Here is a 143350-nt window from a genome sequence, read left to right as displayed (position 1 = left end):
GTCCCTGGGGTAGGGGGGACGAGGGATAGGGGGGCGTGATTTATGGCTTTTTTGGCTTTTTTTCCATTATACGATGTCATTATGTTGACTGAATATAAAATAGTAAAATCTAATAAACGGAAAGGTCATGGAAAACATGCTGTATGCTGAAAGAGAATTATATGAAAATGATGTACTGGTGGTATTTGACTCCTAGTAAGTTAGCAAAAATGTATAGAACAAGTACAAATACCTACTGGAAATGTAAAGAAAAAGAAGGTACCCTTTTTCACATGTGGTGGTCATGTAAGGCAATAAAAGTATCCTGGGAAATGATATATAATGAAAAGAATGTTATATAAGATATATAACTGAAAAGAATGTTTAAAGGAACTTTTGTTAAAAAAACCAGAAACTTTTCTATTAGGAATGATAGGTACAGATGTTCCAAAGTAGCAGAAAAGACATTTTATGTACGTCACAACAGCTGCACAGATGCTACCAGCTCAGGGATGGAAAGAAGGAAGTGTCCCGACCAGAGAAGAATGGCAAACTAAGCTGATGGACTATGCAGAAATGGCGAAGCTGACTGGAAAGCTCAGGAACCAAGAGGACAAAAACTTCAAAAAAGAATGGGACAATTTTATAATCGATTTACAAGACCATTGCAAGCAGATGAAAACATTAGCAGGATTTTGATCTCACTTGTAATGTAACAAATATTATGGACAATGTGGATTGATATAAAATATAGATTACAGAATAATATGCAGTTGTAAATGTTGGCAATAGGACCCATGGAGGGGGTGGGGGGAAGTCATGAGTTTCAGAGTAATCATGAGTAATTCAGAGTAATGGATGGATACGTATTTGCATTGTTATAATTTTATATTTGTAAAATCAAATAAAAATGATTTCAAAAAAAAGAAACTTTAGAGGAAGGCTGGGGAAATTCAGACTGTCTAGTCCTCAGGACTCTTCCTTCCCAGACCACATCTCTCACCAGCCCTGTTCCAATACCCACTTAAAGTGCTTTTCATTGGCTGAGTCCTTGAACTGAATTAGGCTGATCTGGGGCAATCCAAGCTTTGCTAGGCAGCTGGACTGGTGACTGGGAGTGGCCACTGAGACCATATAACACCAGTCCTGAAAGATCTACATTGGCTCCCAGTACGTTTCAGAGCACAATTCAAAGTGTTGGTACTGACCTTTAAAGCCCTAAACGGCCTCGGTCCTGTATACCTGAAGGAGTGTCTCCACCCCCATCCTTCAGCCCAGCTCCGAGGACCTTCTGGTAGTTCCCTCCCTGCGAGAAGTGAGGTTATAGGGAACCAGGCAGAGGGCCTTCTCAGTAGTGGCACCTGCCCTGTGGAACGTCCTTCCACCAGATGTGAAGGCAATAAACAACTATCTGACTTTTAAAAGACAACTGAAGGTGGCCCTGTTTAGTGAAGTTTTTAATGTCTGATGCTGTAGGTTTAATATTCGGTTGGAAGCTGCCCAGACTGGCTGGGGAAACCCAGCCAGATGGGCAGGGTATAAATAATAAATTATTATTATTATATTATGTGGGGACAGCCCTGGACCACTTCAATACAGCACAGTCAAATTCTGCATAGACTACTTTCTTTTGATGCTTCTAGTCAGTGCTTTTTCCCCCCTGGGGGGACACAGGGGGACGTATACCCCTAAACATTTTGTGAATCTAAGCTTGGCCTCATTGAGGGGCAGTATTTCAATATGAGTAGGAAAATGAGAGTACCCCTAAACTTTTTTTTATAGAAAAAAAACACTGCTTCTAGTGCCCTTCATCTGAGCACGCAATGTGTGCAAAAAATTGTAGCTCATGGAATCTTGGAAGAATTCATTCTCCACCTTTGAAGTATTTCTTCTGAGTAAGAATTGCTATTTCTGGCTGCTCAGCATCTTCTCTCCTAGGGATGGACAAATTGGTCCATTACAGGTTTTCTTAGTTTCTCATCTTCCCAGTCTTAAACTCAGTTTTTACACATTTACACAGCAATCTGCCAAGAATTCTTTTTTTTCTCTTTAAATCAACCTTCATGAAAATTTGCCAGCATTTTAGGGCAAATTCCTCCCAATACAGTGGTACCTCGGGTTAAGTACTTAATTCGTTCCGGAGCTCCGTTCTTAACCTGAAACTGTTCTTAACCTGAAGCACTACTTTAGCTAATGGGGCCTGCCGCTGCGCTGCCGGAGCACAATTTCTGTTCTCATCCTGAAGCAAAGTTCTTAACCTGAGGTACTATTTCTGGGTTAGCGGAGTCTGTGACCTGAAGCGTCTGTAACCTGAAGCGTATGTAACCCGAGGTACCACTGTATACACATTTTTGTATGTAGCTGTGAATAATATATGCGTTTCGGCAGTTATCTTCACAAATAGACGTATTTTTGTACATGTTGGAGAACAGCGTCACAAAATTCAAAGAAGTGCAAATTTCAGTGGATAGTTGTGTTCCAGCTTCAAAAACTAGGTAGTGTTACCATGCCCTTCACAATGTGCCTGTCACAAGAATTGTTGGCGATGAGACTAACAGGTTACTTCTGCTATGATGGAAGCAAAGCCTACCCGCCCCCTTTAAACATTGCAGTTGATCAGCATATATTGATACTTCTCTTAAACTTCGAGAGTACAGTGGAACCTTGGGTTAAGAACTTAATTCGTTCTGGAGGTCCGTTCTTAACCTGAAACTATTCTTAACCTGAAGCACCACTTCAGGTTAAGAAGCTAATGGGGCCTCCTGCTGCCGCCGCACCGCTGGAGCACGATTTCTCTTCTCATCCTGAAGCAAAGTTCTTAACCCGAGGTACTATTTCTGGGTTAGCAGAGTCTGTAACCTGAAGCGTATGTAACCTGAAGCGTCTGTAACCCGAGGTACCACTGTATACCCCCTAACTCTACAACCAGAATGTCTGTATGAATTTATAAAGCGCTGTCATCCTAGCCCCATCAATGTTCCACAACAGTTCCAGTTATTCAATCCTACAAAGAGCTCGGCTCAGGAACACAGTCGCTGTGTCTATGAATCCCCACACCCTGCCTGGGTTGAACTGGTTCTCCTTCCTGCTCCCCCCCCTTTACTGGGCGCAGCTTCCTCGCAGAGTAATCAAGGTGCCTGATACAGAATTGCATCGATCAACAAAAGATGGGCGAGTAGGATGGGGAGGGAGGGAGGAGCCACCCCCGCCTTCGTTTACCTACCTCCCAAGGATATAAACCCTCAGCTGAGAGAGCGCTGCTAGCAGAGGCACCGGCGAGAGGCAACTTGAAATTTGCACCCCTTGCCATCCACCTTTTGCACCTGTTTCGACCTCGTTTTGACGGTGAGTACAGTGGGCAGGAAAGCAATTGTGCTTCAGTCTGTTGTGCTTCTTTTCAGGAGGGAAAGAAAGTTGTGGGGAGTAGGGAATCAGAGGCCGGCTAAAGCACGACTTCGTTTCAAAAATCTGGGGGCTGTTTGCGGCTGACAAACACAAGATGCTCTGTGCGTTTTGGGGCAGCCGATTCCACGTTTAGATGTGAATGGGAGGAGATCTGATTTCAGAAGCAAAAGAAAATAGCAGCTGAGGAGTGCAGATCGTCTCATTGATCTTCTTCTCCTTAACTCCCTGAAGCCCCTCTTTCCAGCCATTTTCAACCAGTGGAGGGCTTGGATATTGGAACTGTTCCTGGCTTAGGACAGAGGGTCTTGGGGAGAGAAACTGCAAGGGAGAGGAGGCCAAAAGAGGGAGGAGGGATATCACTGGAGTACCATTACCATCAGCCTCAACCAGCATGGCTTATTGTCAGCAATGGTGGGAGCTGCAGTCCATCAAGATCAGGAAGGACACAGGTTACTCATCCTTGTTTTAGGTAAAGGTAAAGGGACCCCTGACCATTAGGTCCAGTCGTGACCGACTCTGGGGTTGCAGCGCTCATCTCACTTTATTGGCCGAGGGAGCTGGCGTACAGCTTCCTGGTCATGTGGCCAGCATGACTAAGCTGCTTCTGGCGAACCATAGCAGCACACGGAAACACCATTTACCTTCCGGCCAGAGTGGTACCTATTTATCTACTTGCACTTTGACGTGCTTTCGAACTGCTAGGTTGGCAGGAGCTGGGACCGAGCAAGGGGCCTCACCCTGTCGCGGGGATTCGAACCGCCAACCTTCTGATCAGCAAGTCCTAGGCTCTGTGGTTTAACCCACAGCGCCACCCATGTCCCATCCTTTTTAGAAGGATGCTTAAAAGTCCAGTATGGAGAGGGTTTGCCGTGGAAAAGTATTCTTGTCTCCACTACACTGTACAAGGAGCTATTGTCTGGATAGGTAAATCTCCAATAAGCTTATGGCCAAGTGTGATTTGAACTCTCCTGTGCAGGAAGGGGGAGAAGGTCAATTCAGTTTTTATGTCAAGCTGAATAGATCAAATACGTACTTTCCGAAACAACGTGAGACTCAAAACACAGCCACCCTTCAAAATCCGCGCTCTTCTAAATATTGTGATTCAGTTCTAGAAACAAGAACCAAAAAGTGTTTGCCAAAATGGATACATTAGGTAGGAAAATCAACCTATTTGCAGAAATGAAATGTGTAAATGCATTCTATTAGGAGAAACTGCTTTTATCAAAACCGCTTACCAAAATACATTTTTAAGGCTTCATTTGCACTAAAATCTGAATAATTTTTATGAGGGTTTTTTCTAAAAAAAATGCTGCGGAAACATGGGGCACTGAATTTAAGATTAAGAGAAACTGAGAAATGAGAAACTCAGGAGAACTGAAATCAACAGACCTTTCATTCGTACTCCCATATGAACCCAACACACTCTCTCTATTACCCAAGTGCTTCCTTCAGATTCTGCACATCATATCTTCCTGTTCTGCTTGCTTTCAGTCTGCTTCTTGAATATCAGCAGCAGATGCTTCAAGACACAGAAACCCTAACTGCTTTCTATGCTGAGCTTCAGAATTGGGGCAAATGTGTTATGAATGTAGAAAGAGGGCATATCTGTAAGCAGGATGTTCTGGAGCATGGCCTCTGCAGCAGGAGGTGCTTATTCCCACACAGAACATCTGCTTATGTTTTGCTTTCCAGGCAGTTTAGGTAAGCCTGATGCATAGTACAGTGGTACCTCAGGTTAAGAACTTAATTCGTTCTGGAGGTCCGTTCTTAACCTGAAACTGTTCTTTTTGGTTTTCGCATATTATATTACAATACAGATGTACCAAAGCCAACACCATATCTTCCCCATCCCCCCATACATTTACATTTATATTTCCTCAATCCATCATATTATTCTTTTCTCCTTCCTCCCACTTCCCTCTGCCCCCACTCGATTTCCTCCACATTATACAATTTACAATAATCTTTGCATTCTACAATCTTCTCAAATCGTCTGTATATTCTTATTATCTTTCCTTACTAATTTTTCTTCCGTCCAGTACTTCACATGTTAATCTAGGCATATTAGCGTATCTTTTTTTGAGCAACATTTTGCCATATATTCATCAAAACATTTTCACTCCTTTTTAAATTTTTGATTCGACTGATTTCTTATTACAGCAGTTAATTTTGCCAAAATTAAATATTCATTTAGTGTACAAATCCATTCTTCCTTTGTGGGTATAATATGTGACTTCCACCTAGCAGCAAGCACTATTCTAGCAGCTATACTAGAAAGTGAAACTGTTCTTAACCCGAGGTACCACTTTAGCTAATGGGGCCTTCTGCTGCCGCTGTGCCGCTGGAGCACGATTTCTCTTCTCATCCTGAAGCAAAGTTCTTAACCCGAGGTACTCTTTCTGGGTTAGCGGAGTCTGTAACCTGAAGGGTCTGTAACCTGAAGCACAGTAGCGTAGCGTGGGTTGTCAGCACCCGGGGCAAGGCAAGTAATTTGCGCCCCCTAACCCGTAGATTTGCGCCCCCTAACCCGTGGATTTGCCCTAACCCCCAGATGTTGCGCCCGGTGCCGCCGGCCCCCCCTGCACCCCCACGCTACGCCACTGCTGAAGCATCTGTAACCTGAGGTACCACTGTAACCAGATCTTGACAAGTTGGCGACGTGTAAGACAGCTAATCTAATGTAAAACTGGCGCTTCCACAAGGGGCTGGAAGCACGGGGAGCTTTTGCAGTGCAAACCTGGCAACCCTCAGTTAGCTAAAGCTGCTTTTCGGACTCTGTACATTCTTGTCTCTTTTCCGCTAGATGGTGGCCTCCCTGAAGTCCTGGCCTCTCATGATTGCTGTGACTCTGTGCATCTTGTTCTGCCTGGGAACCTTGGTAGAGGCCTACCCTCAACAGCCAGAGCACCCTGGAGAAGATGCCTCTGCTGAAGAAATGGCCAGATACCTGTCAGCGCTCCGACACTACCTTAACCTGGTGACAAGGCCAAGGTGCGGGTTGCTTTTAAAGTGGTGCGGTGATGGTCTCTGGAGTGGTGTCTGTGAGCCCTGTCTACACCCCCCCTCCTACCTGCTGAATGTTGGTGGGGAATGAGCATTATGCACAGGGCTCCCAAGGAAGGGAGAGAAAAATGCAGCCTTCTTCCATCCTGAGCACATTTATTTAACATTCCCCAGGCAAAGCCAACAGTGGGAGCGATTCCCTATGTGGGTGAGTGCGTGAGTCAGAGCAAGATTAGTGGCCGAGGCAGTACAGGTGTCCCTGGGGATGTGGGTGGCGCTGTGGTTTAAACCACTGAGCCTCTTGGGCTTGCCGATTGTAAGGTCAGCGGTTCGAATCCCTGCGATGGGGTGAGCTCCCATTGCTCTGTCCCAGTTTCTGCCAACCTAGCAGTTCAAAAGCATGCCAGTGCAAGTAGATAAGCAGGTACCTATGCGGCAGGAAGGTGAACGGCATTTCCGTGTGCTCTGGCTTCCATCACGGTGTCCCGTTGCACCAGAAGCGGTTTAGTCATGCTGGCCACATGACCTGAAAAGCTGTCTGTGGACAAATGCCGGCTCCCTCATGAGGCCTGAAGCGAGATGAGTGCCGCAATCCCATAGTTGCCTTTCACTGGACTTAACTATCAAGGAGTCCTTTACCTTTCCCCCCCCCTTAAAGGCGTCCCTCCACTTGCGCAGGGGTTATGTTCCAGGTATCGGTGAAATTGCGTAAAATGGGGAGCACTCTCTAAACACTTTTTAAACGCTTTCTCGGCCGCTCTCCCTCAAATTGATTCAATAGATTTTTTTATTGTTTATCACCAATGGCCATCACCATACAAGCACAAATCGAAAAACTACAGAATGAAAGACCCTACATGCACCAGACCAAAACAAACCTAAAATGTCCAACTTTTAAATCCAGACCAAATGCAGATCAAAAAATACCGCACCCAAAAATACCCACAGCTAGAATTGAAGCTCTGGGTATGGCAGGAGGCTGGGAGACACATGGGAAAGCTGCTGCTGCGATACCCCGCACATCAGCTATGGGGCAGGGAGGCTAGGCAGCCTAAACAAAGCCCCACTGGTCTCTTCTCTACCCTCACTGATGTCCTCTTCAGGCTCTGGGGAAAGACTCCTAGCCTGCCACAAGGACTCCCCAGCTCCCTCCCTCAATTTCCGGGTTTGAACTGAATTTTTAAATTATTTCCCAGCGGCCGCGCAGGAATAAAATGCGCACCAGTGGTGTGGGTGGGTGCTAGTGTTCAATTCCTTGCCATGCATGTCTGCTGTCATTAAATAACAGGAAGGGGGGGCTGCCTCATGGCTGTGGAAATCAGAGGTAGGGTGGGGAGGAGTAAAAATCCCTTTTTCTGCCTCAAAATAGGATGACATTAACTCAGTTATTCCTCTCCCAACTGAAGGTTTGGCAAGAGGTCCAGCCCAGAGACCTTGATGTCTGAGCTTATTTTTGGAGACAGCAGCAGCAACAGTGGAGCGAGCCATGATGACCGGTCAAGGTAAGTCCTAGTAGCACAGGGAGCAATCATTTTTGCAGCAAACCTACCCAGGACCTGCCTGTTTCTGACCCAGAGCTAATTCTTTCTAACCACCACAACCTTGCTAAAGGGAAGGGCAAGCTCTAGGCTTGGAGACCCATTGTGTTTTCTGTGTCATCTATTGGGATGGGGAGGGGCGTCCCAAGGGCCTCATAAACAGAAAGAAAAGTGATTCTCAAGAGATTGGAAACCACCTTGTCTGCTCCAGATTACCCAGCAATGGGGAAGCAGCTTTCTGCACATAGGCAATCCTTTTCCAAGCTAAACCGCAGACACATAGAAGAATCCCAGGAATCATGTAATATAGATTCAGGGCCATTCATGATTCAGTCTAAGCATGGTATCATGGTATCTAGCATGGTATCAACCCTATTTTATGACATTTGTTGAGATCTAGAGCTTATCCTAGCCCATATGCTCAAGCAAATCATGGAAGCATAGAGTTGGAAGGCACCCTGAGGATCATCTAGTCCAACCTCCTGCAATGCAGGGATATGCAGCTGTCCCTTATGGGGACTGAACGTACAACCTTGGCATTATCAGTACCACACTCTATCCAATGGAGCTAGTCAGATGATAATGCAATGCAATGCAATAATAAAATAAAATAAAATAAAATAAAATAAAATAAAATAAAATAAAATAAAATAAAATAAAAATAAAAAATAAAATAAAATAAAATAAAATAAAAGGTGTTGTTGTTGTTGTTAGAATTTATATACTGCCCTATACCCAGATGTCTCAGGGTGGTTCACAGAACAATTTTTTTAAACTTATTGGAATCACTTAATCATGGAAGTTTCACTATCAATAATCTATCTCTAACTTGCTCATGAGTAAAAACAATATTTTTGAAGCAACCAGCATTTTTGAAGCCACAATGTATATAAAATACATGCTTGCTAAGAAACCATTTTTTAAAAATGTTTGTGGAAGCCTGATACACCAAAGTTCTGGGTTCTGCAGGTAGATGGTCTTGGCCTTTGGGACAGGGAGCAGCAGTGAATTGTACTTGAACTTCTTCCTACAATTCTCTACGTTCACAACAATTTCTTTCTTTTTCGCAGGTTTGATGACTCCAACATGTGGCAATGATGTCGATGCTTCTCAGCCAGTGGTCCATCTGCTGCTTCTTTCTAAACAGGCAAATCGTTGTGTTCATTCTGCATTTCTCAAAACCAATTAAGCTGTGATGATTTAAAGAGTCCATTCCCCACCTCAACTTTCTCCATCCAACACTGAAGAGGCTTGGAAAAGAAACTCTCACTGCATCCCCCCTTTCAAGACAACAACATTGCAATGAGCCAGGCCTCTTTCTCCCTACAAGCCAACAGGGGGTGCCAGAAGAGTGCTTTGTGGCTGGGGGCACAAAGGTTGCCCCCAGCCCTTGGCAGTAGCCAAGGTTGTAAGACCCCCCAGTGCAAGCCCTCATTATGTCTACTCTGGGTTGTCCTGTACATCATGTGTGCGGGTGTGAATAGGAGTATGTGTGTGTCTAAATGTACGTATTTGAAATTATTTCTGTTTGTCTCAAGAATAAAAAGCAAGTTTGATGGAGAAGCTTATTGCGTTCCTCCCTTTGTTCCCAACCATGTGAAGTGGGACAGTCTTTGGGTGCTGGGGTACAGAAACTGCTACAGCAAATATACTATTGGCAAAACCAATTTGGTGTTTCGCAACTTTCTGACTAGTTGCAGGACCTTAGCCAGACCTAGCAGAGTACACACAGAATCCAGGGAAGAAATTGGCAACTTGGCTGCAGACAGGATAGACGAAGCAGGAAGCAGGAACTTGTAGTTAGGTGTTTATTATATACAGCGGACTATTTACAGGAACAGAACACGGATCTTATGCTAGCTCTCTCTGACACGACTCACAACTCCTATACTCACTGACACACTGAACTCTGAACACGAAACTCTGAACTAACACATTCCAGTTGGTAGACCATTAATTATCACTCCCTTGAGATAGCTTGACCAATCAGGGAGCAGTCTCCATGTCTCTGTTATCACCAGGCAGACTTATTCCTTCAGATTGCCTTCTGGCTGTCTGCCAAACCTTAATGGAGTGTGAGTAGCTGTACATACACAGTTTCGAAGTGTATACTAGAGAATTCCAACTGGGAAACAGAATCCCAGGATACCATTTTCCAAGTCCTTGTCATGCCAAAATGTCCTCCAAGGAGAACCCTTTCTCTACTGCAGAGAAAGCCTCCGGTTCTACCCTTTGCTTTCTGTGCCCGTTTTCTATGTCCAGAGAAGCTTCTGATGGAGGAGGGCATTAAAAAACACCCTTCCCCGCTTACTGTCTGAAATAGAACGAACCATCTATTCTGACATCTTGTTCTGGTGACTGGGTAGGCCGGGTTCTGTCCTTCATGTATGGCCTGAACAATGGTCCCCAATCTACTTCTCCACACCCCTTTAAATATTAAAATTGGTCACCTTTCCCAGTGGCCTAGTGTGGTTTGCCAGCACCCACAGCTACACAGAGGGTGTGTATGGGAGGGAAATGGTCTCAATTGGTGTTTGTCCCCTTCAGCACTAAAGATCAAGTTTCCTCAGGGGAAAGCAAATGGAGGTACGCAGAAGCCCAAAGTCAAGATTGGCTCCCAAGGTGGCCTACACAGCTCTACCACAAAAAAACCCACAATCTAATTTATGTCAAATGGTTATAACCAAACCTTTTCCAAAAGGTGGCTTAGAATATCATGTAAGATATTCTAAGACATGCACCAACTAGCAAACCATGGACGAACAGCAACATCATCCAAATCAGGGGTCAGCAAGGTTTTTGTGGCTTGGGTCAGTTCATGGTCCCACTAATGTCGCAGTGGGCTGGAGTGCGCAGGCACACGCACACACTATTTCCGGTGTTCCTTCCGGTGCGGAGGAGGCGTGCACAGCTTCCCATTGGCTGCAGGAGCTTCCTGCAGCCAATGGGAAGCCAGCTAGCGTTGTGGAGGGCGGTCCCCGCTCTGCTCCACACCGGTTTAGCGTGGTGCATGGAAGTCGACTGAGCGGGTGGTGGGGGTCCCCAAGAGGGTGGCAGGGGTCCATGGGCCAGTTAAATGACCCCCCATGGACCGCTTGTGGCCCATGGGCCTTACGTTGCCAACCCCTGATCAAAATATAAGAAACTCAGTTAAATATCGAGAGTGAGTACTTTATAAAATAGTGATTAAAAGGGAGCACCATTAATGTAATACACAAAAGGAGAAAACAATATGCTTTAAAAACATGAGCCCCCCCCAAACCGCCCTTACTGAGAGTCGCTGTACCTTTATGGATTTATTTTCTTGATTTATCTTTTAAACGGTTAGGGCTAACCTGGCTAATGTAGCTCCTCTCTGTTTTTATAAAAGCACGCACACACATCCATATATGTTTGGGGCAGTAGGTCTCAACCTCCCAGGCAAGTTTCCTTCTTAAAGAAAAAAAAAACCCTTGTGCAATTGCCGAAATGGCCATAATGACTGCAAGAATCAGAAATCAGGAAGACCAGAATTTTAATAAGGAATGGGGAAAATTCATAATTTATCTTAAAAACCATTGCAAACAGTTAAAAATCGTTAGCAGGATTGGAAAATCACTTGTAGTTTCATGGTGAATTTTGGATATAATGGAGATGCAAAAGATTTGGATTATTAGAAAAGATGCAGGAGGAAATGATCAACAATAGGACCCCCACAAAGGGGAGGAGGGGAAAGTCCAGGGGGTTCTTTGGAATCTTGATTTTATGTCGTATGTTGAATACGTGATTGTAAAATCGTAATCTGAAAAACCATTTTTTTTAAAAAAAGATAGATAGATAGATGATAGATAGATAGATAGATAGATAGATAGATAGATAGATAGATAGATGATAGATAGATAAAAGGTAAAGGGACCCCTGACCATTAGGTCCAGTTGTGGCCGACTCTGGGGTTGCAGCGCTCATCGCGCTTTATTGGCCGAGGGAGCCGGCGTACAGCTTCCGGGTCATGTGGCCAGCATGACTAAGCCGCTTCTGGCGAGCCAGAGCAGAGCACAGAAATGCCGTTTACCTTCCCGCCGGAGTGGTACCTATTTATCTACTTGCACTTTGACATGCTTTCGAATTGCTAGGTTGGCAGGAGCAGGGACTGAGCAACAGGAGCTCACCCCGTCGCGGGGATTTGAACCGCCAAGCTTCTGATCGGCAAGTCCTAGGCTCTGTGGTTTAACCCACAGTGCCACCCGTGTCCCTAGATAACAGCAAAATTCACAACTATTAATGAAAGGTGCAGGAGCCCTTTTGCATCTGTCCACTCTCGAGATTTGAAAAGAGATGTCCTTCCCAAGGGTGGAGGGCCAAAACTCTGAACACTTGACACTTACACTTTTGTAACTTTGGAGTCTAAATTCATACATGCTAGACAGTTGACGCAAGGGGAGAAGAAAGAATCAGACAGTTGACACCTGCTGGAAATCGGACAGCTACTGCAAGGACAATAAAATAAAATAAAATGCCCTTATATTCTGGATGCACTGCTGAGATTCTAGGACTTCATGAATAACTGGGATGCCACCTGCTGGATGCAGGCAGCAGCAAGGAAGTTCCATTCAGCTGCAGCGTAACATCTTATTCTTAGAAGAAACAACACTAAAAGTCACCAAGAGGGCCAGGTTGCAGCAAACGGAAACAGATGTTTCTTAGCACGACGTAAGCCCAAATCTGTGGCCTGTTGCAGTCTCAGACTGGAATTAAGGAGGTGCGATGGAGACATGATTAATTTTAGACGATGCTCAGATTGCACCCAAAGTCTACTGGGGCAAAGTCTGAAAACACAGCAGCCAGCCAGCAGTTATTTAAATCTGCCTCTGGCATTAATAAGCTTTCAGGTCATAGATAGCGACATCTGTTCTTTCCCTTTCTTTCGTTGAACCCGAAGAAGTACACCCGCTTGGACCACTTCGTTGGTCCTGTTAAAGATCTGTTTTGCAAACACCTTTCCGAAGACGGAAGGGAAACTTAAATGAAAATTGCATCGAAGGTCTTTCTCTAAAGGATCAAGGGGTGGAGGGACCCCAAACAACCCACCCAAAGTCTGTCTGTTGCTTTTTCTTGGATCCGCTGCACATCTTGCCAAATTCAACATTGCTTTCTCCAATTTTCACCCAATGTGTTTGTCTTCAAGGCGTTTAATAGACAGACACGTAGCACACCTTGACCTAAGTGAAATTATTGCATGCGTAGGAAGAGGTCTCCATGCAGGGATCCGCTGCGCTTGACGAGGGAATGGGAGAACTGGTCAGATTTTGCCTCTCTGTTTCTCATTTTTAAAATCTTATGTTCAGTTCTGTGCATTGAACATCTGTTAACTTTTTTAAAAAATTCATTGTGAAAATTCACCGGGATGTTAGTGCTAATTTCTCTTAATGTGGACCTTTTTTTGCAAAGCAATTTCCCCTAATGCAACACATTTTTATCTGTTATTTTTACCGGTATATGCATCCATACGTTTAATTTAACCCAATATATCCTATTTTGTACACATTACTTGGCTGGAGAACAACATTACAAGATTTGGATGGCTCTGTTTATGCATTGTTTCAGAAAGTGAAAATTATTTATGTAGGTTTGCTTATATAAGTGAACTGAAGTGGATTTCTCCACCCACTCCTACTCTCTCTCTCTCTCTCTCTCTCTCTATATGTGTGTGTGTGTGTGTGTGTGTGTGTGTGTGTGTGTGGATCCCTGTTCTTAGTGCTGTGGGAGTCCCAACATGCAAAGGATTTTTTAAAATAAAATTTAAATATATACAGTTCTCTGAATCTTAGCACTGTGGATCCCTGGTCTTAGTGCTGTGGGAGTCCTAAAATGCAAAGGATATATATATATATATATATATATATATATATATATATATGAATGAAAATGGTTTATTGAATATTTACAGATAAATTATAAACAGATCAAAACATTGGCAGGATTATTGTAACAATCTGCAGTTTTATAAGAGTATATATTTAAAGAATATGAATGAATGAGCAAATTAAGTTAATTTGGATAGGCAGAAGATATTAAAAAATAAATTTAAGGAACTGCAGAAAGCAGGGGCTGGAAGTCAAGTTTTGAAATGTCAAAATGAATGTAAAACTAGTGAAATGTATAAACTTGAAAAATATAAAGAAATAAATAAAATGAAAGAAAGTCAGGCATATTGATATTGAAAGCACACCCATTTCCTATTCCCTTTAATACATAGCAAAGCAGTGTCTTTATTGGCACCAGGATATCTTTCTCTCCCAGGGCCATCTGGACTGCTGCAAGAGAGAAAAGAGTTAAACCAACTGCTGCATTCTAAAACCAGAAAGATTGCCTTGTAGAAATTAATTGTTCGATTAAACCAGCACAGTCCCCCCAAGTGACCCATTTAGCACCACATATAAAAAGCTGTAATCCTGTATATGCTTAAGTAAAGGTAAAGGGACCCCTGACCGTTAAGTCCAGTCGTGGCCGACTCTGGGGTTGCGACGCTCATCTCGCTTTTTTGGCCGAAGGAGCTTCCAGGTCATGTGGCCAGCATGACTAAGCCGCTTCTGGTGAACCAGAGCAGCGCACAGAAATGCTGTTTACCTTCCCTCTGGAGCGGTACCTATTTATCTACTTGCACTTTGACGTGCTTTCGAACTGCTAGGTTGGCAGGAGCAGGGACTGAGCAACGGGAGCTCACCCCGTCCTGGGGATTCGAACCGCCAACCTTCTGATCGGGAAGTCCTAGACTCTGTGGTTTAAACCACAGCGCCACTTGTGTCCATCAGGGGGTAAATCTCATTGGACTTAATGGGAAGAGGTTTTAGATGCCATCCTTGCCATCAGTGTGACCTATGAAGCAGTGTGACCTATGACCTATCTCTTTGGTTTTATTTCATTATTTGCTTTTGGTTAGCTACACCCATTGTGTGTGGGCAAGTTGGCACTGAGACTATCATCAGTCCATTTTTTGGTATCAGATCTAGCAGGACCATGAAGACACGGTATGATGAAAGCTTACTTTCCCCTCCTTCAGTCTAAACAGAAGTTGTCTGTTTTGTTGTTACTGCTCTATGGACCTGAAGAACAGAATAAAAGTCCAAACCAGAAATTTTCAGGCCCTGCTGTGAAAACAGCTTTTGAGGAATGAAGTTGAGGGAAGCCATAGGCAAGTAGTGGGAACTGAACATTTGCACCAAGAAAGAGAGGTTTGCTGAGGGTGAAGGATCCGGCCTCTGAGACTTAAAAATAGTAGCCCTCTCTGAATGATTACCACTTGGCGGATTACTGCAGGCAACATATATCTCCTACTTAGGCTTGGGGAGGAAATTCAATTCCATTTGCATCCCACCTATCAAATGTGCCATTTCCAAAAATTAATGAAAACTGAAACACAGCCATCTTTCCAAGTTTTCACTCCTCTGAATTTTGCGATGCAGCTCTCCAACCCAACAATGTTTGCAAAAATGCAAATACAGTGGTACCTCAGGTTAAGTACTTAATTCGTTCCGGAGGTCCGTTCTTAACCTGAAACTGTTCTTAACCTGAAGCACCACTTCAGCTAATGGGGCCTCCCGCTGCCGTCACACCATTTCTGTTCTCATCCTGAGGTAAAGTTCTTAACCCGAGGTACTATTTCTGGGTTAGCGGAGTCTGTAACCTGAAGCGTCTGTAACCTGAAACATCTGTAACCCGAGGTACCACCGTATCAGGAAGGTGTAAATAAAAATCAGCATATTATTGAAAATAACACACACACCATGAGCTATAACACTAGATGCTTTGTGCTTCTGTTTTTTTTTTCTTTTCTTTTCCTCTTTTAAAGGCAATTCTTTCCATTTTACCTTCAGGTGGACCAAAAACAAATAAGTAATTAATCACTCGGATTTAGAGGGGGGGGAACCCCCACAATCTAGTTCTTGCCAGCAAAATGTTCTCAGGTGGGTGAACTGTCAGGGGAGGAACGGAACTCACTGGTTGCAAAGGGCTATTAAGAGTGTCTCCTTTACGCTGTGTGGAGGTGTGAGGGGGAGGGGAAAAAAGGTATAAAAATCCCCCAGGAGCTGCCACAGATTGAGACTGAGAGGAAACACGGAAGGACCCACCCAGCCCAGCACATTCCTGTTTCCAGCTTCCGAAAGGCTCAGGGTAAAAACTTTGTGTGGTTGTGATGAAGCGCCTGGGACCAATTTCTCTAGTCAGTTGTCTTGCTTGGAGGAAATTTCCTTGAAATCCTGCTGTGCACCCTGATATTTTCCTGGCTTGTAGGACAGGAGGGAACGACTACAGTGGTACCTCAGGTTAAGAACTTAATTTGTTCTGGAGGTCAGTTCTTAACCTGAAACTGTTCTTAACCTGAGGTAAAACTTTAGCTAATGGGGCCTCCCACTGCCGCCGCACGATTTCTGTTCTCATCCTGAAGCAAAGTTCTTAACCCGAGGTACTATTTCTGGGTTAGCGGGGTCTGTAACCTGAAGCGTCTGTAACCTGAAGCGTCTGTAACCCGAGGTACCACTGTATAGGATTTTCTCTCTCCCTTTTTTGCTAGCTTCTGCTGGGGAAACGGGTCCAAGTAAAAGCGGGGAGTGTTTGGCACTAGTGATGGAAAGGTCTTGAGAGGTGATAAAAGTATTTTCTTTTTCAAAAATACCGTATTTTTCGCTCCATAAGACGCACCAAACCATAAGACGCACCTAGTTTTTGAAGGAGGAAAACAAGAAAAAAAATATTCTGAATCCCAGAAGCCAGAACAGCAAGAGGGATCACTGCGTAGCGAAAGCAGTGATCCCTCTTGCTGTTCTGGCTTCTGGGATAGCTGCGCAGCCTGCATTCGCTCCATAAGATGCACACACATTTCCCCTCACTTTTTAGGAGGGGAAAAGTGAGTCTTATAGAGCAAAAAATACTGTAATTTTTATTGCTTTTCAATGACAACAATCCAATAATAGCCTCATTATAACAATGCCAAATTATAACACAATTAATAATACCAATCACTGAGGTGCCAAATTATGCAAATTAGGTTGCCCCCCCACGTGCTAGAATTAACGATTTGATGATTTTCTTTGTTTCTGCATTCCAAAATCTTATAAATTTCAATTACGCTCCAGTCCAAATACCAATCCCTTATATCGCAACTGCAGTTTTAACAACCTCCATTCGTACTGACACATGGAATGATTTCTACAACTACAGGTGAAGCATTCAAACTCTCTCCCTCCTGTGGGTGGCAATTATTCTGTCCGTAATGTTTCTTTTTTTTCTTCCTTGAAAAGTTTTTATTGTTAAAATAATTCAGCATTAATACACACATATTGTGAATATACAAACATACAAACATACATTTCATACAATCCTTAAAAATGTTCAAACATACCTACACTCAATCCCACAGATAATTCCTTTTCCCTTCACCATCCACCACCCCTCATCCCACCTTTGTGTTAGACTTCCAATCTACTCAATTGCAATTTCTTTCCACTTCTATTACTTTCTTTCACACACCTTTAACCTAATTTCATGCTTCTTTTTCTATTACACATTGTTATCCATCTTATTTAGTATTCCAGTATTTAAAACGGAACTTGTTTATTCATATTGATTTTTCAATATGGTTTTGCAAGTATCCTTTAAACACCTTCCAGTCCCTGTCTATTTTCTCTTTTGAGATCCTTCCAATTTCTCCCATTGTTTTGGCTATATTGCAGCACTCCAATATTCTACAATACAATATTCTGTCCGTAGTGTTTCTTCCTGTCCTTGTAATATATCATCTCTATCTTTTGCCAGCCGTTGCTGCTCTCCATCATGCCTTGGGCGGTGCTACTTGTTGTTTCAGAAGATCTCCTTTGCGCCATCCCTAGTTCATTGCTTGCAGTTACAAAAGTCACACTGTCCCAGTGAATTTTCTGTTTTCGCCATCTTTCTCTCAGATAAAATCGTCTTGCTTGGAGGAAGTTTCCTCAGTGGCGTAGCGTGGGGGGTGCAGGGGGGGCCGGCCGCACCGGGCGCAACATCTGGGGGTTAGGGTTAGGGGGCGCAAAACCACGGGTTAGGGGGCACAAATTACTTGCCTTGCCCCGGGTGCTGACAACCCACGCTACACCACTGAGTTTCCTTCCAAGGCTCTGTCACCTGCTGTGCATTCTGATACTTTCCTGGCTTGTGGGGCGGGAGGAGATGACTATAGGATTTTCTCTCTCCTTCCTAAGCCTCTGCTGGGGAAACGGGTCCAAGGGGAAGCTGAGAGCGTTTGGCACTAGTGATGGAAAAGTCTTGGGAGGTGATAAAAGTATTTTCGACCATTGTGAACTATCAAGTGAAGCCTGCTGTGGGTGGAGGAAAGTTTTCACAGACAAGTCTGTGGGCTTCCATGAAACTTCTTTTTTTAAAAAAAGATTTTTTTATTAGCATATAAAACACATACTTATACATTTACACAATACACATACATAACGCACTACTTTATTTTCATAACATAAAACATACCTACATTACTCTATATAATACCTACCTATACTGTACGTATCAACATACCTACACACCTACCCCACACGGACACCCACCAAGTGACTTGACTTCCAGCCATTCTCATTACGTTACTTTATTTTTCCAACTAGCTTAAACACATTTCTTTATTTCTTTAATCTCTCCTTCTGTCTTGACTTTACTCTCCTTTCACTTTAATCATTTTCTGGATTCCCTCAATATCTGCCAGAAATTCTACTTTTTCCATATAAATTTTGATGTATTCCTTAAAGATAGCCCACTCCTTATTCACAGGCTTCCATGAAACTTCTGGCTGGCCAGAGACATGAACAGAAGGATGGGCTTTGAGCTAGTCCAGGATGGATCAGAGCTCATCCTTTTGTGCTGCGCTTTCAGAGCACAGATCCACACTTGGAAGCTTTGTGTCCAGGCCGTGTTCCCCTCCCCTGGGGAAAACCTTTGTTTTACCGCTGGATCTGAGCAAACACCATTCTGCAGAAAACCCAGTTGCCATTTGCTCTAATCAAACGTGGGTTTTGTTTTGTTTCGTTTTTTGGCTCCCTGTTGGGGAATTAAACGTGGGTTTTTCTGGAGAAAGGAAGGAAGGAAGGAAGGAAGGAAGGAAGGAAGGAAGGAAGGAAGTCAGACACAGAGCTTTAAAGCCTGCATCTGTGCCTCAAAACATAGCACAAAAGTCAGAGTGAGCGCTTAGGTTCACTGTAACGGATGCAAAAGGATAAGGTTGCCATAATGTTTCTAAGAACAGGCACCAAGAAGGAGGATCAATGCTGCAGAACATGTCTAGCACTGGGGTCAGCATTCATGTGCATCTGGCTACCTTGCTTCACACAGATTCCAGACCCTCCAAGTTTCCCTATTTTCCAGGGACAGTCTCAGATTTACAAAAGCCATCCTGGTTTCTGATTTGATCCTGGAATGCCCCGCTTTTCCTTAGGACGTCCCTAATTTCACTGGAGAAATGTTGGAGGGTAGCCAAGGAGATAAGTAACTAGACTGCCTTTAGAAGACTTCTCAAGGCAAATCTGAAGGTGTTTTTTTTTAATGCTTAATGTTTTTATATTAATGTATTTTATATTAATGTTTTTATATTTTATATTTTTTAGGTTTTCATATATTTTGGAAGCTGCCCAGAGCAGCTGGGGCAACCCAGTTAGATGGGTAGGGTATAAATAATAAAAATATTATCATCATCATTATTATTATTACAGTAGTACCTCAGGTTAAGTACTTAATTCATTCTGGAGGTCTGTACTTAACCTGAAACTGTTCTTAACCTGAAGCACCACTTTAGCTAATGGGGCCTCCTGCTGCTGCCGTGCTGCTGGAGCACAATTTCTGTTCTCATCCTGAAGCAAAGTTCTTAACCCGAGGTACTACTTCTGGGCTAGCGGAGTCTGTAACCTGAAGCGTATGTAACCTGAAGTGTATGTAACCCGAGGTACCACTGTATTATTCAATGGGATGTCCCTATTTTCATCGGAGAAATGTTGGAGGGTATGAGTTCCCCATACACTAGCTCATGTTGAACTTACGCAATTCCATGGACATAGCAACGTGTGGTTAATAAAACAACCTATGGCCTTTTAAACTGATTTTTCGTGTGTACTGTTTTCGTTAGTTACTATTTATGTATTTTTGTGTTTTTATAATCTGCCCTGTGATCCTTGGATGAAGGGTGGTATAGAATAATAGTAATAATAATAATAATTTTTATTATGAATAGTAGCGCACTAGCTCGTTAGCTACATATACATATACCATGATAAGGCTTAGTGATGTTGGCATCTATTGCCTCCATTGCCTTGGTATCATAGGGGCTTTTCCCTCCCTTTCCCAATACAGATGATCGCTCCACGGAGATTCCGCCTCTCTTTCTTCACCTTTGCTTGCTGTCTGGCTGTGTTTCTCAGCCACGTTGGCAACACGGCACGCATTGCTCCCGAATTCCCTGGTGAAGATGCTCCACTCGACCAACTGGTTCAATATTACAATGAGTACCAGCAATACCGCAACTCAATCAACCGTCCCAGGTTAAGTGAAATGCATTTAATTCTTCATGTAGACAGTCTCGCCAGAGTGGTGCATGCTCTGGTTATCTCTTGCTTGGACTACTGCAATGCGCTCTATGTGGGGCAACCTTTGAAGGTGACCCGGAAACTACAACTAATCCAGAATGTGGCAGCTAGACTAGTGACTGGGAGCGGCCGCTGAGACCACATAACACCGGTCTTGAAAGACCTACATTGGCTCCCAGTACGTTTCTGAGCACAATTCCAAGTGCTGGCGTTGACCTTTAAAGCCCTAAATGGCCTCTGCCCAGTATACCTGAAGGAGCGTCTCCACCCCCATCGTTCTACCCGGACACTGAGGTCCAGCGCTGAGGACCTTCTGACAGTTCCCTCACTGCAAAAAGCACTCCTACTCTCTCTCTCTCTCTCTATATGTGTGTGTGTGTGTGTGTGTGTGTGTGTGTGTGTGTGGATCCCTGTTCTTAGTGCTGTGGGAGTCCCAACATGCAAAGGATTTTTTAAAATAAAATTTAAATATATACAGTTCTCTGAATCTTAGCACTGTGGATCCCTGGTCTTAGTGCTGTGGGAGTCCTAAAATGCAAAGGATATATATATATATATATATATATATATATATATATATGAATGAAAATGGTTTATTGAATATTTACAGATAAATTATAAACAGATCAAAACATTGGCAGGATTATTGTAACAATCTGCAGTTTTATAAGAGTATATATTTAAAGAATATGAATGAATGAGCAAATTAAGTTAATTTGGATAGGCAGAAGATATTAAAAAACTGCTAGGTTGGCAGGAGCAGGGACTGAGCAACGGGAGCTCACCCCGTCCTGGGGATTCGAACCGCCAACCTTCTGATCGGGAAGCCCTAGACTCTGTGGTTTAAACCACAGCGCCACTTGTGTCCATCAGGGGGTAAATCTCATTGGACTTAATGGGAAGAGGTTTTAGATGCCATCCTTGCCATCAGTGTGACCTATGAAGCAGTGTGACCTATGACCTATCTCTTTGGTTTTATTTCATTATTTGCTTTTGGTTAGCTACACCCATTGTGTGTGGGCAAGTTGGCACTGAGACTATCATCAGTCCATTTTTTGGTATCAGATCTAGCAGGACCATGAAGACACGGTATGATGAAAGCTTACTTTCCCCTCCTTCAGTCTAAACAGAAGTTGTCTGTTTTGTTGTTACTACTCTATGGACCTGAAGAACAGAATAAAAGTCCAAACCAGAAATTTTCAGGCCCTGCTGTGAAAACAGCTTTTGAGGAATGAAGTTGAGGGAAGCCATAGGCAAGTAGTGGGAACTGAACATTTGCACCAAGAAAGAGAGGTTTGCTGAGGGTGAAGGATCCGGCCTCTGAGACTTAAAAATAGTAGCCCTCTCTGAATGATTACCACTTGGCGGATTACTGCAGGCAACATATATCTCCTACTTAGGCTTGGGGAGGAAATTCAATTCCATTTGCATCCCACCTATCAAATGTGCCATTTCCAAAAATTAATGAAAACTGAAACACAGCCATCTTTCCAAGTTTTCACTCCTCTGAATTTTGCGATGCAGCTCTCCAACCCAACAATGTTTGCAAAAATGCAAATACAGTGGTACCTCAGGTTAAGTACTTAATTCGTTCCGGAGGTCCGTTCTTAACCTGAAACTGTTCTTAACCTGAAGCACCACTTCAGCTAATGGGGCCTCCCGCTGCCGTCACACCATTTCTGTTCTCATCCTGAGGTAAAGTTCTTAACCCGAGGTACTATTTCTGGGTTAGCGGAGTCTGTAACCTGAAGCGTCTGTAACCTGAAACATCTGTAACCCGAGGTACCACCGTATCAGGAAGGTGTAAATAAAAATCAGCATATTATTGAAAATAACACACACACCATGAGCTATAACACTAGATGCTTTGTGCTTCTGTTTTTTTTTTCTTTTCTTTTCCTCTTTTAAAGGCAATTCTTTCCATTTTACCTTCAGGTGGACCAAAAACAAATAAGTAATTAATCACTCGGATTTAGAGGGGGGGGAACCCCCACAATCTAGTTCTTGCCAGCAAAATGTTCTCAGGTGGGTGAACTGTCAGGGGAGGGACGGAACTCACTGGCTGCAAAGGGCTATTAAGAGTGTCCACTTTACGCTGTGTGGAGGTGTGAGGGGGAGGGGGAAAAAGGTATAAAAATCCCCCAGGAGCTGCCACAGATTGAGACTGAGAGGAAACACGGAAGGACCCACCCAGCCCAGCACATTCCTGTTTCCAGCTTCCGAAAGGCTCAGGGTAAAAACTTTGTGTGGTTGTGATGAAGGGCCTGGGACCAATTTCTCTAGTCAGTTGTCTTGCTTGGAGGAAATTTCCTTGAAATCCTGCTGTGCTCCCTGATATTTTCCTGGCTTGTAGGACAGGAGGGAACGACTACAGTGGTGCCTCAGGTTAAGAACTTAATTTGTTCTGGAGGTCAGTTCTTAACCTGAAACTGTTCTTAACCTGAGGTAAAACTTTAGCTAATGGGGCCTCCCACTGCCGCCGCACGATTTCTGTTCTCATCCTGAAGCAAAGTTCTTAACCCGAGGTACTATTTCTGGGTTAGCGGGGTCTGTAACCTGAAGTGTCTGTAACCTGAAGCGTCTGTAACCCGAGGTACCACTGTATAGGATTTTCTCTCTCCCTTTTTTGCTAGCTTCTGCTGGGGAAACGGGTCCAAGTAAAAGCGGGGAGTGTTTGGCACTAGTGATGGAAAGGTCTTGAGAGGTGATAAAAGTATTTTCTTTTTCAAAAATACCGTATTTTTCGCTCCATAAGACGCACCAGACCATAAGACGCACCTAGTTTTTGAAGGAGGAAAACAAGAAAAAAAATATTCTGAATCCCAGAAGCCAGAACAGCAAGAGGGATCACTGCGTAGCGAAAGCAGTGATCCCTCTTGCTGTTCTGGCTTCTGGGATAGCTGTGCAGCCTGCATTCGCTCCATAAGATGCACACACATTTCCCCTCACTTTTTAGGAGGGGAAAAGTGAGTCTTATAGAGCAAAAAATACTGTAATTTTTATTGCTTTTCAATGACAACAATCCAATAATAGCCTCATTATAACAATGCCAAATTATAACACAATTAATAATACCAATCACTGAGGTGCCAAATTATGCAAATTAGGTTGCCCCCCGCGTGCTAGAATTAACGATTTGATGATTTTCTCTGTTTCTGCATTCCAAAATCTTATAAATTTCAATTACGCTCCAGTCCAAATACCAATCCCTTATATCACAACTGCAGTTTTAACAACCTCCATTCGTATTGACACATGGAATGATTTCTACAACTACAGGTGAAGCATTCAAACTCTCTCCCTCCTGTGGGTGGCAATTATTCTGTCCGTAATGTTTCTTTTTTTTTTCCTTGAAAAGTTTTTATTGTTAAAATAATTCAGCATTAATACACACATATTGTGAATATACAAACATACAAACATACATTTCATACAATCCTTAAAAATGTTCAAACATACCTACACTCAATCCCACAGATAATTCCTTTTCCCTTCACCATCCACCACCCCTCACCCCACCTTTGTGTTAGACTTCCAATCTACTCAATTGCAATTTCTTTCCACTTCTATTACTTTCTTTCACACACCTTTAACCTAATTTCATGCTTCTTTTTCTATTACACATTGTTATCCATCTTATTTAGTATTCCAGTATTTAAAACGGAACTTGTTTATTCATATTGATTTTTCAATATGGTTTTGCAAGTATCCTTTAAACACCTTCCGGTCCCTGTCTATCTTCTCTTCTGAGATCCTTTCAATTTCTCCCATTGTTTTGGCTATATTGCAGCACTCCAATATTCTACAATACAATATTCTGTCCGTAGTGTTTCTTCCTGTCCTTGTAATATATCATCTCTATCTTTTGCCAGCCGTTGCTGCTCTCCATCATGCCTTGGGCGGTGCTACTTGTTGTTTCAGAAGATCTCCTTTGCGCCATCCCTAGTTCATTGCTTGCAGTTACAAAAGTCACACTGTCCCAGTGAATTTTCTGTTTTCGCCATCTTTCTCTCAGATAAAATCGTCTTGCTTGGAGGAAGTTTCCTCAGTGGCGTAGCGTGGGGGGTGCAGGGGGGGCCGGCCGCACCGGGTGCAACATCTGGGGGTTAGGGTTAGGGGGCGCAAAACCACGGGTTAGGGGGCACAAATTACTTGCCTTGCCCCGGGTGCTGACAACCCACGCTACGCCACTGAGTTTCCTTCCAAGGCTCTGTCACCTGCTGTGCATTCTGATACTTTCCTGGCTTGTGGGGCGGGAGGAGATGACTATAGGATTTTCTCTCTCCTTCCTAAGCTTCTGCTGGGGAAACAGGTCCAAGGGGAAGCTGAGAGCGTTTGGCACTAGTGATGGAAAAGTCTTGGGAGGTGATAAAAGTATTTTCGACCATTGTGAACTATCAAGTGAAGCCTGCTGTGGGTGGAGGAAAGTTTTCACAGACAAGTCTGTGGGCTTCCATGAAACTTCTTTTTTTAAAAAAAGATTTTTTAATTAGCATATAAAACACATACTTATACATTTACACAATACACATACATAACACACTACTTTATTTTCATAACATAAAACATACCTACATTACTCTATATAATACCTACCTATACTGTACATATCAACATACCTACACACCTACCCCACACGGACACCCACCAAGTGACTTGACTTCCAGCCATTCTCATTACGTTACTTTATTTTTCCAACTAGCTTAAACGCATTTCTTTATTTCCTTAATCTCTTCTTCTATCTTGACTTTACTCTCCTTTCACTTTAATCATTTTCTGCATTCCCTCAATATCTGTCAGAAATTCTACTTTTTCCATATAAATTTTGATGTATTCCTTAAAGATAGCCCACTCCTTATTCACAGGCTTCCATGAAACTTCTGGCTGGCCAGAGACATGAACAGAAGGATGGGCTTTGAGCTAGTCCAGGATGGATCAGAGCTCATCCTTTTGTGCTGCGCTTTCAGAGCACAGATCCACACTTGGAAGCTTTGTGTCCAGGCCGTGTTCCCCTCCCCTGGGGAAAACCTTTGTTTTACCGCTGGATCTGAGCAAACACCATTCTGCAGAAAACCCAGTTGCCATTTGCTCTAATCAAACGTGGGTTTTGTTTTGTTTCGTTTTTTGGCTCCCTGTTGGGGAATTAAACGTGGGTTTTTCTGGAGAAAGAAAGGAAGGAAGGAAGGAAGGAAGGAAGGAAGGAAGTCAGACACAGAGCTTTAAAGCCTGCATCTGTGCCTCAAAACATAGCACAAAAGTCAGAGTGAGCGCTTAGGTTCACTGTAACGGATGCAAAAGGATAAGGTTGCCATAATGTTTCTAAGAACAGGCACCAAGAAGGAGGATCAATGCTGCAGAACATGTCTAGCACTGGGGTCAGCATTCATGTGCATCTGCCTACCTTGCTTCACACAGATTCCAGACCCTCCAAGTTTCCCTATTTTCCAGGGACAGTCTCAGATTTACAAAAGCCATCCTGGTTTCTGATTTGATCCTGGAATGCCCCGCTTTTCCTTAGGACGTCCCTAATTTCACTGGAGAAATGTTGGAGGGTAGCCAAGGAGATAAGTAACTAGACTGCCTTTAGAAGACTTCTCAAGGCAAATCTGAAGGTGTTTTTTTTTAATGCTTAATGTTTTTATATTAATGTATTTTATATTAATGTTTTTATATTTTATATTTTTTAGGTTTTCATATATTTTGGAAGCTGCCCAGAGCAGCTGGGGCAACCCAGTTAGATGGGTAGGGTATAAATAATAAAAATATTATCATCATCATTATTATTATTACAGTAGTACCTCAGGTTAAGTACTTAATTCATTCTGGAGGTCTGTACTTAACCTGAAACTGTTCTTAACCTGAAGCACCACTTTAGCTAATGGGGCCTCCTGCTGCTGCCGTGCTGCTGGAGCACAATTTCTGTTCTCATCCTGAAGCAAAGTTCTTAACCCGAGGTACTACTTCTGGGCTAGCGGAGTCTGTAACCTGAAGCGTATGTAACCTGAAGTGTATGTAACCCGAGGTACCACTGTATTATTCAATGGGATGTCCCTATTTTCATCGGAGAAATGTTGGAGGGTATGAGTTCCCCATACACTAGCTCATGTTGAACTTACGCAATTCCATGGACATAGCAACGTGTGGTTAATAAAACAATCTATGGCCTTTTAAACTGATTTTTCGTATGTACTGTTTTCGTTAGTTACTATTTATGTATTTTTGTGTTTTTATAATCTGCCCTGTGATCCTTGGATGAAGGGTGGTATAGAATAATAGTAATAATAATAATAATTTTTATTATGAATAGTAGCGCACTAGCTCGTTAGCTACATATACATATACCATGATAAGGCTTAGTGATGTTGACATCTATTGCCTCCATTGCCTTGGTATCATAGGGGCTTTCCCCTTTCTTTCCCAATACAGATGATCGCTCCACGGAGATTCCGCCTCTCTTTCTTCACCTTTGCTTGCTGTCTGGCTGTGTTTCTCAGCCACGTTGGCAACACGGCACGCATTGCTCCCGAATTCCCTGGTGAAGATGCTCCACTCGACCAATTGGTTCAATATTACAATGAGTACCAGCAATACCGCAACTCAATCAACCGTCCCAGGTTAAGTGAAATGCATTTAATTCTTCATGTAGACAGTCTCGCCAGAGTGGTGCATGCCCTGGTTATCTCTCGCTTGGACTACTGCAATGCGCTCTATGTGGGGCAACCTTTGAAGGTGACCCGGAAACTACAACTAATCCAGAATGTGGCAGCTAGACTAGTGACTGGGAGCGGCCACTGAGACCACATAACACCGGTCTTGAAAGACCTACATTGGCTCCCAGTACGTTTCTGAGCACAATTCCAAGTGCTGGCGTTGACCTTTAAAGCCCTAAATGGCCTCTGCCCAGTATACCTGAAGGAGCATCTCCACCCCCATCGTTCTAACCAGACACTGATGTCCAGCGCTGAGGACCTTCTGGCAGTTCCCTCACTGCGAAAAGCCAAGTACCAGGGAATCAGCCAGAGGGCCTTCTCGGTAGTGGCACCCGCCCTGTGGGATGCCCTCCCACCAGATGTCAAAGAGAACAATTCCAGATGTCAAAGAGAACCAGACTTTTAGAAGACATCTGAAGGCAGCCCTATTTAGGGAAGCTTTTAATGTTTGATGGATTACTGTATTTTAATATTTTGTTGGAAGCCGCCCAGAGTGGCTGGGGAAGCCCAGCCAGATGGGCAGGGTATAATAATAGATTATTATTATGTAGACCCCCTTTTTACCTTGTTGTGCATTTTGAGAAACCAGAGCCGTCTTGAGAAAGATCCTCCCAGCACACACACACACACACACACACACACACACACACACCCCAGTTGCCCAGATTTGTTGACCTTTTTTTAGAGAGTTGACACCATGCTTATCTCTGCTCTAGAAAAGAAAACAGGAAACATAAGGAGCCCAGCGAAACAAACCAGCCTGAGGCACTGGAGACTGAGTGAAGCCAGGCGCCTCGTGGTGTAAGCAGCATGCGCTGGGCAGGCCTCTCCACAGCCCTACGCCAACCCCAGGCACGCAGGAGGGTGGAGCCAGCTGGCCGCCTCAGTGCCTCACTGGCTCGCTCGCCCCCTAACTCACGGCGCAAAGCCTCCCGCAGCAGAAGAGCCCACTGCGGCGCTCCGACCGATGGGCAGGCTCTTCCCGGGACTCCAATTCTCGGGCCCCGGACTCTTGGCCTGGCGCCCCTGAGAGCCTGGTGCCCGGTGCCCTGCACCCCTAGTACCTATGGTTAAGACGGCCCTGTGAGAAATGCTCCACAGGACTCGCTAGTTCTCATTAAAAGCCAGAATGCACAGAGAGAGAGAGGTTGTGGTACTGCATAGGAATGAATTGTTGTTGGTGATGGTAAAGGCAGTTTGACAAACCAGCTTTTCATCTTTACCCAGATTTGGTAAGCGATCCAGCAGCCAGGCACTCTGCGGAGATCCAAGCACCGGATTGGACTGTTCAAACTGACAAGTAAGTTTTATTTTTGGAACTGGTGCAAATTTCTCAGACGCATATCCCAAAGTACGTTCCATCCATACGCACATAGTTCTGCAAGCAGTTTTTCCCAATTATAACACACTTTTCCGGGTTATTTTTGCTAATATGTCAGCACGTGTTTTGCTAATGCACACATTTTTGCACTCATTGCTTTGATTGGAGAACTGCATTGCAAAAAATAAAATAAAAATAAAAACAAGCTCCCCAGAGATGTGTGAATGTCAAAGGATAGTTGTGTTTCAGCCTGCTTATTGGTTTGAGAACTACGAATTAGGTGGTTTCTCATTAGAATGCAAACAAAGTTGAATTTCTCCCCAAGAAATTTGGCACGCTGGAAGGTGGTGTCCTTGGTTTTTGCCTTCTGAGTGTTCGAGGATATCCTTTTGCTGGAGTACTTTTGTCCCCAATGTAGGGTTGCCATATTTCAAGAGGTAAGAAGCCAGACAGAAAAAGTTGTTGAGCCATCAGCCGCTGCCCGTGCTGGAGCCAGAGCACAGGCCAATTGCTCTGCAGCCCAAGCCTGAACCTGAATCGCAGGCGCACAAAATAATATTAAACAAAACAAAACAAAAAATCCCAAACCCAGACAATTGCTATAAATTGTAAAACAACCTCCCCCCAAGGATGGGCATGTAGCCCCCCCTCAAGGGATAAGTTTGGGATTTCCTGGATGTATGTCAACCCTACTCAAATGTCTGTCAGCACCAGATCCTGATTTTTGGGACAAGCATGGTGGTTTGCAACGCAAGAGGTCGATCAGAGGTATATTACAGTTTGTATCAAGCTGACTGGGCCTGTGACAGGGGAAGGCCCAGATGACCTTTCTGGGTGGACACGGGCTATAACACAATAGGATTCACAAGTGTAGCCTCAAGGTGTCAGGATGCTGTCGGCAGGTCCTGGCTGGTTGCCCAGGAAAGTATAAAGACAAGGGAAAGTTTCTTGTCCTTTTTTATTTCAATCTTTACAGAGAGAGGCTATAGAACCCACCCTCTTGGATAACAGTGTGGTCCCAAGTGAATTCTCCACACCCGGTCTCTCCCACTTCCTCATTCGTCATTCTCATCATCTCCTCTACTGTCAGGGACCATGCTGAGGAGGAAGAATGGTGGGAACCTCCCCCTCCCCCCGCTCCTGAATCTTCCCAGGAGCAGGAGGACAGTATAGATTTGGAACTGTGGTTTGCAGAGGGGCATAGTTCAGAAGGCAGAAGCTGGGAAATACTGGATGGGGAACAGCTAGGAGAAGAAACATTGGAGAGAGAGGGTTAACAGATTCACAGTCTCTGGACAGCATTCCTCCACTCAGCCCAAGGTCAAGAAGAGCTCAGAAAGGGGCAGAACAGAAAGCACAGAGGGGACCAGCTCAGATTACAAGACGTGGGAGTGAGTAGATTAATAGAGAAGGAGGGGGCGTAAGCCTTAATTGGGAGCACTGCCATTCTGGGTAGATGCATCCTTTTGCCCTACGCTGTGCTTATTAAAGAAGCTAACTGGTAAGAATTCCCTTTCATTTGATCTGCTCATTTATGGCCATGGGGGAAGAAGCCAATTTCCTGAAGCCTGACTTCTACAGGTGCTGAAATGTGCCCTCTGTCTTTGAGCTCTTTGCTCTCCTACTTTCAAGGCTTGCCGGGTTCTGGGAGATGGAGGGGTAGGAATGCTTTCTCATGACAATGTGTCAGCCGGGTGTTGTTCCAGCTTTCCCCCTCATCTGCCTCTGAGCTGCGACCTCCCTCAAACCCCAGTTGAAAATCTAGACTGTCTTCCTCTTCCTCCTCCTTGGAAGGGTCAGGATAGGGAGGAAGTCTCTGCCATTTCTCCTCCTCTCCCCAGCGCCAGACATAAGGAGAGATGAGGAATCCCCCACTCGCAGCTTCTATTGGATTCTTCCATTGCTTCTTTCAGGAACATGTCCACAAGGAGGACGTCTGCAAGCCTTCCACACTGAACCCTGATTGCTCCATGATCCTCTTCACCTGACTTTTTCTTCGTATGAGGGCCGCCTGCTTCCGAGGAAGACATTCCCTACTGGGCATTCTCTTTCCTCTCCTCTTCAACTAACTGTTGAAATTAATCATTATAATAAAGGAAGATTCTCGTTGCAATCTGGTCACCTTTCAATGTAAGACCACTGAAATCAAATGCAGACATATCTCGCAGTATCTGCTGTTGAATTGCTTTGGTGGTATGGTGGTGTGGAGGACTCCCTGGTCCTGAATGGGGTAACTGTGCCCCTGAAAGACCAGGTGCACAGCCTGGGAGTCATTTTGTACTCACAGCTGTCCATGGAGGCGTAGGTAAATTCTGTGTCCAGGGCAGCTGTCTACAAGCTCCACCTGGTACGCAGGCTGAGACCCTACCTGCCGCAGACTGTCTTGCCAGAGTGGTGCATGCCCTGGTTATCTCCCGCGTGGACTACTGCAATGCGCTCTACGTGGGGCTACCTTTGAAGGTGACTCGGAAACTACAACTAATCCACAATGCGGCAGCTAGATTGGTGAGTGGGGGTGGCCATCGAGACCATATAACACCAGTCCTGAAAGACCTACATTGGCTCCCAGTACGTTTCCGAGCACAATTCAAAGTGTTGGTGCTGACCTTTAAAGCCCTAAACGGCCTCAGCCCAGTATACCTGAAGGAGCATCTCTACCCCCATTGTTCAGCCCGGACACTGAGGTCCAGCTCTGAGGGCCTTCTGGTGGTTCCCTCTCTGTGAGAAGTGAGGTTGCAGGGAACCAGGCAGAGGGCCTTCTCGGTAGCGGCACCCACCCTGTGGAATGCCCTCCTATCAGATGTCTAGGAAATAAACAACTATCTGACTTTTAGAAGACATCTGAAGGCAGCCCTGTTTAGGGAGGTTTTTATGTTTGATGTTTTATCATGTTTTTAATATTCTGTTGGGAGCCGCCCAGAGTGGCTGGGGAAACACAGGCAGATGAACGGGGTGTAAATAAATCATCATCATCATCATCACCATCTGTCAGAGCTACCCTAGGTCCCAGCTCACAAAGGACCAACGCTGCTTCGTTGTTAAGTATAAAAGTCTTTATTGAAGTTCAGTTTCACTTCCAGAGCCGCAGCGCGCAGCCCCACGTCCAAAGTCTCAGACCACTGATGCTCCGTCTGAGTCTCCTCCCCCTTGACACCAATTTAAGAGTCTAGCCTTGCTCCACTTTCTCCGCTGCTCCTTCCTCCTCTGGGTCCGCCTGCCCGCCGGGGTTCCGCCCTTTCTAGCCTCTTCTCCCGCTGATTCCCCTGAACCTTCTCCCTCCCTCCGGCGGGCTTTAGGAGCTGGTTCCCCATCCGGGTCTCCTGCTGTTCCGCGCGCCTGCACATTTGAACTTGGCGCGCACGCCCAGCCAGCAGCTTTCCTCCTGACCGTTCCACTGCTGCTGTCACTGCTTCCCCCATCGGGGGGGCTAGCTGCAACTGACCTCCCCTCCGTTGGAGGCGTGGTCAGCCCTGACTCCCTCTCTGGAGGAGACACTGCTCCTGACACATGTGACTCCTCCCCCCCACTACGCTCTGGTGGGGAAACTGGTCCTGATCCTCCACTGCTGCTTTGGGGTTCCCCTCTGGCTCCTTGTTTCTGGTGCGTCCCCCCTGGGACCCCCCTTGCCCTGACCATCGGCGCCCCCTTCTGGGAATCTTCTGATTCGCTGGAGAAGCTCATGGAATCTCTCGGGCCACTGTCATACTCCCCTACGCTGCCCTCGGATTCTTCCCCTTCGCTCTCCCAATCCTCTCTCCCCAGTGCTCCTGCTCCTGATTCCCTGACATCATCAATAAATCATGGGAACTGAAACTTAGCCATCACAGACCCACAATACACAGCACCAATTTAATTTGTTTTAGTCGTCCCCATTAGATCACAAAATGTTTAGGGGTATGCGTACCCCTGCATCCCCCCAGAAAAAAGCACTGACCTTAACAAACTACAGTCCACACACTTTGAACCGTTCCTGGAGCTTCCTTGAGGTCCACCAAATCTCACCCTCACCAGTACATGCAGGTAGGGTATTGTTTGTGTTCAATCTGCAGTCCTTTTCTCCTGAATAACATAGAGGTTCTAATAGCCTGAACAGTACATTCAGAGGACATGCCCCAATAAGAGGTGCACATTAGGTACCAGTCCCCCTCAGCCACAGTCTTCTCTATGGGTGGGGACTGTTTATGTTTTTCTAAGGCTCTTCTCAAAACCTGCATTGGGTTCCCCCTCATAACCACCAATTCCAGCTCTTGTACAAGAAAAGAAAATCCAAACAGAGTCCAGACTTCATCTCGGTATATTATATAGTGAACACATTCCATAAAGAATACAGACGACAAGAGTCTGACAAAATGGCCTCTAGGGTTTCTTTGGTACAGCAATTAACAAAATCACCATGGGGAGGCAATAATGGGGAAATCACTGGGAAAGGAGTCTTCGATTTTCTGCTTGCTTGTTCCTGTAGTTGAATTCATCATCTCTGGTCCTGTCTGTTGATCGCATGGCCTGGAGAATGGAGAAAGCTATGATTGATAGACCAGGCTGCCCATGAGGTGGGCTGAAGCAGCTGCCTCGGGTGGCAGAATCCTGCGGGACAGTAACCCTATGGGAGCCCCTGCTACTTACTGTGCATGGCAGCAGCTTCTGGTAAGATCTCATGAGATCTCGCAGAATTCTCGCGAGATCTCACCAGAAGCCAATCCCACATGACTTGGGTGGACTTGCTACCCAAGATCTGTTGGGTGAATTAGATTGGAAAGATCACTTAAGACATCAGGTTGTGGTCTCGTCAAAGTAGACTGTTGAAGAGAGCAACTCTGTCCTGCTTTAGAATTCTGTAGCCTTTGCAGGTTTTGCTGCAACCCTTCAACAAGCATACAACAAATTTTCTTTATTTATTTTGAATTCCCGCAGCTAAAAAATCTGCTCCTTTCATTTGGGGATTGCTGTGTTTGCCTATATTCCAGCCATTAGAATCATAGAATCACAGAGTGGGAAGAGACCCCAAGGCTTCTCTATTTTAACCCCCTGCAATGCAGGAATCTCAGCTAAAGCATCCATGACAGATGTTCTCTATCTCTCTGCAAGCTGTCGGTCCATGCAATGCAAACTGTCTATTTCTGCTTTTGCAGAGTCCTTGCTTTGTTCTGTGTACCGTCAGGGACCGTGCTGAGGAGGGCTGCACTGAGGAGGAATTATCACTCAGGCAGAGGGGCTGCTGAGTATCTGAGCTCACATGTCTATATGAATTTCTGAAGTTTTCCCAGTGAGCCAGTACATAGATACCTTTATCAGTGAATTGTTACATTTGGTATTGTGCACCAAAGGCCCTTTGAATAGATAGGAGGAAACTGTGATGAAGTGTTTCGTGGGGACAAATCACAAAAGTCACAAAAGTGATTGTGCTGATTTTGGTAGTGGGCTGCATGTGCATGATATCTGCTGGAGGGGCAACCCCCCCGACCTATACATAAATTCCTGCAACAGGGTCAGTGTTGTTTTATGCTTTCTTGTGATTTTGAGTCATTTGCGGTTGCTTTGCTTTTTCCAATTTGTCGTGCTGCTGCTTCTTCACGTGTTGCAAGTTTGTGAGCTTTGTGGTTTTCTGGAAAGTTTCAGTTTTTTAAATTTAAAATGCATTTTAAATGCAGCCCTGCGGCCCCGGCGCTGAGGGAGGGAAGGCTGGACCGGGGCGGCAAGCGAGCAGGCAAGGGATGTCACCCCCCCCATCACTGTTCTAGGCGAATTTGCTCAAATGTGTCTCATTCTTTTCAGTTCCATTTCCCAAAAATGCCCACTAGGTAAAGGGAAAGGGACCCCTGACCATTAGGTCCAGTCACAAACGACTCTGGGGTGGCGGCACTCATCTTGCTTTATTGGCCGAGGGAGCCGGCGTACAGCTTCTGGGTCATGTGGCCAGCATGACTAAGCCGCTTCTGGCGAACCAGAGCAGCTCACGGAAACGTCATTTACCTTCCCGCCGGAGCGGTACCTATTTATCTACTTGCACTTTGACGTGCTTTCAAACTGCTAGGTTGGCAGGAGCAGGGACCAACCAATAGGAGCTCACCCTGTCACGGGGATTCGAACCACCAACCTTCTGATGTTCTAGGCGAATTTGCTCAAATGTGTTTCATTCTTTTCAGTTCCATTTCCCACAAATGCCCACTAGATGGAGCTAAATTATTATTTTTTTAACTTTTGCTGTGCAGTGCAGAATGTTCCTCATCTACAGCTCCCATAATCACTGACCACCAATTTAAAAAAATTCATTGCTTGGCTTTTTTTAAAAAAAATCTTTTGATATTGCTTTTGATATTAATTTTTTGGAGGTGGTGGTAGAGGCCGGCAGGTTGTCCTGGAAATGTTTTTACATGGAGTGGGGGGCTGGGGCTGGAGAGTCAATATATATATTTTTGGGGGAAATTTTGGATTGTTTTTATGTCAAAAGATCTCTGAAAAATAAAATTTACTTTTTAAAAAAAATGAAATGTTTTTACACTGAAGCAGGGAATGAGGTACAAATTTATAAGCTAAATAAGTATGCACAGTGCTACCTTGGTTCTCAAACTTAACCCGTTTCAGAAGTCTGTTCCAAAACCAAAGCGTTCCAAAACCAAGGTGCGCTTTCCCATAGAAAGTAATGTAAAATGGATTAATCCGTTCCAGACTTTTAAAAACAATCCCTAAAACAGCCATTTAGCATGAGTTTTACCATCTAACGAGACCAGTGATCCATGAAATGAAAGCAATAAACAATGTACTTTAGTCACACAATCAGTCAATCAGTAGCTGAACTGGGTTCCACACAGTTAGAAAAAAAGAGCCACAAAAACAAAAAACAACAACAAAATAAATAGCGAAAGCAGACAGACCTCAGCGTAACGCTCAAAATGGAAGTGTGGCACTCAAAACGGAAGCGTAACACTCAAAACACAGCATGTTTGGCTTCTGAGAAAAGTTCGCAAACCGGAACACTTACTTCCGATTTTGCAGTGTTTGGGTTCCAAGTTGTTTGAGTACCAAGGCATTTGAGAACCAAGGTACCACTGTATGCGCATGCACTATGTCTTTAAAAACACATTCAAAGCACATCCTTTCCCTCAAAGAATTCTGGGCCCTGTAGTTCACCCCTCACAAAGTTACAATTCCCAGTTACCCTGAACAAACTACAGGTCCCAGAATTCCTTGGGGAGAGGGAAAGCATGCTTTGAATGTGCTGTAAAGGTTTGTTGTGTACGTAGCCAACATTAATACAGTGGTACCTCGGGTTAAGTACTTAATTCGTTCCGGAGGTCCGTACTTAACCTGAAACAGTTCTTAACCTGAAGCACCACTTTAGCTAATGGGGCCTCCTGCTGCTGCCGTGCCGCTGGAGCACGATTTCTGTTCTCAACCTGAAGCAAAGTTCTTAACCTGAAGCACTATTTCTGGGTTAGCGGAGTCTGTAACCTGAAGCATATGTAACCTGAAGCGTATGTAACCTGAGGTACCACTGTAGTTCACTAGACTTTTTTTTTCCCAGGTCTGTGCCAAGAAAAGTTGGACTACATTACTGCCATAGTGGATATGTTGGAAAAGTGATCTCTTTTCGATTTTGTTCAGTTTCCTTTTCCACAGATGCGAACCTGTGTTGCCCACAGAAGCCCTTTCTGACTTCCTCACTTAATTATGGCTCAGTCAGATAATTAGAATTTAAATGAAGTGAAAACTGCATTTTGTCGCTTCTTTTATTTCCCCCCTTTTCAGATTGTTAGATCTGAAATCATATCCAATGGGGATTATTTTCCATAACGCGAGTAAGAAATCCCTGACCTACTAGAGAATGTCAGCCATGTGTTTGACAGCTGCAAAAAAACCCCACCACAAATTCCATACTAGAAATCATTAGGAAAAGTATTGAAAACACTTATCAAAATGAGGATAAGTCTGTTTTAGACTCTGGGCTTGATGGTGGTGGGCTCTTTAGATGCTAACCTGGATTACTCTGTTTTCTTCAAAATGTGGCAAGATAATAATAATAATAATAATAATAATAATAATAATAATATCATTTATATGAGAATACCCCTAAACATTTTTTTTAGAAAAAATGCACTGCCCCTAAACATCTTTGTCCTTTTTTCCATTGACTGTATTTATTTCCCCCGATTTGAACTATGAAGAGGTGATTTTCTTGAGTCAAAATGAGAGTACCCCTAAACATTTTTTTAAAAAGAAAAAAAGCACTGGGTGGGTGGTGTTATGTACTGAAGTTCTCACCCTGGGCCAGCAGGGGGTTACTGTAGATAGTTTTCACTCAGGTCCACATATACAAATAAGGAATTGAGAGTGGCGTTCAGTGATTGGATACTTACAGAAAGTTGTTACTGTTGCTTTGTAGTTGAGCTCTATATAAGCAGGCTGGCTGAACCCTTCAATTCAGTTCTGTTCTGGGCCTGTGAATAAACAAGAGCTGTTTGAAGAACCGCTGTGTCATCTGATATGTTCACCCACAACTTAACAGGTGGGAGAACCCAAACCTTGCTGCTGCTGTTGTTGTTTAGTCGTTTAGTCGTGTCCGACTCTTCGTGACCCCATGGACCAGAGCACGCCAGGCACTCCTGTCTTCCACTGCCTCCCGCAGTTTGGTCAAACTTCTGCTGGTAGCTTCGAGAACACTATCCAACCATCTCGTTCTCTGTCGTCCCCTTCTCCTTGTGCCCTCCATCTTTCCCAACATCAGGGTCTTTTCCAGGGAGTCTTCTCTTCTCATGAGGTGGCCAAAGTATTGGAGTCTCAGCTTCGCGATCTCTCCTTCCAGTGAGCACTCAGGGCTGATTTCCTTCAGACTGGATAGGTTTGATCATCTTGCAGTCCATGGGACTCTCAAGAGTCTCCTTCAGCACCATAATTCAAAAGCACCAATTCTTCGGCGATCAGCCTTCTTTTTGGTCCAGCTCTCACTTCCATACATCACTACGGGGAAAACCATAGCTTTAACTATACGGACCTTTGTTGGCAAGGTGATGTCTCTGCTTTAACCCAAACCCTGCTTTTGCACAAATAAAGGCTGGTGGGACCCAGAGAAATCACGTTTGCCGGGAGAGTCGCCCTTTTAAGGAGGCGCTGCCCCCTAGAGGCCGCTCCGAGGAGCAACGCGAGCCAGTCCTGAGCCTCGCCTCGCCAGATCCAGAGCCGCGGGAATTCGCAGTGGCTTTGGAGCGCAGCGACTCCATCCATCTCATCGCATCCCAGCCTCGCTCGCTCGCTCCTCCGGCGTCTCCGTCGCCTGTGCACCGAAGCAGGTGAGCGGCGGCCGCGTTCCTTTCCCTCTTTGCCCCCCCCCCCATTCATTCACGCCGCTCCCCCTTCCTACACGCCATGGAGCGTGTTTAATCAGAGCGCGCCTAACAACGTGGGAGTTTCCCCCCTGCCGGGTCTTTGATCTTCCTCCCCTCTTCTCCGTTCTACCCCCGCCCCCGCCTCCTCTAAACACACCGGTCAGTTCCAACGCCATCAATTCCAGGCTTGCATTACGCGACCCCCACCCCCCAATTCGGATTTTAACACCCCCCTCTTCTTGTGTGGAATAGAGACCTTCGTCTTTGAAGGCGAAGACGCGCCTCTTCATTTTAAAGCTCTTGCCGACCACCCCGCCCCCTAATTCTTGCCGCTAGGTCGCAGGGGGGCCTTTCACACAGCCCCCCCAACCCCTTTATGATCTGAATATTTGCAGTGGGTCCCTTTCCTCTTCATTGCGTCCTCCTCCCCGCCCCCTACTCTTGCCTTACTCCTTGCTTTTGATGATGGCTGCTGCGCGCGTGGAGATCCGGCGTTGCAATTCATTCCCCACCCCGGAACAGGAGGAGGGTGATGCCCTGGGTGCTACTGACGGCTTTTAATCCGGTTTCTCTTTAATTATTTTTATTTTAACTATTTAATTTAATTATTTTTAATTAATTATTTTTATTTTAATTATTTAATTATTTTTATTTTTAATTAAATTTGTATACCGCCCTATTACCCCCCCCCCCCGCAGGTCATATTGATTAATGGATTGCGTTTGACCTCATCCTTTTTCTCTCTCCATGGAGCTCAAAGGGGGCATACATGGTTCTTCTCTCTCCCCTCATTTAATCTCCACAATAACCCTGCGAGGGAGGCCACGAGTGAGCAAGCTTCACAGCCGAGTGGGGATTTGAAACCTGGCCTCCTAGTCCAACACTCTTAACCCATTTTAATGTATTTGTAATCTTTGTTGGAAGCCACCCAGAGTGGCTGGGGAAACCCAGCCAGATGGGCGGGGTGCACGTTACTTCCGGGTTTTGCCTCTTGCGCATGCGCGGACGCTCTAAATGACATCACGCGCATGCGCAGAAGCGGCGAAAAGCAACGCGTGCGTGCGCAGACATGCCATCGCTAGTTACGTTTGCTTCTGAATGCGAACGGGGCTCCAGAATGGATCCCGTTCGTATCCAGAGGTACTACTGTATTTTAAAGAAAAAAGGGTGACATATTCAGTTCTTTCCTCCCTGGTTTATCCTCACAACAACCCTGGGAGGTAGGTTAGGCAGAGAAAAAGGCAATGACAGAGGCAGACGGACAGAGAGGCAGAAAGAGATCTTGGCCCAATGTCTCCTAGTGGACTTAAATGTCTGAGTGAGGATTTGAACCCAGGTCTTTCCAGTCCTAGGGCAGATTCACACCATGCATCTAAAGCACATGAGCAACCCTCCACCCCCAAAAAAATCCTAGGAATGGGGTGGGGTGGGACTTTGGTAATACAGCACCCTGAACAAGTTGGTGCCCTCCCCTCTCTCACCTTCCATTCTGCGCATGCTCTCAGTGCCCTGGGCGGGGGAACTGAATCTGGCGCTGCTGGGAACTACAGTTCCCTGAATTCTTGTGGGGTAGCCATCTGCTTTAAACGTGTGTTGGATGTGCTTTAAGTGCAAGGTGTAAATCGGCCTCTATTCTGTCCCCCAGACCCCTCTGCTGCCCTGGTTCTTGCTGGTGAGGGAGCTATCATATCAGTATCATATTACTATCTGGGTCTGGACAGGAACCTGTTGTCCACTAGATGCCCTTATTCTTCAACTCCAGGGGTCAGCAAACTTTTTCAGCAGGGGGCCGGTCCACTGTCCCTCAGACCTTGTGGGGGGGTGGTGGACTATATTTTGAAAACATAAAATAAAATAAAATGAATTCCTATGCCCCACAAATAACCCAGAGATGCATTTTAAATAAAAGGGCACATTATACTCATGTAAATACACGCTGATTCCCGGACCATCCATGGGCCAGATTTAGAATAATAATATAATAATAATTTATTATTTATACCCCACCCATCTGGCTGAGTTTCCCCAGCCACTCTGGGCAGCTTCCAATCAAGTGTTAAAAACAATACAGCACTAAATATTAAAAACTACCCTAAACAGGGCTGCCTTCAGATGTCTTTTAAAAAGAAGATAGCTGCTTATTTCCTTCACATCTGAAGGGAGGGTGTTCCACAGGGCAGGCGCCACTACCGAGAAGGCCCTCTATCTGGTTCCCTGCAACCTCACTTCTCACAGGGAGGGAACCACCAGAAGGCCCTCGGAGCTGGACCTCAGTGTCCGGGCAAAACGATGGGGGTGGAGACGCTCCTTCAGATATACTGGACCAAGGCCGTTTAGGGCTTTAAAGGTCAGCACCAACACTTTGAATTGTGCTCGGAAACATACTGGGAACCAATGCAGGTCTTCCAGGACCAGTGTTATATGGTGTCGGCGGCCACTCCCAGTCACCAGTCTAGCTGCCGCATTCTGGATTAACTGCAGTTTCCGGGTCACCTTCAAAGGTAGCCCCATGTAGAGCGCATTGCAGTAGTCCAAGCGGGAGATAACCAGAACATGCACCACTCTGGCAAGACAGTCCGCAGCCAGGTAGGGTCTCAGCCTGCGTACCAGATGGAGCTGGTAGACAGCTGCCCTGGACACAGAATTAACCTGCACCTCCATGGACAGCTGTGAGTAGAAGGCGATTGGGCTGGATCCCGCCCCCGGATTTGCTTACCCATGTCCAACTCCCATCTGCCCCAGGGAGCATGCCCATTGGTCAGGGATGAGTGAAAACAATAGTCTGCGGACGTATGTGTGAGATTAGCACACCTTCGCTAGGTAGATGCAAGAGAGGCAAAGAGGGAACTGGGTTGGTGCGACTCTATAGCAGAAGAGGAGAACCACCAGTGCTCTCTAGGTGGCCCTCAGATCTCTCCCCCCCCCTCAGGTTACAACCTTCACTGGTCCTGATTTGCACCCCCAAATATTTTTGCCTAGTTAGAATGAAAGAGGCGCATGTGACTGTGTGTAGAAATGAGCCTACTTACATAGGTAAAATTTGCAATTATTACTCCACCCACTTTTGGCCCTGGCCCCGCCCACCACTGAAAACGTGGCCCCCAAACGGTTGCCCAGAAGGGGCATGTGGCCTTTCAGCTGAAATCGTTTCCCCACCTCTGGTCTTGACACAACAAGTTTCACCTGCCAAAATTCCCTCTTCTGCACAATTTTCAAAGTTGCAGATGTCCTAGCCCCTGTTGCGGTCCAGGCACAGACATTGCATATTTTTAGAAAGTTGATTAGCAAACGCGGCGTTACTAGGAACCACCCCCAGAATTTTGTGTCTATTTTTGATTTGTCGGGGTTCTCATACGGTAGAAAATAAAGCGCCTCTTGGCTTGCCTTGTGGGCAGAAAGTCTTTAGCTTTTAAGGGGGGAAAAGGTAAAGGACCCCTGACAGTTAAGTCCAGTCGCAGATGACTCTGGGGTTGCAGCGCTCATCTTGCTTTAAAGGCCGAGGAAGCTGGCGTTTGTCCGCAGACAGTTTTTCCGGGTCATGTGGCCAGCATGACTAAGCCGCTTCTGGCGAAACCAGAGCAGCGCATGGAAACACCGTTTACCTTCCTGCCAGAGAGGTACCTATTTATCTACTTGCACTGGCGTGCTTTCAAAATGCTAGGTTCGCAGGAGCAGGAACCGAGCAATGGGAGCTCACCCCGTCACAGGGATTCGAACCACTGACCTTCTGATCGGCAAGCCCAAGAGGCTCAGTGGTTTAGACCACAGCGCCATCCGCGTCCCATGCTTTTAAATAAATAGTTTTTAAGAACTATTATTTAATTCATAATAGCTTATATAGCTTCGTATATAACTCAGTTGGTAAAACACGGGACTCTTAATTTCAGGGTTGTGGGTTTGAGAACCATGTTGGGGTTGGACTAGATGACCCCTGGTCCAATTTTACAATTCTATGATTCTATAATACACAAAAGTGATTTACCATGATTTCGGCATTCTAGAGGTGAAAATGGTTAGCGGGCAGTGGTGGCACAAACCCTACAGTTTTCTTGCAAATCAAAGCTCATACAGTGGTTAATAACAGGTTAATAACAGTTTCAGCTTACGTACGGACCTCCGGAATCAGTTAAGTACTTAACCCGAGGTACCACTGTATTCTAATTGCAGTTTCAAGATAGTTATAAGAATGGTTGGACTGGGTGGGGGGTTGTGGTGGGGGAGGGATGAGTTGCCCGTTGACACCTAAAATGATTACTTAAGAATTCCCAAGGATAAGAGGACTTTAAAAAGAGAAAGAGAAAAGGCAACCATTTAAGTATGGTGTTAACAAAAGTGGGAAAATAATGGAAACTAAATCTCAGCGGTTCTTTTTAAAAAATGCGTATGAAATTTTATTTCAGCTGCGCTCTTCTCCTCCTCAAAATGGCTCTCTCCGTGGTACCGCTTCTGCCCGTTTCGAAAACCGCTGACAATAAAGAGGGCATTTGTGTGTTTTTCTTTGAAAACAAAGAGCAGCAAACATGGGAGCTTTCCAGCAGGCTGAGTGGAGCAGGGTCTTACATAAGGGGGAATGTGGTGATAGGCTGGCAGCACGGAGCAGCTCAGCAGCCTACGATTTCCCCCTCCCCGCCCCCCCAGTCCCATGGCAGGTCCTAGCTTGTCACGTGAAATCAGGCTCCTATAATCCAGAAGGCTTCTGGTTTTGAATGGATGATGTCGGAATCCTTTTCAGCTGCTGGGGAGGGGGAAAAAGGCTGGAGGAGGCTGCTGAGTGAGTAGGTAGGATTTGTATCTGTCTGTGTGTGAGAGAGAGAGCTGTTTTACGATGAGATTGATGCATCCCTAGAGACTATGGCGGTGTAGGCACTAACCTGCTTGCAGCACAAAAATGTCATTTCCCCCTCAATCTGGAATTGTGCATGCTCATTCTGAGTGCGCTGCTTTCAGCCTAGATTGAGTCTGGATCATAGCTGTCAACTTTTCCCTTTTTAAAAGGGAAGCTCCCTTATTCCGAATAGGATTCCTCGCAAGAAAAGGGAAAAGTTGACAGCTGTGGTTTGGATCCTGCCATCCCCAATGGTTGGGGTGGATTCAAGTTTCAAGAAAGGGGATTGCGACTAACATCCAGGTGGCGCTGTGCGTTAAACCACAGAGCCTAGGACTTGCCGATCAGAAGGTCGGTGGTTCGAATCCCTGTGATGGGGTGAGCTCCCATTGCTCGGTCCCTGCTCCTGCCAACCTAGCAGTTCGAAAGCACGTCAAAGTGCAAGTAGATAAATAGGTACCGCTCTGGCGGGAAGGTAAACGGCGTTTCCATGCGCTGCTCTGGTTCGCCAGAAGCGGCTTAGTCATGCTGGCCACATGACCCGGAAGCTGTACGCCGGCTCCCTCGGCCAATAAAGCGAGATGAGCGCTGCAACCCCAGAGTCAACCACGACTGGACCTAATAGTCAGGGGTCCCTTTACCTTTACCAGGAAGAACTTTCAGGTGGTGGAAGCTGTTGGGCAGTGGAACGGACTCCCTCAAAAACTGGTGGGCTTCACTGGTTTGTTTTTTATAGCAGAGGTTGGACGACCATCTGTCATGGGTGCTTAAGTTTGAGATTCCTGCATTGCCAAGGGCTGGACTGGATGACCCTTGAGGGTCCCTTGCAACTCGATAGTTCTGTGATTCGATGGTTCCTTGATATGTGCTTGAAAATCCACTCTTAGATGAGGTTTACCTTTTCCTCCCTGCTCGTGCCCCAGGTGAACAGAAGAGGAGGAAGCGGTGATCAGAGTGGATAAAAATCAATGATATTTTTTAAATAAATAAATAAATCAGATTTTTAAAATTTAAATCGGATTTTAAAATAAAATGCTTTTGGAGGAAAAAACTTTCTAAAGATAGTTTTCTATGTAAGTTACATTATAGCTCAAAGGCTATTCATCAGGAAATAAGGATTTGTTTTAAGTTTTTCATGTGTGCTAAAACTCAGTCTAAGTTTTTTTTTTAATTGTTTAACCACAACAGTTAACAAACATGGATACATATGCTGTAATGTTACTGTTTTAGTTAAATAAATTGTTTAACTTGTTATGATTATTTTTCTCCTTCCAATAAAGTACAGCAGAAAAGTTAAAAGAGTTAACTTATTAAACCTAGCAATAATTTTATAATTATCGGTCTATGTATTTCTAACAGTATAACCGAGTCGGTAATTTTTGATATAACTTGTAAAAACTACTCTGAAAATTTATTAGTCCAAAAATGAAACCTTCATCTGGTTGTAAATATTAAGATTATACCAGCAAGAATGAGTCTTTCTGTAAAAACAAACAAACAGATTTAAATCAAGTCTTACTGACTAGTGATTTAAATCAATTTGATTTAAATCAAATCCACCCTGGCGGTGTTTGTGATCTTGGTGCACAACCAGCCACAACATCATGGGGCAGGTATGGATACCCCCCGCCCCATGCACAATGCACAGACCACCTTAATCTGTTTTCAAATGTACACATTGTGGAGTAATGCAGAATCAATCTGTGGTTTTTGGAACAGAAACCAGTTCCTCAAGAAGCACTTTTCAGGGACTGAAAATACACAAGATCTCGATGGTGTTTGGACTATGTGGAATAAACAAGTACTCAATCTCCATTGATTCTAAAATAAAATGTCTCAGCCTGCAACAAATCTCTCGCCAACCCTGGACTGCTTGTAAGTATGCAGACAGGCAGGTGGGAACTGGCTGAGAGCAGACTGAGGTTGGTGGGGCAGTGCCCCATTTGCCCCAAGGAACCAATCTCCTCCCTACCCACCCACTTTCCAGTTCTCCTTCAAGTCCTCCTATCCCTTAAGCACAGGTAAGGGCCTCAGCCAGCCAGCATGCTGCTCACAGCTGTGCAGTCAGTTGGTCTTAATTCTCTTTCCTTGACAATCCACTTGTCCACTGGCAAAATTCAAGAGCTCTGCTTTATGGCTGGCACATGGCGTCAGAAAGCTTGTAGAGAATGCCACACACTACTAAGGAAATACGCTGGAGTTTTCCTGGTACCCAGCTTTGGCTGTCTGCCCCAGAAGCCATAGGTGTTCAAAATTAGCCAGGTGCCAGGTGTATTTTGTACTTGGCTATCAGACACTCCAACCTAGCAATTCAAAAGCACATCAAAGTGCAAGTAGATAAATAGGTACCGCTCCGGCGGGAAGGTAAACGGTGTTTCCGTGCACTGCTCTGGTTTGCCAGAAGCAGATTAGTCATGCTGGCCACATGACCCGGAAGCTGTATGCCGGCTTCCTCAGCCAATAAAGCGAGATGAGCGCTGCAACCCCAGAGTCAACCACGACTGGACCTAATGGTCAGGGTTCCCTTTACCTTTACCTGTGATATGTAAAATGAACTATGGATTGTCCGCGGGCCGGATTTAGGAGGCGATTGGGCCAGATCCAGCCCCCGGGCCTTAGTTTGCCTACCCATGGTTTAAGGAGTCATTTGGCGCCTAGATTATATATTTAAGTTTCAATAATAATAATAATAATAATAATAATAATAATAATATAATTTATTGATACCCTGCCCATCTGGCTGGGTTTCCCAAGCCACTCTGGGCAGCTCCCAACAGAATATTAAAAACACGATAAAACATCAAACATTAAACACTTCCCTAAACAGCGCTGCCTTCAGATGTCTTCTAAAAATCAGATAGTTGTTTATTTCCTTGACATCTGATGGGAGGGTGTTCCACAGGGCTGGCGCCACTACCGAGAAGGCCCTCTGCCTGGTTCCCTGCAACCTCACTTCTTGCAGGGAGGGAACCACCAGAAGGCCCTCGGAGCTGGACCTCAGTGTCCAGGCTGAACGACGGGGGTGGAGACGGTCCTTCAGATATACTGGGCTGAAGTCCTTGCCTTTCATACTGTGTTTCGCTACCCTGATTTCCAGCTAGCCAGCTCAGAAACCCTCTGGCTCTCTCTCCATGCTCTCATCCCGACAATAAATTCCATTTCTTGTTAGACCAGAGATGGGCAATCTTTGGTCCTGGAAGCTGAATGTGACCCCCAGGTCTCTCTGTCTGGCCCTTGGGAAATACCCCAGGCGATATTTTCCCCAGCGTTGCTCCACACCCTCTTTGAGTGCTTTTGCCTGGCTAGCAGAATGCACCTTTGACCTGCTGTAAAGAATATTTCTTGCTCGGCTGGCTAGAAGATGGAAAGATGGTGTGAGCTGATGTGTACTGTATGTAGAAACCTTTCGATTCTGTGTGTGCCTGTCACATAGCTTACTTTACAAAGGTATTTCCTACAGCCAACCTGTTTCTTTCTGTCCTTTCCTTCAGGGATGCCTTGCCACGGATCGTAAATAGCCAATTGATTATATTTATATGCTTGCAAGAATTTTAGAAGAAAGTTGACCTTCATTTCCAGCTCCAGACTGATTAAAACATTCTATTGCAGGCAGTTTCTATGATCGGACTACAGTCGTACCTTGGTTCTCGAACGCCTTGGTACTTGGATGTTTTTGCTCCCAAACGCTGCAAACCAGGAAGTGAGTGTTCCGGTTTGCAAACATTTTTCGGAAGCCAAAAATCCAACGTAGCTTCCTCGGCTTCCAATTGAGTGCAGGAAATTCCTGCAGCCAATCAGAAGCCATGCCTTGGTTTTCGAATGTTTTTGGAAGTCGAACGGACTTCCGGAACGGATTATGTTCGAGAACCAAGGTACAGCTGTATTTATGTATAGCCCAGATCATCAAATCAGTGCAGAAAAAGTGTTCTAGAAGTTTCCTGGCTGCCTCTGCTGCCAGAAAAACTTTTGCGCTTTGCTTTACAGTTTTTCCCATTGGGATTTTAAGATTTTATAAAACTGGCATCTTTAAAATGCTTACAAAACATTGGCAAAATGCTGTAACGTTTTTAGCTGCTTAGTTCAGGCAGCAAGGATAGAAAAGTATCTGCTCAAGATATTTACGCAGTCTTTAGACTACAGATCCATGATGCAGCGGAGCTGGGGACAGAATATGCATGTGTGATTATATCTGAGGCCCCACTGTAATGGAAGCAATCCTCTGATAATTCAAGGCCAAAGATCAAAAAGGGTTTCCAAAAGAAATCCATTGTGCTTCCCACCCCCACTAGATCGAAAGACAAAATTCTTCCTTGCGGGTTTCAATATCCCTAATTTAAGTGGCTGAGGGTAGTATTCAGGAAATGTTCACCAGGGTCCTTCCTTGGAATCTGCTAGCCTAGGAAGCTGTGAGTAAGGAGGTGATATAGGTGCCTCTGGGCATCTGCAGAAGGACAGCTCCAGAAGGGGGGCATTTGGCAGAGCTCTGTAGAGTATGAATCTCAAGGTTGTGGGTTCGAGCCCCGTGTTGGGCAAAAGCTTCCTGCATGGCAGGGGGTTGGACTAGATCAGTGTTTCCCAACCTTGGGCCTCCAGATGTTTTTGGCCTACAACTCCCATCATCCCTAGCTAGCAAGACCAGTGGTCAGGGATGATGGGAATTGTAGTTCAAAAACAGCTGGAGGCCCAAGGTTGGGAAACACTGGACTAGATGATTCTTTTGGTCCCTTCCAACTCTACAATATGGAGAAGCTCCAAAATGAGTGGGGCTCCTAAAAGCAGCTCACCATTTCAACTTTGCACAGAGTATCTCAATCAGATAAGATGCAGCCCGAGAGAATTCTCATTTTGCACATTCAACCTATTCCAGTTTAGCCGGGTTGCTTGACTCCCTCTCTCCCAGATTCTGGATCCGGGTCTGCCTTCGGGCCCCACCAAACATCCATGAGTCCATTAGCAAAAGGGATGTGACTCCTCCATCCCCAGAGTACTATTGATCCCTCAGTTATTGATGGAGCCCCTGCTCGTGGGCATGTTGGCTGTTTGATGGATTATTTCCCTCTGCTGCCAGAAGACCAGGTTGGGATTTCTCTTGCGAGCTCTCAGCGAGGGCTGCATTAATAATGGAGTGTCTTAGGGGTGACCGGCCAGGGCAATTTCCTTGGCTTGTGTTTTTATTTATTTTTTAAGTGGCTTGCTTGGAAAGAGAAGCCTGCAAATTGCGTGGCTTCTGTTTGCTGAAACCCTGGAAGGTGTAGAAGTAAAACCTGAAGCTCAGGAGAAGCTCATCATTTCAGCCCCCTTAGCCCCCAAATACCAGCAAATATGTTGATCATGTTGTTGTTGTTGTTTAGTTGTTTAGTCGTGTCCGACTCTTCGTGACCCCCTGGACCAGAGCACGCCAGGCAATCCTGTCTTCCACTGCCTCCTGCAGTTTGGTCAAACTCTTGCTGGTAGCTTCCAGAACACTGTCCAACCATCTCGTCCTCTGTCGTCCCCTTCTCCTTGTGCCCTCCATCTTTCCCAACATCAGGGTCTTTTCCAGGGAGTCTTTTCTTCTCATGAGGTGGCCAAAGTACTGGAGCCTCAGCTTCAGGATCTGTCCTTCCAGTGAGCCCTCAGGGCTGATTTCCTTAAGAATGGATAGGTTTGATCTTCTTGCAGTCCATGGGACCCTCAAGAGTCTCCTCCAGCACCATAATTCAAAAGCATCAATTCTTCGGCGATCAACCTTCTTTATGGTCCAGCTCTCACTTCCATATGTTGATCATATGTAATACAAATTGGGATGTTCATATGTTGTTGTACTACATCCTTCAACATCCCTGACCATTGGCTGTGCTGACTGGGGCTGATGGGAGTTGGAGTGCAGTGACAGCAGGAGGGCCACAGGTTCGCCTTTCCAGATATAAATCTGAAAGAGTAGTACCTGCTCCCCAGTTTATTATGTTCCACTAACAGTTACAAGATGGTGAGCTGGCAGAGGGCAATGCAGGTTAACATGTGTCACTTCGGCTGGGGAGAGCTAGGCTCATGTGCCTTGATCAGTCCTAGTTGCAGAATATTATCCTGACAGAGAAGGGGTTGGGAATCTTTTTAGGTTCCTTCATGGTCTTCTCAGGACCGCAATACCTCAAGGACCGCCTCCCCCCATATGAACCAACCTGGACTCTGCAACCATCCTCTGAGACTCTTCTTTGTGTGCCTCCTCCACGAGAGGTTCAGAGGGTGGCAACACATGAGCGGGGCCTTTTCTGCAGTGGTTCCCCATTTGTGGCATGCTCTCCACAGGGAGGCCTCCTTGCTGTTGGGAGGGGGGCAAGATTCAATTCAGTTTGCATTTAAATGCAAACAACTCGAATAATTTGCAAACCGATGCAGAAATGTGGAGAACTGAATTTGAGATTGGGGGGAAAAAGAGAGAGAAACCAAGTTGACAGATTCATCTACCCCTTGTCTAGAGATGGTGTGTGGTCCCTTCTGGGGGGTGGGCCTTTGCCCCACAGAGGCAGTGTCCTCAGCGTTATACTCCCAAAGGATGTGTAAGTCTAGAAATGGATTTTTGCTGTTCATATTTTAATCGAAGTGGGAAGACTATCTTGGAGGGCATCTAATGCTCACCTCTTCTTCTAGGAGGCAAGCATTGCCAAGCCCACAACACTCATTTCTGGACCTGAGCCTAGAGAACACAAGCATCTCATTTGAACCATGGGCCTCCCTGATCCAAACCCAGCACTGTTATTGTACTACAGCATCCCCACTCTGGTGCCTTCCGTATGCTGTCAGACTGCAACTCCCATCATCCCTGACCATTGGCCAGCTGGGAGCTGGAACCCAAGAATATATTGAGGGCAGCATGTTGGTGGAGGCTGTTCAACCCCTTGTAGCAACCTGGTTTTCTTCTATTTGTAAATAGGTAAAGCTGCACGAGGTTTGAAAATCCGCTTTGCCTGCTTATGGTTAGTAGCTAGCTTAGAACTATTTTTATGCTTTGAGTGTGAGCATCTGTTGAGCTGTTCAGCTCCAGTTTTGAGAAGGGAGAGGATGCAACGAATAAAGCCCATCCTGTACAGGGAAAGCACAGGGAGCAGTCCAAGAACTGCCAAGAGATGCAAAAAGAAAACAACCCAAAAATCATAAGCAGTCCAGTATAGTGAGAAGCACCGCCGCAGGTGAATCCCCCGCAATGGAGTCGAATGCCTTATCCCGAGCATCCTGAGTCTACTGCTTCCGTCAGAAGTGTCTCCATAGGCTTGCAAGCAGCAGTCACAACTCTGCAAATGGAATATACCGAAAAGGACAGCATCCCAAAGCAGAATCAAATGGGAGGGGGGAGATGCAGGAGGCAGACTTATGAACTCATGTCATATAACCCCCACCCGTGTGTTTTGAACAATTAGGTCTCCATAAGATGATTGTCTCTGTTGAGATTTCTTAGCCGACTAGTTTCTAAAAAGCTACAGATTCCTATGGTTGTAGAACTTAGAAAGGTTAAGGGAAGTGCTGATCCTGGAGTGCTGATCTTCAAAACATAGGGGGGTACACTAGGAGGGGTTTTTTGCCTGAAACCTAGGCCTGGTCCTGTTAGCAGTGTGGGTAGACAATCTCAGCCTGCTTTTAAATGCTTTTAAAACGCTCTTAAAGAGGAGCTTTCCAACACCAAAGCTTAAGCAGAGAGTGCAGAGAGACCCACCTGCCTTTAGTTTTGGCTCCGCCAACCACTGACATTGGCTTCACCCATTATGGACATTAGGTCCTTGACCAATTACCAGTAGGGGAAGTGATCCTCAACAATGAAAGCTCAGAGACCAGGGCATGGTCAGGGAGTCAGCCAGCAATAAATCACACAGAGTAAGTGAATGAGGAACAAGGCCTGCTCAGGGGCGCAAGGCCTAATGAGCACAGCAGCTCTTCTCAAGGTAGGGCTTGCCCCTATGAGGCAGTTGTGGGAGCAGAAGGTCCCTAGCTGCCTAAATCTCCTCCTCCCCAGGGTCCTTCCCAAGTAATCTGAGACTACCACGACACACCTGTCTCTGCTCCTCTCTCTTCACACCTCTTCTGGTTCTGGGAGACTTGGTGGGAGGGGAGCTTCTTCGACAGGCTGACTCATCTCTGCCTTTTGGCCTCCCTCCTCTCCACTGCTGATTTTGGACTTCTCTCTCCACAGACTCTCCCTGCTCACTAAGCCCTGCTACCTCTTCATCTTCTGACACTTCTTCCTCCCAATCTCCTCCCTCTGACCACTCATCGTCCTCCCACTACCACTCTCCAGTCTCTGAGCCTTCTTCCTTTGGGGGTTCCCCAGCTGGTGCCCTCCCACCATTCCTCTGTGTCCAGCCAGCCCATGTCAGGCATTTGCTGTCTCTGGGTTCAGTACAGAAGACCCTCTGAATGCACCCCTTGGGGGCCTTGACTGACTCCTCCCCAACTTTCTGGAAATGAGAGCTGGTTTTGTAAGCTCAGCTCCGTTCTGGTCCTAGATTCAAAACATGTTCGGAGTTCCCTGTTCTCTAATTCTAGGTGCGTTTCTGCAGTTGGCAGATCTTGTGGTTGTAGGCACAGACAAGACAGGCTGGAAGCTGTCCTCCTCATGCCCTAGACTAGGCATGTCCAACAGGTCGATCTGTGGTCTCCTAGTCATTTCTCTCCACCAAAAAAAAGCTCAAGAACTTTGGCTCTCTAAAAGCATAGATCACTGTCAGTTTTTTTTATACTGTGAGTGGATCGCAATCTCTTGGGAGTTGGATGTGCCTGCCCTAGACCATCTATCAGTTGTTCCATTTCTCTCCTCTTTACAGCACCGCCAAGAAGACTCACCAGAAGGAACACCAGCCACCTGAACTTCCGACACTGCGCAAACATCCCCAGCTGCTGAGATGCCTGTTGCTTCCACCGACTCAGAGACAGGTAAAGACTTGCTCCTATCTCAGCATCCCCAAACCTGCTCCACTCCGAGTACAGTCGTACCTTGGTTTTCGAACAGCTTAGTTCTCGAATGTTTTGGCTCCCGAACGCCGCAAACCCAGAAGCGACTGTTCCGGTTTGCGAACTGTTTTTGGAAGCTGAATGTCCGCCGGGGCTTCTGATTGGCTGCAGGAGCTTCCTGCAGCCAATCAGAAGCCGGGCTTTGGTTTCCAAACATTTTGGAAGTCGAAGGGACTTCCGGAACAGATTCTGTTCAGCTTACAAGGTACGACTGTGCTACGGATTATTCCTCAAATATCTGCTTTGTACCATTTTACGACTGCCTGCAAGTATGCGGGGCTATGGCTGGAACCAAACACTTGCTCGCGAGCACACCTTGGCAGACGAATCCAGGTGGGAAAAGTTTCCTTGATGATGCGGGGGGGGGGGGGGAGCTCGCAAAAGCAGCTATAGAAAACAAACGTGCCTATATGTAAAGGTATATAAGAAAATTCTAAAATCCACGGTAGGGTGGTACCTTCAATTAGCCCAACCAAAATATCACAAAGCAGTGGGAAAGCTGTTGAGTTCTCCAGAGCTCTTCATCAGATCAGGTGTGGGGAAGGCCTCAAGATGTTGCTGGACTCCAGCTCCCATCAGGCCCAGAAAGCATGGCCAATGGCCAGGGATGATGGGAGTTGTAGTTCAGCCATATCTGGAGGGCCACAGGCTTCCTGCACCAGGGCTAGATGGTAAACGGAGCAATGTGAGGTGGAAGACTTCATTGTTGTTTTTTGGGGCTGATGTTGAAGCCAAGGAGACTGCCTCTAGGGCTGGGCAATATACCGTCCAAAACTGTTTTGAAGTCCATATCAAGATATTGGTTTCATAATTTTTGACCTGCTGATATATACCACCAATCGTGATGTGTCTTTGCTATGCAAAAATCACCATGTGGGAGAGGGTGATCCAGTCATGCTTCCGAAGGGTCTTGCCGGCTCCTCCATTCATGAGCATCCCGCTGGCCCTCAATGCCTCTTACCGGATCTACCTTGCAGGGGTGGCAGCGGCAGCGGCTGACATGGGCTACGACGGTTACTACTGGCCCTCGGTGAAGGAGGAGATGGAGACGGGGAGCTGCTCTGGGGGGTTCTCTGCCCCCAAGGCTGTTAGCGGCCCGGAAGGGAAGGGCCCCAGAAATAACACAGATCTCTCCCCGTGGTCTTGCAGCTCTGGGTTATTCACTTATTATACACCAGATTCTGCAAACAGCCCCAACAAGCCGCCCCCTCCCCAGATCTGACTGCAAGGAGGAAAGTAAAGGAGGCAAGAAGAGCAAAACTCGCACCGCTTTCTCTCAAAAGCAGCTGCAGATCTTGCACCACAGATTCCAGATGCAGAAATATCTCAGTCCACAACAGATCCGAGAACTGGCCTCAGCCTTGGGACTCACCATGTGGGAGAAAGAGTGATAGCTCCATCCTTATTCCAGACATTGTGATATATCAGTATATTGCGACATTTGGTTGTGATACATTGTGATGTTGAAAACCACGTACCACCCAGCCCTGGTGATTCAGTGGGGGGAGAAGGTAGCAGACATCAAAATGAGGTCCTGTGCAGGTATTTGCTTTCCTTTGCCCTTGCTTTTGTTGCTGCGAAGCCGAGTGCACTTTCCCATGGCGTAACATGATCCTGACTCATTCTGCTTTTTGTATCAGGGTTTGCATGGCCTTCCTTTTCCGCGGTGTTTTGCATCAAAAGTTCTTATTGTTGCTGGGAAATATAAGCAGGAGCGGGAACAGTGCTGAGTATCTTAATTTCCCTCCAGCTTCTTTGAGGTGTTTAGTCTAAGTGGGGCTCTCAGAGTTTGTTGTCATTCCTGCGAGTTTCTCATAAACTATCTTTTGTGCTTTTGTTTTCTTGGCGCTGAGGACAAGATTATAACATCATTTGGGAAGTACTTGATAGTCAGGGCGCTGTGTATATGGCGCAGACTTCTTGTCAATAACTTTTGGGATTTTCACCATTCCAAATATTCCGACACTCATCTTGGCTCAAAAAGGTGCATATTTTGAGAGAAACTTCAGCCGCATTCACACAGCAGTTTGTTCCATGCAGTCTTTGTTTCAGAAATGCTGTTGGGCTACTTCAGTTGCTTTTGTTTGATTTGGAAACAGCCCAAAGTCTGTGAATTTTGATAACAAACGTGGTTTGCGACGGGGGTTGAATAACTTCGAACACAGCTGTACATCATAACGTGGTTTGTCCCTTGAAGGAGGCGGCCTTTGTTCTTTCAAATTTCAAAGGTACCTACAAGAAATATGCAAAACAACAAAGCAAGTATTAGAAGTCACCTCAGAACTGGCCCTACTAAACATCTTCCAAGATAATAATGCCCACTCACATCATAAAGAGCTCATAACCCACCTACTTTAAGCAACCAGAAACATAATAGCAGACACTGGAGAGACCTGTCAGGAGTAAGCATGGACTATTGGTATCAAATAGTATGGGAAGCAGCCTTATTAGAAAAACTAACCAATAAACTGAAACTGACATGGGGACAAATAGAAGAAGATGCCTTAACCCGGTATGGTTCCCCTTTATCACATACTGTAATGGTTATATGGGGTTGCTCGTGCGTAAGTTGCTGCCACTCCTGGCTAGGTTGCCTGGTTAAACCTTTTTCTGGCTGGACAGCCCTTCACTTCGTGGCTGTTTCAGTCGCTAGCAGAATCCGTCAGTGGGCGTTTCTTGAACTTCTTCCAGCAAAGAAGTTCTTTGACGCCAAGTCTACGCCTACTTTCCCTGCGCGGAAGTCTTCTGCGCAGGGTGGGTGTGGGTAGCGGAGGACCCGTGCTCTCCCCGCTGGTCTCCGGCGAGAAGTCCTGGAGCCCCCTCGCCGATTCCCCCATCTGCCCCCCTTTATCCCTGGTGTTACGCTGATTTCCTTCCCCAGCCGATGAGCTCCCTCTCTCCCTGCTGGGCCCTTCTCCAGCATCGCTTGGGAGCCTTGCCTCCACCTCTGGCTCCGATGTCAGTTCCCTGACACATACATAGTCCAACAAGACAACAACAAGAATCTGCCGACAGCATATGAATCACTCTGGCTAACCTGATCCAAACACCCACCCACCCACCCCACTCACACACAAAAACAAATCTCACTACAGCCAACCAAAGACAACCAACCACATCCTAAGCCACCACTAACCTCTCTCACCACCAAGGAAAGACAATAAGCCAGGGGTCAGCAAACGTTTTCAGCAGCGGGCCTGTCCTCTGTCCCTCAGACCTTGCAGGGGGCTGGACTATATTTTGAAGAAGAAAAATGAACTAATTCCTATGCCCCACAAATAACCCAGAGATGCATTTTAAATAAAAGGACACATTCTACTCATGTAAAAACATGCTGTTTCCTGGGCCGTCCACGGGCCGGACTTAGAAGGCGATTGGGCCATATCCGGCCCCCAGGTCTTAGACCAAGGAGAAATAATAATAGTAATAGTAGTAGTAGTAGTAGTAGTAATAATAATAATAATAATTTATTATTTATACCACGTCCATCTGGCTGGGTTTCCCCAGGCGCTCTGGGTGGTTTCCAACAGAACACTGAAATACAATAACCTATTAAACATTAAAGCTTCCCTAAAAAGGGCTGCCTTCAGATGTCTTCTAAAAGTCTGGTAGTTGTTTTCCTCTTTGACATCTGGTGGGAGGGCATTCCACAGGGAGGGAGCCACCACCGAGAAGGCCCTCTGCCTGGTTCCCAGCAACTTGGCTTCTCGCAGTGAGGGAACTGCCAGAAGGCCCTTGGAGCTGCACCTCAGTGTCCGGGCAGAATGATGGGGGTGGAGACGCTCCTTCAGGTATACTGGAAGAGAAGCTTTGGGGACACGAATGGTCCGGAGGTGCAGTGATGAGCCGCTGTGCATGGGGGTGGCGAGGCGAGCCCCCCGCAATGTGCCTTTTTGTCACCCCCCCCCCCCCCGGGATGGCACCCGTGCCACACCGCCCCCTGCCCCCCTCGTATGCCTCTGCTCCCAGGGTGCACATCTCATGGACCACAGGAGCCATTTGGTTTCAAGTCTCTGCACTGATCCTCAGCATCCTCACCTGCTAGCTCTTGTCTCGATTTCTAAGCTCCTGCCTGTCCAATTATATCTCCTCTCTGAATCTTCCGATTACACAGGGAGCGCAGCCTGTAATCCTCGCAGCTCTGCATAAGCCGGTTAACCACACATGGTAGTGAAAGTGTCAGGTCTTGCCCTAAGCTGAGAGCTACCACAACTGTGGATGGAGTTTGCAGGCTAGAATTCCAAACAGCCTTCATACATACTCACAGCCCCTATTAGACTGGATATTAAAGGTAAAGGTAAAGGGACCCCTGACCATTAGGTCCAGTTGTGACCGACTCTGGGGTTGCGGCACTCATCTCGCTTTATTGGCTGAGGGAGCCGGCGTACAGCTTCCGGGTCATGTGGCCAGCATGACTAAGCCGCTTCTGGTGAACCAGAGCAGTGCATGGAAACGCCCTTTACCCTCCCACCAGAGTGGTACCTATTTATCTACTTGCACTTTGACGTGCTTTCGAACTGCTAGGTTGGCAGGAGCTAGGGCCAAGCAACAGGAGCTCACCCCGTTGCGGGGATTCAAACCGCCGACCTTCTGATCGGCAAGTCCTAGGTTCTGTGGCTTAACCCACAGCGCCATATTAGGTAGCCCCTATTTCCTCTCTCCTTTCCTTTTCTCTAGCCAAGTACAAAAACCCATCTGCTAGGGTAAAGCGTGGCTCTGTGTGCATATAATAGGGGTACAAGAATGTTTTCTATTGGGGAACGTGGGTGGCGCTATGCTCTAAACTACTGAGCCTCTTGGGCTTGCTGATCAGAAGGTTGGCGGTTCGAATCCCCACGATGGGGTGAGCTCCCGTTCCTCTGTCCCAGCTCCTGCCAACCTAGCAGTTCGAAAGCACACCAGTGCATGTAGATAAATAGGTACCACTGCGGCACGAAGGTAAACAGCGTTTCCGTGTGCTCTGGTTTCCGTCACTGTGTTCCGTTGTGTCAGAAGCGGTTTAGTCCTGCTGGCCACGTGACTCAGAAAGCTGTCTGTGGACAAACGCCAGTTCCCTCAGTCTGAAAGCGAGATGAGCACTGCAACCCCATAGTCGCCTTTGACTGGACTTAACCGTCCAGGGGTCCTTTACCTTTTGCCTTACCTTATATTAGGGGAAATTACTTTGCAAAAAATGTGTGCATCAGGCAAAATTGCGTATTTAAAAATATATGTATATTTGGAGAACTTCGCACTAAAATGCTGATGAATTGTCATGAGGGTGCTTTTAATTTTAAGTAACACATTGCAAAACTGACAGGGACATGCCGAGAACTGAATTCAGTATTGGATAAATGAGAAATTGGGTTTATTTTCCCATTACTGTTTGTGACTTCTGAGAGACTTGATGTGCTGGTGGGATTTGGGTTCAGGGCTGCAGCCAGAGTTGTGCTCCCTCTGTCTGTCTCTCTGTCTCTCTCTGTCTCTGCTTCTCTCTTTAAATCTTTCTTTCATCCATCCCTAGTTTTAGCGTAACCTTGGATGCAAATCTCTTCCCCCGTTGCCACAGAAACGAGGATGTAATAGAGCAGGCGCCGGGGAAGGGGAGGAGTAGGGGAAAATCAGGGAGCATCTTAAAGAGATTAGAAAACTGATGGCTTCCTGTGCGAAAACCCTGCATCAGGTGCAGCTCATGAGGGAGGCAAGGGGGGAATGAACAAACACGCCCCCTCCAAGCATCTTGGCCTCTTTCCAAAGCCTCAACAAGTACAGTGATGCAAATGGTTGGCATGCTTCAGTGAAAATGATTGAATATATATACAGGCGCACCTTGGTTCTTGAACGGAATCCATTCCGGAAGTCCATTCAACTTCCAAAACGTCTGGTAACCAAAGGGCCGGACGTTCGGCTTCCAAAAATTGTTTGAAAACTGGAACAGTCACTTCCGGGGTTCGATTGTCTGGGAGCTGATTTGTTCGGGAGCAAAGTTGTTCGAGATGCAAGGTACCCTCTCTCTCTCTCTCTCTCTCTCTCTCTCTCTCTCTCTGTGTGTGTATCCTATTCTTCCTCCCAAAGGAGCCCAAGGTGGAAGACAACAGAACAGCAAAACAATAGAATTCAACACAAACACACAATGTTTTAAACCATTTCAGAATATTGGAAAACACTTCAAAATAACCTATTTTCACAGCTAACAATTTCAGGCTTGTCAGAAATGGAATATTTTAGACATTTGACGTCTGGATGAGGAGCAATGTTAATAATAATAATAATAATAATAATAATAATAATAATAATATTATTCTTCAGTTGGTTAATATGAGGGAGACACTGTGGATGATGCTGAACTTGGCAGGATGCTTTTCAGGTTCTCAAGTTTTAGTTGTCTTCTCAGCACCTGCAGGTGAAAGAAGTAGGTCTTGGGGTGATTGGTTAGAGTTTGGGTAGGCAAACTAAGGCCCAGGGGCAGGATCCGGCCCAATCGCCTTCTAAGTCTGGCCCATGGACGGTCTGGGAATCAGCGTGTTTTTACATGAGTAGAATGCGTTCTTTTATTTAAAATGCATCTCTGGGTTATTTGTGGGGCATAGGAATTTGTTCATTCCCCCCCCAAAAAAATAGTCCGGCCCCCCACAAGGTCTGAGGTACAGTGGACCGGCCCCCTGCTGAAAAAGTTTGCTGAGCCCAGAGTTAGAGGCGGCGGGGAAGCTGTTGTCTGATTGGCTTCAGACCTTTTCTCCTTAGCTCCGCCCATGCCTCTGAGCCTTCAGGCTCTAATTCCCACTCCAAACCCTGGTGGTGCCCTGCCCACCAGCTATGGAGGGACCATAGCTCAGGGGGAGTGTGCATAAAGTCCCCCATTCATTCCCTGGCACTTCCAGCTGAAAGAATTACGTAACAGGGGATGGGAAAGACGCTCTGCTGGAGTGGAGACCCATCTCCTGGTATGCCCCGCAGAGGACCTTAAGGTCCACAAATGACAACATTTTGGAGGTCCCAAGTCACAAGGTGGTTAGGTTGGTCTCAACTAGGGCCAGGGCCTTTTCAGCACTGGCCCCGACTTGGTGGAACGCTCTGTCACAAGAGACTAGGGCCCTGCGGGACTTGACATCTTTCCGCACGGCCTGCAAGACAGAGCTGTTCTGCCTGGCCTTTGGTTTGGACTCAGTCTGACCCTTATGTTTCCCTCCCCTTTATGGCTTTGGCTTTGAAAAATGAGGCTGCATTTTAAATTGCATTTTAACCTGTATTTTAAATTGTACTTTTTCTTTTTTCTTATTATGTTTTTACTGAAATTTTATTGGTGTTAGCTGCCCTGAGCCTGGCTCTGGCTGGGGAGGGTGGAGTATAAATAAAATTTATTATTATTATTATTATTATTATTATTATTATTTAGAGTAGATGGTCAAAATAGCTTGAGAAGACAGCTGCTTCCTATGCCCTGCTCCATATTTGAATGCTAACCAGGCTTTGTCCCAACCTCACCAGGCTCCACCCTTTAAATTTCAGAATCTGAGCCTCTAGAGTCCTAGCAAACCAGCTTGGGAGGTGGCAGGAATCAAGACCACTCCTTTTTCAAACAGTCAAGATAAATTTGTTGTCAGGGAACTGCCATCGGAGCCAGAGGCGGAGGGAAGGCTCCAGAGGGATGCCGGAGGGGGTCCCAGTAGGGAGAGAAGCAGCCCATCTGCCGGGGAAGGAAATCAGCATAGCACCAGTGGAGAAGGGGGGCAGATGGGGGAATCGGCAAGGGGGCTCCAGGACTCCTCGCCGGAGACCAGCGGGGAGAGCACGGGTCCTCCGCTGCCCACACCCTCCCTGCGCAGAAGACTTCCGCGCAGGGAGAGTAGGAGGAGACTAGGCGTCAAAGAACTTCTTTGCTGGAAGAAGTTCAAGAAACGCCCACTGACGGATTCTGCCAGCGACTGAGACAGCCACGGGTGAGAGGCTGTCCAGACAGAAAGGGTTCACCCAGGTAACCTAGCCAGGAGTGGCAACAACTTACGCACGAGCAACCCCTAGAGCCATTACATTTGTGTTGCATCCATAGTTGGCACCTGGAATTCTCCATCCTATCCAGCAACTGTTAAAATATAAGCCAGGCTAGCTTTCTGGCAAGGCGATAGCCTGGGTGATGGGCCATTAAGGGAACAAAGGGAGAGGGTCAGTGCCGGACGACAAATGGGTGTGGTTCCTCCCTCAACTCTCGAATAGTGAGAAGGACAAAGGGCAGAGTGGAGAGAGTGGGGTGGTGTGAACTAAAAGCTAGAAGGAAAGTGGTAGACTGGGAAGTCAGAGGGATGCTTGATTTCTGTTTGAATCCAAGGCTGTGACTACGAGGGAAGCAAGTTATTGCTGGGGTGTTAATGCTGTGAACACCCCCCCCCCAATTGTAGGCTCAGGGTGTGTGGGTGTGTATGTGTACAGGCTGGGGGAGGCATTTTGCCAAATTTCCCCCTGGGCCTGCTGATATTTTCCAACAGTTTGAGGGGAGACTGAAAGTTCTCTGGTAACTTTTGCTGATAAAGTTTGGCTCAACTCCAGCCTGAACAGGCTTGATAGATTTAAGTACCCTTATAAGATTTAAGTACCCTGTAGCTGGAAGTGGCACCCAGTTCCTAAAGACACTGGCAGCAATCTTTTAAAGAGACAACATTATAATTTTGAGAACCAAGCTGAATAGATAATTATTCAATTTCTGGCCACTTTGGGAGGGTTTGTAGCCTAAAAGTGGGATATATGTACATAAAAAATAGATTCCTAGGTGTCTCGGCTGCAAGTATTTGGGAAGGTTCCATATTTGGTTTAAAATCTGAGCGATCTTTTTAGCGAGACATTCAGGGTGGTGAAAGCCCATTTTTAATGCACAGTAGTAATGAGGGTTCATGGCAGCAAAGCACATTTATATCACATTTAAAGGGCGGTAGCTGCTGGTCCAAATCAATTACCGTATTTTTTGCTCTATAAGACTCACTTTTTCCCTCCTAAAAAGTAAGGAGAAATGTGTGCGCGTCTTATGGAGCGAATGCAGGCTGCACAGCTATCCCAGAAGCCAGAACAGCAAGAGGGATTGCTGCTTTCACTGCGCAGAGATCCCTCTTGCTGTTCTGGCTTCTGAGATTCAGAATATTTTTTTTCTTGTTTTCCTCCTCCAAAAACTAGGTGCGTCTTGTGGTCTGGTGCGTCTTATAGAGCAAAAAATACGGTAATCTGCCAGTTTCACTTGTTGCCCCATCAGAGTTCAGTCCAAATTTGCTGGCAGTACAAGAGCGAACACAATTCACAAAGCCAGCCTCCTTGACAAGTGTTACTTGCTCTCGTAAGCAGGCGCGCACAAATGCGCGCGCACACACACACATAGTTTATATATTTTGCATCTCATTGTCTGGCAATTTTTTTTGCCTCATTTGAGACTGTTAGAAAAGAGGTGGGGAAGAACTGCCTCCCCTTGCCTTTGGTTCCGCTGCAAAACTGAGCTGAGAGCAATCTTAACAGGGCTGTGGTACCCTGAGACGGTTGCCACGGCAGCAGGAAGAAGTGCCCTCAGCATCTTTCCAGAAGACAGCTGTGAATGGCAGCCCAGTGAGTGACCTCTTTTCGGAAGAGAGGTTCTTCGTTTCCTCTCTGAAATCGGAGCTTCATAGAGGAGGTAGGAGATAGCTGTCCCCGAGGCAAGGGACTGTGGGGATGATAATGTTGCCCACTTCCCTGGTGTTCCAGATTAAGGCTCTGTCCTAGATATGTGTGAAATATTTAGTAGGGTTAATTCTGTGGAAGCTGCGTTCTGTCTACCCAGGGGTGGAAGCAACAGCAGCCAGTTGAGAGACAGAAAGAGAGAGGTGTAAAACCAAGCTACACATTCTGCTGTAGCAAAGATGACCTGGATAGCTCAGTTGGTTAGAGTGTGGTGCTGATAGTGCCAAGGTTGTAGGTTCGATCCTTGTATGGGACAAAATGCATATTCCTGTCAGTTTGCATTTCTTAGTACAGAAAGTGTCGATCTGATGTGTAGAGATCTTTCCTATTCTACTTAATTCAGGAAGGTTCTGGGAGCTTCTCTGTGTGACAGAAACAAGCAGAAGGTTCGTAAAGTTTGGGTTATTCCTTCATAGAAGCTGAGTACAGCTGGCTTAAATTGGCTCTCTTATCCAGGGGTCAGCAAACATTTTCAGCAGGGGGCTGGTCCACTGTCCCTCTGTCTTTGCGGGGGCCGGACTATATTTTGAAAAAAAGAAGGAGGAACGAAGGCACACGCCCCACAAATAACCCGGAGATGCATTTTAAATAAAAGCACACATTCTACTCATGTAAAAACACACTGATTCCTGGACCGTCCGTGGGCCTGGCTTAGAAGGCGATTGGGCTGGATCTGGCCCCCGGGCCTTAGTTTGCCTACCCATGTTCTTATCTCTCTCTGTCAAGGCCATGCTGACTATCATAAAAAGGCCAGAAGGAGCCTGGGTTTCACTTTCTCTTTCTGTCTCTCTTCCTTCTGGTGTGGTGGTCTGTATGCTTAGTGTTAAGGTTTAGACTTCTTATAAGTTATTGGAAGTTTAAGATAAGCCTGCTACAACTGGATTTCTTATGGACAGTGCCAAACCTGAATGTATTGGATTTGTGACCATAAGGTTCATATGCCTTCAGTAGCAGTAAAGCTCTGCTGGAGGAAATACAATTGCCTCTGGTCTATTTTTTGGGGGAATCTTGCAGTGTGTTTAAGTTGTTACTCTGCTAACTATACACTGGAATCTACTCCGGATCAATATTGAGTAGAATTCCATGACAATTCCTGCAATGGCAAATGGTTGGACCAGTGGTGGGCTTGCACCTGGAGGGAGGGGCTAGTGTCCCAGGGGTGTTGGCGATGTCACCCCCCCTCAGGGATGACACCCAGGGTGGGCCACACCCACCGCAACCACCTTGCTCTGCCTCTCGGTTGGACTCGATGATCCTTAGGGTCCCTCCAACTCTACAATTCTACGATTCTATGTCAGCTTTCAGATGGGCAGCCATAGATGCTCGGGCTTGAATGTAGGAGCTTCTGCATGCAAAGCAGATGCAAAACCGCTGAGCTTTGCTTCTTCATCTAGGCTTTGTGCAAGGAAAGAGTTCTGCATGACCTGGAAGCTTTGTGGATGTTCCGAGTGGCATTCATGTAGGGAAAGATGCCATCATGCCTGTTTTGGTTAAACTGAAATAAAAGTCCGCTTTCCCCTCCTTTCTTTGCATTCACAGAGCTGGAAGGGATCCTGAGGAATAATTATTCTTATTTAAGGAAGTTTTTTTAATGACTGATGTTTTAATGTATTTTTAATCTTTTGTTGGAAGCTGCCCAGAGTGGCTGGGGAAACCCAGCCAGATGGATGGGGCAGAAGTAACAAATTATTATTAAAGAAATAATAAATTATTATTAAATTATTATTATTATTATTATTATTATTATTATTATTATTATTATTATTATTTAGTCCCATGGTTCCCAACGTGGGGCACATGGCCCACAGGGGAGAAATGTGATTTTTAAGGGAGGGAATTTGGAAGCTTGCTTAGACCAAGCCAATTGCCTTTCAGGCTTCCTCCACGTGAATAGGAGTTCACTTTTTGAATAATAAGAATTATATGTCACCGGCGGGGAGGGGGCAGTGCATCAGGAATTTAGAGATGCTTAGGCGGGATATGGCCAAAAGAAGGTTGGGAACCACTGATCTCGTCCAACCCCCTGCAATACAGGAATATGCAGCTGGACTGAACCTGCAACCTTGGCATCATCAGCACCACGCTCTAAGCAAGTGAGCTATCCAAATACCTTTTCTGACTCGTTGGCTGAACAGTTTCTAATCGCAGAGCTAACATGGACAATAGGGGTCCAGCCCCCTGGTTAGGATGTGCTAATGCATACCTATCTACACTTCCCATTTGAAACTGGGTTGACCCCAACCCCTCATCCCCGGCATCTCCCCACACATCCATGATTGAACATGGTTAATATGTACCTATGGCACTTCTTTTGTCACTAAGTGCTGCTTACTGGTGGCTGCTAAATGTCTTCACAAATGCTGCTACCCACCAGCTGCCTGTAGAGCTATTGCAGGTGGCACATTCCTATCTTGGTAACAGACTCTGACAGCTCAGCCTTCTGTAAGTTATCGGGAGTGTGTGTTGACAACGACAAAGAAGTGGTAATTCATAGCTTCTAGTTGTGGGAAAAGAGGGAGGGCGGCTTTCTGCGCTTTAGGGAAATGTACAGTTTTGGGTTGATCTTTCCAAATGTGCCCCTGGACATTTCGGAAACAGCATTTGGCTTCTTCAGAACCACGCTTTGAATCCTCTTGTCCGCTTAACGCACAATGAAGAGTGCCCATTTCCCTCCGTTGGATGGGGAAGGAGTAGATTCAAAAGCATTGGTGGCGGGTGGCACTGTGGTCTAAACCACTGAGCCTCTTGGGTTTGCTGATCAGGAGATCGGCAGTTCGAATCCCTGCAGTGAAGTGAACTCCCGTTGCTCTCTCTCAGCTCCTGCCAGCCTAGCAGTTTGAAAGCAGGCCAGTGCAAGCAGATAAATAGGTACCTCTGCGGCGGGAAGATAAACAGCGTTTCTGTGCACTCTGGTTTCTGACACAGTGCCCCACTGTGCCAGTAGTGGTTTAGTAGCAGTTTAATCATGCTGGCCACATGACCTGGAAAGCTGCCTGTGGACAAACGCCGGCTTCCTCAGCCTGCAAGCGAGATGAGCGCCGCAACCCCAGAGCTGGCCACAACTGGACCTAATGGTCAGGGGTCCCTTTACCTTTACCTTTATTCCATATCTTCCAACATTTCTCTGATGGAAATAGGGACATCCTATTCCATACCCTCCATCATTTCTCCAATGAAAACAGAGACATCCTAAGAAAAGTGGGACATTCCTGGATCAGATCAGAAACTTTGATGGCTTCTGTAAATCCGGGACTGTCCCTGGAAAATATGGATACTTTGGGGGCCTGCTGGATCCAGGCCTCCTGCCAACAAGGGGGAAGCGGTGGCAACCCAGCCCAAGCCCCCAAACCTGAGCATGCAAGGCAGGCTCAGAAGCCTGGTCTGCTACAGGTGCAGCAGAATATGGCAGTAATATCCCATTGCGGAATAATAATAATAATAATAATAATAATAATAATAATAATTTATACCCCGCCCACTCTGGGCGGAAAGATGGTGCTGTTTCAGAACCTTTCTCCCTGGTGTGATAGTTTTTATTTTCAGGATTTTTTTTGTTTTTAATCGAGGGAGCAGAGTTTTAAAATATGTCATGTGGAACCCTGCTGTCTGAAGTACAGTGGAACCTTGGTTCCCAAATGTTTTGGCTCCTGAACGCCGAAAACCCGGAAGTAAATGCTTCCGTTTTTGAACGTTTTCCGGAACCCGAACGTGCGACGCGGCTTCCGCTGAGTGCAAGAAGCTCTTGCAACCGGTGGGAAGCCAAGCCTCAGTTTCCAAACGTTTCGGAAGCCGAACGGGCTTCCGGAACGGATTTTGTTCGAGAACCAAGGTTGCCACTGTCGTACGGTCTAAGCTGCCCCCTCAGGGTTGAGAGCCCCGAAACTCCCGTCAAGGGCTGGCAGAGACTCCAGCCGAGGCAAAACCCCCTCATGAGGAGAGGGAACTGCTGGCTCGCTTCTCCCTCTCCATCTGCTGTCTCTGCCCTGTCCCCTCATAACTCACAGGGACAATTAGCCACTATAGCGGGGGGTGGGATACACGAGAAGAACAGCTGTCCGTCTCTGGGAGAGCCTCACAATTCTCAGTAGTTAGTGCCTGGCGCTTGCGTGTGGCTATTTCTGTCACAATGTTTTCAACAGCCTCGCAACCATTCGCCCCACAGCGGTCAGTCATCTTCAGAGGCCTCTCTGCCTGCTCTGTGGACTGACAGGCAAGAGAGGAACCCCAGTTATATCCTGTATTAATGAATTTATCATCTGGGGATGAAGCAGATGTCTGTGGCTGTCTGCCAAGACCCACAAACGCTACTTGTTTGTTTGTTTGCGCTCTGTGTGCGCATGTGGACAAAGGCACAGAGGCTGCAGTCTGGTTTTTCCTTCCCTCTCAGGGAATGCAAATATGAGGGGGAATTCCCCCCCCCCCCACCGAACACAGCAAATGAAGTAGGACTGGTGATCCAGTCAGTAAATTGATCAACAAAAGCGTCCGTCGTTAATGAAATGTTCTCCTGAATTAGCTAGTGGGCCTGGAAATGTAGGGCACACTACTGACTAGGCTGTGCCAAATACCTCCCCGTTTGGTTAAATTTTGTGAAGGGAAATGGCTTTCCCCCCTTCCCAATTGTATTCCGATGAAGCAAGATTCTTTATTTATTTAGGGCATTTGTCTAAGATAGGAAGGCCCCCAGAGCAGCTGAAAACAGACTCTATTTTCCAGGGACAGTTCCAGATTTACAAAAGCTTCCCTGGGTTCTGATTTGATCCTGCAATGTCCCGCTTTTCCTTAGGACATCCCTATTTTCATTGGAGAATTGTTGGAAGGTATGGAGTTATCCGACCCCAGAGCCAAGGAGATTACTACAGTAACAATACAACCATTAGAAGACATCTGAAGGCAGCCCTGTATAGGGAAGTTTTTTAAAAGGTTTTTTTTAAATGTTTTATTATGTTTGTATATATGCCAGAAGCGGCTGGGACAACCAAGTGAGATGGGCGGGGCAGGAATAGTAAAATTATTATTATTATGGGATAAGACGTCCCTATTTTCATCGGAGAAATGTTGGAGGCTGTGGTGGGAAGGTAGGTTACATTTTGTGGCTTGCCTCAGGTGCCAGAATGTCTTGGGCTGGCCCTGATCGCACCTGTTTTGTTATGATTTCTGTCCCCACCCCAATAAAAAATGAAATAACATCCCTGATTGCAATACCTAATTGCAATACCCAGTTGCAAATTCAAATGTATCCCTATCGTGTTTTATGATTTCCTTGATACTGTATGTGGGCTGGAACTGGTCTGTGACCGAAATAATAAATTCATTCATCCCTGTTGTTTCTCTACCCAGCAATGCAGCAGGTCTTGGACAACCTCAGTGACCTCCCCAACTCTATGGGAGCCGGAGACCTGGACCTCATCTTTCTCCGTGGCCTCATGGAGAGTCCAATAGTAAGATCATTGGCTAAGGTACAGTTACATGGGGTAGTTGGGAGAGGGGCAGTTTGCTGCAACAGATCCTGCTTCTCCAGTTCCACCCACTTCCGCTGCATCGCTTACTCCTTCTTAATCTTGCCCTTAACGCTTTTGCCAAATAGATTAGCTGACAACCTATTCTCTGCTCGCTTTATTTCCCCTTTACCTGGATACACGATCCGGCCTTCACACTGCACACACATAATACAAATGCACGCGCACACACACACACACACACACACACACTAATGCACACACATATATGACTTCTTCCGTGTTTTTTAGCTGAATGGGTCCCATGTGGTGTGACAGAATGGATGATGGTATTTAGCCAAGTGCAAGGTGGTTCTTTTAAAATGAGATTCAGGAGGAATACAGAACAGAAGTGGGTGAGAAGATTAAAGATTCCATTCTAAACTGGTTACGACACGTCCAGAGAAATGAATGATTTAAAAATGATAAGGGAAAAAAAGATTTGCTCACGAAATCTCAAAATTCCAAAGAGAAATAATACAATGTGATATTAAAGTAAACGGCCTGGGTCCAGTGTACCTGAAGGAGTGTCTCCACCCCCATCGTTCTGCCCAGACACCCAGTCCAGCGCTGAGGGCCTTCTGGCAGTTCCCTCACTGCGAGAAGCCAAGTTACAGGGAAGCAAGCAGAGGGCCTTCTCGGTAGTGGCGCCCGCCCTGTGGAACGCCCTCCCACCAGATGTCAAGGAAATAAACAACGGAACAACTGAAATACACATCTGAAGGCAGCCCTGTTTAGGGAAGCTTTTAATGTTTAACAGACCACTGTATTTTAATATTTTGTTGGGCTATAATGTAACTTAAACAGAAAACTATATTTAGAAAGACTTTTCCTCCAAAAGCATTTTATTTAAAAATCCAATTTAAATAATAATAAACAAATCTTATTTAATTTTTTTTAAATCTTATTTTTTTATTTTATTTTTTTGAAAAAATCATTGATTTTTATCCACCCTGTTGGTGACCATCCACTCCCCACCCCCAGCCTACTTCTGCTATTACAGACAACTTCATTTCAGCCATGGTTCATCCTAGCACAGCTCCAGCTTTGGATTATACAGGACACAGGCCTGAGACACATGAACTGCCTGTATGCAGGCTCAAGATTTCTTTCTTTCTTTCTTTCATGTTCCAGGAGAGAGGTGGTGGTCAGAATCTGCAGAAATATAAAACTCTGGCAATTTTGGGACAAGACATTTTAAGTTTAAAAGTGCCATTTTAAGCAGGAAAAACTTCCTCCTCAAAATTCAACCGCTTTAAGCCGCGAGTGTCTCTCAGGGTAGTTTTTCAAATAACAAATCTCTTAAGTTGTCCAGCTGTCTAACGCTGTCAAGTACTAACTACCATTGCATGCTCTCCATCATGTGGGCTGGCTGGTATTTTTGTTTGTTTTAAAAACCATTGCATATCAACAGGGGACCTTTGCCTGATTCCCCACTGCTAAGTAGTTTTGTGTATTATTTACTCTCCTCTGCTTGTTCATATTCTTTGTTTTTGTTGATGTTTATTGATCACACTTATTGATTTTGCTGCAAGCTGCCTCAAGTTGAGGCAGAAAGGCCCGGTTATAAATGGGTTTTTCATTTAGTGTTTTTATAAGAAAAAATGTTACAAACAAGGTGTAACACAGTTAGGATAAACTGTGGGGTGGGGGTGGGGGCAATGCTAGTCTTACTCAAGAGTAGACCCATTATAGCTAATGGACATGACTAACAAAATTCATATTTTATTTTGTCTACTCTGTGTAGGACTTACCATATTTTTCTGTGTATAAGATGCCCCCACGTATAAGACGACCTCTATTTTTTGAACCCAAAATTAAGAAATAATTAATTGCAACATTCTGTGTATAAGACGGCCCCTAATTTTAAACTTAAAAAAATTGGGGGAAAATATAGTCTTCTACATGGAAAAATACAGTAATTGAATAGATCCCAAACATGTTTACCCCCAGTTTTAGAATGAGCTTTCAACTCTTGTTTAGCATAGGGTGGGATGCTATCCCCCAATTATGTTATTCCAAAAATGTATAAATAAACCCCACATTTCAAGAAATTTACTTTCTTGAACATTTATTCCAGCTGTTGCTTGGTGTGCCAGTTTAAATACAAATGCTGATTCCCATTTTTTCCCCCTAACTACTCTGGGATGGAAAGTGGGTTTTTATTTTTTCTAGTATAAAATGTTTTCATTTACTTTTTTCTTATTTAAAATATTTATGGATCACCCTTCAGTGGGGCTTCCCCAAAAGAAGATAAAAACCATCTTATTAATAGATATAATTAGCCATAATCTCAGTGTGGTTTTTGGTTTGAAGCTCAATTATACAATTTGTATATTTGCTATCTATCCTGCCTGCACTATCAAACACAATTGCTCGTAACAGCCAATAACTTATTGTCAAAACCTGTCAGGCATGAAACAACAAAATTCAGTGTAGTGGGATGTCAAAAGCAGCCATCAAATATTCAGCCACTTAGAGAATAGCGGGAGAGTATTTGACAAAAGCATTCACTAGTTAGAATTTGGAGGGGATAATTTTGTCTCAGCACACATTGCGATGCAGAACACTCCTGTTCAGGCTTCCAGCCAGCAATGGGCTTTTCCAGAATAATTCATTGCGTGGCGAGTTCCCGCCTCCCCCCAGTAGGAATAAAGACACAGGACACCATTATTTTAGGTTAATGGGCTAAAAATGGCCACAACTTTATTGATTAAAGGTAAGAGCGGTATTGGCTTAGCCATTGGTCCTATCAGACTATCCGGCTTCAGCCTGTTTGCTTGAAAAACCGGGAAGGGTTAACACCAGCAGAGGGAGCCCTGCTGATTTACATCAACAAGGCACTCTCCCGGGGTCACCGCTCGGGGGTGCGCTTTAGGCCCTGGCCTCCATAGGCTTCGGACGAGGCAATGCCCCCCGGAATCCTTTACCGAACTGCCCTTCAATATTTGGGGGAGGTGATGGCGCTCCTCCCCCCCACCACATCTGCATAACAATACCCCTACCCAATGCCTAACCGCCAAAACCAAAGGAGTTGTGACGGTTTGCTACGAGGTAGGCGAAAAACCAAATGGCCGCTACCAATTTGCCAAATGGAAAAAATTCCTTTTTTTTAAAAAAAGAAATATTTATTAAAGTTTTACAAAAACAAATATACAAAAACACATAATAAAAGAAAAAAAGAAATAAAAATAAACACACAGAAAAAATAAGAAAAATTAAAAACAATTCCATTTTTCATAACTTAAAACTCATTTGCTTATTTCTTTGACCTCCTCACACCTCCTCTTCTTGTATTCCCATTTAAATAATCAAATCAGCAAATCCTTACCCTCTTTCATTTATCTTATCTCTATAACTTAACATTTTATAACTCTGTATTTTCATCCATTATCAATTCATTTTTGCATATTCTTATTAACTTTGTTGCTAATACCACTTATTTCCATTCCAACATCATTTTAATTCCTACCAGGAAAAAATTCCTACCAGGCCCCTTAACGGCGACTAACCGTAGCAAGGTCAGAAGGGGAACCTTAAAGGGCGGGTGGGTGGGAAACCACATCAGCTGCGTGGACCAAAGAGGGAGATCCCAGGGCCGCGCTTGCCTTAAATGAGGCAAGCCACACACCCCGAGCCAGCCGATTGGCTGGCTCAGGGGATGACGCACCCGAGGATTCCCCGATCGCGCGGGGCCTCCTCCTGATGTCGGAAGTGGCTTTCCATCCTCCTTGTCCATGGTTTTCCATTTTCTTCCCTGAACAGTCAGGCAGTATTCAGCACCTACTGAGCATGCTAATTCCTCCCCATTGGGCTGTTTTGGGTACTTCCACAAATCTTGGAGTGCCCACACACCCATTGATCCATTCCTCTTCTGATTGGATGGCATTGTTTTGGCGGCACAAGAATGCACACTTGAAGAATGAGTTCCCTGTTAGAATATTGGATACCATGGAAATAGCTTGATGAACCCGCAAGGGCTTATATATCCATGATGGGAATGGGTGGCACTGCGGTCTAAACCACTGAGCCTCTTGGGCTTGCCGATTGGAAGGTCGGTGGTTCGAATCTCCGTGACGGATTGAGCTCCCTTTGTTTGGTCCCAGCTCCTGCCAACCTAGCAGTTCGAAAGCACACCAGCGCAAGTACAGTGGTACCTCTGGTTACAGACACTTCAGGTTACAGACACTTCAGGTTACAGAGGCAGTTCCCCTAGAGGCAGGCAGAGGAAGATGGGGTGTGTGAGAAATGCTCACAGTTGCGGGTGCACACACACTCTCAGAGACATTAATCCCTGGCCACCTTTCTGTTGTTTACCTCTGCTTATCTTTCTTCTGGCAGCTAATTGTCCCTCATTCTCTCCACTGCAGCCACTAGGGAAAATTAGCCATTAAAATGAAAGATAATATAAGCAAACAACCCAGGAAGAGTAGACAGCCAACAGCGCCTGCTCTCAAGTGTGTGCAGTCGTTATTGTCATTGAATTCTACTCAATATTGATCCAGAGCAGAACTCCAACATATAGTTAGCAGAGTAAAAACTTAACAGACCAGAGGCAGAGCTTTACTGCTGCTGAAGGTAAATGAGAACAATGGTCACAAATCCAATACATTCAGGATTGGCACCGTCCGTAAGAAATCCAGTTCCGAGACAATACCTACAAAAGATGACTGGCTACACAAATTAAGCAAATTTCTAGAAATGGCAAGCTAACTGCAAATATAAAAATGCAGTCAAATCAAAAACTTAGACAAGAATGGCAATGTTTTGAAGGATATATGGATAAACACTGTTCAAAAAAGAATATGCTGATATGTTTAGATTAAAGGAGTAAAGTGGAACAGAAACCATTAATAAGTCATGTCATAACAAGATCAAAATATAAAACTTAAAATATTGCAAAGTTTTATATGAAATTCAAAATAAATGGTAGTCAAGGTGTGGTGGAGTGAATGGGGTGTGGTGATGGGTAGTCACGGGGTGGGAATGACTTTTGTTTGTGTAAATAGTAATTTATTTTGGTCTTATCTATGTATTTCCTTTTCTCTCTTTTTTGTTTTGCTTTATTATTCCCCCCGTACCAATAAATTCAATAAAATTAAAAAAGATTTTTTTTTTTAAAAAAGAAATCCAGTTGCAGTAGACTTAATTTAAACTTACAGTTACAGATAGGTAGCCGTGTTGGTCTGCCATAGTCAAAACAAAAAAAAATTTTTCCTTCCAGTAGCACCTTAAAGACCAACTAAGTTAGTTCTTGGTATGAGCTTTCGTGTGCATGCACACTTCTTCAGATACACAGTGTATCTGAAGAAGTGTGCATGCACACGAAAGCTCATACCAAGAACTAACTTAGTTGGTCTTTAAGGTGCTACTGGAAGGAAAATTTTTTTTTTGTTTAAACTTACAATAACTTATAAGAAGTCTAAACCTTAACACTCAGCATACTATGTACAGAACACCACACCAGAAGGGAGCGAGACAGAAAGAGAAAGTGAAACCCAGGCTCCTTCTGGCCTATTATTTTAGTCAGCATGATCTTGGCAGAAAGAGATAACAGAGCCAGTTTTAACCAGCTGTATTCAGCTTCTCTGAAGGAATAACCCAAACTTCAGACACTTTCTGCTTGCTTCTTTCACACAGAGAAGCTTCCAGAACTCTCTTGAATGAATTAGAATAGGAAATATTTCTATACATCAGATCAATGCTTTCTGCACTAAGAAATGCAAAGAGGGAAGAACGGAGGTAGAATTATGCACGCTCTGCCGACAGGTGTGGGGACCCAGAAACAGACCCCCGTGCGAAATGGTTGTCACCTAGATCATTAATACACCACCCTCCATCCGAAGATGGCAGGGCAGTTCACAGCAAACCTGTTTCTGGCTTCGGAATTTTTAGTCATTTGGAGCCAGGTTGCTTTTGAAATGGGGAATGCTTCAGCAGGATCTGAAACACATTTTTTATTTCAACCAAGTTCAGATAATAATGAAATTTAATTTATTTATAATCAAGTAACAATAACTGAAAATAGTAATTGAAAATGAAATGGGCAGCATCTCTCTGAGCTAAGCCAGTGGTAACACATAGTCTTTCAATTCTCTTGATTTCTTGCTTTTCAAATCTTAATTTCAGTCCTTCGCATTTCCACTTCATTTGATTTTTTAAAACGTCCTCATTAAAATTCACCAGCATTTAAAATACACATTTTTTTAATGTGATATACCCATTTCTGTAAAACGTATTTGTCTTCATTTGTATGCTTTAACAGTTAATATGCATTTTTACGCACATTTTACCTCAGTTGCATGCATTTTTGTACACATTACTCGGCTGGAGAATGGCAAAATTCAGAGAATCTCGAAGGATTGATGCGTTTCCGTTTACATGCAGTTTCAGGAAACTGCACATTAGGTAGATCTGCCTTTTGATGTGAATCGAATCAAATTTCTCTCTCTCCTCTCCTGCCACATCCCTACCCCAAACAGCTTTTCTCCTTGAGGGGGGAAAAGATACAGGGACCACATATCTTCCAGCCACAGGCTGAAAAAAGAGCTTGGGGAGTGATTTTGAGCAGGGAAATGTCAGGAAGGATAAGGGTTAAGCGAACCCTCCCTCATGCTGTACCTCTGATCCCAATCACTGTATCCCCCTTTTAATAATAGTAGAAATAATAATAATAATAATAATAATAATAATAATAATAATAAAAAATATAATAAATATAATTTATTATTTATACCCTGCCCATCTGGCTGGGTTTCCCCAGCCACTCTGGGCAACTCCCAACAGAATAATAATAATAATAATAATAATAATAATAATAATAATAATGTGATTAAAACATCAAACATTAAAAACTTCCCTAAACAGGGCTGCTTTCAGATACTGTAAGAAAACTGGACATCTCCTGTTTCTCCTTTCGTTTGGCCCTGAACTGGCCGCAGAAACCTAGCGAAACTCATATGTTAATGTTCCCTGGATTGAGGGCCCAAATGCATTCTCCCTTCTCACCTAATCCCCAGTCAAATAGTGGAGTCTGGGCAAGTTGCTCTCGAGAGGGCTAGAATCAGGATCTTTTTGTCCCATTTTTCAGCTAAAGCTATCCAGAAACATCCCACCTCGCTCTCCAGTCCTGGATTCCAGAACTGGCTCATATTAAGCTCTCCTTCCCACCCCCCTCTTGCTGACTTCAGGCAGCTAAGCTTCTCCTTGAGAGCCTTCTTATTTTTAGTTCCTTCTCTTTTGTGTCTGCCTCCCTTTGGACAGCCTTTCTCGAGGCTCCTTCAGAGCCAGCGATTCATCCCTTTTGCAGCAAAGACCTGCTTGATTTCCCTGTCAAAGGCTGGGAGAGGCTCTGATCTTTCTGGGGATGCTGCTCTGAGCAAGTGGGCTGTGTGTTTGTGTGAGAGCGGCATATGTGAGTAATTCTTCCAATCCCCTTTCCTTTACACAGTTCACAACACACCCTCACTTCCCCCCCCCCAACCTTACCCTTTTGGCTCTGGAAAGTGCTGATGAGTTTTCCCAAGCTCTGCAGGAACCCATATTTAAAATTTGGAGAGCTCTATCAACCACACACACGTGCTTTTGGTTTAATTTGAGGGACAGGGCCGTGGGTTTTTCAGGCATCCACAGAAACATAACGCCGTAGGTCTCCAGCATCCACAGTGTCGGAAGGACAAAGGGTTCGCGGGGCTTTGTTGGTTTATTTACATGTGCCTCTCTAATCCACCCCCCTCCTTTGCCCTTTTGCCACCCGCCCACCGTGCAGGCTCACGAGCGACTGGAGGAGACAAAGCTGGAAGCCGTGAGGGACAACAATCTGGAGCTGGTCCAGGAGATACTCAAAGACATCACTCGCATCGCTCAGCAAGACAGCACGGCCGCCGAACTGGCTCGCATTCTCCAGGAGCCTCACTTCCAGGTAGGAAGACGCTGTCTCTCAAGATCTGGGGAAATGGCGAAACTTACCAGAACAAATCAAGCTAACAAAACTTTTTAGAAAAGAATGGTAATGGCTTATTGAATATTTACAGATAAATTGTAAACCAAAACATGAGCAGGATCGTTGTAATAACCTGCAATTTTATAAGAGCGTATGTTTACAGTAGACAATTAAACGAGCAAGTTAAATGAATTTGGATCTTAAAAGAAATAAATTTTAGGAACCGCAGAAAGAGGGGGAAGGAACAGTGGCGTAGCGTGGGTTGTCAGCACCCGGGGCAAGGCAAGTAATTTGCGCCCCCTAACCCGTGGATTTGCGCCCCCTAACCCGTGGATTTGCCCTAACCCCAGATGTTGCGCCCGGTGCGGCCAGCCCCCCCTGCACCCCCCACGCTACGCCACTGGGAAGGAAGTCAAATTTTGAAATGTTAGATTGATTGTAAAACTAATGAAATGCATAAATTTGAAAAGTATGAATAAAAAATTAAAATCAGCAACAACAGCAACTTCCCGATACAAGGCTGCCTTCAGATGTCTTCTAAAAGTTGTGAAGTTTTGTATCTGAAGGGAGCCTCACTTCCAGGTGAGAGGCAGCTGTCTCTCAAGATCCGGGGAGTGAGAAAAAGGTGTCACTTCCAGACCTGAACTGGGATAGTTGATTTCACATGGACCCTGGAGCCTGGGGCTTCTTCGAAGTGGCCCTGGAAGGAGGACAGACAATTCACGAAGGGCTCGTTGCTCATAAGGAGGTGTCAGCAGGAATCCCAGCGCATAGCAGCTTGGTCTGTGTGTGACACACACAGAGAGAAAAGTGTCGGGAGAAGTGCCCTTTCGCACAAAGACCCACAGGGCCAGGATATTAATAAGGGACATCTGTGGATTTGCCCTATTTGGCAGCCGGAGTTGGGGGGAGGGTTCCGACTTGGTGATGGATAAAGCTTTCTGCTTCATGCCAGGCTGAGGGGCTTTGCTCAACAACATGCAACAGCAAGATGTATTTTATTTTTTTCCGTGTGTATAAGAAAGACATGGTTTATGTCCTCTTTTTTGCAGAGACACCTGAGGCATCTGGCTTAATGCTGTTGGTTTATTTGCTTGCTTGCTTGTTGCATTGGCATCTGGTCTTTCTTCTGTATGGGTTGCTTGGTGACACATCGGGAGTTCCCAGGTGTTTCCCACTTAGGAACTGACCAGATGAATACCTGCTTAGCTTCAGCAAATTTGCTGGATTGTGTGACTTCAGACTATTGGTGTATATACGCGAAGTGTAGATTCTCTGTGCTAGTGTTGCCTCTCTGTGTCTGTGTCTAAGGTGGCATGAGGGAGTGATTTAAAGGCTCACAAGGATTTGCCTGTCTTGTTTTAACTGGTAGGTTTATGCATCATCATCATCATAATTTATTTATTTATACCTGCCCATCTGGCAGGGTTTCCCCAGCCACTCTAAGTGGCTCCCAACAGAATATTAAAAACACAATAAAACATCAATCATTAAGAACTTCCCTAAACAGGGCTGCCTTCAGTTTTCACAGGAAACTGAAGTAGAAGCTTATTAACAGTGAAAGCTTCGTTTATTGCCCACCCCAGTTAAAAGCTTAAGACAATAGTTAAACAATATTTAAACAGCCTTGGCCCAGTATACCTGAAGGAGCATCTCCACCCCTATCGTTCAGCCCAGACACTGAGGTCCAGCGCTGAGGGCCTTCTGGTGGTTCCCTCCCTGCGAGGTGAGGTTACAGGGAACCAGGCAGAGGGCTTTCTCGGTAGTGGTGCCCGCCCTGTGGAACGCCCTCCCATCAGATGTCAGGGAAATAAACAACTTTCTGACTTTTAGAAGACATCTGAAGGCAGCCCTGTTTAGAAGTTTTTAATGTTTGATATTTTAACATGTTTTAATATTCTGTTGGGAGCTGCTCAGAGTGGCTGGGGAAACCCAGCCAGATGGGCGGAATAATAATAATAATAATAATAATAATAATAATAATAATAATAATAAATTAATAATCAGGTATCAGAAGCCAAGTTGTAATACACTTGGAATTCTGCTCTTTAGATTCTGCCCCCCTCCCAATGTCATTCAGATGTTGTGATCTCATCTCCCTCTAAAGAGTTCAAGGTGACACACATGGTATTATCTCTGCAATAATCCTGTGGGCTCAGAGAGAATGAATGACCCACAATTACCCAGTGACTGTCATGGCTAAGTGGGGATTTGGAGCCTGGTCCACTCCCTAGTCCCAGCTTGATAGGCACCTCTACACCTGTTGTACTATATATCTAACCATTTATATATGGCCTAATAGTTCCCCAGGACGCTGTGCGTTTGTGTATGTTCTTGCTGGGCTGAATCTAGTGATTTCGGAAATCACCGTGGAATAGATCCTCTTCTGATCAAGAACATACCGTATTTTTCCATCTATAAGACGCCCCCATGTATAAGACCCCCCCTATTTTGGAGGACTCAGATTTAAGAAAACGGAGGGGATGTATCTGTGTATAAGACACCCCTTGATTTTTGACATTCTGAGTACGGCTTGGAAAATTTGCCCCTGCTTCCAGTGTTGTGACTAGGGACTTTAAGGTCTCTGGACACAGGCCCATGGCACAAATTTGCACAAATATGCATATTAGCTGCAGAACGGTTGTAGCTCAGTGGTCGAGCACCTGTTTATGTGCACGCAGAAGGTTCTGGGTTCACTCATGGGCATCTCCCAGTGGGAATGTCTGAATCCCTGGAGAGCTGCTTCTAGTCAGTGTAGCCAGATGGACCAAGTGTTTGACTCAGCATAGGGCAGTTTCTTAGGCTTCCTATATGAAGGGATGCCTCTAGGCAAGCCATTACTGTGCTTTCTGGGGTATCATGAGTGTGCTGTTTGGAGAGAAAGGTCTGGAGATCCAGGACCTAGTGCAAAAGACTTGATCCTCATGATCCCCCGTAACGAGGCCCATTCCCCTCCTTTACGTTTTACTTAATCTGTCTCTGGTCTCAGCTGAGCGAGTCTTTCTGTTGCCTCCTCTTTCCCACCCCTGCCGCGCTCCTTTCTCAGTCCCTCTTGGAAACCCACGATTCCGTTGCCTCCAAGAGCTACGAGACGCCACCACCCAGTCCAGTCCTGGACCCCATGTTCAACAACCAGCCGGTGCCACCAGATGCCGTGCGCATGGTGGGGATTCGTAAGACTGCTGGGGAGCACTTGGTGAGTAAAGTCTTTTTCCACTGTCATTGGCCTCACCATATTTTAGTTTAAAGGCCAGTGTACTGAGCAGACCTGTAACTAACCAACTAACCAACCAACCAACCAACCAACCAACTAACCAACCAACCAACCAACTAATTAACCAATCAACCAGCCAGCCAACCAACCAACCAACCAGCTAACTAACCAACCAACCAACCAATTAACCAACCAACCAACTAACTAACCAGTGCTGGATTTATGTATAAGCTAAACAAGCTATAGCTTAGGGCCCCACTCTCCTGGGGGGCCCGAAAAAATTAAAGGAAAAAACCTGGATGTACATTTCCAAAATATAAGATAAAAAGCAAATGAAATAAAACCTGCATACAATAACAGTGTTTTGTGTTGTGTAGGCTCCTATTTGTTATGTGCAAATGGCTTTAGATACCTGTTAGGTCCATAAATTACCATCTAGCATATATTCAACACAAAAAACAGCAACAATTTGTTGTTGACAAAGGACAGCTGGACATATAAAGGGCCCCATTACATTCAGTAGCTTAGGGCCTCATCAAACCTAAATCTGGCCCTGTAACCAACCAGCTAATCAACTAACCAACCAACCTGTCACTTACCGTATTTTTCACTCTATAAGACGCACCCGACCATAAGACGCACCTAGTTTTTAGAGGAGGAAAACAAGAAAAAAAATATTCTGAATCAAATGTTGTTGAAGAGGCTTCGCAACAATCCCTCTTGCTGTTCTGGCTTCAGCGATAGCTGCACAGCCTGCATTCACTCCATAAGACGCACACACATTTCCCCTTACTTTTTAGGAGGGAAAAGGTGCGCCTTAGAGAGCAAAAAATACGGTGCATAGCAATAGGGTAGCCCAGGTGGAACAGCTGCTTCAGCCTGCCTCATGGTTTGGCTGGACCTGTCTCCATTACCCATAACTGCTTTGCATTGACCCTGCGCTCTTGCTGGTTTCTTTTCCCTCAGGGTGTGACGTTCCGGGTGGAGCGTGGCGAGCTTGTCATTGCCCGCATCCTGCACGGAGGCATGATTGACCAGCAGGGGCTGCTGCATGTGGGTGACATCATCAAGGAGGTGAATGGGCAGGAGGTGGGCAGTGACCCACGGGCATTGCAAGAGGTGCTGAAAAACGCCAGCGGAAGTGTCGTACTCAAGATCTTGCCCAGTTACCAGGAGCCACACCCACCTCGCCAGGTAGGAGGCACCATCATTTAGTTACTTGTCTCCGCTGTGCTAAATAAGGTCTTGCTAATTGCGCCCCCCCACCTCTGCCTGGAACAAAGATAAAATGTGATCGTCATCTCTGACAGAAACAGGCAGGCTTTCCACTTTATTCTTTCAATTTTCTCCACTCTTTTCTTTCTTCTCTCTTCCTTTCAGAAAGATTCCCCGTCCTAAAATCATAATGATTACGCTGTCGGCTGATTAAAGAATTCATCAATTATTTATCTATTTTCTTTTTTGGGATATTATTAGAACATCCGTATTGGTGCCTTTCTGAGCTGCTGGGGGGAAGTCTATGATAACGTCCCAAAGCTCTTTTTCCGAAAAAGAAAGGCCGTCCGTAGTATTTTCTTCTGCATTCCCTGTGGCAGGAGGAGCACACCGAGAATTAAAATAGCCCCTGAAAACAAACAAGTTACGCGTTCTTAACATGCAGGGCCACCAATTTAAATATGGCCACCACGATCTGTTAATCAACAGAACGTTGAGTCAGTACCGATTAAACCTTTGAAAGCTCAAAGTGCTTTTAAAAGCCCCCCTGTTTTCGGTAGCTGCATGTTTGGCATAGGCTGATAATTATTTAGGTCATTGGAAATTGCCGGATAAGAAGACTCTGTAAGAGCTGAGCATGGAGACTTTCTTGGCATTTGCAAGTGTTGCTCAGATGCTCTTGTGTTCATAGCTGGCACCTACAAGCCACGAAGGACCCTTTATGGCCCTCCAGCACTATCTGCAGCCTTATAGCATGAATATCCCCCCCCCCCGTGTGACTGTTTTGAACACTGTGATGCTGTTAACTACTGTGATATTTTTTTGCTGAAAGATTCAGAACAGATAAAAGAAAGTACTTCTCCATGCAGCACATAGGAAGCAGTGATGGCCACCAACTTGGATGGATGGTTTTGAAAGAGGATTAGACAAAATCATGGAGGAGAGGGCTATCGATGGCTACTAACGGGTGGCACTATTGTCTAAACCACTAAGCCTCTTGGGCTTGCCAATCAGAAGGTCAGTGGTTCGAATCCCCACAATGGGGTGAGCTTCCAATGCTCTGGCCCAGCTCTTGTCAACCTAGCAGTTCGAAAGCACACCAGTGCAAGTAGATAAATAGGTACTGCTCTGGCGGGAAGGTAAATGGTGTTTCCTTGCGCTCTGGCTTCTGTCACAGTGTCCCGTTGTGCAGAAGTGGTTTAGTCATGCTGGCCACATGACCTGGAAAGCTGTCTGTGGACAGACGCTTGGCCTGAAAGTGCGATGGACTACTGCAATGCACTCTACGTGGGGCTACCTTTGAAGGTGACCCGGAAACTGCAATTAATCCAGAATGCGGCTGCTAGACTGGCAACTGGGAGTGGCCACCGGGACCACATAACACTGGTCCTGAGAGATATGCATTGGTTCCCAGTACATTTCCGAGCACAATTCAAAGTGTTGGTGCTGACCTTTAAAGCCCTAAACGGCCTCGGTCCTGTATACCTGAAGGAGTGTCTCCACCCCCATCGTTCAGCCCAGACACTGAGGTCCAGCGCCCAGGGCCTTCTGGCGCTTCCCTCATTGCGAGAAGTGAGGTTACAGGGAACCAGGCAGAGGGCCTTCTCGGTAGTGGCGCCCACCCTGTGGAACGCCCTCCCATCAGATGTCAAGGAAATAAGCAGCTATTTTAGAGTGCCTGGCGTGCTCTGGTCCATGGGGTCTTGAAGAGTCGGACACGACTAAACAACAACAACTATCTTTAAAAGACATCTGAAGGCAGCCCTGTTTAGAGGAGTTTTTATTGTTAAATGCTGTATTGTTTTTAATACTCGATTGTGAGCCGTCCAGAGTGGTTGGGGAAACTCGGCCAGATGGGCGGGGTATAGATAATAAATTATTATTCTTATTATGAGTGCCTCAACCCCATACTCGCCTTTGACTGGACTTAACCATCCAGGGGTCCTTTACCTTTTACCTTTTTACTAGCCACAATGGCTATGCAGTGCCGCCACAGTTGGAGGCAACCATGTTTCTGAATACCAGTTGCTGGAAACCGCAGGAGGGAAGAGCGGTGGTCTTCTGCTCTCATCCTGCTTGCTGGTTTCCCACACGGTGAGAACAGGATGCTGGGGCAGATGGGCCTGCTCCTGCAGGCTCTTCTTAATGTTCTTACGCTAACCTCCGCAAGCTGCCCAGCTTTCTGTTTGCAGCAGTTGCCAGTGATTTCTTCATTTTGTTTTATGTAATACTGTATTGGGAAAGTTGGCCAAACTTTCTATATGCTGTACCTAAAACAAGCCGTCGCGAGGGGGGTCATCTGGGGAACAACAATCGGTCTCAACCGAGCATGGGTAATAGGTTCTGACAGGCAGGCAACAGAGTGGAATGAAATTCAGCACCTTGGTCAGCGCACTTTGGAGTCAGAGACAAGATTTTGCATTTGCAAGCAGTGCTCCCTCAGCAGACTGAAGTCTTGCCCCAGCGCCAGTCCAAAGCCTAGTGACAACTGATATAGTCTTGTTCTTTAGTCGGGTGCAAAAATCCCAGGTTTCGCCTCCCTGGAGGAACTCCGTCTTCAACCGAAGGGGCCACAGGCTGCAGTGTCTTTTGTCTCCCTGGAATTTGCATGATTTATCATCATTATCATTTTTTAATTTGTATACCGTCTTTCTGTCTTGCAATACTCAAGGCGGTTTACAAGCTGAAGAAACAAAAAATGTACATCTCATAACAATCTAATGCAATACAAAAATGTGGTAATAAAACTTTAAAATAGGCAACCTACGTCAAAAAAGCAACACTCAACAATCATTAGAATCGTATTAAATAATAATAACATATAAAAGTTAAACAGTTGCAATAAATAATTTCTAAAGTATAATCAATAAAACAACAGCAAGCCACAGTACATAAAATAGGTAAAGGTAAAGGGACCCCTGACCATTAGGTCCAGTCGCGAACGACTCTGAGGTTGCGGCACTCATCTCACTTTACTGGCTGAGGGAGCCAGCGTACAGCTTCTGGGTCATGTGGCCAGCATGACTAAACTGCTTCTGCCGAACCAGGGCAGCGCACGGAAATGCCGTTTACCTTCCCGCCGGAGCAGTACCTCTTTATCTACTTGCACTTTGACCTGCTTTCGAACTGCTAGGTTGGCAGGAGCAGGGACCGAGCAACGGGAGCTCACCCCGTCGCGGGGATTCGAACCACCGACCTTCTGATCAGCAAGTCCTAGGTTCTGTGGTTTAACCCACAGCGCCACCTGTGTCCCAATAGTACATAAAATAATACAATACAAATTGAGAAGCAGAGACTAGAGGGTGGGGCAAGGCAGGTGGAAGGAGGCCTTGCCTGACAAAGTCTCTCCCCTCACAGTTCTTCCTCCAGGAACAGCTCCCTTATGAGGACTACTAGGGTCGGAGGGTGGGGTGAGGCAGGTGGAAAGAGGCCTTGCCTGATGGAGTCTCTCCCCTCACAGTCATGGAAGACAGGGTGTCCAGAGGGAGGTTTTTTTTGGAGAAGAGCTGTTAGTGTTACAGCCTGTAGGCAAGGAAATCTCAGGAGCAGGGGGTGGACTCATCGCAGATCCTTTGGATTTCTCCTCCTGGAAGTACATGCCAAAGTATTTGACACTCTGGCTGCTTCCTGAGATTGTCAAAGGAGAGGATTGCTCCATCTTCCATGACTCTTGGTGCATAAAGCATTTCTTGTATGTCCTGAGTTATGACAGATGGCCTTGCTCAGAGACTCCTGCTGTCAATCTCAGAATGGACGCAGGGGGAGATTTCTTCATAACCAATGCATTGTTGTGTTTGCATCTCAGATTTTCAGCTCAGCTGAGGTGGTGTGCAGATTCCAACTTTAAAATAAAAATAAAAATGTGAATCTAAGGAACCCTATAGAAATCACCCCCATTCCTGCCACAGTTGAGCACATGGTTCTTCCCTGTATGCTCCCTCCCTGTTCCTCACTTTTCTTTGAATTATGATCTGGCAACCATTACTTCTGGTAGCATTTGTACATAGTTGGGCATACCACCTCCTGGTATGTCTTCTTAGATGTTCCTAATCCCTATCTGTATTTATTTATTTGATGGCCACAGGGGTCGCCAGCCTTTTCGGACCAGGGGGCACATTTTGAATGTTGAGAGTTCTGAGGGCACAAGTCACAAAATGGCTGCTGTGGGGGCACAAAATTAGAAAGTGTGCAGTCAGGGCGATGCTTTCCTCATAACTGTATTTCCATATGAGAGGAAGCATAAACTGTTGAATTTCTGCCTGGAAAATAAGACAGAAGCAGGGGGGAAATGCATTAAAAAGGAGAAAACAGCAGGCTTTTAAGACCTCAGGAATTGCTCTTGCCTGTTGGCTCAACAATTCACTTATCAATCACAGCTCTGACTTCACTCATTGGTTAAAAACACTAGTAAGATAGATCAGCTGGGCTTGCTCATTTCACAGAAAATGCTTGAAAGGGTATCTGCATATTTTTGTTTCAAAACTTTCTTTCTAGGAGAAAGCTCAAAAGACTGGGGCCGCTGTGCAGGGGTGCAAATGAAGACCTTCAGGGGCGCAATGGCTCCTACCGGCATGAGTTTGGCAGCCCTTGCCTTGAATCGCTGCATTGAATAGAACCCTAAATCTTTGCAGATTCCTGTACAAAATTAACACCTCTTGGTTTGATTTGTATCTCTTGGACAAGAGTGCAGATTGTATCTACCCAACAGATTTCATACTTCTCATAATGTTTGTGCATTTATTAAAACAACTCATTCTCCACCTTTAAACCAAAAGTTATAATGTTGCAACATAAACATATCAAAATACAGCCATACCTTGGTTTTTGAACTGCTTAGTTCTTGAACGTTTCGGCTCCCGAATGATCGAAACTCAGAAGTGCCTGTTCTGGTTTGCAAACTGTTTTTGGAAGCCGAAGGTCCAACGGGGCTTCCGTGGCTTCCGATTGGCTGCAGGAGCTTCCTGCAGCCAATCAGAAGCTATGCTTTGGTTTCCAAATGTTTTGGAAGTCAAACGGACTTCCGGAATGGATTTCGTTTGACTTCCAAGGTACGACTGTACGTATTTAAATGCTTTATTGGAGATTCAAAAATATGCATTTTTGAATATGAAAGGAAGTCGAATTTTAAATGAATACTACATGGAGAGTTTTTGTTTTGTTTAAAATCACAGATTAATTCAGAAATGGCACAAACCGACTTAATGGGTAGAAACAGAAATACAGATTTGTCCCTTCCAGGCTGAGGGCTGTAATTCCTCATCTCTCGCAATCCTTTGGGAAGGAAAGAGAGAGAAATCTGCTGCCTCAGCCAATGTCCGTGTCCCTCTCTGCTCCATTCCTCCTTTGCCAAGTGACTTTTCCATTCTGCTCTGTCACGCGTCCCCTCTCTTTGTCTCATGCGGCGGAGTTCAGAAGTGACTTAATGCTTGGGTGCTTTGGGTATAGTGGCGTAAGAATTTAATGAGCAGGTGTCAAATCAATTACGCATAGCGGTCTCATGCTCCGAGCATGGGAAGCTGTGTAGGTATGTCACACAGCCTATTTTTTTTGGCAACCTGGTTCTGGGTGAGGCCTAAATCGACGCGAGCAAATTTCTGCTCAGGAGGTAGTGCTTTTCTACCTCAGGCATTCGTCTCTGGCTTAAACCAACCTGGACTTCACACCTTGGAGGGAACCCTGGCGCAGCCATTAGTCTTTCGGGGTTCAAGAAAAGGATGCGGAAAGGCTTTCTGCTTCCTAAGACCACCCTATCTCTGCTTCCCACATAAGATTTGTTGCCTGAGACATCCTCTCCAGGCGTCCTGCTACGGTGTATAGCAGGAACGCCTCAGGCAGGGGGACCGGGGGCAAAGAAGTTTCTCCCTCCTCTCCTCAGTATCGTTCTTGCCACCTTCCGTGAGTCAGAGGGTGCCTTCATGAAGCGCAGTCACCCCCCCATGCAAGGTACTGAACGAATTGTGGAATTCCCTTCTGCAGTTACAGAAGATTCCCCACTTCACTGTCTCGTCAGAGTAGTGCATGCTCTGTGTAATGGCTTTAGGGGTTGCTTGTGCGTAAGTTACCGCCGCTCTGGGCTAGGTTGCCTGGTTAAACCGTTTCTCGCTGGACAGCCATCCTCTCCGTGGCTGTTCAGTCGCTAGCAGAATCCGTCAGTGGGCGTTTCTTGAACCTCTTCCAGCAAAGAAGCTCTTTGACGCCAAGTCGCCGCCTACTTTCCCTGCGCGGAAGTCTTCTGCGCAGGGTGGGTGTGGGCAGCGGAGGACCTGTGCTCTCCTCGCTGGTCTCCTGCGAAGAGTCCTGGAGCCTCCTCTCTGCTTCCCCCATCGGCCCCCCTCTATCCCTGGTGTTGAGAGAATAAGAATAAGAATATCATTTATTACGGCCATAGGCCCATACAGGTAAAAACAACACATAAATAACAGCTTGTGCCGTAAGGAGAAAAAAAAAGCAATCGCTAAAACACTACTATAACAATAAAATACTATAAAATGGAAAGGCATACTACGCCTTAATTAGCTTGTAGAGCTCCTTGGCGTCGCTTTTGGGAAAGGACAGCAACTAGGAACCTAGCCACCTTCAGGGTCGTGTGGGTATCCTTGTCCTGCAAGATTTGGGCAAGGTGGAATTTTGGTGGGGTACCCTCTAGTTTCTGTATGATTGATCCCAACAAATTTGCCCGTAGCACATTAAACAAGGGGCAAGTGAACATAATGTGCTGGAGCGACTCCGGCGTCACCTTATCACATTCGCACACGGCGGGGGCTTGACCCTTTGAGAACCTATGTCTCAGGACATTGGAGGGAAAAACGTTAAACCTCGCTTTGGTGAAGGCCAGTCTATGTGCAACAGTCGAAAGGGAGGAGAGGTATGATGGAACGCAGTAAGTTAAAGTGATACCAATGTTCTGGGGCGAACAAACACCTCCCCCCAGCGTATAATTTCGCTGTAAATCGATGTCATCCAGTCTTTGGCGGATCAGTCTCTGAGCAGTGATTTGGTCTAGTTTTAGGGAATCTGAGGGAGAGATTCCATAACTCAGGAGTTTGGCATGAATTCTACTAGTCCAAAGGCTAGAGAATTCATCTCGCCATAAGCATTGGGCAAGGTAATGGTTTGGTAATCTATGCCACAATGATAGCCAGTAATTGAAGAGCCTGGTGTTGCACTGATTTTCTTCCCCAGCCGGAGACCTGCCTCTCTCCCTGCTTGGCCCCTCTCCAGCATCGCTGTGGAGCCTCGCCTCTTCCGCTAGTTCCGATGGCAGTTCCCTGACACTCTGGTTATCTCCCTCTTGGACTACTGCAATGCGCTCTACGTAGGGCTACCTTTGAAGGTGACCCGGAAACTACAACTAATCTAGAATGCGTCAGTCGCTCTGGGGGGCTCCCAGCAGAATAATAAAAACACGATAAAACATCAAATGTTAAGAACTTCCCTAAACAGGGCTGCCTTCAGATGTCTTCTAAAAGCCAGATACTGTGGTACCTCGGGTTACATACGCTTCAGGTTACTTACACTTCAGGTTGCAGACTCCGCTAACCCAGAAATAGTACCTTGGGTTAAGAACTTTGCTTCAGGATCAGAATAGAAATTGTGCTCCGGCGGCACGGTGGCAGTGGGAGGCCCCATTAGCTAAAGTGGTGCTTCAGGTTAAAAACAGTTTCAGGTTATGAACGGACCTCCGGAACGAATTAAGTTCTTAACCCGAGGTACCACTGTAGTTGTTTATTTCCTTGACATCTGACGGGAGGGTGTTCCACAGGGTGGGTGCCGCTACCGAGAAGGCCCTCTGTCTGGTTCCCTGTAACCTCACTTCTCGCAGTGAGGGAACCGCCAGAAGGCCCTTGGAGCTGGACCTCAGGTGGAGACGGTCTTTCAGGTATACTGGGCCGAGGCCGTTTAGGGCTTTAAAGGTCAGCACCGACACTTCAAATCATTCATATATACAGACACAGCTGAGAAGTAAGGTCCATTGCGCTGAGCAACGGGAGTTAACTCTCAATTAAGCAGGTATTGTTTTTCAGCCAAAGTCGGGGCCGCACTCTGCATCAAATTGCAACCAGCTGCAGAACACTTAAGTTTAAGGTGGGCAGGGTAAAAGAAATCTTCACAGTAAGCAGAGCGGAGGTGCTGCTTCTGTACCCTCCAGCATTTAACTGGAAATGCCTCAAAAGACTTCGGATCTTTGCAAGTTTTGATGGGAATTAACCTGCTCTGTACCTCTTAGACTAATGTTCAGGTTGGAACACGGCAGATATCAAAATACCTTTAGAAAACCATATGGAATTGTGCATGTCGAGTGAAAATACATATAGGGATGTGTCTTTTGATGGGAAAGAGTACTGCAAGGGGAAAGATGTTTAGTATTGCATATTTAAATGCAGAATTTTGTGCAGATTTTTTAAAAAATGTAGTTTAATGCAGGAATGGGGTAGAGTGGAGCTATGGATTAAGAGAAGTGAAAGTGACATAGAGCAGAAGTAAACTGATACTCTTATCCTTATCTCCAACATCCTTATTCTCATTCCCCTTCAGATGTCAAGGAAATAAACAAATATCTGTGACTTTTAGAAGACACCTGAAGGCAGCCCTGTTTAGGGAAGTTTTTAATATTTGATGTTTTATTGTGCTTTTAATATTCTGTTGGGAGCTGCCCAGATGGGCGGGGTATAAATATTATTATTATTATTCTACTCCCCACTTTGCAGCACCTCCCACCACCAACCATTTCACTTGGATTGGGAGCCTCTAACCAGAGGAAGTTTAGGGAAGTTTTTAATGTTTGATGTTTTATCGTGTTTTTAATTTTCTGTTGGGAGCCACCCAGACTGGCTGGGGAAACCCAGCCAGATGGGTGGCATATAAATTATTATTATTTTTTATTTTTATGTTTATTACAGGACCAGTTAGGCCTGGCATGCATCCCCGTTTGGCCCATGTGGTTATTTTTCCAAAATCAGACCCATCTGACCCTCACCTGATATTGTACGTGAGGTGGGGAGACATATAAGAACGTAGCTGCAACTGGGAGCTTGAAATGAGCTCCCGATTATTTCCAATAGGAACTCCCTGGTGCAGCTGAGTGAGGCACAACCCTTTGCGAGTCCCGACAATCCGCTGATCCTCGGTGCCTGCAGGGCCCTGTGCTGTGCAAGTGGGGGGCTTGCAAAGTGCTGTGTCTTTGCCTACAGCTGTTTTGATTTCAGACTGCGCAGCCAAAGGAAAATGGGTCACCCAATGTCATGGTGACATCAGGTGATTGACAGGTGGCTGGCCCTGCAAGGGGAGAGGGGGGTGGAGATAACAATCCACCCGCCCCGCCCCCACCAGCTGCATCCAGTTCCCTACCCCTTCTTTATTCCATAGAATCTATGCTGTGTTTTGCAGCCTTTTAAAAGCAGCCTTAGCAGCTGATGGTTGTTCTTTTGGCTAAACTAAAGCTGTACAAGGAAACATCATTTCCCTACAGTGATGCAGTTCTTCTTTAATACATATAATAATATTGGATTCTTTTTCCGTACAGAAAGTTACATTTGCTACTCTGTATTAAAAAATACTATTGATTTCCCACTCGTCCAGCATCAATGCTTATAACCCAAATCACATACAATTGCATTTTAGGTTTCCTCTTTATCTGATTCCAACCTCTGTGACATATTTCTCAATATGTTCCGCTGTTTTCCTACACTTCAGACACCGCTGTGGTCCTCATGTGTGGAAAATAACTTTTTATATAGACTAGGAAAGATTTCAAGTCTTCTTTAAAAGATTCTAAATTTAGACAGCACCTTAAAAAGCAGAGACATCACCTTGCCGACAAAGACCCATATAGTTAAAGCTATGGTTTTCCCAGTAGTGATGTATGGAAGTGAGAGCTGGACCATAAAGAAGGCTGATCGCCTAAGAATTGATGCTTTTGAATTATGGTGCTGGAGGAGACACTTGAGAGTCCCATGGACTGCAAGAAGATCAAACCTATCCATTCTGAAGGAAATCAGCCCTGAGTGCTCACTGGAAGGACAGATCGTGAAGCTGAGGCTCCAATACTTTGGCCACCTCATGAGAAGAGAAGACTCCCTGGAAAAGCCCCTGATGTTGGGAAAGATGGAGGGCACAAGGAGAATGGGATGACAGAGGACGAGATGGTTGGACAGTGTTCTCGAAGCTACCAGCATGAGTTTGACCAAACTGCGGGACGCAGTGGAAGACAGGAGTGCCTGGTGTGCTCTGGTCCATGGGGTCACGAAGAGTCAGACACGACTAAATGACTAAACAACAACAACAAAAATTTGTATCTTTCATCAGTGCCGTCAGTTTTGCCATCTCTGCCTGTTTCAAGATTTTCATCAAACGTTCTTCCTTGGAGGGTGTTCTTTCTTCCTTCCATTTCTGTGCGTGAATCCTTGCTGCTGTAGTCACATGTGCACATAAATACTGTTGAGGCTTCTTTTGGGATTTCACTGTCTACTCTCCCAGTGATGCAGTTTTCACGTAATGCTAAGCCAAACAGTAGCTTAGCCAAATCAAAAATTGTGGCCGTCCTCAGTCCTGCTTTGCCAAGTAAGCCATGGTTTGGCTTAGCATGTCGTCTGGGCCCAGTCTCATGGTTCTGCTTGCTGCAGACAAAGATTTCTTCTTGGTTTCCTGCCTATGGGTTTGTCTTGCGGATGCAAGCCCAGGTTTAGATGTAGTGCTCAGTGGTGGACTTGTAAAAGGATAAAATGCTTCTTAGGAATTCAAGTAAGCAAAAGAAACAACATTTTTCTGCTCCTAGCAGACTTGTTAAAATATATAAGTCTGAATCAGATAAGTGCTGGAGATGTTAATGAGGTTGAGGGTACATTTTATCATATGTGGAGGACTTGTAAAAGGGTAAAAGAGTATTGGGAAATGATATATAATGAATTGAAAAAAACAACAACGTTTAAAAGTACCTTTCCAAAACAAACTAGAGTCTTTTTTGGGGGGAATAATTCAGAGGGAAATTCCCAGGTATCAAAAAAGACTACAGTGGTACCTCAGGTTACAGACACTTCAGGTTACAGACTCCGCTAACCCAGAAATAGTACCTCGGGTTAAAAAGTTTGCTTCAGGATGAGAACAGAAATTGTATGGCGGCAGCGGAGGCCCCATTAGCTAAAGTGGTGCTTCAGGTTAAGAACAGTTTCAGGTTAAGAACGGACCTCCAGAACGAATTAAGTTCTTAACCCGAGGTACCACTATATTTATGTATGCTACAACCATGGCCCGTGTTTTGTTACCCACAAAATGGAAAACGAGCGAGGTCCCAACCAAAGAAGAATGGCAACTTAAAAACTGATGGAATACGTGCAACTGGCAGATTTAACATATAAGAATAAGAGAACAAGAAGAATGTATGTTTAAAGAAAAGTGGAAAATGTTTACTGAATACATGGGTGAAAATTGTGTTCATTTAAAAATGCTGGTAGCAGTAATATAAATTCAACAGTGAAAGCAAGTTTTGATGGATGTAATAATGGATTACTGGTTTAGTTCATGTAAAATATGCAGGAATGTGTGGTATGCAAAATGAACCATGGAAAGAGAAGAAGGGAAGTCATGGATTTAGGGTTGTTTAAATGAATATTTTGAAAAACTATAGATAGATAGATGATAGATAGATATAGATATAGATATAGATATAGATATAGATATAGATATAGATATAGATATAGATATAGATATAGATAGATAGATAATAGATAGATAGATGTAGTGCTCAGCCAGAGCATGACATAGCCCTGGGTAGTGCAGGTCATGCTAAACCATGTTTTGGCATGGTATATCACGTCCAAACATATGTAAAAACCAGTGCATGGCGCCTTGCTCTCCCAGTATAGGATGATATGCATTGACTCATCCACTGGGAGATTGAATTTCTAGATGCCACTGGAGAGGAACTAAACTCTGAAGATCTATTTACAGGGGAACTGTTCCTGGTAAACATGGACACTTGATTCTTCCTTAAAGTCTGGAGCAAATTTCAAGCCCTGCTTGCAGGCCGCTGTGTCAGAGATGTTATCCTCCGAACATGGGTAGCAGAATGTTTGCAGCGTCCCTCTGCTGTCCACCAGTCTTTGGAGTACACCTGGGATCGCTCAGTGGAATCACTTCAGCATGAAACGTGAAATGCAGGGAATAAAACGTAGGGGGGGGGGAACGATTTGAGGGCATACGTGCGTTTTGTACGGAATACTCAAGTGTTCTCCCTGTTGCGATGGTGCAGGCGGGGATTTGAGAGTAACGTCTGGCGATGCTAGAAGCATTCCAGAGGGAGGGATTGTGTAATGAGTTAGCAACAGCTCCTTGTCACAAAGCCCATGCTGATTCCAAAGTGAGCGGCAGAGGGGTGGGGGAAGTATGACGTGAGTGGTGGTGATGGAGACGAGCGCTGCTTGTTTTCATGTTGAATATAATCCTGCTGCTTTGTGGAAGCAAAGAGGATTATTTCACACCACCAAGCCCAAATAGCGGCCTAAAAAAAGTCAGCAGGGGCATGTGTGTATGTGTGTGTGCATGCTTGGGAAGACACGTTAACTTATTACACAATCTTCCTCTGCCTCCCCACCTCAATCTTTCCCTCTATCTGGAGAGATAATATATAACTTGCTCAAGGGCTTTGGGAGGGAACAACTTAGAGCAGAGAAGCAACAGGAGAAGGATATATTCAGGACTGGCCCTGCTGTTGGGTAGAATGAGGAGGCTGCCTCAGAAGGCAAATGCTGGGGTGTGTGTGTGAGAGCAGCATTCTTCCCTCAAGTGACAGTGGAAGACACAGTCCACCATCACCTGTCAGGTTTCCTTGTGGTCCATTCCAACTCTAGGACTCTATTACCCTAGATTGCATTTACGCACATTTGCGGGACTGTACTGCAACATTCGGGACATGGGTGGCGCTGTGGGCTAAACCACAGAGCCTAGGGCTTGCTGATCAGAAGGTCAGCAGTTCAAATCCCCGCGACGGAGTGAGCTCCCATTGCTCGGTCCCTGCTCCTGCCAACTTAGCAGTTCGAAAGCACATGAAAGTGCAAGTAGATAAATAGGTACTGCTCCGGCGGGAAGGTAAACGGCATTTCCGTGTGCTGCTCTGGTTCGCCAGAAGCGGCTTAGTCATGCTGGCCACATGACCCGGAAGCTGTACGCCGGCTCCCTTGGCCAATAAAGTGAGATGAGCGCCGCAACCCCAGAGTCGGCCACGACTGGACCTAATGGTCAGGGGTCCCTTTACCTTTACCTTTTACTGCAACATTCAGGGACACGGGTGGCGCTGTGGTCTAAAGCTCAGAGTCTCATGGGTTTGCTGATCAGAAGATCAGCGGTTTGAATTCGCTTGATGGTGGTGAGTTCCTGTTGCTCTGTCCCAGCTTCTGTCAACCTCGCAGTTCAAAAGCACACCAGTGCAAGTAGATAAATAGGTACCGCTGCCGCGGGAAGGTAAACGACATTTCCGTGCACTCTGGTTTCCGTCACTGTATCCCATTGCGTGAGAAGTGGTTTAGTCATGCTGGCCACATGACCCAGAAAGCTGTCTGTGGAGAAACGCCGGCTCCCTCGGCCTGAAAGCGAAATGAGTGCCGCAACCCCATAGTCGCCTTTGACTGGACTTAACCATCCAGGGGTACTTTACTGCAACATTCAGAGCAGTGCACATTTTAAAGGGCGGCTGGGTTTCACTTTGCGTATTGTTTCCTGAAAAGGCAAGTGATTTAAGTTCTCCAGACTCACAATGCCTACGATAGCAATGTCTTGCTCCAAATGTAACTGAGCTGTAGAAAAAGTCTCTACGAACTGAAAGCAGAGACTCTATGTGGCTTTGTCATCCATTAAAATGTTTCAAGGAAAACATTTTTAATGGAATCGCATTTCTCCCACATCCCTGACCAGCCAGTGCCTTAGCCCATTTCCCCTGATCTGTGAGAAGTAGAGCTGAGTTTGATCTTCGACAACATTTCATTGTTGAGATTCAATGGGGGGCTGCAAGGTTGGGGATCGAGAGAGCCTGAACTGGGGTTCTCTTCTCCCTTTGCTACTGCTCAAGCACTGAGCCCTGAGTTTCTTTGCAAACATCCTTCTGTGTTTTCGTCCCCGCAAGCGTTCAGATTGGGCAGGGAGGGGGACGAGTGAAAGGTCTCGACAGACAGGCTCAGATATGATCCATTTCCCAGGAGACGTCAGCAGTGTGTGTCTCCTGCGAATGCAAATAAAAGGAGTCTATAATGAAGAGAGAGAGAGGCTAGTGTTTTTTCCTCGCTGCCTTCCACCACCAGGATTTATTGTTCAAAGATAACAGGGCAAAATGAGTACTGTACTGGCCATGCTCTTGCTCTGCATTCTCTCTGGCAAATTGCTGGATTTGTCTCCTGACTGCCGGATTGTTCTTTTCAGTCCACAAGGAGGGAGGAGGTGTTTGTAGTTACAGCATTGCAACGAAAACCAGCAATTTATTGCTAAAGGAAAGGGTGCCAGGCCTCAGTTCAGCTAGGAAGCCTCGTGTTGCCAACTTTCCACCTCCCCCAAGCTTCTGAGCTATGTTTTAATTTGCAAAAATGGGCAGGCTAAGTTTGCTCGTCTCTGTGGTGCAAGTTACCGTATTTTTCGTCCTATAGGGCGCACCGGCCCATAGGACGCACCTCGGTTTTTGGGGGGGAAATGAATAATTTTTTTTTATTTCCCCCCCAGCCGTGGCTGCCGCCCCACGCCTTGCGCACACCTGCCCGAAAGCCTTGTGAGCCCACAGGATAGCCTGGAGAGCGAGAGAGGTCGGTGCGCACCGATGCCTCTCGCTCTCCAGGCTTCAGCGAAAGCCTGCATTCGCTCCTTCATTGTTGGAGGGGGAAAAGTGTGTCCTATGGGGTGAAAAATACAGTATTTATTTCACTGGTTTCTGCAGGTCAAGCTGATGCTCAGGTGTGTGTGTATGGGTGTGTGTGTTGTTGTTGTTTGCAGCTAGTCCTAGATGGAATTGCACTCCTGAAGGACCATGTCGGCTGTTTGGGAGTTCAGCTGGACCCAACATGCCCGGGGATGCCAGGGTGGTGGCAGGGCCTAGAGTGCTTTTTAGCAGCTTGGGCTGGCACACCAATACCTGACGCCACCACTTCTTCTTTTGCCCTGCTATAAGGTTTCTGGGAAGGTTTAGGGGTTGGTGGTATGGGGCTACCTTTGAAGGTGACCCAGACACTACACTATCTGCTGGTGAACTGTCTCACCAGAGTAGTGCATGCTCTGGTTTTCTCCTGCTTGGACTACTGCAATGTGCTCTACGTGGGGCTACCTTTGAAGGTGACCCGGAAACTACAACTAATCCAGAATGTGGCAGCTAGACTGGTGACTGGGAGCGGCCGCCGAGACCACATAACACCGGTCCTGAAAGACCTACATTGACTCCCAGTACGTTTCCGGGCACAATTCAAAGTGTTGGTGCTGACCTTTAAAGCCCTAAACGGCCTCGGCCCATTACTTGAAGGAGCGTCTCCACCCCCATCGTTCAGCCCGGACACTCAGGTCCAGCTCTGAGGGCCTTCTGGCAGATCACTCACTGTGAGAAGTGAGGTTACAGGGAACGAGGCAGAGGGCCTTCACGGTAGTGGTGCCCGCCTGTGGAATGCGCTCCCATCAGATGCCAAGGAAGTAAACAACTATCTGACTTTTAGAAGACATCTGAAGTCAGTCCTATTTAGGGAAGTTTTTAATGTTTGATGTTTTATTGTGTTTTTAGTATTCTGCTGGGAGTTGCTCAGAGTGGCTGGGAAAACCCAGCCAGATGGGTGGGGTATAAATAATCAATGATAACAAATTATAATAATAATTGTTACTATTTTATTATTGCAGGGTTGGGACAGGCATAGCTATCTCCCGCAGAACTGGAGACTTGAGATGGGTAGAACTGTCCTGCTCACATTTCCCTGTAATACGTATCTTTCATCCCTTCCTGTTTTCAATTCCATGGTTTCTGGTGTCAATGCCACAGTCTACCGTGACCTGCAAGCTCACTTTGTTTCGATCTTAGCTGGCTCGTGATGTCAACCCCCCTCGGATCGGTCCTTCTGAGTCTCCTCTCTCACTCCAGAACCTCCCTGCTCATCTCACCTTGCTTCCCCTTCCATAGGTGTTTGTGAAGGCCCATTTTGACTATGACCCAGCCTCTGACAACCTCATTCCATGTAAGGAAGCCGGGCTGAAGTTCATTGCCGGTGACCTCCTCCAGATCGTCAACCAGGATGACCCCAACTGGTGGCAGGTATGGACCTTGTGTCAAATAAATGAGCCATGGGCAGGATCAGGCCCGGGTGCATGTTCATGGGATTAGGCATGGGTGGCGTTCAGGGACAGCTGTTTGCCACCAAGAAATCAGTATGTAGGGAGCTAGGCCAGAACTAGCCAGGGAAATCAGAGTGGTTCCATGCAAGACAGAATAGGACATCTGCACATTTAGGTGTCCTAGAAAGTAATGCAATTCCTAGGCAAAAAACAAGAAGTCTGTATGAGGGGGTCTCCACCTCTACTTTACTGCAGTTCTTTTATTAATACTGCAACTGCTAAAAATGTCAGAATGAAGAAAATGGGTTGCGTGCCTTTGTGGGAGGGGGAAAGGTTTTTCCGTGATCTCGGGTCCCGCAATTTACCTCCCCACCCGGGTGCTCAGAACTAACCTTTGGTTGTTTCAGGCCTGCCACGTGGAAGGCGGCAGTGCTGGTCTGATCCCAAGCCAGCTGCTGGAGGAGAAACGCAAGGCCTTTGTGAAGCGAGACCTCGAAGTCACTCCCTCATCAGGTAAAAGGCACAGCCCCTCCCAGAGCCTCCATACTCAGAGTTCCCTGGGAAGAGAGACATAGATTGTGAAACGGTTTGAGGGGGGAAATGGGATTCTCCTGACAACTCTCAGGGACTTTAGACAGTCGTGACTTCTTCCCCCAAGGCAGCCTTTCTCAACCTGTGGGTCCCCAGATGTTATTGAACTGCAACTCCCATCACCTCTAGCTAGCAAGGCCAGACCTCAGGGATGATGGGAGTTGTAGTCCAACAATATCTGGGGACCCAAAGGTTGAGGACGCTGCCCCAAGGAATTCTGGGAGCTGTCGTTTGTCAAGGACGCTGAGAATTCTTAGGAGACCCTCTGTTACAATTCTCAGAGTGGTTTAACAGTCAATCTGTCTTCCTGGGGAACTCTGGGAGATAGCTCTGAGAGGAGAATACAGTGGTATCTTGGTTCTTGAATGTCTTAATTGTCGAACAACTTGAAACCCGAATGCTGCAAACCCAGAACAAAGTGTTCCGGTTTGCGAACTTTTATCAGAAGCCGAACATGCTCCAATTTGAGGGCCACGCTTCTTTTCTGAGTGCTACATTCAGGTCTGTCTGTTTTTGCCATTTATTTTAGGGGTTTTTTTAAAAAGTGTGGAACGGATTAATCCATTTTGCATTACTTTCTATGGGAAAGTGTGCCTTGGTTTTGGAACGCTTTGGTTTTGGAACGGACTTCCGGAATGGATTAAGTTTGAGAACCAAGGTACCACTGTAAAGGGTCTTCTAAGAACTGTTGACAAACTACAGCTCCCAGAATTCCCTGGGGGAAGCGATGGCCGTTTAAAGTGGCATTGTAGTGCTTTCAAGGTGTGTCGTGTGAATGTGCCCCTACTCCCACCTTCTTCCACACGTGCGATAGCTTTCTCTTTCTGCAGCTTTGCTTAGTGCCTCCTTTCCCCCCTCCTGGCAGGTGCCTTGTGCGGAAGCCTCAGTGGCAAGAAGAAGAAGAGGATGATGTATCTGACCACAAAAAATGCAGGCAAGGGATCTCAGTGTGCCTTCACATTTCTCCGTCGCCTGACCGCGCTTCCTCTGCATTAACGGCTGACAGCGATTTCTTTCCCTCCCACTTCAGAGTTCGACCGGCACGAGTTGCTGATCTACGAGGAAGTGGCTCGCATGCCTCCGTTCCGCAGAAAAACCTTGGTGCTGATCGGTGCTCAGGGGGTCGGCCGGCGCAGTCTTAAGAACAAGCTCATCATGTCTGACCAGTCGCAGTACGGAACCACCATCCCGTGTGAGTCTTGCTGATTGCAGACGGGGTGTCAGGAATGAGCCAGCTCCAAGCGAAGGTTTGCAGCCAACTGCAGAAAGCAGCCAGGAACAGAGAGGCTTAGATGTTAGTCAAGGCAGGGGAGAGCCAGCAGCTCCAGACTTTGGCTCTTCCTGACCTTGCCAGGTTGGCTGATAAGGCCATAGCTAAGAGCAGCCTAAGCCAAAGCTCTCAGGAAGCACAAATAGGCATGAATAGACTCAGCCTCTCAGGCCAGGAAGAGGTTGGAGCTGACTTACTAAGTCCAAGGAGTTGGTGAATGGGAGGGTTGCTAGACAGGAAGCAAAGCAAGAGACAAAAGAGCCATAAGTTCAATATCTTCTGTCGTGGCCGGAAGCAGTCTTCAGAAGGGTCATCTTGAGTAATGATGCAGGAGCCGTCCGGAGCGATCTGTTTGTTTTTGCAATAAATCCTCCCTTTTCATTACCTACGCTTACTATGTTATCAAGCTGGGAGCCTGGACTCCTGACACAGGGGCACAGAGGGCATCTTAACATCCTGGCAGATCCTAGTTCTGTTGTTGCATTCTGCCCTGGGTCTGTGTGTGTATGCGAAGGAGACTCCTACATCTTGTGTTAGGAATGGATGAATCAGTCTACTTCCGGGTCCGTTTCACACATCTTGATGTATTTGTAAAATAGTAATTGTGGTTATATATTATATGTGTGTGTGTGTGTGTGTGTTTGTGTGTATGTGTATTGTTTATTTGGTTTTTCAGATTAAAATTTTACAGGCACATACCCAACATACAACATAAAAACAAGATTCAAAAGAATCTCCTGGACTTCCCTCCTCCCCTTTGCGGTTCTTATTATTAATCATTTCCCCCTGCCATCTTTTACAAATCCAAATCTTTTACCTCTCCATTGTGTCCAAAATTCACCATTAAACTACAAGTGATATTCCAATCCTACTAACGATTTTAACTGTTTACAATGGTTTTTAAGATAAATAATCAATTTCCCCCGTTCCTTATTAAAATTTTGGTCTTCCTGATTTCTGATTCTTCCGATCATTTTTGCCATTTCGGCATAATCCACCAACTTGATCTGCCATTCTTCTCTGGTCGGGACTTTATTTAAAATCCCTGTTTGTGAAAAAAATATTCATATACTACTGTATCATGAAAATACATCACAGTGGTTTGCAACAATGGAGATATATAAAACTGTAAAGAGTTAACAAAAAGAGTTGAAAGCAAAAGCATAATAAAAGCAAACATTAGTGGACCCTTCTGGGGGGATGGACTCTTAATTTTCTCAAAAATAGATATAGGCAAACATTTAAAAGTTGGCACAGAAAGTGCCCATCGAATCCCACTGCCACGATCTTTACTTAAAGTTGTGTCCCACTTTGTTTCCATCATGGAATCCAGATGCTTCTTATCTTTTATTCCTTTATTTTTATTTTTACATTTATATATTACCATTCTTCCTAGGATCTCAGGGTGGCATTTATGGTTCTCTCCCTCCTCGTTTTTATCCTCACGACAACCCTGTGAGGTGGGTTAGGCTGAGGGGCAGTGAACGGCCCAAGGTCGCCCAGCGAGCTTCCTGGCTGAGTGACGATTTGAACTCAGGTTTCCCAAGTCGTAGTCGAACACTTCAATGTGCACTTTAAAAAAAATCTATATGTGTCAGTCTGTAATTTTTCACATGCGCAATTATAAACACACTTTCACTTGCAATATACATTTTTAAATGCATTTTATCTGGGACTATGAAATGCATTTTGATACGTTTAGAGCCAAGAACCGCGTCACAAAATCTGACAAAATGCATACTGTAAGTTTCCATCCACACTTTAGTCTGGGTGGTGCAGATGAGGTCAGTCCCCACCGGAAGATCAAATTTCGAATTATTATTCTGTTGGGAGCTGCCCAGAGTGGCTAGAGAAACCCAGCCAGATGGGTGGGGTATAAATAATAATATCTGTGCTTCTGCAGATACTTCACGGAGACCCAAGGAGCACGAGAAGACCGGGCAGGTGTACTGCTTTGTGACCAGGAGTGAGATGGAGGGAGACATCAAAGCAGGCCGCTACCTGGAACACGGCGAGTATGAAGGGAACCTCTATGGGACCAAGATTGACTCCATCCATGAAGTCGTAGAGTCAGGCAAGATGTGCATTCTGGATGTGAACCCCCAGGTACTGCTTCTTTTCTCACTCCAAGGGTTGGGACCGAGGGAGGAGTGGGGAGAGCTCTGTCTTCCCTTGGTGGGCTGTGCCAGGAACCTTTCCTGGTTGCAATGCTAGGTCTTGGATTGCATAATTTATTCAGGTCACATAATTTGTAAGTACAGAATTGCAACTCGACTCTCATCAGTGTTGCAGTACTGGAAGTCAGTCTTTCTTTCTTTCTTTCTTTCGTTCGTTCGTTCGTTCTTTCGTTCTTTTGTTCTTTCTGTTTCTCTCTTTCTTTCCTCCTTTCTCTCTTTCTTTCCTCCTCCCTCCCTCCCTCTTTCTTTTTTCCTTCCTTCCTTCCTTCCTTCCTTCCTTCCTTCCTTTCTTTCTTTCTTTCTTTCTTTCTTTCTTTCTTTCTTTCTTTCTTTCTTTCTTTCTTTCTTTCTTCCTTCCTTCCTTCCTTCCTTCCTTCCTTCCTTCCTTCCTTCCTTCCTTCCTTCCTCCCTCCCTCCCTCTCCTCTCCTCTCCTCTCCTCTCCTCTCCTGTCTCTCTTTCTCTCTTTCTCTCTTTCTTCTCTCTCTCTTCCTCTCTCGCGTTCTTTCCCCCCCCCCTCTCTCTCTCTCTCTCTCTCTCTCTCTCTCTCCTCTCTGTCTTTCTTTCTCTCTTCTTTCTCTCTTTCTTTCCGCTTTCTTTCCTCTCTCTCTCTGATGCGTCAAAAGGCTGTGAAAGTTTTGAGAACAGCGGAGTTCGTCCCGTACGTGGTGTTCATTGAGGCACCGGATTTTGAAACCCTTCGAGCCATGAACAAGGCAGCGCTGGAGAACGGTGTGGCAACCAAGCAGCTTGCGGTGAGTCCCCTCAACGCCCACATGGCAGGCAAGCGGGCAGAAGCAGTGGTGAGGAAGAGGGGTAGCAGCAGCAGCTGGGGCTAGCGGCCGCAAGGAAGGAGGCCCCTGGAGGTGGCCTTGCCAAGCACACCTCCTGCACAGAACTTGGCCTGGGCGGGGAGCCAGTCCCTCCCCAATAACCCCTAGCGTAACACAGAAGGGTTGTTAGAATCTAAGCTAAATACCATCATTTTGATATAAGGTGTGGTCCTCATAAATATATCAGCTATGTTAATGGAAATGCTGTTAATGAGAGACCTCCAGCCATCCACTTAGGGGGAGAGACTATGGCATGGAAATCTTGCTGATGTATTCAATGGTCCAGTTATTTGACAGTGTTCCTGCTCAATTTTCCTTTCTTCTTCTTCTTCTTCTTCTTTGTCTTTAATAATAATAATAATTCAATTTATATACCACCCTTTATCAAAATATCACAGGGTTATGTAGCATATTATTATTATTATTATTATTATTATTATTATTATTATTATTACTGTTGTTTTACAATAACCTCTCTATTCTTTATATTCTAATAAAATTTATTCAAAAAACCCACACAGAGCATAAAAACAAAAACATAATAATAGACAGCATAATAATAAAATAATCATAATAACAGCCTCCCGCTGCACAGCTTTAACAGGCCATAGGTTATGTAATGGTCAAAAGGCTGGGTTAAGAGGAATGTTTCTGCCTGGCTCCTAAAGACATGTGATGATGGTACCAGGCGAGCCTCTCTGGGGAGAGCATTCCACAGATTGGGAGCCGCCACAGAGAAGGCCTGTTCTCTTGTTGCTACCTTTCAAACCTCTCTGGGATGGAGGGAGATAAGATAGCTATCTTCAAATATCTAAAGGACTCGTTGTCACATGGAAAATGGAGCAAGCTTGCTTTCTCATGATCTGGAGCAGGCACCCCCAACCTTCGGCCCTCCAGATGTTTTGGACTACAATTCCCATCATCCCTGACCACTGGTCCTGTTAGCTAGGGATTGTGGGAGTTGTAGGCCAAAACATCTGGAGGGCCGCTGGTTGGGGATGCCTGCTCTGGAGGGTGGGACCTGAACCAACGGCTTCAAGTTAGAAGAAAGGAGACTTTTTGGATTACAGTGGACGCTCAGGTTGCGAACGTGATCTGTGCGGGATGCATGTTCGCAACCAACAGCGTTCGCAACCCGCAGCTGCGCGTCTGCGCACACGTGGGTTGCGATCCGGCACTTCTGCGCATGCGCAAAGCACAATTTAGCACTTCTGCACATGCATATCTGTCGAAACCCGGAAGTAAACCGTTCCGGTACTTCTGGGTTTCTGCGGTCCGTAACTCAAAAAAACGCAACCTGAAGCATCTGTAACGCGAGGTATGACTGTTTTGGGTTATTGTTTTTATTTTGAGGTTTTATATTTTGAGGTTTTATATACAGTGGTACCTCGAGTTACATACGCTTCAGGTTACAGACGCTTCAGGTTGCAGACTCTGCTAACCCAGAAATAGTACCTTGGGTTAAGAACTTAGCTTCCGGATGAGAACAGAAATTGTGCTCTGGCGGCACGGCGGCAGCTGGAGGCCTCATTAGCTAAAGTGCTGCTTCAGGTTAAGAACAGTTTCAGGTTAAGAACGGACCTCTGGAATGAATTAAGTACTTAACCCAAGGTACCACTGTATTGAGTTTGTTCTTTGAACCGCCCTGAGACCTCCGGGTATAAATTCAATTAATAATAATACTACTAATAATAATAATTTGCATGTCCTGCCAGGATGCCGACCTGAAGCGGACGGTTGACGAGAGCTGCCGGATCCAGCGGGGCTACGGTCACTACTTTGACCTCTGCTTGGTCAACGACAACATGGAGCAGACATTCCAGCAGCTGCAGGAAGCCTTGGAGAAGTTGCACAGCGAACCGCAATGGGTCCCCGTCAGCTGGGTCTACTAGAGGGACGCCCCGCCTCTCCTCCTTCTTCTCCTCCTCCTCCCCACAGCCTCAAGAGTGTCGGCTTTGTCCTCCTCACTTGGCCAAGAATCCCAGATCTCTTAACCTGCAGCACCCAGCACATGCCCTTGACGTCTTTCTCCTTTTCCCACCCACCGGGCACCACCTGAATAGCCCAGGCAAATCAGGCACAACAAAAAAGTTGGCTTTATTAGATTCGAAAAGCAAAGGTGCTTCCTTGACGGTCCGGCCCCAGATCACCTCCAACCAGCCAAGAACTCTGCCACAAATGTGGGGGGGCGGGCGGCTGCTCTCCCCCACCCTCTCCTACCATTGCTGGCAACGCAGGACGAATTCATCTCATGGCGAACGTGGGGGATGGTCAGAGGGGTCGAGCCAGGCTACCAGTTACCCACAATGCCTTGCCCCATCGGCTCCACCCAGTTGTGTCCGGCTCCTCTCATTGGGTCTGGCGGAAGAGGGGTGGGCGGGAACACAACGCCTCTCCAGCCACAGCTAACTCACTGCCAAAATCACAGCTTTGTCGATGGACCACAATCTCAATATTGCCAAAAGAAATGGTAGCCTGGGGTTTTCGCCCCTCCTTGCCCCCACTGAACATACCACTCTGAGTAGATTGGAGGAGGGGAGGGGCGAATGCCTTGCCAACCTTGGTCAGCACGAGATTTTGCGGGGTGTTGGAAAAACGGCAGAGGGACGCCTGAAAGGTTTGTAAGCGAGGCAAGGAAGAATGTGATGCAAAATAGCCTGGTGGTGGGGACTTTGCACTTGGACTTGTTCCCCTGGGCCGTGGCGGCCGGCGGCTGAACGAGATCCTCCGGCCTCAGTTTAGCTGTCTGTAAAATGGGGCTATTTAATATGGTTTGTTTTTGTTTTACGCTGTTTGCAGAGGCGGGCTCCCTCGCCGCAAATATCCCCAAAGAGCTGTTGGGCGCATTGTGTCTCTGGTGCAACCTGGGTCTCCCTCGGCCTCCCCATAGACCCGAAGACCTCTCTCCCTGCCCCAAGCTCTTTTCACTCTCCTAGGCAACACTGGGCAAGGTGGGCTTATGGTTCAACTCTGCAAAAGGCAGCGTCATATCAGCTAGGAAGTTGTTCTTCTCCAGCCTCCGGGAAGCTGACCCGCTAGTAGGAAAGCAGCGTAGAGAGGCTGCGAGGGAAACCCAGGGCTGGCATCAGGGATCAGCATCGGTGGGCACCTGCCAAGGCCCACACCTTTGCAAGGGGGGCACCACTACCTTCCTGCTCCTCAGCTGACTTCTTGCCTCCAAGCATGTAAACATTAAGAGCATAGAGGTATAGCATGCTGCTCCACCTGCCTTATGTTCTCCCTGTAGGTGGATGCATGGATCTAGCCTGGGGGAGAGTGGGCACCATAGAGGGGAAGTGGGGGGGGGCACCATGAGCACCCGTTGTCCAAGGTGCCCCACCGCTTACAAACAAACCCCTAAAAGCACCGCCAGAGAAAGCAATAGCAATTACAGTCATCTTTGATCCTAATCCTCGCTGTTCCTGCTCACAGCTCTCTTTGTCCCTTTTTACAACATCAAAATGGCAAAACAGATTATCAGGCATTTAAAATCCATAGCGCATAAATACGGACTCCCCTCGCGGATTCCCCTTCATGGATTTTCCGTTACCTGCAGTTGCTTCCCTCAATTTCCAGGGTTCTCCTTTTCTCCTGCCAAGGACCAACAATCACTACCTCACAACTCTATGGCAGCTGTTAACTGGCGGGACTACCCGCTGCAGGGCAAGGGCAGAACCTTGGACTTGGGGAGTGTTTTTTATCGCCAGGTAAAGAAAAGAAGCTTCTCTGCAGTGCTTCTCCCACATGCCAATTTCTTTCTCCACCCCCCCTTAAAAAAACCGAAACCCAATTTCCTCCCACCCATCACCCACCTCTGAGATGATGCTGAGTCCATGGGGAGCTGGTCAGCAGGGCAACGTGGGGCAGAGCCCAACCAGTATATTTACCACCGTATCTTTGCAAGGGAGGAGGGTAGAGAGAAACCCAGAACAAAACAGCCCCATCTCAGGCAGACCCACACTTATGCATCGGGTCTAGCGGTTATCAGGCTACAGAGCCAGTGTGGTGTAGTGGTTGAGAGCGATAGACTCGTAATCTGGTGAACCAGGTTCGCTTCCCTGCTCCTCCACATGCAGCTTCTGGGTGACCTTGGGCTAGTCACACTTCTCTGAAGTCTCTCAGCCCCACTCACCTCACAGAGTGTTTGTTGTGGAGGAGGAAGGGAAAGGAGAATGTTAGCCGCTTTGATACTCCTTTGGGTAGTGATAAAGCGGGATATCAAATCCAATCTCTTCTTTCATGGGGTCAGGAGAGGGAGGAGGTTACAGAGCTGGGATATTTTCCTTTATAAGTCAGGAGAGAGGATAGCAGAGTAACTGCCCCAACTTTCTCCCCCCACTGTATTATGAACATTCCTCCTGATTCGTTCACAGAACGTTTGTGGAGAAAGGTAGACACTGTTAGTTATTTATGGAGCATTTTTTGTTTGTGGAAAGGTTAGGCCACGTTTCTTGTGCATTTCCCTGTCCTGGTTGCAAGAAGTCCAGTTTTGGGGAGAGGGAAAGGGCAGCAGGTTTGTTGTGCAAGAACACGAATCAACTGTAAGGCTGTGCTACCTGAATTTGCCAGGGGCAGACTGGTAGCACCTGAAGTCCCTGGCCAGGTTTCCTGTTTCTTGCAACACCCAGCGATAATTTGAAAAGAAAAAAATAGCAATAACTCCACCTGCTGGTGATCAAGTGTGTGCTTTTCCAGTAACTATAAAACCCACTTGCTCATGGACAAAACTGCAAGGAGAAGGCAGTGCATTGATGCTGTTGGGGGAAATATTGGAGTTCAGTACCCAAGACCCTGGACAGCCAATAAGATGCAGAGTCCAATTGTCCGTCAAACAGAATATTTATTAAATCACCGCAATGCGTTCTGGCTTACTCTCACCGTGCTGATGGGGCAAGCGGGACCCCAAGAGCTGAAACACACTGCTATTTCTACCAAACATATATTAAGATGTATTTCAGACGTGGCGAGAGTCAGGATTTTCCACTCCACAATAGCAAGGCTGCGAAACAGGATCTTCTGATCTTCGTTGTCCCCTCATTGTTTGCTCAACAACCTTCCTTGGGAGATAAGCAGGTCTGGAGATAAGGGCTACGTGAGGAGGACATCCTCGGTTATCGGTTTATGCAGGCCTGACATTCCACCCAGCCCAGAGTTGCAGGCGCCTCCTTGCTCACAAACACGTTTCTGATTCTTACATCTGTTGATAACTTCAGATTTTCAATTCCCACCCACCCACTGCCAGGCAGTACTCTGTGAGTGGTTGCTGTTGATGTGGTGGGGACTGTCAGGAGCTTGTCCTACTCTTGAGTAGGATCCTGGCAGAGACACATGCCCGACTGGCATGTTCCCTCCCTCCTGGTCAATCGTTCAGGAGCTTCAAAAGCTTTCTTCTGCCCGAACATCACAGCAACCGATGCTAACAGATATTGGCACACTTAGGGATCTGCAGAGTCTCTGCAGCTTGCGTAATAGACCTCAGCAACTCAGCATTTTGGCTAATCTACTTTATTTACATAGAAACACACACGGAGCACTGCAACATGGCTCCCTCTCTCTCTCTAGCATCAGACAGAAAAGAGAAAAAGAACAAAGGACGATAATCCCACTTCACGGAACACAGTAACACAAACATCCTGTCTCCGTCACTTCCCACTCTGTGGGGTCAAAACATATACTGTCATGTGAAATACAAAAATCCTATGACTGCAATCATGGAGCAGGAATTCTAACAGGGACTGCTTCTTCTGCTCCACAAATGCAAGGAGGGGATGATGCAGAAAGCTGCTGCAGACTGCACACCCAGTAACACCCCCTCCCCAGTTGGGGTATAGATAAATTGAAATGGAGAAGTTGTGGAACAAGGAGGCAAAGCAAATTCCTCCCCCCCCCCCGAACAATAAAAGAGGCATTTCAGAAGAAACCTTCTCATTCCCAGGAGGAGAAAAAGTACAACTCCCTGGCTTTGGAATATTGGTAGGCATCTGCTAATCTGCTTTGAATCTGCCATCATATACCGCAGGACTGAGAAAGCCGTGGTTCTCTGGCTGTTGTCAGAACCCAACTCCCATTGGTTTCGGCCACCATGACCAATGCTGAGCAATGATGGGAGCTGAAACCCACCGATATCTGGGAAGGCCAAACCTTCCCCCTTGCCTCCTTGGATCGCGAACGCCTTGCGAGTCAAACGTTTTGGCTCCCGAAGGCCGCAAACCCGGAAGTGAGTGTTCCAGTTGGCAAACGTCCTTTGGAACTGGAATGTCCGATGCGGCTTCCGGTTGGCTGCAGGAGCTTCCTGCGGCCAATTGGAAGCCGCACCTTGGTTTTGGAAGTGGAACAGGCTTCCGGAACGGACTCTGTTTGGCTTCCGAGGTACCACTGTACTTGCTTATCCAGAAGGAAGGGAGTCTTGTTGAATGTGGCAGGACTTACTTCTCAGTAGACATATTAATGATTGTGCTGAGGCGTGGATGCAAATCTGGCAAGATAAAATCAGTGCCGGATTACTAAATGGGCATTGTAGGCCCCACACCTTTTAGGGTCAACAGATCAAAATAATATTGATTTGATCTTGAAAGAAAATTACGATCAAACTTTCTTAGTTCCGTGTCATCCCTCTAAAATCAGAAACGTGTTAGGAGATTATTTGCAAGGGGGACCCTGAGATTTCAATGCCCTAGAGGCCTCCACAGGGTTTAATCCGGCATGGGCTAAAATCCTCATTTGAATTTGCCTTATGGCAATGCCTTCTCTCCAGACACAGTGGGAATGGTTTGATCTGCGGCCCTTACCTTCTTGCCACCCTCCCAAGAACCACGCCTTATTTATTAACTTCTCAAATAACCACTCTTTGGGATCTTAACTCTCTCGTGATCAGTGGCTTCCAAATCTTTCTCATGTGCTTTTTATATCCCACAAAATGTATGCGTGCATGAGTTTTTAATTTTGTACAGATAGCTAAAATAGAGGAGAGATTTATGTACCTTTATTTGGGGCAGGAAAAAACATGTATATTTAAAGAGAGAAAAATCTATATAAATTGGTAGCAGTTACGGGTGCGCAAAGAGCAAACGAGTATTATTAACTGTAGCATCCTGGCTAGAAATGGCCAAAAGGACACACCTGATGTTATAGCAAAACAGGCATTAAAAATCGAAGCAGATTTTTTGGGGGGGAGGCAGTAATTTAAAAGCAGTTATGCTGTTGTTTACATGGATTAAGTCACAGAGCGGGGGAGGGGCTGTCTCTTTTGGAGCAGTCACCATTTACTTATCCTCTGAGGCCCAGCTGACACACACACACACGTAGCTACGTAGTGGTCACTCAGAATCCAGACATGGGTTTTCTAGAGGTTGTCCGGCAGAAACTTGCTAATTTTTACACTGCCTTGTGGCAGCAGTGGCATAGCGGAATTGCTGGATTTACAGTGGGGCCGTGGCACCCACTGAACTTAGTGGGACATAATTCAAAGTGGATACATGCGCTGTTGAGCTGTTGGTGACATTAACTGTGTGCATTCCCACCAATGACTCCTAGGTTCATTCTGAATGGGGTTTTGCTTGTATTTGCATTTCTGCTCGGAATCATTTAAATTTTTATTTTTTTTACTGCAAATGCTCCTACGGTTTTGTCCTGTCACCCACTTCTCATGGTTTTGATCTTTGTACCTGCCCATCTCTCCATAGTGGTTCTGTGCCTCTTGTTTCTTTCTTTTTTTCTTTTACGCATGTTTCTTAGCTGGGAGAAAGATAAAGTCAGGGACTTGCATCTAAATGGGGCCACAAATACCGGTATTTTAAAGCTTTGGGCTTAGTGGGGATGGGGCACCTTTGGGGTTCTGCTTCAGGCAGCGAAATGTCTTGGATAAGCACCGACCCTGTTTTATTCCTTTTGGGCCATATTCGCGCCATACTTTTAAAGCACTGTGTTGCCACGTTAAACAGTCATGGCTTTCCCCAAAGAATCCTGGGAACTGTAGTTTATCAAGAGTGGTTAGAAGACTCCCTCAGCTACAGTTCCCAGAATTCCTTGGGAAGAGGGATGGACTGTTAAGCCACTCTGGGAAGGGAACCGGGGTTCTCCTATCAATTCTCAGTGTCCTTGACAAATGTCAGCTCCCAGAATTCCTCGGTGGAAGCCACAACTGTTTAAAGTGGAATCCTAGTGCTTTTAAATGTATGACATGAATGTGTTCTTGGCCTCCTCCATCACTTTTTTTTTATCTTTCCCCTGTTTCCAGTTGAGCTAACATCCCCCCTAACTCATTCTCTCCATCTGTCTCTGTTTTTAAAATAATAACTGCGGGTTTTGCCTGGGGCTCCACTCAGAAGTATTATATCAATGACTACAAGGGCTAAAAATGTTATTAAAGTGGAACTTTAGGCATAAAGAACACCACACGCTTAAAATGCACGATGAAATCGCAAGAAGTGGAAAGTCTGGAGAACAACCCCACTTCACGGACCTGGCAGCATATAGTGGCTTTCTTTCCCCTTATTTATTTTTATAAAATGTTTATACTGTGCAACAGAGTCTCATACTGGAAATGTCACATTCTTAATTTCTATCTTTCTCCCTCTCTTTTGGAAAGGAGTGCAGTCTGCTGTCATGTATTTTTACCGTTACCTTTACTTTAAAGAAGATGAACAGTTCAGTATCTTGTCTATTGTGTGTGCGTGTGTGATAGAAAAGTCGTCTCTCTTGAGAGTGTCGTGTTATTTTCAGTAGCGCCACATTTTAGATGGTGTTTTTGTCCTGGATGTTTTGAAAGCTCGGTAGGTTCTCTTCTAACTGATTTGGTGGGTCCTTTCCTGTTGTCATTGCTATAGGGTGGGGGAGAGAAGCATTGTACATGTTTTCCTGTTCTGAATTTTTATTATGGTTATTATAGTTATCTATTTATTTATTTATAAAGAAGAATAAGAACGACACTTTCCGATTAAGAGCGTTCGGATTTTTCCCTTGCAGTTGCTGCAGGCAAACTCAAGAGGGTGCTGCGGCCAGAACAATACCTAGGTACAAACGGGACCAGTACAGAGGTTTAGATTCCAATACAGTGGAACCTCGGTTTTTGAACATAATCCATTCCAGAACACCGCTCGACTTCCAAAACATTTGAAAATTGAAAGAGGAAGCCTCAATTCAATAGGGAAACTCAAAACAGAAGCCGCTTCTGACATTCGGGTTCGAAAACCGGAGCATTTACTTCCGAGTTTTCGGCGTTCAGGAGCTGAAACGTTTGAAAACAGAGCCGTTCAAGAACCGAGGTTTGACTGTACCTATTTTATTTTACTTTATTTTATTTCAAAGCATTTCTACAGCTCTCGCTTACAAAAGCAAACAAGCCTCAAAGCGGTTAACGAAAAGATAAAAACAAGAAAACCAGGGGGGAAATATGACACTTTAAAAGATACAAAACATTAAAATGCTAAAGCAGATGAAACTTCACGTCACCTATGAGCCATGGCAGCTATCTTGCCACCCTAGTTCTGGTGTTGGTGTTCAAGTTATTGCTGTGCTGCGAACCCCTTGGTGGTTGTTTTTTTAGCAGGTTGCCAAGGAGAACTTTGAAGGAAAGCTTCACATCCGAGGTGTCCAGGGGGTTGTAACATTTACTCTTCTGTCGCACTGCTGAGGAGATGAGTGCCACAACCCCAGAGTCGTTCGTGGCTGGACTTAACTGTCAGGGGTCCTTTACCTTTTTAAACATCGCAATATATCAATATATCTGAAATAAGGATGGCTTTGTGTTGCATTGGCTGGCTTCACAGTTTTCCCCACATTGTGATTTTTGCACAGTGCACACACATACACACCATGATTTGTGATATATCGCCAGGTCAAAAATTATGACACTGATATGACGATATGGACTGGTTTTGGACTGTAGAATGTTACCCTGGTTCCTGAACTTCATTCGTTCCAGGAGTCCATTTGACTCCCGAAAACGTTCGAAAACCAAGGTGCGGCTTCTGATTGGCCGCAGGAGCTTCCTGCACTCAAGCGGAAGCCGTGTCAGTCAGGCATGAAGCATCATCACGACACGTTTCTCCCTGGAATGGCAGTGTTTCACCACCTCAGCAGTGTCAGGCGCCGGTCAGGGTGCCCTCTTGGCAGCTGGCCTAATGTAGTTGGTGACAAGCTTGTTGCTGTTGCCACAGTGCAGTCCAAAGAGCAAAACATCGCTGGCTGTGAAGCCAGGAAGGAAAGGACTCCAAGCGAAATCAGGGTGTGGCAGAGCCAGATAGTGGGCCTAGGAATTCAATGCGGCTGAAAACACAGGAGATGATGACCTATTTATTGACACCCTACCTTTTTCCCTGACAGAGACTCAAAGCGGCTTACAGTCAAATTAAGAAGTGCTGAAACCACACACACAGTGAGAATCATTAAAAAAAAGAAAAGAATTGTTATGTATATGTATAATGTATATGCAGGGATTTTTTTTCAGCCGGAACTGAGCTCCTGTCTCAGGTGGGTGCCATTGCCATTCTAAGAGCTGCTGCACCTCTTTTCCTAGAAAAATAGGATTGGAAACACAAGGACCAGTCTAACTGAGTTTGAGAAATAAGTACACAAATTTTAAAAATAGGAAAGGATTTGTGTGTGTAACACTGAAGGAAATGGAGCGACACAGCAGAAGTTTTAATATCAGAACAGACATGGAAGTTCATATTTATACAGAAGTTCAAATGTACCATATTATGTAATGTTGTGACATTAGTTGTGCGGACTGTATATTTTACAGAATTGCAATGCCATTGCTTTTCAAAAGAGGCACTTCAGCCCCCAAATAAGACACAGATTTGCGTAAAATTTGCATTTGCTAATTCATACAGAGTTGCCATATTTCAAAAAGTGAAAATCCAGACAAAGAAGTTGCTGAGCTTTGTTTGGCAAAGTTGGTGGCTGTTTTTCCCCCATTTTATTTCGGGTGGAATAAAGGTAAAAGTGGTGCTGTCGGCTACAGTGGTTGCAGCAGCAGATAATGCGCCCTGGTGTGTGTGGGGGGAGAGGTTTGATTTCCCTTTGCATTTTAATGCAAACCAACCAAGCTGGCACTTCCCCAAAACAATTCTTCGATCGAAATGCATATTATTCAGAAACTGCACTTCCTTGAATGAACAATATAGCTCTCCAACATGAGTATATATACAAAAAGGCATCTTACAGCGGAAAGTATTTGCGAAAATGCATGAATTAGTGAACGCAGCATACAGAAATGCGTTATCCTAGGGGAAATCGCGACCATCAGTAGGTGCACTGGTTTATGGTAGGCGAGAGCCATGTTTATATTATGTGCTCACATGCAACGAAATGTGGGAAGAGCAACCTATGGAAGAATGGTTTCTTAAAGGTAAAGGTACCCCTGCCCGTCAGGGCCAGTCGTGTCCGACTCTAGGGTTGCACGCTCATCTCGCTCAAGAGGCCGGGAGCCGGCGCCGTCCGAAGACACTTCCGGGTCATGTGGCCAGCGTGACGAAACGGCATCTGGCGAGCCAGCACCAGCGCCGCACATGGAAACGCCGTTTGCCTTCCCGCTATAAAGCGGTCCCTATTTATCTACTTGCACTTAGGGGTGCTTTCGAACTGCTAGGTGGGCAGGAGCTGGGACCGAACGACGGGAGCTCACCCTGCCGCGGGGATTCGAACCACCGACCTTATCATCAGCAAGTCCTAGGCACTGAGGTTTTACCCACAGCGCCACCTGCGTCCCTTTTAACACTTTGATCCATATGCCTGAGATATTTGGAATTAATCTGGGCCCGGCCCTTCTGTTAGGCAGAGTGAGGAGGATGCCTCGCGTGAAGGATGCTCACGGGCAGCAGAGGGCAGCAGCGAGCAAGTTGTTGGAAAACCTGCTGCCAAGGCAGATGTAAAATTCAGGAACCAATCTGGTTGGCTTCTATATCAAATTCAGACTGCCGGGATAGGGGGCAGAGGCAGGGGGAGAGATGATAACCACATTAAATAAACTGCCCTTTTAAAGAAGCCCATCTCTCTAGCAGTGTAACTGCCAAGGATAAAGCACGAACACTGCCAAACATTTACCAACTTGGGGTAAGATTTGGACCTCAACGGAATCACTTAGCTGTGATGCCTGCATCGCAGAGGGTTGGACTAGATGACCACTTGGGTCCCTTCCAACTCTACAGTGATTCCATGAGAACAGGTGTGAGGAAGCTTAGGCCCTCTAGATGTTGCAAGCATGGCCAATGGCTGGGGATGATGGGGCTGTTGTTCTGCAACATCTGGGAGGCTTAAACCTTCCCCTGCAATAGACAATAAGAACGTTACCTTTGCCTCTCTTTCTAAAAATCTGTTTCTACCTCTCCAGCTGTTTGTCTGGCATCGGTGGCTGTCCTGGTTGTTTTTATGTTTACACTTTCCTCACTTTCCCTTTTCTTCGTCCTGTTTTATACTCCTAATTAATAGGAGAAAGAAGTAGCTGCTTTTGAGAACCCAGAATGCTGTTGTAACTTATTTTCTTCTCTCTGGTGCACGTTGTGCCCCTGTAGCCACTACTGAAACGGACCCCTTTTGTTACACATTTCTGTTGACTTTTATTAAATTTCAAAGAAAGAACACACAAAATTCGAAACTCTTGTCTTCTTGTGTCTTCTTCCGGCTTCTCGGGCTGAAACTCGTGGCATTTTGGGGAAATTTGGAACGCCGGGGTTTTCTGTGCTTGTTAGCAAGACAGAGCTTGCATGATAGCAACTCGTCCGATTGCCCCACTCTTGAGAAATGCAGGTGATGGGCGATGTTCAAGCTTTACTCAAGAGTAGACCCATTGGGATTTAAGAACACTGCAAAGGGTTCCAGTGGTTTTCACTTGGGCCCGTGCTTTCTAGGCTTGGGCCTGAGTGGTTTTGGCCTTGCTGTTTTCCTCGGGAAAAGGTATTCTTTAGCAATAAATTGGAGCAAACATCTATCTGGAGAAAAACTGGCTCAGGTTTGCTCCAGTTCAGTGGTAAATATTGGGTTTCCCTGGGGGAAAGGGGCAGGGCAAGGGCAAGTCTGGATGAGCCAGATGTCTAGGGTTGCCATATGTCCGGTTACCATCTTTTGGGGCAATTCCCCCCAAAAAAACCTTTCACCAAAAAGCTCAACTTTTTGTGTCCAGATTTTTACTTCTTGAAATATGGGGAACCCTACACAAGTCAGGCCCATGTACTGCTGGTGAATTAGGACCTCAGTAACTGCCCACAGACAGGACGTGGGTGGCGTTGTGGGTTAAACCACAGAGCCTAGGACTTGCCGATCAGAAGGTCGGCGGTTCGAATCCCCGCGACGGGGTGAGCTCCCATTGCTCGGCCCCTGCTCCTGCCAACCTAGCAGTTTGAGTTCACGTCAAAGTGCAAGTAGATAAGTAGGTACCACTCTGGCGGGAAGGTAAACGGTGTTTTCGTGTTCTGCTCTGGTTCGCCAGAAGCGGCTTAGTCACGCTGGCCACATGACCCGGAAGCTGTACGCCGGCTCCCTCGGCTGATAAAGCGAGATGAGCGCCGCAACCCCAGAGTCAGCCATGACTGGACCTAGGTCAGGGGTCCCTTCACCTTTACCTAACTGCCCACAGACGCTGGGTGTTGGTGCCAAGCCAGCCTTCAATTTATAAGCTTTAAAACCTTGCATTGCGAAGATTTTGGTTTGTCTTCCAATGTAAGTCCGCAGACCGCTTCACTCAGTCGTGAAGCACCGTCGCGACACTTTTCTCCCTGGAATGACAATGTTTCACCACCTCAGCAGTGTCAGGTGCCGGTCATGGTGCCCTCTTGGCAGCTGGCCTAATGTAGTTGGTGACAAGCTTGTTGCGTCGCCACAGTGCAGTCCAAAGAGCAAAACATCGCTGGCTGTGAAGCGGGGAAGGAAAGGACTCCAAGCGAAATCAGGGTGTGGCGGAGCCAGATAGTGGGCCCAGGAATTCAATGCGGCTGAAAACACAGGAGATGATGACCTATTTATTGACACCCCACCTTTTTCCCTGACAGAAACTCAAAGCAGCTTACGGTCAAATTAAGAAGTGCTGAAACCACACACACACAGAGAATCATTTTAAAAAATTCAATAGAATTGTTATGCATATGTATAATGTATATGCAAGGCTTTTTTTCAGCTGGAGCTGAGCTCCTGTCTCAGGTGGGTCCCATCGCCATTCTAAGAGCTGCAGCACCTCTTTTCCTGGAAAAATAGCATTGGAAACACAAGGACCAGTCTAACTGAGTTTGAGAAATAAGTACACAAATTTTAAACATAGGAAAGGATTTGTGTGTGTAACACTGAAGGAAATGGACCAACACAGCAGAAGTTTTAATATCAGAACAGACATGGAAGTCCATATTTATACAGAAGTTCAAGTGTACCATATTATGTAATGTTGTGATATTAGTTCTGCAGACTGTATGTTTCACAGAAGTGCAATGCCATTGCTTTTCAAAAGAGGAGCTGCAGCCCCCAAATAAGACACAGATTTGCATAAAATTTGCATTTGCTAATTTATATAGGGTTGGCATTGTTACTTCTGAGCAGTGCTTTTTTTCTTCTAAAAAGAATATTTAGGGGTACTCTCATTTTCAAAAAGTGAAAATCCAGACACAAAAGTTTTTTGGCAAAATCTCCAAGAAAATTGAAGTTTTTGAGCTATTTTTAAGGGGGTGAAATCAACACTCCTGACAAATCCCAGTAATGTCTGAAAAATCCCGGGTGTATGGCAACCCTAAATTTATAGTAATTGAGGAACAAGAGCAGGAGAAGGCTATTTGCTTAATCACTGTGGAAAACTGTGTGTTGGATTCAATTCATTTCATTTCCTTTATTTTATTTCTGTGCTGGTTTTCACTCAACATGAGTCAAAAAGCAGCTTACATACAATAAATAATAACATGGCAGAACATTGCAATTATGACATAAATCAAATAAATCATAAGCCTTTGGGTCTCATCCAGCAGGGCTAGATCTGGAAGCCGAAGTGTGTGTGTGTGTGTGTGTGTGAGAGAGAGAGAGAGAGAGAGAGAGAGATTGAGATTTGTACTGATTCCTTACCTACAAGTGACCGTAGCATTGCTTGGGAAACTACAAGCAAGGTGATATGCCGGATAACATTTCAGATGAACACAACCATAACAAGAACCAGGGGAAGGAGTGAGGAGACGTTTCAAAGATTTGGTTCCAGTCAGTCCCTGGGAATCCACTAATATGCAAGAAATAAATGTGTGCAGATCTTCTGGTTGGAAATCCCACACGATAACCACTTTCTCAATCTCAGACCTGCCCCGTTTAAGATTCCTGGTTGCCTTGCATGACGGGCATTGGTACAATGTTTAGGGGGTGCAGTGGTACCTTGGGTTACAAACGCTTCGGGTTACAAACTCCGCTAACCCGGAAGTAGTTGCTCTGGGTTGCAAACTTTGCCCCAGGATGAGAACGGAAATCACGCACCTGCAACAGCGGGAGGTCCCATTAGCGAAAGCGCGCCTCAGGTTAAGAACAGGTTTGGGTTAAGAACGGGCTTCCGGAACGAATGAAGTTCGTAACCCGAGGTACCACTGTATTCTCATTTTGACTCAAGAAAATCACCATTTTATAGTTCAAATCGGGGGAAATAAATACAGTAAATGGACAAAAGTACAAAGGTTCACAAAATGTTTAGGGGTATGCGTTACCCCTGCGTCCCCCCAGAAAAAAAGCACTGCTTCTGAGCAACATACTCACTGGTGCTGCGAAAGGGAGGTTGCCATGAGGTGGATTTCGTAGAACCTTATAAACGAAGGGAAAGAGCCATATATTCTCCTGGAGGAGTTCTTGCAGAGGGTATGCCTACTGTTAAGTTGTGGGTAGACATAGCAGACGACACAGCGATTCTCCCAAAGCAGCTCTTTATTTGTAAGCTGGAACAGAACTGACTGAGGAGCTCAGTCAGCCTGCTTATATAGAGCTCCAGAACAATGTAACTGTTGCCATTTTCTAAAACTATCCAATCACTGAACGTCACTTTCGATCCTTCATTTGCATAACTATCTACAGTATCCCCCTGCTGGCCCAGGGTGAGAACTTCAGTACATAACACCTACAAGCCAGGGTAGTATAGTGATGGACTAGGATCCAGGAGACCCGGGTCCACATCCCCACTTGGCTAAGAAACCCACTTGGGGGGCCTTGGGCCAGTCACTGTCTCTCCAGCCTCATCTCAGCCTTGTTTTGTTCTCCCAATAACCTTGTTATGTTGTTTAGTCTGAGGGGAGGTGGGTGAGCTGGAGGGGATGAGCAGGGAGAACCACGTTTGCCATCTTGAGGTCCGTGGAGGAAAGGTCAATAAACAAACAAGCAGACATACCAGAGAACATCCCCCATATAATTCACCATGTGTTGATTTCTATACAGTCGTACCTTGGTTCCCTTTTTTTAAATAATATTTTTTATTAACAGGCCAATCAAATCACATTATTTCCAAATCACATTAGTTCCAAATTATACAGCCAAATTTTTAAATTTTATTGGGGGTACCCATACTTCAAGCTCCAAACGGGGGTCCAAGCATCTCTTATGTTGCTGCTTTAATTAAACAGTTCTATCCAGTTCTGTCCAGATAGTCTCTTTATTACTTTCTTCATCTTCTTGTTGTTATCATATAATCCTTTCTTTGCAATCTCTGATAATCTTCACAAGCGGATTAGAAACAAACATCTTCTGCGTGGGTTTTACACTCTCCAAGAATTATCACTTAGGAACAGACACCAGTCCACACTTCCGTAAAAAAATTATCCTCAGTCTGTCCTTTAATTCTCCAGGCTTGCCAAGTATATCAGAATATCAGGGGGGCTCTGCCAGGCTTAGATCGTATTTCAGTCATGATTCACATTCCAATAATCCTGGTCCTCCCCCCCGTCTTTCTTTGGCAAGCCTGTCCCAGCGAGACGCCATTTAAAACTGCGTCATAAAATTTTCCTCCGTTCTCCTTTGTTTACAAATCATCTCCTTGATCTATAATTCATCCCACACAGTTCTTGAATTCCTGGTTGTGTTTAATAAAATGCCACGAACTTCTTTCTGAGGTGGAGGGTTATTAATAATCACATAAGACATAGAAAAAAAAAGTTTTTTCCTCCACCCCCCTTCATTTCACTCCAAACGTACCAGTCTCTTGATGGTGGTTCATCGCTTGATTTATTTGTCCCATCCGTCGCTCCGGTCACAGAGATCCATTAATCAGCAGTCTTATCTCCTGAATTTCGCTTGATGTATGTGCTTTAGCTTCTTTCCAATTATATGTTTCCAATTATATTTCCGAGCTAAAGCGAACTCGGGCGCTGATTGGAGACGGCGTCAGGAAGAGCCAACTTCACCGAGGGCTCATGCCAAGTGGCCGGCACCCCCTTCTTTCGAATCCGGGGGTACATTGTGGCCACCGCTGGCAAGGCAGCCCCCCATCTCCTTGGGGGTGGTGGGAAGGCTGCATACTTCCCATAGCAGTCTCTTAATTACCTCATGTGGGTCGGAGAGATGTTATTGTCGGCCATCTTCCAATGCGCCACCTGGTGGCCCCCCCAACTGGAACCAAGCCTTGGTTTTTAGAACGTTTTCAGAAGTTGAACGGATTCTGTCCGAGAACCAAAGTACGACTGTATTGGTTAGTCACACAACCCTTTGAACTGGAAGTCCTAGGAACCGAATTTCAGAAGTGTGTAGTGCAGACAGTTCTCCGTCTGATCACACGCGGAGTTCAAGAATGTAAAGAAGATGAGATACCGATGAAAGACAGATGGTTTATAAGAATGATGGAGAAATGGGCAGAAATGACAAGGTTAGCAGCCAAAATTAGAGATAAAAAATGAAGGAACGTTTTTGGAGGAATGGAAGTATTTCATAGCATATCTAAAGAAACAGTTTTATGAAAACACGAACAGGATTTGAAATACGAGTAACAGCTTAGAAATAGTCAGATGAATAATTTAGGATGATAATTATAAAGATAATAAGCAGCACAAGGGAAAACATAGAACATCATAGAAGGGTGGATGAGAAGTCACAAGGAGAGTCCAATGTCTAGGGGGAAATGTGCAAAATTTGAAAAATCAATAAATATTTTTTTAAAAACAACAACAACAGGGAGGTTTCCTCAGCTGACGAGAGAATTAAAAGGAGGGGGGGAACTGTGGCTGAGGTTTGTAGCTTAGAATTAAGAGCCTTGTGGAGGCAATGAGTATGGAGACACTTTCTTCTGTATCTGATGAACCAAAGAAGGTGCTTCTTCAACAGATAACTGCTCTGAGACCTCCGGGTATAGGGCTGTGTATAAGTTCAATAAATAATAACAACAACAACAATAATAATACACTTACTAGCCTGATTAGTTAATAACTGATAAGCATGGAGTAAGTCCCACAAGATGTGAAGGTGGCCACAAGCTCGGAGAGATTTTTAACAGGGGTTAGGCAAAGTAATAATAAAGCACAGATCTGTCAACAACTATTCAGCATAATGTCTAATGGAACCTTCATGAGGCAGTATATCTGTGAATACCAAATGTTCGTGGAAGGGAAAGGCCATCATCTATATTCCCCACTTTTGTGCTTCATAAGGACACCTCGCAGACTGGGAAGGGAATGCGAGCCTCGATCGATCCACCCATTATTATTATTTTTATGTTCTTCTCACAGTTCTGGTTGTAATAGCAGCAGAAACACGGCGCTCTTCAGCTGTCATCTTTCGGTTATGTATGCAGGAGGCTCGGAGATATCCAGAGCTATGTTGTCATAAGCAGGCGGCTGTCCCTCAGGAGTTGGGTAACAGGGTAGCTTCCAAGCAACCTGGAGAGAATGATAGGAACGGTGTCAATGTCAAAACATGAAGAATTTTTTTTGGGGGGGGGGCTCTTAAACACACACATCTACCCAACCCAACCATCGGGAATGAAAAGGGAATGAGATTTTCTACAGGGTGGAAAGAAGGTTGCGTGGCGAGTTCCCGACCCCCCCCCAGGTGGAAATAATGACACACGACACAATTATTAAGGTTAATGGGCTAAAAAAAGGCCACAACTTTATTGGTTACAGGTGATGAGCGGTATTGGCTTAGGCATTGGTCCTAACTGACTATATCCGACTTCAGCCCGTCCGCTTGAAGTCTGGGAAGGGTTAACCACCAGTCGGGGGAGTCCTGCTGATGCACATCAACTAGGAACTCCCCCCGGGGTCATCGTTAGGGGGTGTGCCTTAGGCCCTAAACTCCTAGGCTTCGGTCAGGGCCACGCTCCCCGGAATCCTTTATCGGACTACCCTTCAATATGTGGGGCAGGTGATGGCGCTACCTCCCCTCTTCCATCTACAGAACTATACCTATACCTAACCGCCAATACCCAGAAAGCTAGGCGAAAACCAAGTGGTTGGTGCCAATTTGCCAAGTGGAAAAATTCCTACCAGGTCCCCCCAACGGCGACCAACCAAGGTCCATAGCAAGGTCAAAGAAAGCAAACCTTAGAGGGCAGGAGGGTAGGAAAACCGATGCAGCTGGTGGGCGGACAAAGAGGGAGATCCCCGGCTGTGTCCTGCCTTTAAGGGGCAGGCCACACCCCCAGACCAACTCGATTGGCCGGCTAGGGGGTGACGCAGCCGGGAACTCCCCAGTCATGCAGGGGCTGCCCTCCCACCCCCTGGGCACGTGGAGGGGCCGTGAAGCCCGCAACCCCACCTCCTCCTTAAGGAGGAAGTGGCTTTCTCAGAAGACAACAGCCATCTGCAAAAAGTGAGTTCCAGTCAGGAGGGACTCTGTGGACGAACACCGTGCTTTGCCTGCAGAAAGCCTTAGATTCAATCTCTGGTGCCTTCATGTAAAAGAAAGCGGCAGATGGTGGGAAAGGACCCTGTCTGCGGCCAGGGAGACCTGTTGCCTGTCAGTGCAGGCTATACTAGATTGACAAATATTGTGAAGCTCCTCACCACAAAGCGGTGGAACTCCCTCTTCAACACCACTATAAAGCTTTTGGTGAATGCTGACGACACATCTCTTCACTTGGCCTTTGAGGTGTGTTTTCAAAAATTCCCCTATTCCTTGCCCTAATTGTTTAAATATCCGAAAATGCTGTTTTTCTAGAAAAAGAGGGGCCGGAACTCCCCATGGACACTTCCCTCATCCTCTTAGAATGGCCCCCCACCTGAGAGGTGCCAGAACGGCTGAAACAAAAAGCCCTTTTTGAATTTTAAATAATTGCGCCTCACCTAGGGACGTGGGTGGCGCTGTGGGTTAAACCACAGACCCTAGGGCTTGCCAATCAGAAGGTTGGCAGTTCGAATCCCCGCGACGGGGTGAGCTCCTGTTGCTCAGTCCCAGCTCCTGCCAACCTAGCAGTTCGAAAGCACGTCAAAGTGCAAGTAGATAAATAGGTACTGCTCTGGCGGGAAGGTAAACGGCATTTCCGTGCCCTGCTCTGGTTCGCCAGAAGCGGCTTAGTCATGCCGGCTCCCTTGGCCAATAAAGCGAGATGAGCGCCGCAACCCCAGAGTCGGTCACGACTGGACCTAATGGTCAGGGTTCCCTTTACCCTTTACCTTTACTGGGGCCTGCTGGTGAAGGGTGGGTAATAAATTTAATGATCATTAAAGTAATCATGGTTTGTCTGGTTCAGTATATTTCGGTATATCCCGCCAGACTTATGAAGACAATTAAGAAAACGTATTCTCTAACAGCTGGTGATCCATGATTTTAATTTTTTACGTGCTTCTTAGTGTGTGTCTATATGAGACTGATATTTTGATATCTTATATGAAATGGTGGCATTCAAGAATGTTTTTAAATAAATTAATAAATGAGGTAACTTTCTTTTATGTTCATATAAGTGGCATAGTGCAGGTTGTTGGCACCCTGGGCACAGAGTGTGGCTGCACCAGCTCAAGCTTCGGCTGCCAAACGAGCTGCCTCTGGTTCTGGTTGAGGGAGCAGTGGCGTAGCGTGGGGGGTGCAGGGGGGGCCGGCCGCACCGGGCGCAACATCTGGGGTTAGGGCAAATCCACGGGTTAGGGGGCGCAAATCCACGGGTTAGGGGGCGCAAATTACTTGCCTTGCCCCGGGTGCTGACAACCCACGCTACGCCACTGTGAGGGAGCCTATCGTGGGGGCACCTGGTTACGCTGCCTCGCACCCAGGGCCAGATTTAGGTTTGATGAGGCCCTAAGCTACTGTAGGTAATGGGCCCTTTATATGTCCAGCTGTCCTTTGTCAACAACAAATTGTCGTTGTTTTTTGTGTTGAATCTATGCTATATGGTAATTTATGGACCTAATAATGAGTTTCACCAAACTGCAGGAGGCAGTGGAAGACAGGAGTGCCTGGCGTGCTCTTGTCCATGGAGTCACAAAGAGTCGGACACGACTAAACGACTAAACAACAACAACAACAATAGGTATCTAAAGCCATTGGCACATAGCAAAATAGGTATTTTATCAAAGTAATTGTTGAACTGAAACACAGCGGTACCTCTAGATACGAACGAGATTCGTTCCGGAGCCCCGTTCGCCTCTAGAAGCAAACATAACTAGCGATGGCTTTTCGCCTCTTCTGCACATGCGTATGACGTCATTTTTAGCATCTGTGGATGCGCAAGCGGCGAAACCCGGAAGTAACGTGCTCTGTTACTTCCGGGTTGCCGCGGAGAGCAACTCAAATGCGCTCAACCCGAAGCGCATTCAACCCGAGGTATGACTGTACAATTCAGAAGAAGTATATTAATAGTGAAATACAATTAAGAAGAAGTATATTTTGGGGGGCGCCCAAGAGAGTGGGGCCCTAAGCTATAGCTTGTTTAGCTAAATCCGGCACTGCTCAGGCCCTTTCAAAAATCTGCACCCTGGGCCACAGCCCCCCCTGGCCCTCCCCACGCTACACTCCTGGTTCATACAGTATCATTTGAAGAGGCAAAATTGATTTAACGAACATTTGCACCCTCATTTTTCTCAACTTTTGCACCAGGAATGAAGAGGCATGGACTTCTCAATTCGAGGTAGGTCCATAAATCTCTCCTGGGCTCACCGGAAGCAGGCTAGCTGTCATTGTGGCAGGAATACCTGCCATCTCTCACGAGCAGAAGAAAGAGTCACATGAGATGGTTACCTCACTGTAGGGGGGAGGATCCATGCTCTCTTGCTGTGGAGGAGCTGTAGGCACAGGTGGGGCAAAGGCAGGCGGCAAGGTGGGCATGTGTATTGCCACTTCTTCTTGGTCGGTCTCCTCCGGGTCCTTGCAAATTGCGCAGCAGCACTTAAAAAGCACCGTCAGGCAGCCCACGCCCACGCCGATCCCAATGACCGTGACGAGACCTCTGCATGGAGACAAAGGAGAGGCATAGCATAAGTCTAGCTCCTGGATCTACCAAACCCCATCAAGGAAATGTTTTATCTTTTTAAAAAAGTTAAAGGGACCCCTGACCATTAGGTCCAGTCACGGACAACTCTGGGGTTGCGGCGCTCATCTCGCTTTACTGGCTGAGGGAGCCGGCGTACAGTTTCCGGGTCATGTGGCCAGCATGACTAAGCAGCTTCTGGCGGACCAGAGCAGCGCATGGAAATGCTGTTTACCTTCCCGCCGGAGTGGTACCTATTTATCTACTTGCACTTTGACGTGCTTTCGAACTGCTAGGTTGGCAGGAGCAGGGACCGAGCAACGGGAGCTCACCCCGTCGTGGGGATTTGAACCGCCGACCTTCTGATCGGCAAGTCCTAGGCTCTGTGGTTTAACCCACAGCGCCACCCACGTCCTTATCTTTTACCATGCTGCTAATACAGAATATCTGAAACCCACCACCAAGAAGACATTCCTTCTCTAGGCTGCATTCTGCTCCAGGGCATTGTTTTTCTCCCAGCCCCCGCCCCCCCGCAAGTTGAGCATACAAATTTGCATTGTATCAGGATAAAATGCTTGCAAAAGAGAAAAAACTGTATGGCAGTGGAAGATTAGACTACTGCAATGCACTCTCTTTGGGGCTTCCCTCGCTCTTGATCTGGAAGCAGCAGAGAGGGCAGAATGTGGCGGCACGATTGCTGACATGAATGAGACCCTTTCGGTGTATAATACTTGTGGTTTTTAAGGAAGTCTTAAGGAATTGTTTAGATAATGCAGATGGGCACATGACCAGGGCTGGATTTAGGTTTGATGAGGCCCTAAGCTACTGACGGTAATAGGGCCCTTTATATGTCCAGCTGTCCTTTGTCAACAACAAATTGTCACTGTTTTTGTGTGTGTGCTGAATATATGCTCTATGGTAATTTATGGACACCTAATAGGTATCTAAAGCCATTTGCCATTTGATAAAAATAGGTATTTTTATCAAAGTAATTGATGAACTGAAATACAGTTAAGTGAAATAATTATTAAGCTCTAACTTAAAATGATTTTTTATTCATAACAAACTTAATAATGCAAACACACTGGCGTTTGGCAATAACTAAAGTTCCTTTAGAGACACAATTTACAAAGACTCATAATCTAGTCTCTAGAAACTTGCTATAACATGTAATAATAATAGGTGTAAATATATGATGCAAACCATTAATAAGTATAAATAATTATAAATAGCAGAATGTAGGCCCCCTATATATAGAAATGAGCAAACCAGTGATATTTTAGGGAGCAGACTGGCAGACGGGACCCATTACTTACATCACAGGAGCCTACACAACACAAAACACTGTTGCTGTATGTAGGTTTTATTTTATTTGTTTTTTAGCTTATATTTTGGAAATGTACACCCATTTTTTTCTTTAATTTTTTTGGGGGGCCCAAGAGAGTGGGGCCCTAAGCTATAACTTGTTTAGCTTATATGTAAATCCGGCACTGGGTGTGGCTTCAGGAGAGGGGGTGTGGCTGGGAAGGGGGCATAGCCTGGACCACATTTGGTTCCCGGCCCCTGGCAGCACACAAACGGAATCCTCCAGTCCATCGATCTGATATTGGACCAGTCTCAATGCTGGTGTAATCATGGACAAACCAAAGTCTTCTCCTGCCAATTCACAAGCAGTGATTCCCCCACCTAATCCACTCTCCAGGGAGGGGGTCCCATACTTGCTCCATACGTACATGGACCAGCCAGGCATTCTCCATTCAATGCAGGTGCAGTAGCTGCCTATACACCTTGGAGAAGGAGAGAGGCAAAGGTTTAGAAAAACAAAAGCTATTATTATTATTATTATTATTATTATTATTATTATTATTATTATTTCTGTTTAATATACCACCCTTTATCAAAAGATCCCAGGGCGGTGTACCCCGTTAAAACCACATTGTAGAACATTAGTAACAAATAATAATAAAACAGAAAAAGGCCGCTCTCGCTTTGCCCACCACTCCTCCCAACCAGCTGCTCCTGAATTTTCCATAACATTGTGGGTAGAGGCTGCATCTCAGTGGCACAGCATGCGTTTTGCATGCAAGTTTCTAGGCTCAAACTTTGCATGCAAGTTTCTAGCTCTCAGCAGCGAGAGCTGGGGAAGGAAACCCTGGAGAGGATCTGGATTTCCTCTCAAGCCCAGTTTTTTCGGCCATGCCATTTTTTTTGCTTGGGTTTTCCTCACCTCCACCCCTGTTGTCTTAAAGGTAAAGGGACCCCTGACCATTAGGTCCAGTCATGACCGACTCTGGGGTTGCGACGCTCATCTCGCTTTTTTGGCCGAAGGAGCCGGCGTACAGCTTCCAGGTCATGTGGCCAGCAAGACTAAGCCGCTTCTGGTGAACCAGAGCAGCGCACAGAAATGCCGTTTACCTTCCCTCTGGAGCGGTACCTATTTATCTACTTGCACTTTGACGTGCTTTCAAACTGCTAGGTTGGCAGGAGCAGGGACCGAGCAACGGGAGCTCACCCCGTCGCGGGGATTCGAACCGCCGACCTTCTGATCGGCAAGCCCTAGGCTCTGTGGTTTAACCCACAGCGCCACCCGCGTTGCACCAATTTCTACCCAATTTTTTTATCTACCCAATTTTCCCACGCCCAGGTTGGACGCTCATCCATTTAAGGTCTGAGCCAGTCCTTCTAGCATATTCAGTACAGGAGAACAGGCTAGAGGAAGAAGTTGGAGCTGTAACTTACGAGTAATCCATACAGTCTCCTTCTCCTTTGAATGTCAAAACCTAGAACGAGAACGAATCTGGAAGTGAACGACTGGAAAGGAATATGTCTTTATTTAAAGTGCATTTATTTATTTAGTTTATATCCCACCCTTCCTTCAGTGAGATATTTTTATCTTGATCTTCACCAAAAAAAAAAAGTTGCCAGTGAAGGTTGTGGACCAATTATTTAAAAAACCAAGTTCCCTACCTTGAGCTAAAAGACACAACATGAAAGGAGGGTTGGGGACGGAGGAGGAAAAGCAAATTTGGGCACTACCGTATTTTTCCGTGTATAAGGTGCCCCCACGTATAAGACGACCCCTATTTTTTTAACCCAAAATTAAGAAATTAAGTTGTTTAGCTTTGGGTGGGGGTGGGGGAGGTCACTTCCATCAATCGCTCACCCGCCTGCCCGCCAATCGTTTGCCACAGCCACTGCCGATCGCACACCTCACCGCAGCCGCCAATTGTCTGCCTGCTCACCTCCACCAACAGCCCACCCGCCCACTTTTCACAGCTGCCAATTGCCTGCCCAATTGCCGCAGCCACATCCAATCACCAGCAGGCCTTGCCGCAGCCACCAATCAACCGCCCAATCACCACTGCCAATCTTCAGATGCTGCTGCCACTAATCGCACGTCCCCCCTCTGCATTCACTATCCTTGTGTGAGACAACACCCAATTTTTGCCTAACTTTTTTTTTTAGCAAAAAGCATCGTCTTATACACAGAAAAATACGGTAGTTTCCAAAGTTGTGAAGTTCTTATAATCAGCTGGTCTTGCAGCAAATCCACTTCTGCTTCCCTTGTCTTCCTCTAATGATGGAATATTAATGGAAAATATGTTGCTTTTCTATCCATCTGCTTCTATTTAATGTGTGCTTCTATTTAAAATGCATCTCTGGGTTATTTGTGGGGCATAGGAATCCATTCTTTTTTCCCTTCAAAATATAGTCCAATCCCCAGGGCCCCCTGCTGAAAAAGTTTGTTGAACCCTGGGTTAGAGTGATGCCCTGGGCAGAACCAGGTTCACATACCCACTCAGCCACTGGGTGATTTAGTCACCCTCTCTCTGCCTAACCTACCTCACAGGGTTGTTGTGTGGATTAAACATGGGAGGGGAAGCAGGAATGCCAGAGATGGGGAGCCCATGGCCCGGCAGCAGTTATTACACAGCTCCCATCAGCCCTGGCAAATGGTATGGGAAGATGGGAGGTTAGTAAGTGATGGCAGTGGCAGAGCTAGCTGCTTGGGTACCCAGAGTGGTCACATGATGTGCACCCGGGGGCGGGGCGATCGGCCCAAGGGGCGGGGTGATCCTTTCGGCAGGGATCCGATTTCGGCGCGGCAGCATGATCCTCCTAGTGGGGGTCTGATCATGGCGTGGTGGCGCGATCTGCCATGGGGGGATTTTGTCACCCCCCAGATGACACTCAGAGCGGACCACCCCTACCGCCCTCCCTTTCTATGCCCCTGAGTGATGGTGGCAAGCTATTCTGTGCCCTAGGAAAGACTAACTGCTTGCACTCCCCGCAAAAAGAAAAAAAGGAAAATTGCTAACTTTGATGTTCAAAAACAGATGCCTTGTAGGGAAAAATGGAAAAGGACTCCAAACTGCTAACTTTATTTTAATTGCAAGGATAAGGAATACGACGATCTTTGGTCACCTTTCTCAAATAGAGAAGAAAATGATTTCTAGTTCACAAATTATTTTGAACAACCTTGCGAATTGTAATTAAAAAATGTAAGTCTCTTAAAATTTTCAGTTTGGGGCACATCTCCTTTTCCGTTGCAAATTTTGACACCAATTCCTTCAGACCAAGCGCTGACACTTGGACATGTTTAATTGGATTAGCTGCCAAGCCAACTAGTCTCTTTCGCAACGTTGTTGAGAGTATGTAAATTGATAAAATTAATCATTTTACACGTATTTTTTCCTTGTTTCTATAGATGCAATTATTTCTACTGTTTTTATATCTGTAATTGGTTCGTTCTTGTTGGCATCTGTCTGTCTTGAGAGACAATGGCCTTCGTATTGCATCCCCTCCAATATTTCTCAAAGTAAAATGGGAATATGCTTCAAAAAGGACAAGCAGGACAGTCTGGAAACAAATAAGAAACTGGAATAGTTTCTGTAATTCGGGGGCTATCCCTGTGAAATCAGGGCACTTGGAGGGTCTGGCTGTCCAGGCAACAAGACGGCCCACTCTCAGTAATTGATAGATCACATGCAATGATAATACTTAGTATTTGACAGCCCACGAGATTTCATATTTGAAACCTGCCAAAATCAAAAGTATTGTGAGGGAGCATGAGCCTAAATTTTGAAGCCAGCATTTGCCATCCAATACCCCCTGCCAAATTTAAATAATTAATTCAAACTTTCTCACAGAAAAAATTACAGGGCAAATAGGGAAAGGATTCATTTCAGCTTCAGTAAAACTTGTCTATCCCCTTCTGAACTATTTCTAAGGATGGAGATGTCCTACCCTCCCTCAGTTGCAGACTGCTATTCAGTCATGTATTACAAACCAACGTCCCTTTTCCGTTTTAATACTTCTTTCTGAATGTTAAAAGGACAGGTTAGGAAGGGGAAATCTATTTCCCTACCTTTAACAGTCAAAGAGATCTCACCATCTTACACTCTTCACACCATTAATTCGCAGAAATATAAAAAGGGCCATGCTGGATCAGACTGGATTTGCAAAAAAACCCAAAACCCTTCATGTCCATCTAAACTAAGAGGCACCACCGTATCTTGTGGCAAGGAGTTCCGTAAACCACTTAATGTGCCAAGTGAAGAAGTACTGCTTTTCTTTTGTTCCGAATTTGACTGCCCATCGGTTCCATTGGGGGAGACACAATACTGGGAGAGAAGAATAACAACTTCTCTCTATAGCATGTCTCGCCTCTCGGCAACTTAGTTCCCCACCCACTCAAAACCTAAAATATCCCCAAAGTCGGAGCCTTTCCTCACTGATAAGGTTCCCTCCCTTCCACAGCTCATTGGGGCTGCCTCTTCCAGCAACGTCCCCAGCTCTGTGCTATGAGTCCCACGGCATCTGGCAAACTCACCTCCTGGTAAACAGCGAAGAGGCAAGTCAGTAGCCTTGCTGCTTGGTTTCGCCATGTCGCCATCCTCTTGCCTTGCAGTTCAGTGCCCTGTGCACGACTCGGATCGCTCAGAGAATGTCTTATCTTGCTCGCCGCCCTGTGGACTTTGCCTGAGGGTGGGGAACGGGGTCATTGCCACCGGGTGCAAGACACCGTCATGTGCTGTGCTGAGCACACAGCAAGGTGCGGAGAAGGAGATCAGGCATTTGACAGGGCTCCCCAGACTGGCAGAGGGTTCCCCTGCCCCACCAGGGCTACCATTTCTGAAACTGTGTATGGAATTTCCAAGGAGATCAGGTGAGGCATGAGAGAATTGTGCGTCTTGCCTCTCCTAAGTTAGGAGGAGCATGGATTCCATGTGAAACAGCAACAGTACATGACCCTAGTCAAGCTTGCAAAAATATATCATTTGCCCGACAATAAATGTTGGAAATGTAAAGAAACTGAAGGTACATTCTTTCACCTTTGGTGGACGTGCCCAAGAATTAAGGCTTTCTGGGAAATGATCTACAATGAAATGAAAAAGGTATTTAAATATACCTTTCTGAAGAAACCAGAGGCCTTCCTTCTGGGCATTGTCGGCCAATTGGTGCCAAAGAAGGACAGAACGTTTTTTATGTATGCTACAACAGCAGCAAGAATACTTATTGCAAAGTATTGGAAGACACAAGAACTACCCACTTTGGAAGAATGGCAGTTGAAGGTGATGGACTATATGGGATTGGCAGAAATGACTGGCAGAATCCGAGACCAGGGAGAAGAGTCGGTGGAAGAAGATTGGAAGAAATTTAAAGATTATCTACAGAAATATTGTAAAATTAATGAGTGTTAGAATGATGTTGGATTGAAATTAAGTGGTTTCCAGCTGTAATGCTTTAAGAGAATATGAAAAAAAGGATTATAAATAGGTAATAATATAATGGTAAGGATTTGCTGAACTAACAATTTGGGGTGGAATACAAAAAAGGGAGGTATGAGGAGGTCCGGGAAACAAGTTAAAAGAAAATAAGTAATTGAAAATGTATGTGTGTTTTTTTTTTCTTGAAAAGTTTCTTTATTCTGTATTTTTGTTATTCTGTTTTTTCTTTTTTTATTTTATTGCAATATTATAAAAAATCTTAATAAATATCTTATTAAAAAAAAAGAAACAGCAAGGCGGGAGTTTACAACCCACTGGACGTGGGGTATTACAATACAATATGATAATCCTTATTGTCATTGTCCCATACAGAACGACGAAATTGGGGGGGGCGTCTACATAAGACATTCAAAACCAACAAGCCTGCTATCCCACCTATCCCAACCTGGTTAGACCCATAAAAACTCTGATACCCCATTTTTAAAATACAATACACTCCCATAGAGACTCCTTACACTGCGTTTAAAACCAAAATCGCATTTGGATAGAAACTGTTTCTCAGGCGGCTAGTTTTTAAGATCTCCTGCATATTCAAATTCAATTTACTTGCTCGTTTAATTGTCTGCTGTAAATACACACTCTTATAAAACTGCAGGTTATTACAATAATCCTGCTAATGTTTTTGTTTACAATTTATCTGTAAATATTCAATAAACCATTTCCATTCGTTTGTAAAAATTTGTTATCTTGATTTCTTAGTCTTCTGGTAAGTTTCGCCATTTCTGCATAGGTTTTTGTATCCATTCTTCCTTTACTGCAATTGTTTCGGGAAGTTTTTAATGCTTGATGTTTTGCTATGTTTTTATATGTGCTTTAAGCCAGCCTGAGCAGCTGGGGAAGAGTCGTTGTTGTTGTTTAGGGGTAAGCACCATTGTTTTTAACAGAACTTACTCCCAGTTAAGTGTATATAGGATTTCAGCTGCTATCATTTGACCTGTGTCACTTCATTTTTTCTAGATGCTTGCATTATTATTATTATTTGACTTCCTTCCCGCTCTTCCTTTCCCCCTTTATTACATTTCTATCACCTGAAGATCACAGGGTGCTTTATAGTATAAATGGTGTAACCAGCTGATCCCTGATTTGCCTGTGACCGCGAGGCAATGACTCATCCTTAGCCATGGCAGGAGCCACTCAAAATACTGGTGTGTCCTTCAGCGTCATGGAAACGGCTTGAGGCGTCATGTGCTTTGTGATATTGAACTTTAAAAGGGGAATCCCGTGTAGTCTGATATCTTGCTGGTGACACGGGTACCTGTGGAGAAAACGGTGTGTCCTCCTGAAATGTGAGATTACTTCCTGTTTTAGAGGGAAACTGAGGCAGGAGGGGGAAGGCAAATCAACTCTTCTTTCCAGGACATGACTGTTACCATAGGAGACAATTTCTAGGAGTTGAGGTTCCTTCAGCCCCATCCCCCATAAAATATTTGAGGGGGCCAGACACTTCCCCAAATCCATGGGCATTGCCATTCACATGGTATCCGTGTGTCTCATCTTGCGATTGATTATTTGGAATAAAATATTTTATTCAAGTTGGCACCCCTGACTGCTATCTTGAGCAGGGGGCAGCTGAATTCATAAGGAATGGGTTGTGTTTATTTTATTTTATTTAAACCCTTTTAAAGACTTAATGCTATTTGGTTGCTCTCAACTTCCAAGGCAAGCATTGAAATATAGATTCTAAGGGAAGACAATATCTTAACACCTGGGAAGATCTGTAGGGAAGGAGGTGGTCTTTCAGATATCTGAGGCCTAAGTCATGTAGGGCTTATACAAGGGCAGACACTGATGCCGAAATCCAGCATCGGCTGAGCTTTGCGAGTGCAGCTTTCTCCGGATTGAAGTGCAGAGTGTTTGAGGACCAAGACATTCGCAGGGGAACCAAAATGCTTGTTTACAAAGCTATTGTACTACCAACCTTACTGTATGCTTGTGAAACGTGGACTGCTTATAAACGCCATCTCCAACTCCTCGAAGGATTCCATCAACGGTGTCTCCAAAAATTTTTACATATCACCTGGGAAGACAGGTGAACTAATTCCTGTGTACTGGAATCAGCAAAGATCAACAGTGTCAAAGTTATGATTCTTCAACATCAACTTCATTGGACTGATCGAGCTGTGAGGATGCCTGATTCGAAAGCAACTACTCTATTCCAAACTTAAAAATGGAAAGAGTAATGCTGGTGGTCAACAAAAGAGGTTTAAAGACTCTCTCAAGGCAAATCTTTAAAAATGTAGTATAAACACCGACAACTGGGAAACACTGGCCTGCGAGTGCTCCAGTTGGAGAACAGCCTTTACCAAAGGTGTCATGGGCTTTGAAGACGCTCAAACTCGGGACGAAAGGGAGAAACGCGCTAAGAGGAAGGCACGCTTGACAAATTCCACACCATGATAAACTCTCGCCCAGAAACCTATGTCCCCATTGTGGAAGAATGTGTGGATTCAGAATTGGCCTCCACAGACACAGACGGACTCACTGTTAAAACCGTGTTTATGGATCACTCGGCTATGAGTGATCGCCAAGGAAGAAGATACGGAGAACTGAATTCAAGGCTGGAAAAATGAGAAAGTGGGAGAAACCAAAACGGACAGATTCACCCACCCTGAAGTAAAGCAGAGCCCACCAAATAGACAGTGGTTATTATGGGTTTCAGCCACAAGGTGTCAGTCCAAGCCTGGCGATGGAAGGTCACCTTGGCTGTTAATGGTCTTTCCTGATGGTTAACCAAGATGCTAGGAGTGTGACCCACCTGAGTTCAGTGCTGTTATGCAGGTCTTCCACCAGCCTCTTCTCAATGCCAAGCACAGCAAATAACTTTTGGATCCTTAAAGGTAAAGGGACCCCTGACCATTAGGTCCAGTCGCGGACGACTCTGGGGTTGCGGCACTCATCTCGCTTTATTGGCCGAGGGAGCCGGCATACAGCTTCCGGGTCATGTGGCCAGCATGACTAAGCCGCTTCTGGTGATCCAGAGCAGTGCTCGGGACACCATTTACCTTCCCGCCAGAGCGGTACCTATTTATCTACTTGCACTTTGACGTGCTTTCGAACTGCTAGGTTGGTAGGAGCAGGGACTGAGCAACGGGAGCTCACCCCGTCACAGGGATTCGAACTGCTGACCTTCTGATCGGTAAGTCTTAGGCTCTGTGGTTTAGACCACAGCGCCACCTGTGTCCCTTTGGATCCTTAGGATCTGTGTATCCTCCCTTTGGTACTAAAAGCATTTCGCACCTGTTCTTTCCATAATCCCGATTACAGCATTATATACCGAGCCGATATTATTACTCCCACCCACCCACCCACCACACACATTATAAATGCTGGGGTGTGATACCAAGAGGCTTGCTTAATTTTAATACATGCCTGTCATGAATCTGGAAGAGGAAAAATCCCCAGCTCAGAGCTTCTAGCTTTCATCACTATACTATAGAAGCTTTTCAACCTGGGCATGTAACTGCTTGCATCTTATCCTTTAAAAGGAACAAAAGAGAGAGAGAGAGAGAGACTAGCTGAGCATTCCTATATAGGCTTTGCCTCCAGCAAAGGAATCCATAGGTTCTGAAATCTTCTGCACAACATTTGCAAAATGGCATCGACATCACAGAAAGTTTTACACGCCAGTGCAACAGAATGTTGCAGCGTGGAGTGTAGCTCCTGTTCAGGATTCCTATGCCATATTTCAGGATATTCCATTCCATTGCCCCATCCCAGTTTTCCATTCACTTGCAACAGTCAGCATTCCATTTTATTGTAGCATTTTATTACCCTTGTATAAGCCCTACATGACTTGGGCCCCAGATATATGAAAGACTACCTCCTTCCCTACAGATCTTCCCGGGTGTTAAGATATTGTCTCCCCTTAAAAGAATATACATTTGAATGCTTGCCTTGAAAGTTGAGAGTAACCAAATAGCACTGAGACTTTAAAATGGTTTTTTAAAAAATTAAAATAAAAAATTAACACAACCCATTCCTTATGAATTCAGCTGCCTCCTGCTCAAGATAGCAGTCAGGGGTGCCAACTTGAATAAAATATTTTATTCCACATAATCAATTGCAAGATGAGACACACGGATACCAAGTGAATGGCAGTGCCCATGGATTTGGTGAGGGGTCTGGCCCCCTCAAATATTTTATGGGGGCGGGGGCCTGAAGGAACCTCACCTCCTAGAAATTGGCTCCTATGGTAACAGTCATGTCCTGGAAAGAAGAGTTGATTTGCCTTCCCCCTCCTGCCTCAGTTTCCCTCTAAAACAGGAAGTAATCTCACATTTCAGGAGGACACACTGTTTTCTCCACAGGTACCCGTGTCACCAGCAAGATATCAGACTACACGGGATTCCCCTTCTAAAGTTCACTATCACAAAGCACATGACGCCTCAAGCTGTTTCCATGACGCCGAAGGACACACCAGTATTTTGAGTGGCTCCTGCCATGGCTAAGGATGAGTCATTGCCTCGCGGTGACAGGCAAATCAGGGATCAGCTGGTTACACAATTTATACTGTAAAGCACCCTGTGATCTTCAGGTGATAGAAATGTAATAAATAATAAGAATAAAAATGCAAGAATCTAGGAAAAAAATGAAGTGGCACAGGACAATTGATAGCAGCTGAAATCCTATACACACTTAACTGGGAGTAAAGGTAAAGGTAAAGGGACCCCTGACCATTAGGTCCAGTCGTCGCTGACTCTGGGGTTGCGGCGCTCATCTCGCTTTATTGGCCGAGGGAGCCGGCATACAGCTTCCGGGTCATGTGGCCAGCATGACCAAGCCGCTTCTGGCGAACCAGAGCAGCGCATGGAAACACCGTTTACCTTCCCACCAGAGTGGCACCTATTTATCTACTTGCACTTTGACATGCTTTCGAACTGCTAGGTTGGCAGGAGCAGGGACCAAGCAATGGGAGCTCACCCCGTCGTGGGGATTCGAACCGCTGACCTTCTGATCGGCAAGTCCTAGGCTCTGTGGTTTAACCCACAGTGCCACCCGTGTCCCTTGCTCTCTCGGGTACTTTCCCTTAAAGATTTGTGTTTGTTTCCACTCCTGCAAACCTTAGGATTCCCCTGAGCTTGCCGATACCTTTCTCTAATGCATAGATAGTGCCATTTGGGCTACAGAAGGACAGACACTTCAAGGCCAACTTTGCCATTCACATCTAAGGATGGATGTCTGTGGCACTTGCACGTTTCCGAGCACAATTCAAGTGTTGGTGCTGACCTTTAAAGCCTCAAATGGCCTCAGCCCAGCATACCTGAAGGAGCGTTTCCACCCCAATTGTTCAGCCTGGAAACTGAGGTCCAGCTCCGACGGCTTTCTGGTAGTTCCCTCCCTGCAAGAAGTGAGGATACAGGGAACCAGGCAGAGGGCCTTCTCGGTGGTGGTGCCTACCCTGTGGAATGCCCTCCCATTAGATGTCAAGGAAATAAACAACTATCTGACTTTTAGAAGACATCTGAAAGCAGCCTGTTTAGTGAAGTTTTTAACGTTTGACATTTTCTGTTTTTATATTCTGGTGGAATATAAAGGTGGCTGGGCAAACCTAGCCAGATCGGAGGGGTATTATTATTATTATTATTATTATTATTATTATTATTATTATTTCCAGGAATTCTGCTTTCCATTTGTGTGTGTGCGTGCGTGTGTACATTTGCACCAAGGACATCCAAGAAGACACAAAGTGAGGATGGACTGGGCCACTTCAGCAAGATGTCATTCATTTAAAACTTTTATAAGGCTAACGGATTGTGAGTGCCAATATGTTTCTGCACTTGAAGGTGATTTGCACAGCCATTTAAAGCAGGCCAAGCAGCCAAGATAACAATGCATAAATGATGAGCTATACTGGACTTCCTGAGTGACAAAAAAAAATATGAATTATGGATGCCTGGGAAGAAAATTTGGGATTACCATCTAGCAGAATGGGGAAAAGGTGGATATTTCTGGAGTGTACGTGGTAAATATTTCAAATAATTGATATATAGATGATTGGCAGATAGGGAAGCGGAAACCTCTTTTTTCTTTTAAACTTCTTGGCCCCCCCCTTTTATTCTGTTTTCTCAGGTTGCTTGGGGAAAAACCTTGGAGAAGAGGGGATTTAGGCAGCTTTTCAATCTCCACAACTGCCTCATAGGGGCAAGACATACCCAACCAGAGTTGCTGTGCTCATTAGGCCAGACATTCCTGTGCAGATCCTGTTTTTGCTAACAAAGAGTTGACCACTGGCTCACTCCTGTCACCTTAGCAGATCAGTTATGTTAGGGTTGCCATATTTCAAAAGGTAAGGTAAGGGATGCAGGTGGTGCTGCGGTCTAAACCACTGAGCCTCTTGGGCTTGCTTATCAGAAGGTCTGCGGTTCGAATCCCTGCGGCGGAGTGAGCTTCTGTTGCTCTGTCCCAGCTCCTGCCAACCTAGCAGTTTGAAAGCTCACCAGTGCAAGTAGATAAATAGGTACCGCTGCGGTAGGAAGGTAAACGGTGTTTCCATGCGCTCTGGTTTCCGTCACGGTGTCCTGTTGCGCCAGAAGCGGTTTAGTCCTGCTGGCCCCGTGATCCGGAATGCTGTCTGTGGACAAACGCCGGCTCCCTCAGCCTGAAAGCAAGATGAGTGCTGCAACCCCATAGTCGCCTTTGACTGAACTTAACCGTCCAGGGTCCTTTACCTTTTTACCTGCTTCAAAAGGTGAAAATCTGGACACAAAAGGTTGTTGAGCTTTTGCCCCAAACTGATGAGCCTTTTTCTTCAGATCTCAAACAAAAATGAGTTTTTGAGCTATGGTGGGCTGCCAGACGTCCAGATTTTCCCAGATGCTTCTAGCAGTTTTCGAACGGATGCTGTTTATGAGGGTCGAATACCAGGTGTATCTGGGAGATTCCAGATGTATGGCAACACTAGTTAAGTATTGCTATTTACCTATGCTATCAGGTAGCCATAGAGACAAATGAGAGGGCCTTTTCACACCCCTGCTGGCTGGATACCACGTCATCGTAAGATGGGGAACAGTAGGTCAAGGAGCGGACTTCATGTGTGAGAGTTTTGGCTGATGCAGAAGCAGGAGACAAAGAGACATGTCTGCTCTGTACTGAACGCAAAACCGAGTCTGGGGCTTCTCTGTCAAGGAGGCCACAAGCCCTTCCACCCTGTCCTTAGGTTGCACATAAGGTAAAGGTAAAGGGACCCCTGACCATTAGGTCCAGTCGTGGCCGACTCTGGGGTTGCGGCACTCATCTCACTTTACTGGCCGAGGGAGCCGGCGTACAGCCTCCGGGTCATGTGGCCAGCAGGACTAAGCCGCTTCTGGCGAACCAGAGCAGCGCACGGAAACGCCATTTACCGTCCCGCCGGAGCGGTACCTATTTATCTACTTGCACTTTGAGGTGCTTTTGAACTGCTAGGTTGGCAGGATCAGGGACCGAGCAACGGGAGCTCACCCCATCGCGAGGATTCGAACCGCCGCCCTTCTGATCGGCAAGTCCTAGGCTCTGTGGTTTAACCCACAGCGCATATGTGCAGATAAATTCATAAACAGTCATACCCTGGAAGTCAAACGCCTTGTGAGTTTTGGCTCCCAAACGCTGCAAACTCGGAAGTGAGTGTTCTGGTTTGCAAATGTTCTTTGGAACCCGAATGTCCGGCGCAGCTTCCAGTTGGCTGCAGGAGCTTCCTGCAGCCAATCGGAAGCCACGCCTTGGTTTCCAAACGTTTTGGAAGTAGAATGGACTTCCGGAATGGATTCCATTCGACCGCCAAGGTATGACTGTATCCCAAAGACATCATAGTCTTTGTTTACCTTCAGTCCGGAGAAGCCAAACCCTGGGTAAGTGTTGGGATGCCCCGGTCTCTCAAAGCTCAAAGACAGAGGTGCATGCAACAGTGCTTTGCAATTTGTATATGGTGTCTGTTTGATGATGTGTGGTTTGTTATGCCTAATAAAGGATACTCTAACACGCAATAGTGCTTTGAAAATAAACCTTTGCTTTCTGTCTTCAAAAAATACAGTGGTACCTCGGGTTACAGACGCTTCAGGTTACAGACTCCGCTAACCCAGAAATAGTACCTTGGGTTAAGAACTTTGGTTCAGGATGAGAACAGAAATCGCACGGCGGCAGCAGGAGGCCCCAATAGCTAAAGTGGTACCTCAGGTTAAGAACAGTTTCAGGTTAAGAACGGGCCTCCAGAACGAATTAAGTTCTTAACCAGAGGTACCACTGTATATTAAAATTGTCACCCCCTCCCTCTTTCTCTCTCCTGAAATTCTACAGCAAAGGGAAGATTCTTTTTTTAAAATTTTATTTCCACAAAACTCCATCTGGCCTGACTTGCCCCCTTTCATTTCTCCTTTCTGGAATGTAACAACGGCAGGGATCTCCTCCGCCTCGGCTCCTTTTTCTTTTTTTAAATAATAATAATAAAAAACCTCATGAAGTTGCAGCTGCCACGTACACCAGTGGTTGGGAGTCTGGAAGAGGCTGAGCTGATGGCTTTCCCAGGCTGGTGGCAGCTGGGGTATGTATTTATTTATTTATTTTCCACCCCGCTGTGGCCGCTGGCCAGCTGGCTTTTCCATGGAGAGGCCCCTGGAAAAGGAGGCTTGGTTTAGGAGGGTGTTCCTTGCTCTTTCTCTCCCCCCCCCAACATACACACTTTCTGTGGTCAGGAGACAGCAAACCCCGTTTTGAACGGAGAAAGAGTCTGAATCAGACAGCAGCACAATCTGAGAAGTGTCAAATCAGGAAATTGGCTCCAGCTCTGTCGCAGCAGATTTTTGGTTGGCCTCCCCATTCTGCTGGAGCTCATCCTTCCTGGAAGCCACACCTTCCTCTGACCTGGAAATGCTTCTTCCAGATCTTCAGGTGCTGGAACCCATTGAAACCTGACCAAAGTGAAGTCCTGTCTTGGCGCCAACATTGCCAGCTCCCATGCAGAAGAGAAAACCGCACAGGGCCTTCAAGCGGTGGCGTGTGGGGAAGGGGCGTGGCCCCGGGTTCAAATTTCTGAGGGGGTCCTCCAGGGGCCACCAGGCAGGCTCCCTCACTGTGAGGAGGCGAGTCACACCCGGGCTGAGCCTTCAGACCTGTGGCGGCAGCAGCACCTCCGTCTCCTTGTCACCAGCGAAGGGACACCTGTTTGCACTCCACCCCTGAACCAGCCAAGAGGGAGGGATGGGGAGGGTGTTGTCACTGCCCACCAAGGAGGGAGGAAGAAGAAGGTTGGAAAGCATTGCCGCAACCCAGAGCACATCACTGGAAGGACAGGAGGGCAGGGCAACACAGCGGCGCCCCTGGCTTCCACATTTCTTGCCTTATTTCTGCTCCCAAGTTGGGGCTAGTTTGCAAGAGGAGACTCCCTTGGTTAGATGCTGGCCAGAGAAGGGACTGGCCATTGCCCAGTCCACCGTGTGTGTGTGCATGCAACATTTGCCCTGCCCCGGGCACCAGCAACCCACGCTATGCCCCTGCCTTCAAGCGGTCCAGCTATCAACAGGGTCTGGGATCTACAGTACCCTCAGCCATCAGAAATCTCCCTAATGAACATTGGCTGCACCATGGAACTCAGTGGGGCTTACTTCTAAGTAGAACTGTGTGAGATTGTGTTGTAAGGGCATGGACCTGTTCCATTAATGTTTGGAATCCAGGAAGCTGAGGGTGGAATTTAATGTAGTATTTAGGAGACTGCTTGTGTTAGGGTAAGCCCAGTAGAACAATCTCCCTTCTCTCTGCCCCCCTGAGGGCTGTTCTGGAGGTTCTCCTGACCCAAAATCCCAAAACCAAAATACTGAATAATTCAATTTAAAAAAATATTAGGGCAAATAAGGTTTTAATGGGCATCTAAAACATAGTTGATGCCTCTCATTAAGATGGAGTCATGGACAGCCATAGGTAGCAATCTTGTTTACTTCTGATGTTCCTATTCAGGGATGCCAGAGGTTAAGGATGGGCGAGAATTTATATTCATTTTCATTTAAAGGCAAACTTACCTAATTTTCACCTTTTTGGGAAGCAATGCAAAAACCAAAACACAGCTATCCTTGAAAATTCTCCAAATCTTATGCAGTAGTTTTCCAGCCAACTAATCTGTACAAAATGTGTATTTTACTGAAAATAACATACAGAAGTGCATTTATTTAGGTTGAATTGCTGTGCAAAAATTGTATATCAGGGGAAATTGCTATCAAAATGTGTGCATTAGAATAAATCTGCACTAAAATTCTGCCTGAATTTTCACAAGGACTTCAGATGCTTAGATACAGTTTAGCTACAGCAGGATCCAAATTCGCAGAATGAGTTCTCCATGAATGCATAGGAATGGATGCAAACGGACTGAACTTGGAACTGGAATACGGATAGATCAATAGATCAATTGGTAGGTAGGTACAGCTTTAGGAGCAGGATAGTTAAAGGACCATTTTCTTCCATATGAATTTGTCTTCTCATTAAGATCTGTTGAAGATGCTCTTCTCCACACCCCACCTAGGGTGACCATGTGTGTCCTGGTTTTCAGAGGACAGTTTTTAAGACACTCCCAAAGAAGGGAGAGAGTAGGAGAGACCTTAAATTTCCCCATCAATAGTTAACAGTACCTGGGCAGCAAATTCAGCAAGCGCCGATGGGTCTTTTAAAATATTTTTGTTTTGCCTTCATTTGGTCTGCTGAACTGAAACTATTTTTATTGATCCACATTTTCCCCAATCTTGAGTTCATGTCTCAGCTTTTCCACATCTGTTCACTGGTTGTTTTCTTAAGTCATCGTGAAAATTCATCAGTGACCTGTTCCTAATATACACATGTTTGCATGCAATTCTGCCCAGTTTACACATTTCTGTAGAACAATTTCCCCTAATGTAAAGCGTTTTTGTATGGTTTTATTTTACTAATATTTGCCTGTTTAGGCCCACTTTACTCCTAAATAGGCATTTTTATTTTACTTGCTTGGAGAACCATGTTGCAAAATTCAGAGAACTGTGACTTATGAAAGATGACTCTGCTTGCTTTCTTGTTGTCTTTTTGAAAGTGAAGGTTATGTTGGTTCACCTTTAGATGCAAACTGAATTGCATTTCTCCTCCACCCCTACTCAGAAGTTGTTGTTTAGTCGTTTAGTCGTGTCCGACTCTTCGTGACCCCATGGACCAGAGCACGCCAGGCACTCCTGTCTTCCACTGCCTCCCGCAGTTTGGCCAGACTCATGCTGGTAGCTTCGAGAACACTATCGAACCATCTCGTCCTCTGTCGTCCCCTTCTCCTTGTGCCCTCCATCTTTCCCAACATCAGGGTCTTTTCCAGGAAGTCTTCTCTTCTCATGAGGTGGCCAAAATATTGGAGCCTCAGCTTCAGGATCTGTCCTTCCAGTGAGCACTCAGGGCTGATTTCCTTCAGAATGGATAGGTTTGATCTTCTTGCAGTCCATGGGACTCTCAAGAGTCTCCTCCAACACCAGAATTCAAAAGTAGGTCCAAGTGAATTCAATGGGACTTGCTTTTAGTTACATGGTCATTGATTGCAACCTTAGTAAATTACGATGAATGAAATGAATCAAGTATTATGGTCACGGCAAAAGGTGTCAAAGGCTGCGCATGATTTCCTGGATCTTCTTCTCCAGCAGTGAAGAGATTGGTCTGCCCTTGGAGAAGGTGATTCAGTGTTAGATGCCTCCATGTAGGGTTGGGGGCAAAATTTCTCAGTTCTCATTCAAAGGCAAACTGACTTTCTGAAACAAATTGTGAACCAAAGCACAGCTGTCTTCTGAAATTTGCATTTCTCTGAATTTTGCAATGTACTTCTCCAGCCAAGGAACCAGCACAAAAAAGCATATACTAATGTGTGCATATAAGTGCATCTATTAATGAAAAGAAAATAACATATGAAGATGCTCTATGTCAGCAGGAATTCCTTGCAAAAATGGCTATATTACTCAAAACTACATAGAAAGATGCGCCTATTCCCTCCAAAATTTGCTCTAAAATGCTGGTGAGTTTTTATTTTAACTCAGATCTGCAGATGGCTGCAGAAATTTAAGAGCTGCAGATTGTGGAAATGAGATGCTGAAAGAACCAAAACCGACCTATTTGCACGTCTTGTTTCTATGGAATGGCAGAAAGGCCACTATCTTTAAAGTGCTAGACAGGGAAAAGTTTGGGGGTGCATGCCATGTGTGTATTTATTGTTATTTGTAGTGTATTTAGAGCAATTTTACACCACTCTTCAGCTTCAAAGGCTCCCAGGGCATAACAATAAATTAAAACAAGCCAGTCACTCTCCGGAGACTTACAATTTAAAAAAACCAAAAAACACTGACACAAAACGAAATAGAGACAGAGAGGAAAGAGATGGAGGGGGGAACTATACAGAATCCATAGAAAGTGCCCCCCCAACATATCCCTGAAATGAGGAACAAAGTATGCTGGCCCTGGAGCTGACATAGTTTATTTTGCACCCTAGATGGGAGGAAAAGAGTAGATTTGAGCATGTGCAGAATGCTTTCTCCAAAATACATGGGGAACCATAGCCAGCCCTGCCCATATCCCTCTACAAGTAGGGCAAAGAGCTACTAGGAGAGAAGCACATAGTTTAGGCAGGCTTAAGCCACACCAACTTTCCTTTTCAAAATAAAAAACACACTAATTTACTTAACGTGAAAAAGCTTTCTCCCGATGCAGCCCTGGAGGGATTTGGAACGGCAAACTGACATGGCATTGTAGGGCGGGGTGTTGGGGGGGGGAAACTAATGCAAGGAACAGGAAGCAACAGTAGCCTAGATCGGGGATAGAGTTACCTATCAAGAATGTGAGAAGGAGGGAGGAACGAGCGAGGAGATGCTCTGAGCCAAATTGGTTTCATCATCTCTCCTCACGCCGGTTTGCATCTTCCGGATTCCACAACTCACTGGTGTCGCTGGGTGGAAGATGGAGAGCCAAGCAAAGACGAGGGAAAGCAAAAGAATTTTCATTTCCTGGCTGTTCCTCCTGCCCGAGGGCAGATATTGCAAGCCTACCGTCACGCAAGCAAGTGGAAGGAGTTGGGAGGGAGGGGAAAAGTGACCGGGGAGAATGTTTCCACCATGTTGGGATAAGAAGACGTGTTCCTGTGTGCAAGGAAGATTGGCTCCTAGCAAGGGGCTGGCATACTGGAAAACCCTGAGGTGGCGAAGAACTGCCTCCCCAGTTGCAAAATCTTCAAGTATACGAATGACAAATTCTGCCCCTCAAGAAAGATAGTAAAACGCCACTGGTATAAACAGGGGAGTTCTGTCTTTTTCCCCTCCCCAAGATTCTGCATAATTTTTATTTTTATTTTGGAAATCATTTTTATTTGATTTGACAGATTTATAACAATACCAAATGCAGTGGTACCTCAGGTTACAGACGCTTCAGGTTACATATGCTTCAGGTTACAGAGTCCACTAACCCAGAAATCGTACCTCAGGTTAAGAACTTGGCTTCAGGATGAGAACAGAAATTGTGCTCCAACGGTGCGGCAGCAGCAGGAGGCCCCATTAGCTAAAGTGGTGCTTCAGGTTAAGAACAGTTTCAGGTTAAGAACAGACCTCTAGAACGAATTAAGTTCTTAACACGAGGTACCACTATACATATCCCTATTTAGAGATTTCTCTGAATCTCGAAGCTTCCCCCATCCCCTCCATGGGTCCCATTGTCAACATTTTCAACTGCATATTATTTCATAATCTGTGTTTTGTATCTATCCATATTGTCCATAGTGTTTGCTACATTGCAAGTGAGATTAAAATCCTGCTAATGTTTTCATCTGTTTACAGTGGCCTCCTAAATAAATTATATTCCCCCCCCCATTCTTTTTAAAGCATTTTGTCCTCTTGGTTCCTGATCTTTCCAATCAGCCTCGCCATTTC

General features: G+C 45.7%; 3 protein-coding genes and 2 long non-coding RNA genes across 7 annotated transcripts; 3 read left to right on the top strand and 2 right to left on the bottom strand.

The window, feature by feature from the left end:
• The first annotated feature begins 3236 nt into the window (after window positions 1-3236).
• On the top strand, window positions 3237-9482 carry LOC310748138 (goannatyrotoxin-Vere1-like). The gene is made up of 4 exons (XM_083583743.1): window positions 3237-3324; window positions 6188-6375; window positions 7794-7889; window positions 8996-9482. The coding sequence occupies exons 2-4, from the start codon at window positions 6188-6190 to the stop codon at window positions 9021-9023; spliced, it is 312 nt and encodes a 103-aa protein (XP_083439869.1). The 5' UTR covers window positions 3237-3324; the 3' UTR covers window positions 9024-9482.
• A 13209-nt stretch (window positions 9483-22691) lies between these two features.
• Window positions 22692-30552, top strand: LOC310748235. The gene is made up of 4 exons (XR_014541232.1): window positions 22692-22745; window positions 26939-27126; window positions 28450-28522; window positions 30457-30552. It is a non-coding gene; the product is annotated as an uncharacterized lncRNA (long non-coding RNA).
• A 7163-nt stretch (window positions 30553-37715) lies between these two features.
• MPP2 (MAGUK p55 scaffold protein 2) lies at window positions 37716-102561 on the top strand. 3 transcript variants are annotated; one of them, XM_083583100.1, is made up of 13 exons: window positions 37716-37827; window positions 51484-51592; window positions 66686-66804; window positions 74612-74764; window positions 77832-77981; window positions 78966-79193; window positions 95344-95475; window positions 95903-96008; window positions 96952-97020; window positions 97117-97278; window positions 99260-99462; window positions 100158-100286; window positions 102080-102560. In XM_083583100.1, the coding sequence occupies exons 2-13, from the start codon at window positions 51562-51564 to the stop codon at window positions 102254-102256; spliced, it is 1659 nt and encodes a 552-aa protein (XP_083439226.1). In that variant the 5' UTR covers window positions 37716-37827; window positions 51484-51561; the 3' UTR covers window positions 102257-102560. The 3 variants fall into 3 exon arrangements, with proteins under 3 accessions (XP_083439226.1, XP_083439227.1, XP_083439228.1); XM_083583101.1 differs by having other exon boundaries at window positions 37720-37827; window positions 66686-66786; window positions 102080-102559; XM_083583102.1 differs by lacking the exon at window positions 37716-37827 and having other exon boundaries at window positions 51523-51592; window positions 102080-102561.
• Window positions 102562-115153: 12592 nt separating this feature from the next.
• LOC310748168 lies at window positions 115154-116756 on the bottom strand. Its single transcript, XR_014541150.1, has 2 exons — window positions 116428-116756; window positions 115154-116177 (listed from the first exon to the last, which is right to left on the bottom strand). It is a non-coding gene; the product is annotated as an uncharacterized lncRNA (long non-coding RNA).
• Window positions 116757-117818: 1062 nt separating this feature from the next.
• TMEM92 (transmembrane protein 92) lies at window positions 117819-128927 on the bottom strand. The gene is made up of 5 exons (XM_083583694.1): window positions 128525-128927; window positions 125431-125471; window positions 124425-124478; window positions 122463-122670; window positions 117819-119167 (listed from the first exon to the last, which is right to left on the bottom strand). Exons 1-5 carry the CDS (start codon window positions 128585-128587, stop codon window positions 119060-119062), a joined length of 474 nt encoding a protein of 157 aa, XP_083439820.1. The 5' UTR covers window positions 128588-128927; the 3' UTR covers window positions 117819-119059.
• Between the last annotated feature and the right edge of the window lie 14423 nt (window positions 128928-143350).

This window comes from Podarcis filfolensis, assembly GCF_964270895.1.
Source record: "Podarcis filfolensis genome assembly, chromosome: 13".
Classification (NCBI taxonomy): Eukaryota; Metazoa; Chordata; class Lepidosauria; order Squamata; family Lacertidae; genus Podarcis; species Podarcis filfolensis.
The sequence above is the reverse complement of the archived record's forward strand: the minus strand, read 5'-3'. Positions and strand labels throughout refer to the sequence as shown.

Bases quoted from the DNA above. Each gene is read 5' to 3' on its own strand.
- LOC310748138 (XM_083583743.1), top strand. From the start codon at position 6,188: ATGGTGGCCTCCCTGAAGTCCTGGCCTCTCATGATTGCTGTGACTCTG. The intron at 6,376-7,793 runs GTGCGGGTTGCT...TCCCAACTGAAG, and splicing joins AACCTGGTGACAAGGCCAAG to GTTTGGCAAGAGGTCCAGCC. The intron at 7,890-8,995 runs GTAAGTCCTAGT...TCTTTTTCGCAG, and splicing joins AGCCATGATGACCGGTCAAG to GTTTGATGACTCCAACATGT.
- MPP2 (XM_083583102.1), top strand. From the start codon at position 51,562: ATGCCTGTTGCTTCCACCGACTCAGAGACAG. The intron at 51,593-66,685 runs GTAAAGACTTGC...TTCTCTACCCAG, and splicing joins TTCCACCGACTCAGAGACAG to CAATGCAGCAGGTCTTGGAC. The intron at 97,021-97,116 runs GCAAGGGATCTC...CTCCCACTTCAG, and splicing joins TCTGACCACAAAAAATGCAG to AGTTCGACCGGCACGAGTTG.
- TMEM92 (XM_083583694.1), bottom strand. From the start codon at position 128,587: ATGGCGACATGGCGAAACCAAGCAGCAAGGCTACTGACTTGCCTCTTC. The intron at 124,479-125,430 runs GTAAGTTACAGC...TCCTTCTCCAAG, and splicing joins GGAGACTGTATGGATTACTC to GTGTATAGGCAGCTACTGCA. The intron at 122,671-124,424 runs GTACGTATGGAG...GTCTCCATGCAG, and splicing joins AGAATGCCTGGCTGGTCCAT to AGGTCTCGTCACGGTCATTG.